The sequence below is a fragment of the Ruditapes philippinarum genome, unplaced genomic scaffold (assembly GCF_026571515.1).
Source record: "Ruditapes philippinarum isolate M1 unplaced genomic scaffold, ASM2657151v2 ctg1098_1_1_1_1, whole genome shotgun sequence".
NCBI classification, from domain to species: domain Eukaryota; kingdom Metazoa; phylum Mollusca; class Bivalvia; order Venerida; family Veneridae; genus Ruditapes; species Ruditapes philippinarum.
Window position 1 is genome coordinate 4,201 of NW_026862289.1, and position 144,179 is coordinate 148,379.

Consider the following 144,179-nt stretch of genomic DNA (forward strand, 5'->3'; position numbering starts at 1 on the left):
AACGAATTTATATAAAACTGCAAACTTCCTTTTTATAGAGAAAAAAGTGAGATTTCTTTATAAATTGACGACAGCCGTGTATATAAAACTATATTAACTCCCGATTATCCAATCAAAAGTGACTCGACAAACGTGCAGCATTATAATGGCATACATACAATGTATGTACTAGACGACAGTTCTGTAATGAAGGCAAATATAAAGAATCCTATACATATTATGAATTGTACATGCATATAAAATACATGTTGACTTATAATTTACATTCATAAATGCATTTTCGGTATCATGAGCAATATCATTTTTTCGGCTGTCAATTATTAGAGTTATGTACTGTAAATATAATATAAAACATTTGCATAAATCTTCGTCTCTCTTCGAAGGTCATAACTTGTTTTTATACTATAAATATCAAATCCCCCAAACCATCAAATGATCTTATCAAACCTATCAAAGTTATAAAGCTCAACACTAAAAGTTGTTTAAGTGTGAGTTTCCTGTCTACACAACCAAATTTTAATTGTTGTTTGATAAGCTGCTTAGCAGAGAAAATAACGTAAATAGTTTAATGTAAATCCATCGCACTTAATAGAAATTAAGGCGAAGATTACGGATCTGAAATGGAGTGGTTGAAAGCTTTTTTATCATTAACTGCATCTACACTTGCTGTAATTTAAACGCTTTAAAATAGAATATAATGCAGTTAAACGTTTTTGAATGTTTTCTTGATACATTAAATTATATATTACACAACATTTAAATTATCTCCTGGAATAATGCTAGGTATTTAAAAGTTACAGTTTTCTGATATCTTCACTTATTTTGAGATTTAAAACAGCGCTTTGTAATAGTTGAATGATTCTTGTTGTAAATGTAATGAGTTCTAATAGAACAATATGTATGTTTATCCGGAGAATTAACACAAATGCCATTAAATAAGGTTTAATGAATGTACTTGTGTGCATATTTGTATTGATTTATTCCAGTTGCATGGACTTTGGTGTCAAGCTAAAATATCATTATAACTTCATAACTATAAAAGAAACTTTCTTTTAAGAAACTTATCATGTAAAATAAAGGTGAGAGGAGGGGGTGGGTAGGTTGAATCTGTCATCACAAAATTGAATGATATAATAGCAAGCATTTTTTGTTTAAGAATGTTCTACGAATTAATACAAACTGTTTAAACTTCTCAGTAATATATGTGTCATCTGAAAACGTACGACATTGACAATTATTTTAAACGTGCGGATGTTTTTAAAAATATTGTTTGAAACAGCTGAATTGATATGTTGAAACAATTAATGTTTCGGCGTGAGTACTTCCTTGAAATGTATTGCAAGGGTTATTTAGCAATACATGTATGTGTAGATGCATTTCCCCTCTAAAACTTCGAAATACTTTTATCCCCTACAGGCAGCATTATTTGCAAATAATTCTCCACCTCCCGTTTAATCTACGCATTTCTAAACCTAAGAGCGATAAATAATTTTATATCTTTTTATTTTGAAACTTTCTTTTTATTTTCGTATTACACCGTGCAAGTAATACGGTGACGATTGACAAGGTATATTCTGATTATTAATGTAAAAATGCAATATATAAATATATATATATATATATATATATATATACCTTTACAGGCTGACATTTTGAATCATTCATCTGTTTAAAAAATATTTTATAAGCTTATCTTATTTGACACATGTCCACTAGAAACATATTAACGTCGGCAATCGCAACTGTGTACACACAATTAGGTACATTTTTACTGCTATTGTCCATGCATATCTTGGAAAATCGCAGTGATTAAATAAATGTAAGGAATTGAATTCTCTTTGTTGAATTTAAACAAGAAATCACAACAAACGCTGCAATAAGCTTTGAATTCCGACCAATAAGTAGTTTCCTTTTGAATTATTGTTATCTGCTGTCCGTTTGATTCCCCTAGTATCTGTTTCATCATAGTTTCATGTTACAACTTTGCTCGATTGTGTTAATATTAAAGCAGGGAATACATGCATAATATAGGCAGAACATTTCCTGTCAATGATACTTTCTATTACTAAAATACTTTGGAGTGAAAATCTTGATATACCCGAATATTTTTTATAGTCTTTATTAAGATTCTTATATTTATTATGTATCTTTATTACCCTGGGATTGAAACACACCTTTTGTTGTATGTTGAATCTGTCATAAAAAATTGTTCATTTTTTAAAATGTGTCTTATAAAAACAATAAACTACCTACATGTTTGTTATTAACGGATACAGGAATATTGGGGGAAGAAGATCTAAAGATACTATATATTAATTTTCATCTTCGTAATTGTCATTACACGTATTTTGTATCTTATTTGTAAACTGTTACATGTACTAGGTGAGAGGATAAGGTTAAGTTAGTTAGCTAACTACATGTATACAATTGTGTAGACGTTAAAATGATATCAGACAGTTGCTTTCATAAATCATGTTGACAATGTATGTTGATTCTTTTTACGAGACATGATAAATGTAACGTTTGTTTAAATATAAACTATGCATTAAGGTTATATTGATAATTGCTACACAATATAAAATAAACATGTGCTGACTTAAACAACTGACAAGTTCCTTTTTAAAAAGGACCAACTGAAATTGTCGTGCAGCTTGCCATACATAGTATATTTATTCTTAGTATTTATTCTTAATGAGCACAGTATATCTGTCGACTGTCAAAATTACATTGTTCAAGTATTGCTACCACGATTAGTGTGACTCTTAAGATAGTCCTAATTCCCTTGATGAACTGTATCAAACTAACAAAAACCCATCATAACATGCAGGTACTTCATGTACTTATGACTCGAAGTCAGGAATATGAACTTTCCGGCAGTGCGGCTTTATCTGCGCTTAGTCTACCATATTCATTACCATTTCTTTCAACATGGTACTCAAATCAACAGACTAAAATAATTTATTAAAAACATAATACGTCAAAATAATATAAAACAATATTTGGTTAAATCAAATAACAAACGCTTGATATGTACTGTGTTTTGTGACATAAACTTTTGTTTAATCAATTTTGCTTCTTGTTAAGCGTCTCTTTATCATTCCTTTGAATATCATTGTTTCCTATATTTTGTATTAAATCGCTTTTTGTCCGTGTGACAGGTTTAGTTTTTCCTTTCGTTTTTAATTCACAACACTTTTGAAATAAATACATCATAACAAAAATAATTCCTTTGAGAATATACATGAAAAATTTACACATAATTGCACACGTAGTTCTGATTGCCAGAAATATCAAAGATTTTACATATTGCTCGGTTTGCAGCTTTAAACACATTTCATTCGAAAGAACTCTAATCACTGATATGTCTTTAGCTAAGTCTATAGGTAACTCCGAATGTTTTGTCAGTGAAAACACGTCAGCACCGTGAACGATGAGCATTGTAGTGACCTGTAAAAATCCAAGTGCTGCCGCAGTATGCAAAGGCGAGAACCCGTATTCATCCTGAGAACTCACATTTGCGCCGTGATTTAACAGCAACTTTACAGAATCAAGATTATTTGTCAATACAGCGTAGTGTAATGCAGTCAAACCCGTGTGATTTCTTTGATTCAGATCAAACTCTGACCGCTGATATCGCAATATGTGTAACAATTCCATCACATCCCCGTCCTGAATAACAGCATTTAAAATTGAGTCGACTGGAAACGAAATTCTCTTAGCGCTATGTGATGACGTCATTTTTGGAATAACCTCATCGTCATCACTATTGCCTGCTTCAACTGGCTCTTCTGCTTTTAACACAGTTATTGTTTGCATCTTTACAGCCATCTGCAACAAAGTTGTAAATGGTATTATATATTCTAGTAAGCAATCTGAAAATGTATTTGGTATTCAAAAAGAAATCATATTAAAACATAAATCCAAAATATTAGCACTGACAGTAGAAGATATAATTTAAATTATCAACATTAGCAACAAACTTAATAAAACATCTGTAAAATTTAATTTATTTAAAAACTCACAGCTAACCCAAGACACACTGGGGCGAATCCCGGCGTTATTCTCCCCTTTGAAGATTGTCATTTAGAAAAATGCAAATTTTACAATATAAAATATAATAATTAAAAGCGTTTTCCGCCAACAACCAATAATGAAAATACATGTACGAGAACGTCGCCTTGTCTCATGCGTATAAAATAATATAGAAAATTTCATTTTTCGATTAGAACTCACACATGAAATACATGATCTATTATATTTTTAAAACATATCTTGAAAATTATTAAAAATTGTATTGCATCATTAGTGAACAAACAAAATGTCCGTTCTTTAAAACTAACGACTCAGTTGAGGACACGTGCCTCGTTCTCACACTTGTCTGTCATTATTGTTAAGATAAAAACGTTAACAATTTCTTTACATTTAGTATACAACAAATCCACTAAATCCTGTTTGCTATACACAACTGAAGCTTGGCATATAATGCGCGCAAATCAACGTCTTTATATCATAGAATACAATATAAAACTATTCCGATGAAATTAAATAAGTGACACAAATGTTGTCTTATAGTCTAATGATAAGTTTAAAACACTTACTTTTAACAGCAAGTAATAAATTAGTAGATTCGTGGACGAAGACACAACACAATAAAGTACACATTTTATGATACATATAAAACGTTATTTGAGCCGCGTCATGTCAAAACCAACATAATGGGTTTGCGACCAGCATGGATCCAGACCAGCCTGCGCATCCGCGCAGTCTGATCAGGATCCATGCTGTTCGCTATCAGTTTCTCTATGTGTTATAGGGTTTGTAAGCGAACAGCATGGATCCTGATCAGACTGCGCGGATGCGCAGGCTGGTCTGGATCCATGCTGGTCGCAAACCCATTAAGTTGGTTTTGTCGTGACGCGGCTCATTTATTTAAACTGCGTGACATCAACCGTGAGAAACTTTACTCTAGCTGAGGACACTGGCCTCATTTTCAATTTTATTTGTCATTGTTAACAATGTTTTACCTACATGAAGTTTTAAATATGAATATATAAATATTTGATTGCTAATGTTATGTAGTACATATATGTTACATTTCAATTCTAAACATATCTAAACTATTTTACAAAATTAAATGATTCTTTCTTAAATTTCGTCTTTGATACACAATAGTTTCAATAACTAAACAATGATTTGATAAACATTATGTTGAGTGCTCATAATTATATTCTTTATCTTAAGCTGAAAAACATCATTTTTCGAATACAGTGAAAAATATTACGCACAAATTGCATTTTAATCGTACGAATATGAAATGTATAAAATATATAAAATAAGCACATGTATGTTTTTTCCACGAAATATATTGTTATATATCAACAGCAAAAATGAATGCTAAGAAGGTCATGTAAAACAGAAATAAATTACAAATTGTTATTGGTTAAAGTAATCTAAAAAACAATATAACTTTGTCTTACTTCGAACAAATACTTCACAAAAGAATTCAAAACAATTACTCATTAGATGGAATCGTATCTAGCCACAAGTATTTCACAAGCTTTTGTCGCATTGTTTATAGAAAACTGAAATTGCTTTGTCTAGAAACCATTGACATCAAGGAGTCGCAAACTTGTGATTTCGAAAAGAATTATTAGCTTCAATACATATGACGGCTGATTTGTGCCATACGTGTTTTCGAACCGCGACCCCGCCAAGCGAAAAGTCGAAAATTAACAAGTTAAAACGGCGGGGGCTTGTTTTCCAATCCACGAAATATATCAGTGTGGTTGTATATGCTTACTGTATATATTTATGTTGTAAAAAACATGCTAATTAGCGAGGGCGCGGGAGAAGTTAAATAAAACTTCGCCCCGAGGGGGCGCGGAGCGAGATTTATTAAATAACACGGTGGGGACGCATAACGAAAACACAATTATCAGCGGGGGCGCGGGGCGAAGTTAAATAAATAAAACTTCGCCGCGTACCCCCACGAGTTAGCGTGTTTTCGTCCTGCGACCCCGCTAAGCGAAATGTCGATAATGAACAAGTTAAAATGGCGGGGCGCGGAACGAAAACACGCTAATCAGCGAAGGAGCGGGGCAAAGTTTGATAAATAAAACTTCACCTCGCAAGGGCGCGGAGCGAGATTTAAGAAATAAAACGGCGGGTCGCGGGACAGAAACACGATAATTAGCGGGGGCGTGGGGCGAAGTAAAATAAATGAATCTTCGCCCTCGCTTATAAGCGTGTTTTCGTCCCGCGACCCCGCTAAGCGAAATGTTCGCAATGAACAAGTTAAAATGGCGGGGCGCGGAACGAAAACACGCTAATAAGCGAGAGAGCGGGGCAAAGTTTGATAAATAAAACTTCACCCGCAAGGGCGCGGAGCGAGATTTAAGAAATAAAACGGCGGGTCGTGGGAAAGAAACACAATAATTAGCGGAGGCGTGGGGCGAAGTAAAATGAATAAAACTTCGCCGTGCGCCCTCGCTTTTTAGCGTGTTTTCGTCCCGCGACCCCGCTAAGCCAAATGTCGATAATGAACAAGTTTAAATGGCGGGGCCGCGGAGCGAAAACACCCTAATCAGCGAGGGAGCGGGGCAAAGTTTAATAAATAAAACTTCACCCCGCGAGGGCGCGTAGCGAGATTTAAAAAATAAAATGGTAGGTCGCGGGACAGAAACACGATAATTAGCGGGGGCGTGGGGCGAAGTAAAATAAATAAAACTTCGCCTTGCACCCTCGCTTATAAGCGTGTTTTCGTCCCGCGACCCCGCTAAGCGAAAAGTCGATAATAAACATGTTAAAATGGCGGGGGCGCGGAGTGAAAACACGCTTATTTGCGACACTGCGGGACGAAGTTTGGTTTATTAAACTTCGCCCTGCGCCATCGCTAATTAGCGTTATTTCGCTCCGCCCCCCCCCCCGCCATTCTAACTTGTTAATCGCTTGACGGGGTCGCGGGGCGAAAACACGAATGGCACAAATCAGCATGATGAGTACCTACTTTTTCATATATCATCTATATACAAATGTACATATTAATTATCAGATTTTAATGAACCAAATATGGTTGAAAAATTATTGTATAAGTCCTACCTTACCTTATGTATAAGTAAGAAGGTACAAGTACATATTGCTACTGCAGGTTTTCTTCAGATTCTAGTACTGCTTTAATTATATGTCTTTTCTTGCGCCACTTTTATTAAATTTATGGTCTTATCACGGCGTTCAGTCCACCTAACTGGCTTTTCCTGATTACTAACTAGTAATAACCATTTTCTCCGCAAGTAATTGACTACTCACATGATTTCCGAATCAACAGGCCATAAGAACCAATTTCCGAGATCTATTGTAACGGACACACCCCGCCCCGCCCGATGATCTAAACAGCAATCCCTGAATTTCAAATCTGCCGTGATTGAGCTTAACGGGCTTAGAACATAAAATTGTAAATAAAATCATAACTGCCTGCACCTGGGTTTCGGATATTTATCATATCTGCGTTAACAGTTTCCTGGCTTTAAAATGAAATAATTACTTAAACAGACTGTTGTTTATCGCAAGTGTGCCAATTGGCAATTGATATATAAACTACAAACCAAAATAGATCAACATAATTTAAGAGAAGAATATTTCATGTTAACAGTTTTTCTTATTGAATATAGCATAAAGATTCAAGACGCTTGGATCAAACTATATTACCTTGAAATTCTCTTATAATTTTTATTGTGGAAAAATGCATACTTATTTTATCAAAAAGAACATGTAAGGAGCACACAATTTATACAATTCAAAATTTCGTATAAGATCAATTGTCTTGAAACATATCGGGAAATATTCTTAAGATGTTGATATTGATAGAACAAACATTAATAGGTTTAATTGCGTACACAGTACTAGTAACTTCACTAAAGATAGTGAGACGTGCACAATGTGTTACCAACTTAAGAAGAATACAGGTATCCCGAAGGACCAGAAATGTTTTACATAGCTTGGATGAAATACCGGATACGTTTTACAGCAGTCAAACAGCATTTGAAATTTGCTTTGTGAGTACAAATGTTATCTTAGAGGGAAGATTTTTTTCTTTTAAGGATCCAAGGAGCATAAAACAAAATTTACTAAATAGCAATAAAATACAGAAACTATTTTTATGTCCTAAGCCTTCAACATTGCTTAAAATTGCTTAATGAAATATTGTTGTAGAAAGATGATAACAGACCATGATACAATTACATCAATCGCATATTTGCCTTCGATGACTACTTTACAAAGTCAACATACTTTGTGTTAAATAATGCGATAATATGACCCAATATCAACATAACAGTATAGCAGCAAGCCAGATTCTATGAAAAGGTAATTTCAATGCTTAGGGTAAATGTTCTTTAAAGGGATGCCTAGCATTCTGTTTCATCATATAACTATTTGATATCCGAAAAAGTAATGATAGTTTTGTTTGTTTTTAAAGAATACTCTGGCTTAACTTTAACAATAACCTAAAAGTGATTTATGTTTCCTTTTAATGTTTTATATGTCCTTGCTGTCAATGTATTTATTTGCACAAATGTTGCAAGCAAAAATGCATAAATTACAGATGTTGCCAGCAACACTCGAGTCAAAATATTTACTGTTTTTAGATCGTGTAAATGTATTTGATCAAATCGGGATTCGCGAAACGGATAGTTTAAATACACAAATATAGGACGTGTTTGAATTAAAAACAATTCGTTTTTTTGTATTATAGCTTGATTCTTGGTGGAAACTTAAAACTTTCTCCTGTAAACGCTTATTACCTTTGTTCAATTTGAGACGACATTCAGTTGAAAGTCAATATTTGCTAAAAAGGGATGTACATCAAAATTACTGCCGAAGAGTTTATTGATATTTTCTGTTACAAGGAAGGTTAATTTGATAATGAGGGTAATAAATTTCACTGTCTGTATATTAAATATCAGGACAGACTTTGCGTGTTGATATTTTCCTGAGTAAAGGATAATATATGCTTAAATTTATGCTTTTTCATTTGTGTTTAGCAAATTAAGATATATACCCACACAAACAATTAGAAATTATTTCTGTATAACACGGTCATCAAATAATGTGAAGTGCATGTGCATTGGTTTTATTTGTTGAGATTAAATGGCAATTTTCCCACTTTCTCTGCAAGTATTAAGACATCAGGTACCATTTCAAGCATTATAATATTTCAGGCACGAGTGGGCACCAGAGTAAATCAATAGATTTTCCTTATGCTTGCAAAATTGTTTATTATAATGCGACGTCCCTGACGGAATTCGAACCTTTAGCGGTAAAGTTGATCGAATGACACGACCGTAACGATGCGACTATCTGTAGATATATATCATAAAATTATTAATAATGAAAAAGCATGAACATATAAAAAAAGATAAGCATTTGGTGTTTTTTGTTGAAATGATATAAATTTAACAATTTTCTGTGTAGTAACGTTGTTCTTTGTACGACTGGTAAATAACTAAGGCATTACGCAAATAGATTATGTTAGATGTAATATTTACGATGCTAAATTTAACACTTATTGCAAAGTCGAGGCACTTTATTAATTTCAGAGGTACCTTTCTATTTCAAATTATTTAAAAAACGTTAAGTTACAGGCAGGGAGACGTTTCAAGTTTTAATATTTGTTTACAATTATTTTATTATAATTTTCCTTTAACTAAGACCTTTTCTATACTAACTAATATAAAAGCGTAATAATGCAAATATAACATCAACTTACACAGGTATGAAACATAATATTACAAAATATTAAAACAGGAAATACACCAATTGTTTCCTTAAAGACTTAAGAATAATAATCATTTCCTTCATATGAATTTGTTGAAATCTGTTGAAGAAAATACAAGTTTCTTTCTAATTTCCTGCCGGTGAACACTAATAACACCACAAAAGCTTTCCCATTATTGGATCAAATCAATTATTTGACGGAAATGCCCCTAGTCGCATGAATTCAACACACTTTCATTTTCTTATTAAAGACAAGTTGAAATTGATTTGTCTGACAGGAAGCAAGCAGTAAGTTGAATACCTTGGCTAGACATGAGATTTCGTGTTAATTAAAGATTTACGCTGGATCGCAGCTCAAACGAAACTAAGGGGTCGTTGACTCTGCTGTGAGTTCTGGACCTGGGGTAGAGGGGTCTGTAAAAAGACAAGTATGCGCAACTCAAAATATTTATTCTTCTCTACAACAAAACCGTGGCCTGCGCCAACAATTTCTCAATTCAAGTGCAAAATATGAAAATCACAATAATCGATGAATGGCAAAAATATATGAATAATAATAGCATCATCTGCAAAAGTCTATTTACCTGTAAAAAGACAAGTATGCGCTACTCAAAATATTTATTCTTCACTACAACCAAACCGTGGCCTGCGCCAACAATTTCTCAATTCAAGTGCGCATGCGTTGTGCAGATTGGCGGGGAAATTGAAATATTAGCGAGAAAAGTTAATCGAAGATATTGAAAAGGTTATAAAGTACTATTATATATAGGTAACGGCTATTGGATATGAGATATGAGCTATGAGTGTATGAATTAAAGAAATAACTACGGAAAACAATAAGGGACATGGACATTAACATATAAATATACAGAGACAGGCATGGTCACGAACAGACCAAAAATATACAGCACTTGGCAAGACGGACAATGTATACTTGACCCTGTGAACATTTGTTGATGGTCAATTTTGAAGATTATTTTAGGTCCATTATGCCTCAGAAATGTTTTTATGTTTTTCTTTCTAACCAGCTCTTAAATCATTTCTAAAGTGTTTTAAAACTCATTGTTGCCATTTCTAAAGAAGGTATAAAAATTCGTTTATGAAACACAATGTCCCTTTAATTAATGAAAGATTTCAATTTAAGGTATACTTTCACATACATGTTATGATTCTGTCTTTTGACAAGTCAGTATTAAAATAAAACATAATAAGTTTTTTAAAAATATCAATGTTTCGCTTACGGTTTTAAAGGATATCAGTTATTGTACATGTAATATTGAAAATAAAGCGACATAATCTAAATCAAATCATCAGAACAAAGTATGAATGAACGAGCGAACGTAAAAATATTCGCCAAAACTATGAAACCGAAAAATGTTGCAGACTCAGAATGACTGGGTCTGTTCATGGTTGTTTGTGTACTCCATGTACGACTAAGATGTATTTCATTTGGGCAGTTACCTAACGAGCATGTCCGTGTAAGCATTTGCGCATTCTTTAGCAGTATACTGCCAATTTCTCTATGTTAACAACTTAGATTTGCATGGAGGAATAGATGTGGTTTGTAACTGCGGTCAAAAACCATGTATCCCGTCAAGAAATCGGCTAACTAGTAACTACTGATACTCCAATCCATCATTTTGGAAATACTGTTGATTATGCAGTTATAATGAGAGAATTCGCAAATGAAAGTTTTGAAAGAACAATTCGAACAAGCTAATCCGTCTTATGAACAAAAATCGTTCAACTAAAGATTTATTTTAAACGTCATTCTATGAATGTGATTCGTTACCTTTTATTTTTGACAGCCTTTAAATACTTTACTAAATCTATTCATAGCTGCGTCGTCTGGAATAAGTCACGAAATAACTGTGGACGGAGTGCATACTGAAAAAACAAACAAACACTTAAATCAAATGACGGGACAGTAGAGTTGGTTAAATCATGAATAAATCTAGAAATACATTTTTATTAATGTTTGATTTTGGTATTTGAAAACATTTCAATTATTGTATTGAACTATAAATAAAATTGAAATTAAATTCTATCTTTAATTGGTAAGCAGATTTGACAATCACATAACTTAAAATGATGAGGCAATCCTTATAAAGTATTGAATACGACAATGAACGTACATGGCGTGTAAAGAACCGAGGACAAAAATACTTTGTAAATATAACTAATAAAAGGAAATTACGACTACCAGGTGAACCATATTTATGGCAGAGTACTTATCAATGTGTTATCAGTAGTTAAATATGTTTTAAACAAGTAAATAACGGATTTGAGATAGCCAGCTCTAATAACTTCTGCCAACTCTCCTAATACATAGAGTGGCGGCGTGGCCGAGTGGTTAACGCGTCGGACTAGTAATCTTAGCAAGAAACTTTACATGAAATGAGAGTGTATCAATAAGGTTATAGCCTCCAACACAATCGAACTAAAATTATTTTGTATAATTAGTGAATATTCATGCATTATGTTCATATCAGCTTTATATATGTCTGCCTTTAAACTTGTGCATTAATGCATTTTATTATTCTAATCGTTTAAAAAGTCAGTTTGTTGTTTTATCAATTCGTTACACAGATTCTTGGCAGGTAAGCGGTTCGGTTAATATTGGTATATGCAAACAACCGTAATTATAAATGTCCATATAATCTGCCAAAAATCATAATTCTTATAATATTCGCCTTATCTACATTAGTAAAAAAGCAAACAAAATCACAACAAGAAACAACGATAATGATAAGTAAACATCCAATGTTCTAGAAAATTAAATTATATCAAGTAAAGTTCCAGACTTATTAACATTTCTTTCCTGAATGCTGAATTTAATATATTTGACATATCAGATGTATCAAATAATTTATTTGTTATTTACCTATGGTGCGGAATTTGTTTATGCATTATCGGATACTGCCTTTTAATATGATAATATCTGTCTAGATAAAATAAATAATGTCATTAATTATTTTTGTTAAAGAGTTTGGTTGTATCTATTTAACATAGACAGTGTAAAAACAACTACTTTTCGACTTTACCTTTCTTTATTGATTTATTTCCATAGAGATGATTTGTTTTCTTGGCAAATAAAAACATGTACATAGATATTCATTATCTCACAAAACACACAAAAATAACAAATCATGTATCAAAAACTCACAAAAATAATGAAAAAATAAAATAAAACGAAATGAAATAAAATAAAAAATTATGATTTTTTTTCTTATTATTTGTTTATTAATAAACAAGATTTTGTAAAACAAATGTGTATGTATCAAACTTATGCTGGCACATTTACGTTACTATATATACTCTTTTGCACTGCGATGTTTTACGTTTAAAAATTTCTCCTATGGCTATGAACGAATCAATGGTAAAACAGCTTTCATCCATTGTTAGGTATTTCTATCGAGTGACACTAAAAAAAGGATTGGAGCACCACACTAAATACCGTATTCCGGTATATACCGGGCAAGGCGCTTGAATAAAAAAATACTAAAATCTTGCCTTTTTACCCAACGGAACGAACTTTAATAGGTTTAATTCATCTTTTCACACCAATTTATGTATGATAATGAATGAAAAATGTAAAAATCGGCAAAAAAAACGATATTTGTCTTTTTGTGATCATGATTTCTGCAAGCGTCTAGAGGTACTGCACCAATCCTGTATTGAGTTAAATCCATTTCTATCACTGTATTGTTTAAAATACAAATTAAATGTAAGTTAACAGAGAATTCTTAAATATACAAATATACATGTTTTAGCAAATTACATAAGAAAACAGATTTAAAAAACGTTTCGAATATTATATGACATTTCAAAGATACTCCAGGCATAAGTACTTATGATATTTTTACCCCTGCTTATATACATCAAATTACTTTATGATGGCATTCTTGTAGTTTCAAATTCCAGATGATTACGTTAAATGTGTCTATGTGGGTGTCCATATAGAGAATACTCTTATATTGTAATATTGTAATATAAAGGGTAATTACGAAAAATACATTTAACTCAAGGGCAAACTTATTACAAAACCACAATTATAAATAGTTTCTCTGAATTTTACTCTATATTCTTGAGAAAACTTAAGTATAATTCTTCAACAGAAAGAAAAGATATATAAAAAAGCTTTCTTTTCGTGTCCATTATTTATTATGTTGCAAATTGTAAGAAATGAAAAGCGTTCCCTTGAAAACAAATTGCAGTTTACTTAAACGGTTTATTGCTTTTAAATATCGAATTTCTCTCACTTTTATGGCTTGAATAACTTTGGAATCGGAAACTGTTTATTTAAGTATGTTTCATATATCATGTGTGATGTTATATATGGTGAAAACTAAGTAAATAAATATAAAAGAATAACAAAAATATTACTGTAAAACTGTTCATTGCTATTACATATATGTGATATACGCTAATATGTTATCACAATTAGGATGAATACTTTAAACAAAAGAAGGCCTTCTATCTGAAACAGATACCATTAAATCCTTTACAATAAACCTTTATATTCAAAACACATTAATTATCAACCCTACTGTACATTGTAATAATAATTCTCCTCCTGTGAGATGTATCTACATGTATCATCTAATATTATATCCGTTAAACTAGATTTGTACTACATTCGTTTAGATGCGGTATTTCGAGCAATAATAACAGTACTTTCAACACTAACGATATCTTCTTAAAAATACGACAGCTTAATACATTCATTCTTTATTGATTAAGCTACATACAAATATCAGCAACGATGAAAGCTACAATGTCAGAAGTTTAGTATTTCTTGGTAAAGGAAGAGAGAGAGAGAGAAGTTTTATTTTGGAGGAGTAAAATAATTAAAAAAGGAAATAACAAAAAACAGGCAAAAGACCTGCAGGCCTTAAATCTACAACCTAAAACTCCATTATATTTAAACAATATATCGAAAGAAAGAAGTAAACTTTACAGTGTCATACATAAAATGCCTTAGGTCATTGACATATAGGTGCAGAGAAGAAGAAATTTTACTTAGACTTTATCAGTTTATAATAATTCTTGTGACAGGGCTTCGGCAAGCGTGAACCCAAGGACAAAAACTTGGACTAATTTGGAGGAAAACTTCTACACACAATGCTTTTCACCAAATATCTAAGCTCTAAACCTTGAAATTATTGAAATGGTACACTTTTATATATTAAATCATATTTTAAACTTCCATGCCGTAGATATGAAATCTGGCAGGCAGTTTAAATAAACTTTGAACAATTGATTACAGAGATGTCTTGTGAAGCAATAATTGTGGACGGCACACGGACAACAAACACCCATCGATGTTTCAATCTTATCTGTTTTATTTATACATGTTTTGACAGATGTTACAACTTATCGCGAACATTCAACAAAGATTATCTTACAGACCTAACGTTTTTTCAGAATCTTTTGTTTAATATTGAGTTGGCAATTGAAACGTGTTGGATTTAAAGAATGAAAATCCATGCACATCAACTTTTGTGCAAAAAAAAATCTTTTTTATAAAATTCTATTTTTCTACTATAGTCAAGATTATTCATTTATTGAATGTTCTTAAGCTATACAGTATAATCATGACAGAAACTACTTTGTCTGTCTTCACATTTTACACTGGATCAGACATATTGTATATATTTGTCTAATTCATGATTGTAACTTACAGACTGACAAGAAGCCGTCTTAGACAAATCGACATCATCATATAAATTCCGTAATTGAATATTGTGAATTGTGATCATTAATTGTGTACTTTGTTTTTTTTAATGCACATCGCCACTCACAGTAAGACTCTAGATTTTCTGGCGGAGGATGAGCTACGCTCTATGGGCACTATTTCAGATCACAAGAATGTCCCTTAATAGATCCAGCGACATTCCTTTAGCTTGCTTGGTAGCTTTCTTTCATTAATAATCCAAGGTCCGCGGCGGGATTCGATATAACATATTCTTAGATCATTGACACACTTATGTCAAATAATCTAATTGTAAGAGCTATATGTAGCGACGATGTTTTTCAATCCTTTGATGCAATTGGAAAAAAGCATAACGAAAATCAATGGTGTTACCAGTTATGTTGAAGTTGCTCGCCGTTAAACTAATTGTGTCGTTATCAAGCCTTTTGTTATTATTTTGTATGGGTTCTCGAAGCTAATATGATCTCAGTCGACCATAAACTAACGACATATATCAGAAAGATTTTCGCAATGGTATCAAGTAATGAACCAATGATAACAATTTATATGAAATTATTCACTAGACTCGGATTTTATAATGAATATTTTAGTTTGCAAATATCGATACAGAGCGATTGAATTTGTTGATTTCAAAACATTGTCAAACAAACAATATAAAATTGATATGGCAAAGTGAATAATGGCATAAATAAATGTACTAGACGACAGTTTTTTAATGAAGGCAAATATAAAAAGTCCTATACACACCATGCAAAGAACATGCATTACAATACAAATAATTGACCATCATCAATGCATTTTGTGTATCTTAAACAACATCATTATCCAGCTTCATTTGTTTGAATGATGACATTGTCCAAAAGGGTCTTTGTCTTTCTTTGAAGGTCAACTTGTATTTATGCTGTAAAATATGAAAGCCCATAAACTGAACCATCAAATGATATAATCCAACCTTTCAGAGTTGAAAAGCTAAACATTAAAAGTTGTTCAAGTGTGAGTTTCCTGTCTACAAAACCAAAATGTAATTGTTGTCTGATAAGCTGCTTAGCAAAGAAAATAACGTAAATAACTTAATGTAAATCCATCGCAATAAATAGAAATTTAGGCGAAGATTACGGATCTGAAATAGAGTGGTTGAAATTTTTTAAACATTAACTGCATCTATACTCGCTGTAAGTTAAACGCTTTAAAATAGAATCTATTGCAGTAAACGTTAGTTTTTTGAAAGCTTTCTTGAGACATGTAAAATTATGTATCACACAACATTTAAAGTAACTCCCGGTATAGTAATAGTATGGTGACTACTAAAAGTAATAGTTTTCTAATTCTTTTTCTAAAGCAGTGCTTTGTTAAAAACTGAATGATTCTTTTCGTAAATGTAATCTTATGTATGTATTACTTTAAAACATATCAGAAAAATAACACAAATGCAATGAAATTAGGTTTTATGAATATACAATTGAGCATAACATTTTTGATAATTCTAGTTACATGGTGACAAGCTAAAATATTAATATAATATTTTGATAACAAATCATTTAAAAGGTGAAAAATCTCCCTTCACACATGATGTTATCGCAAGCAGTCTTTTTGTAAGATGTTTAATGATATAATATAAACTGTTTTAATTTGTCAAAAATATAATACTATGTCATCTGACAACGAAAGGCATTATTTGTCAATTATTGTCAATTATTGATGTTTGTTAAAGTATTGTTTTGAGCAAAGGAATTGTTAATATGTTGAAACAATTTATATCTTGAAGTACTTCCTTGAAGGCGTATTCACATGATTTAGTAATACATGAATCTGTAGTTGCTTGATCGATTAACGTTTTGATTATCAACAAATAGTATTATTTGCAATAATTTTCAACTACGTATATTTTAAAGTAAGAATGATCAACAATTTTATTCTTTTTCAATTTGAATTTTTCTTTATATTTATGTATTACACCGTTCTGTATGCATTACGGTGACTATTGACAAGATATATATTCTGACTTGTATGAATGGCTTATTAATGTTAAATTTCTGTAAATAAATACATGTATATACCTTTTCAATCATTCTTCTATTTTAAAATGATTTATAAGCATATCTTATTTGACACATTACCGCTAAAAATATAACTTCGACAGTCGCAACGGTGTACACATAATGATGTACATTTTTCACTGCTTATGTCTGTGCATATATTACATGTATATAGGAAAATTGCAATACTTCAAAGGTATTGATTTCTCTGTGTTGCATCACTACAAACTTGAATTCAGAACAATATGTACCGTAGTTTCATTTTGTATTATTGTTACGTGTATCTGTTGTCCCTTTGATTCTCTTATCTGCTTTTGTGTTTGAACTTTGAACGATTGGGTTAATAGCATGCTAGAATAAATAATGCTTCCTTATAAATAATACTAAAGATAGATTGCTGATCTTGCTATACCCAAATATATATATATATATATATTTTAAGATTTTCATTTTGTTGTTTAATTTGGTTATAGTTTTGAAACATGCAACATACCTTTGGTTGCATGATTTATCTGTCATAAAACATATCTTCATTTTTTTGTCTGTCTTGTAAACAAAATAATAAACCCAAAACTTGCATGTTATTAACGGATAAAGGATTATTAAGGGAAGAAGATATATAGATACTGCATATTAATTCTTATCTTCATATGTTGTATCTTATTTGTAAGATGTTACATGTACCAGGTGAAATGATGAAGTCAGTTATAGCTAACTATATAATTGTGTAGATGTTACAATGATATCAGACTGTTGCTTTCATAAATCATGTTCACGATGTTTGTTGATTTTGTTTACGTCAAACTTTTGTTTAAAGAAATACTATGCTCAAATTTGATATATTATAATAAGATAATATTGATAATATTGATAATTGCTACACAGTCTCTTTGCTAATATAAAATACACATGTTTGAGTTCACACAAAGTACATGTGTTATGTTTAGAATTCTACAATTCAATAGGTGGTCACAATATGAATGTATGTTATTAAAACAACTCGCACTTTTAGTTTCTTTTTAAGGAAAAGACCAACTTTACATGTCCCGTAGGTATCGCAGCTTCTCATACATAATTTTTATTTATTTTGTTATTCAAGTAAGACATATTTAGTAAGAATTTCATAGATTTAAATCAATTTCTGTGATTAAGATATTTGACTCAAGAATGAGCATAGTATATCTGTCAATTGTCAAAAATACATAAGATTGCTAAAGTATTGTGACCATGATAAGTGTGCCGGTAAAGGAAGAAGTGACTCCTTGTATACTACTAACTCCTTTGATGAACTGTTTCAAAATATTAAACACCAATGATAGTATGAAGGCTACAGCATCACATTTCATTCATCAAGGTACTAAAATCATCAGACTAAAATAATTTATTAAAAAAAAACATAATACGTCAAAATAATATAAAACAATATTTGGTTAACTCAAATAACAAACACTTGATATGTGATAAGTTTTGTGACATAAACTTTTGTTTAATCAATTTTGCTTCTTGTTAAGCGTCTCTTTATCATTACTTTGAATATCATTATTTCCTATATTTTGTATAGAATCGCTTTTTGTCCGTGCGACGGGTTTAGTTTTTCCTTTTGTTTTTAATTCACAACACTTTTGAAATAAATACATCATAACAAAAATAATTCCTTTGAGTATACACATGAAAAATTTACACATGATTGAACACATAGTTCTGATTGCCAGAAATATCAACGATTTTACATATTGCTCGGTTTGAAGCTTTAAACACATTTCATTCGAAAGAACTCTAATCACTGATATGTCTTTAGCTAAGTCTATAGGTAACTCCGAGTGTTTGGTCAGTGAAAACACGTCAGCACCGTGAACGATGAGCATTGTAGTGACCTGTAAAAATCCAAGTGCTGCCGCAGTGTGCAAAGGTGAGAACCCGTATTCATCCTGAGAACTCACATTTGCGCCGTGATTTAACAGCAATTTTACTGAATCAAGGTTATTTGTCAATACAGCGTAATGTAATGCAGTCAAACCCGTGTGATTTCTTTGATTCAGATCAAACTCTGACCGCTGATACCGCAATATGTGTAACAATTCCATCACATCCCCGTCCTGAATTACAGCATTTAAAATTGAGTCGACTGGAAACGAAATTCTCTTAGCGCTTTGTGGTGACGTCATTTTTGGAACAACCTCATCGTCATCACTATTGCCTGTTTCAACTGGCTCTTCTGCTTTTAACACAGTTATTGTTTGCATCTTTACAGCCATCTGCAACAAGGTTGAAACTGGTATAATATATAATAATAAGGGATCTGAAATGTATTTGGTATTTAAAAAAATCTTTAAAACATAATCAGATATCCTAGCACTGACAGTATAATGTGGAATTTAGATTCTAAAAAATTAATATAGAATCTACATGCTACAAATTTAAATATTCTGCATTATTTGATTTATTTAATAACTCACAGCTAACACGAGACAGTCATGTAGAAAAAATCAAATTTTACAATATAGAATATAATTAAAAACGTTTTCAGTCAGCATTCAATAATAAAGATTCATGTACCAGAACGCCGCCTTGTGTTATGCGTTTAAAATAATATAAAAATTGTCTTTTATAGATTAGAACATTGAAATCATGATTTACAATATTTTTACAATACATCTTGAAAAACATTATAAATTGTATTGCAACAGTACGTCCGTTATTTGAAAATTACAATAGAAACATAACGGTTAATTTGAGGACACGTGCCTCGTTCTCACACCTGTCTGTCATTATTGTTAAGATAAAATCGTTAACAATATCCTTACATTAAGTATACAACAAAATCCACTAAATCCTGCTTACTATACACAACTGAACCTTGGCAAAAATACAGACAAAACAATGTCTTCATAATACCACTATTCCGATGAAATAAAATAAATGAAACAAATGTTATCTTATAGTCTAATGATAAGTTTGAAACACTTACTTTTAATAGAAAGTGTAAATTATAGATTCGTGGACGAAGACACATCACAATAAAGTACACATTTTATGATACATATAAAACGTTATTTGAACCGCGTCATGTCAAAACCAACATAATGGGTTTGCGACCAGCATGGATCCAGACCAGCCTGCGCATCCGCGCAGTCTGATCAGGGTCCATGCTGTTCGCTATCAGTTTCTCTATGTGTTATAGGGTTTGTAAGCGAACAGCATGGATCCTGATCAGACTGCGCGGATGCATGCTGGTCGCAAACCCATTATGTTGGTTTGGTCGTGACGCGGCTCATTTATTTAAACTGACATCAACCGTGAGAAACTTTACTCTAGCTAAGGACACTGGCCTCATTTTCAATTTTATTTGTCATTGTTTACAATGTTTCACCTACATAAATGGAAGTTTTAAATATGAAATATAAATATTTGATAGTTAATATTATGTAGTACATGCAAATTATCCATTATGTTTTGTTTATAACAGTTTTAACATTTTTTCTTCATATTTCAAAGGATTAAAATCATATACATGTAATTACATGCTGCAAAATGTTATTTGAATTTCTAAAAGAAAGAGTGCTTCCAATTTGCTTGCATGGAAGAGATCTTTTTGTATATTTTTAAGACCAGTTAACGCATGAACGCAATCGAATCTCAACCAATAAAGCCCTAAATGAAATAGCGGCAAAATATTTTGTTTCGGAATATTTTATTCTGTTTAAGTACGGTGTTCGTGTATGTATAGTAAAACAGACATTTTATGTTCAATGTTTTTCTTTTTTATGAATCTACCATAAGATTTTGAAAACAACATCATTATAATAATTGTTTTTCTTTTTATTTGTTGCATTTCATTAGATACAGCTTTATACTATTTAATTTCACATTGATTTGTTCTTTCTTTTGCAGTCAAGCGTTTAAACTGACCTGCTTAAATGATATAATGTATTGTATAAGACCTTTAAAACTGAGACTGAATACAGAAAGAAAAAGAGTAAAAAGCGCAATAGGTAGGCAAATGATAGCTGATTGACATATGGCAATGTAACTATAACTGACTGTCCTTTGTTTCAAGAAACGTTTCACAATTTACCCATAAATATTAACATTTATTTTGTGCGTGTAACATTTCAATTCTAAACATATTTAAAATATTTTACATAATTGAATGATCATTTTTCAAATTGCTTTTTTAATACACAATAGGTTCGATAACTTTTAAATGATTTAATTAACATTATGTTCAGTGCTCATATTTTCTTTATCTTAAGCTGAAATAATTCTTGTTCAAATACAGTAAAAAATATTACGCAAAATTTGCGTTTTAACTGTACGAATATGAAATGTATAAATTATATAAAATAAGCATACTGTAACCCAATTTATATTCGCGGATACAAATTTTCGCGTTTTGCCGAGGTCGGACATATTCGCGAATATTAATGTTCGCGTTTTCTTGATTTCCGAAAAAAAAAAAAATTCGCGGATTGGAAAGTCCGATGGGGCCGTCAAATCCATTAGCCGACTATTAATGTTCAATAATTGAGGTCATTATTGGTGTCTTGAATGGGATTAACAATACGCTAGCCTTATATTGTATTGGTAAGTGAATTGTGATCACAATTCAGCAAAACATTTTCTCAATATATATATTATGTGCATCGTTCGTCTTCATTTCTAAACATGTCGTTAAAAGGGTGGTTGATAAAAAATAAACCTTCAGAATGCAGGGATGTTAACTGAACTATACAGGCTGTTTAGTTTGACGGGTAAAAAGCGATACTAGTATGAAACCATCTTGTATTTCACTGTTTGTAAGTATGTACACCCAATACCCTTTTGTGATGCTCGATAGGTTTATACCAACTTTGTCTTAACAATTCACTCAAACAATTATTTTATAGGATCAAAAAAACAATAGCCTTTTGTGATGCTCGATAGTTTTCCCACTTTTGTTAACGATTTATTCAAATAGTACCCTATACGGAACGTAATTGACAATAGGCCTACTAGTATTTCATAAACTGTATTAAAATGTGGATGTTTATTTTGATTGCTATATTGACATAGAGTTCTTTTGATATTTATGAAATAGTAGTAGTTTACTTAGTTTGTGTTTTTATTGCTTTATGGCAATATTCATAACAATTCATTACTTCCTAAGAGGTGCCCGTAAAATTCGAATATATCCGGTCAAGTAGCTTTGCATGAACAACGTCTAAAATAAAAATTCCTCTCTAATTTATTCGCGAAATCGTGCGGACTTATTCGCGCAAACAAATATTCGCGCTTCGTGGCCATCCGCGAATAAAGCGAATATTAATTGGTCGCGAATATTCGTTGGGTTACAGTATGTATGTTCTTCATCAATTTGCCAGGATATTGTTATATACCAACAGCAAGAATGAATGCTAAGATGGTCATTTAAAACAGAAATAAATTTCAAATTGCTATTGGTTAAAGTAATCTAAAAAACAATATAACTTTGTCTTACTTCGAGCAAATACTTCACAAAAGATTTCAAAGCAATTACTCATTAGATGGAATCGTATCCAGCCGCAAGCATTTCACAAGCTTTTGTCGCGTTGGTTAGAGAAAACTGAAATTACTTTGTCTAAAATCCAGTAACATCAAGAAGTCGCACTGCGAAAAATGGGATTTCGAAAATAATTATTAGCTTCAGTTGTCAATCCAGTATCTATGATGGCTGATTTGTGCCATTCGTGTTTTCGCCCCAAGATCTCGCCCAGCGAAAAGTCGAAAATTAACAAGTTAAAAGGTCGGGGGCGCAAATTGTTAATTAGCGAGGGCGCGGGGCGAAGTTTAATCAATAAAACTTCGCTCCGCGGGGCGTGGAGCAAGATTTAAGAACTATAACGGCGCGGTCTCGGGACGAAAACACGCTTATTAGCGGGGCGATGTTAAATAATAAAATTTCGCCGCGCGCCCTCGCTTATAAGCGTGTTTCGACCCGCAACCTCGCCAAGCGAAATGTCAATAATAAACACGTAAAAATTGCGGGGCGCAGAGCGAAAAAATGCCAATAAGCGCACCCGCTCTTCCATCGTTTTATTTCTTAAACCTCGCCCCTCGCACTCGCTAATTAGCGTGTTTTCGCGAAAACACGAATGGCACAAATCAGCCAAGATAAGTACCTTCCTTTTCATATATCAACTATATACAAATGTACATATTAATTATTAGATTTTAATGAACCAAATATGGTTATAAATTATTGTATTAGTCCTACCTAACCTTATGTTTAAGTAAGAAGGTACAAGTACATATTGCTACTGCAATTTTTCTTTATATTCTAGTACTGCTTTAATTATATGTCTTTTTTGCGCCACTTTTATTATGGTCTTATCGCGACGTTCAGTTTACCTAACTGGATTTCTGGATAACTAACCAGTAATAACCATTTCTCCGCAAGTAATTGACTACTCACAGATTTCCGAATCAACAGTCAGTGACAAATGGCAAAAAGAACCAATTTCCGAGATCCATTGTAACGGACACACCCCGCCCCGCCCGATGACCGGAACAGCGATCCCTGGATTTCAAATCTACCGTGATTGAGCTTAACGGGCTTAGAACATACAATTAGTAAATAAAATCATAACTGCCTGCACCTGGATTTCGGATATTCATCATACCTGCGTTTACAGTTTCCTGGCTTTTAGAATAAAATAATTACTTAAACAGACTGTTGATTATCGCAGGTGTGCCAATTGGCAATTGATATATAAACTACAAACCAAAATAGATCAACATAATTTAAGCGAAGAATATTTCATGTTAACAGTTTTTCTTATTGAACATAGCATAAAGATTCAAGACGCTTGGATCAAACTATATTACCTTGAAATTCTCTTATAATTTTTATTGTGGAAAAATGCATACTTATTTTATCAAAAAGAACATGTAAGGAGCACACAATTTATACAATTCAAAACTTTGTATGAGATCAATTGTCTTGAAATATCGGGAAATATTCTTAAGATGTTGATATTGATAGAACAAACATTAATAGGTAAAATCGCTGGTAAGGTTTAATTGCGTACACAGTACTAGTATGCTCACTAAAAATAGTGAGACGTGCATAATGTTTTTACCAACTTAAGAAGACAACAGGTATCCCGAAGGACCAGAAATGTTTTACCTCGCTTGGATGAAATACTGGATACGTTTAACAACTGTTAAACAGCATTTGAAATTTGCTGTTGTGAGTACAAATGTTATCTTAGAGAGAAGTTTTTTCATTTAAGGATCCAAGGAGCATAAAACAAAATTTACTCAATAGCAATAAAATACAGAAACTATTTTTATCTTCTAAGCTTTCAACATTGCTTAAAATTTCTTAATGAAATATTTTTGTAGAAGAGATGATAACAGACCTAGATAAAATTACATCAATCGCATATTTGCCTTTGATGACTATTTTACAAAGTCAACATACTTGGCGTTAAATAATGCAACAAAAATCAACATAACGGTATAGCAGCAAGCCAGGTTCTATGAAAAGCTATCTTCAATGCTTAGAGAAAATGTTCGTTAAAGGGACGACCAGCATTCTATTTCATCATATACCTATTTGACATCTGAAAAAGTAATGATACTATTGTTTGTTTTAACGAATACTCTGGCTAAACTTTAACAATATCCTTAACGTGATTCATGTTTCCTTTTAATGTTTTATATGTCCTTGCTGTCAATGTATTTGCACAAATGTTGCAAGCAAAAATGCATAAATTACAGATGTTGCCAGGCAACACGCTCGTAGCACTCGAGTTAAGATATTTACTGTTTCGAGATCGTGTAAATGTCTTTGATCAAATCTGGATTCGCAACTGAAACTTGTTGAAACGGATACTTTAAATACACAAATAAAGGACGTGTTTGAATTAATAACAATTCGTTTTTTGTATCACTTGATACTTGGTCGAAACTTAAAACCTTCTCGTGTAAAACGCTTATAACCTTTTTTTTCAATTTAAGACGACATATAGTTGAAAGTCGTTATTAGCTAAAAGCTTGTAAAAAGAGATGTACATCAAATTTAATGCCGAAGAGTTTATTGATATTTTCTGTTACAAGCAAGGTTAATTTGATAATGGGGGTAATAAATGTCACTGTCTTTATATTAAATATCAGGACAGACTTTGCGTGTTGATATTTTCCTGAGTAAACGATAAAATGTGCTTAGATTTATGCTTTTTAAAAAATATTTACGCATATTAAGATATATACCGACACAAACAACTAGACGTTATTTCTATACAACACCGTAATCAAATAGTGTGATTCATGTGCATTGGTTTTATTTGTTGGGATTAAATGGCAATTTTCCCACTTTCTCTGCAAGTATTAAGACATCAGGTACCATTTCAAGCATTATAATATTTCAGGCACGAGTGGACACCAGAGTAAATCAATAGATTTTCTGTAGGCTTGCAATATCGTTTCTTATAATACGACGTCCCTGGCGGGATTTGAACCTTAAGCGGTAAAGTTGATCGAATGACGCGACCGTAACGATGCGACTATCTGTAGATATATATCATATTGATAGTGAAAAAGGATGAAAATATAAAAAGATGAGCTTTTGGTGTTTTTTGTTAAAATGATGTAAATTTAACAATTTCTGTATAGTAACATTGTTCTTAGAACGACTGATGAAATAGCCAACTTAAGGTATTACGCAAATAGATTATGTTAGATGTAATATTGATGATGCCCAATTTAAAACGTCGAGGCACTTTATTAATTTCTATTATTTAAAAACGTAAAGTTACAGGAAGGGAGAAATTTCAAGTTTTAATATTTGCTTACAATTATTTTATGATAATTTCCCTTTAACTAAAATCTTTTCTATACAGACTATTATTCAAGCGTAATAAGGCAAATATAACATCAACTTACACAGGTATGAAACATAATATTACAGAAAATTAAAACAGGAAATAAACCAATTGTATCCTTAAAGACTTAAGAATAATAATCATTTCCTTCATATGAATTTGTTGAAATCTGTTGAAGTAAATACAAGTTTCTTTCTTATTTCCTGCAGGCGAGCACTAATAACACCACAAAAGCTTTCCCATTATTGGATCAAATCAATTTTTTGACGGAAATGCCCCTGGTCGCATGAATTCAACACACTTTCATTTTCTTATTAAAGACAAGTTGAAATTGATTTGTCTGACAGGAAGCAAGCAGTAAGTTGAATATCTTGGCTAGACATGAGATTTCGTGTTAATTAAAGATTTACGCTGGATTTTATTTTGATGGTCAATTTTGAAGATTATTTAAGGTCCATTATGCCTCAGAAATGTTATTATGTTTTATTTCTAACAAGCTCTTAACTCATTTCTAAAGTGTTTTAAAACTCATTGTTGCCCTTACTATAGAAGGTATAAAATTCGTTAATGAAACACAATGTTCCTTGAATTAATGAAAGATTTCAATTTAAGGTATACTCTCAGATACCTCTTATGAGTCTGTCTTTTGACAAGTCAGTGGTTATAATAAAACAATAAGTGTTTTAAATATATCAATGTTTCGTTTACGGTTTTAAAGGATATCAGGTATTGTACATGTAATATTGAAAATAAAGCCACATAATCTGAATTAAGTCATCAGAACAAAGTATGAATGAACGAGCGAACGAAAAAATAGTTGCCCAAACTATGTGAAACCGAAAAATGTTGCAGACTCAGAATGACTGGGTCTGTTCGTGGTTGTTTGTGTACTCCATGTATGGCTAAGATGCATTTCATTTGGACAGTTACCTAACAACCAAGTCCGTGTAAGCATTTGCACATTCTTTCGCAGGATACTGCCAATTTCTCTATGTTAACAACTTAGATTGGCGTGGAGGAATAGATGTGGTTTGTTACTGCGGTCAAAAACCATGTATCCCGTCAAGAAATCGGCTAACAACTGTAGTGATACTCCAATCCATCATTTTGAAAATACAGTTGATTATGCAGTTATAATGAGAGAGTCCGCAAATGAAAGTTTTGAAAGAACATTTCGAACAAGCCAATCCGTCTTATTAACAAAAATCATTCAACTAAAAATTGATTTTAAACGTTATTCTATGAAATGAAATGAACCTGTTTGTCAAATCTATGATGTACAACATTTACAAATGTAAATAAGGAGCTCGATTTACATACATTTAATACACAAAATAGTATAAACAACTGTCACAAAACGCATGCGATTCGTTACCTTTTATTTCTGGCAGCCTTTAAATATTTTACTCAATGCATTCATAACTGCTTCCCCTTGAATATGTCACGAAATTAATATAGACGGAGTGCATACTGAAAAGAAAAACAAAGACTTAAATCAAAGAACGAGACAGTAGAGTTGGTTAAATCATGATTAAATCTAGAAAAACATTTACAAATTTATTCATATATGTTTTCGGTATTTGAAAATAAAACAATATTCACAAAATTATATTAAATCTTTTATTGCTATTCAGGTTTGACAATCAAATTAATCAAAATGGTGAGGCAATCCTTATAAAATATCGAAAAAGACAATGCATGTAAAGATCGTGTATACATGACTGTACAAGCATATATTGTTATCAGAGCTTAACTCATATTACAATGAATGCTATAGAATACATCTACACAATATGGCAATGATAATCTGATGTCAGATTCCGTTATATAACATCATTCACTGAAGACTCTGTTATATTGTGGATAGATTAATTTTGTTTTGCATTCTTGTTTGTTTGGTTGTCATCAGTTTATATCTCTTTTTTAACGCCAATTTCATTACAGTTTGGTTCAATATCACGGCGGTCATTCCACCCAACCAGCTTTTCTGGATAAGAAACCACTGATTACCTAGTGTCTCCCCAGGTAACCAATTACCTATCAAACATGGTTTCTGAATCAGTAGTGAGACAGAATGAAATTAGACTAAATGTCCGAAATCATTTGTCATCTAAGAATTACAGCTCGCTCTAGCTTCGAACCAGTTAGCCCGTGATTAAAAAATCGATGATTTTTCTATTTTGTTTAGCGGGCGGACGGATTTACCCGACCTTCCCACATGGAAAGGTTGTGCAACCTCTTGTTGAACATGCTTTACAATGTACACTTTTTTATCTATAATGTGCATGTACGTTGTCTGTCCTATTAAATTGAACCATTAAAATTTTATTCTACCACACAAATATACATGTATCCTACCTAGGACAAAACTACTTTGTTCTTGTTATAATTAAAACAAACGGAATTACGGATAAATGTGTGTATAACAGTTAAACCATCAATAGAATAAGATAATGACTTTGACAGAGTACTTATCAATCAGTAGGTTAAAAGTAGTAAAACATGTTTTAAGCAAGAAAATAACAAATTAAAGATATTCAGCTTTAAATCGTGTAATAAAAGAAAGCTTTAAGGTAATGCATGAGATAATCATGATGTTAATATATAACTTTATATTCGTTTGCTGTCAAATGTTATGCAGTAAAGGTATTTATTATATCTCATAATTTTAACAGTAAGTTTGCTGTTATAAAGATTCTTGGCAGGTAAGCGGTTCGGGTTATACATGTATAAATTATGCAAACAACCGTTTATATCTGGCCATATTATCAGCCAAAAATCTTAATTCTAATAATATTCACATTATCTCCATAAAGAAGAAAAAGAAATATAAAAAAAATACAAAAAACACACAAAAAACAACAACAACAAAAACAACAAACAAACAACAACAACAACAACAAGAAACAACGATAATGATATTATTAAGTAAACATCCAAATTGAATGTTTTAGAAAAGAAAATTAGATTAAATCAAGTAAAGTTCCAGACTCATTAACATGACTTTCCTGAATGCTGAATATAATTTATTTGACATATCAGCTGTATCAAATAATTTATTTGTCATTTACCTATGGTGCGGAATTTGTTTAATGCATTATCGGATTCTGTCTTTTAATATGATAATATCTGTCTAGAGGTAAAATAAATAATGTCATTAATTATTTTGTTAAAGAGTTTAGTTATATCTTTTTCACATAGACAGTGTAAAAACAACAACATTTCGACTTTACTTTTCCTATATTGACTTATTTCCGCAGAGATGATTATTTTTCTTATCAAAAATAAACGTGTACATAGATATTCATTATCTCACAAAACACAAAAAAACCCAAAAAACAAATCAATAACTCACAAAAAAAGTAATAATAAAAAATCATGAACATTTTTCTCATTATCTGTTTATTAATAAACAAGATTTTGTAAAACCAATGTGTATGTATCAAACTTATGCTGGTACATTTACATTATGAAATTAAAAACTCTTTTGTACTGCGATGTTTTTCGTTTTCTCCTGTGGCTATGAACGAATCAATGGTAAAACAGCTTTCACGCATTGTTAGGTATTTCTATCACTGTATTATTTAAAATACAAATGTAAGTTAACAGAGAATACTTAAATATACAAATATACATGTTTTAGCAAATAACATAAGAAAACAGAAAACATCAAAGCACAGAAGGCGCTGAATTTGTTTGGGTCTCAGAATGTCAGAAAGGTGAAGGTTGTGAGATTATAAACTAATTTGCTTTTGTATAGTGCCACAAATGCTTTCCAGTGTTTTAACTGTATTAAATTGGCTATCAGACTACTTGCAACACTGATATTCAATTCAATGTTTATTTGATTTAAACAATTAAAAAAAACTGAGTGGCCCTAACTTGGATTTGAACTCCAGACCTCTCGATTCCCAAGCGAGTGTGCAAACCCCTTGACCACCGTGACGGTGAAGTTATATGATAATGGCCTTAAGAAAACCATATTATTCTAAATTATGGTTTCTAACTCTTATTATTTCGACGCTAAACCTGTTGTTTAAGACAGATGTAAATAATCATGGAGCTTACTATTAGCATATCTATAAATAATAAAACAATATTAGAAATCTTCGACCATTCGGGAGCTATGTTGCTTGAAAATTAATGCGCCTGTCATTTGACAATCTTAACGCAGTGATCGCCCCAGAATTTTTCTGCGTTAGTGTACGTATAAAGGGAAGTAACCGCTTCAAAAAAGCGGACTGCTTTCGGCATTTGCAATTAACAGCATCAGGGTCTGAAATTTCGCTACCATTATTTGTTTGGTCTGACGACCCAAACAAATAAAAACGTTTCGAATATTATATGGCATTTCTAAGATACACCGGGCATAAGTACTTGTAATATTTTTACCCCTGCTTATATACATCAAATTACTTTATGATGGCATTCTTGTAGTTTCAAATTCCCGACGATTACGTTAAATGTATGTGTCTATGTGGGTGTTCATGTAGAGAATGCTCTTATATTGTAATGTAAAGGGTTATTACGAAAAATACATTTAACTCAAGGGCAAACTTATTACAAAACCACAATTATAAATAGTTTCTCTGAATTTTACTCTATATTCTTGAGAAAACTTAAGTACAATTCTTAAACAGAAAGAAAAGATATATAAAAAAGCTTTCTTTTCGTGTCCATTATTTATTATGTTGCAAATTGTAGGAAATGAAAAGCGTTCTCTTGAAAACAAATTGCAGTTTACTTGAACGGTTTATTGCTATTATATATCGACTTTATCTCACTTTTATTGCTTGAATAACTTTGGAATCGGATACTGTTTATTAAACTATGTTTCATATATTATGTGTGTTGTAAAATATGATCGTGAAAACTAAGTCAATAAATATAAAATATAAATATATATAAATATAAATTTATTAATACTGTCACACAGTTCATGGCTGTTACATATTGGTGATATACGAAAATATGTTATCAAAATTAGGATGAATACTTTAAACAAAAGAAGGCTTTCTATCTAAAACAGATACCATAAACTCCTTTACAATTTTTTTTTAAATAAAAACAAATAATTATCAACCCTACTGTAATAATAATTCTCCTCCTGTGAGATGTATCTATAATCTAATATTATATCCGTTCAAATAGATTTGTACTACATTCGTTTAGATGCGGTATTTCGACTAATAATTACAGTGCTTTCAACACTAACGATATCTTCTTAAAACTACGACAGCTTAATACATTTATTCTTTATTGATTAAACTACATACAAATATCAGCAACGATGAAAGCTACAATGTCAAAATTTTAGCATTTCTTGTAAAAGGGAGAGTGGAGGAAGTTATATTTTTGAAGAAGTAAAATAATCAAAACGAAATAACAAAAAAATCAGACAAAAGCCCTGCAGGCCCTAAATAGTGGGCCTAAAAATCCATTATATTAATCAAAATATTCAAATATAGAAGAAAGCTATACAATGTCATACATCAAATGTCTGATTTCCTTGACATGTGCGTTCAGAGAAGAAGATTTTTAAAAGTTTTACTCTTAGACGATATCAGTTTATCATAATTCAAGTTACCTTTAAGACTGAACCCAAGGACAATAATTTGGACAGATTTGGCAGGAAACTTTCATACGCAATGCTTTTCACGAAATATCTAAGCTCCAAACCTTGAAATATTTGAGAATGCATTTATGTAGTTGACCCTATGTAAAAACTGGCGAAACCAAAACTGATCCTTTGATCAAAGTTTTAACAAACCTGGTTCAATTTTTCACATTTAATATGACTGAGTTTCAGAAAAAATTATATTGCACTTTTTAATTATATTTTAAACTTCCATGTCGAAGATATGGAACTTGTCAGGCAATTTAAATAAATGTGAACATTTGGTATTGTGAAGCAATTGTGGACGGTACATGAACGACAAACATCAATCGACCCTAAAAGTACACTCTAAGCACAATGCGGTTGATGTAGCTTAAGAGCATTAACATAATAAATACTTGCATCAGACTAATGTTATTTTATATGACTGCTATAATTGTGTCAACATCTCTGGCAAAGATATATTAAAACTAGCTCGTAATCTTGGAATAAATGTAAGCTATGAATACCTCCCAAAACTTACTATCATACACATAGGTTTAATCCTCGTACATATGAATAGAAGGTAAAATATATGTCCATGACATAATAATTATGATGTCATTATTTTTGATATTTATACAAATGTTTTAACATACATACATTCAAGAACTTAATATCCTACATGATAATTTTATAATATAAACTATTTTAACAGCTTTCAGTGAATCACTTAAAATAGTTTATATTATAAAATTATCATGTAGGACATAAAGTTCTTGAATGTATGTACATGTATGTTAAAACATTTGTTAGTCTATGTTAGTCTAGAGTACCTTTAGTCAATATTTCGCTTGAATTGGTCATAATATTTTTTTTCCATATTTTGAAAGAGACATAAGGCAAACATTTCGGTAAAACTGTATTTGCCTTTAATTAATTTCACTTTTTGTTTTGGATAAATTCTCAATCAAGAATTTTTTTCAAATGAATATATGAATTAATAAATTATACATGAACACAAATGAATTTCGTAAAAAAGACAGACATTTCATTAGCCAAATTGAATTGCACAAGTGTGTATTTCATCGAAAATACATTAAATATTTGAAGATGCAGCAATTGTAATTACAAATACTTTAGACTTTAAATAGAATGCATTTTGAATTATAAGTCGGTTCTTTTGATCATGAACATGCAGTAGCATCTGGGATCAGATAAAACTATCTTCTTAATATATCTCAAAGCTATGATGAATCAAACATTATACGAAAGTTACCAACGGTTTTAGATTATGGAAACGTTGCCATACAAACTATTATAGGGACATATACTGGTATTTTATACACTCAATCAATATGTTTACGAAAAATATAGTATATTGATTAATATTTTAACTATGTGTGAATGATGTCATTCATTATATATTTACATATCACATTCGTATTTAAGCATATCCTTAGAAAAGGGATCCAAAATGTCTATACCATTTAATGAATGTCAATACCAATAACTTGAGAAATAAAAATATAAAAAATACCAATAACTTGAGAAATTAAAAAAAAAATAACAAAAAAAAAATAACAACAACAACAACAAAAAAAACCAGACAAATCGCTCGCTCTGTCTTTCCAGGAATTTTTTTTAACTGTACTTTATGACCTAAAAAGAAAAGCTCAGATTGCGCTCAGATTGTGCTCAGCATCGAATTAAAATAAATTTTCAAGAAAACATTCAGTACATTTGTTTTGTCTTTTTTCCATATTGTTACCGCTGTAAGCGACATTGTTGATCTAAGTAACGTTTTTAACATTCTATGCCTTAGACTTTTGAACCTCTGTAGAACTCACTTGATTCATTTGTCAGCAAATCTGCTTCGCCAGCTTCCCTTTGACTAGGTTTTTCTAAGGCGGTAATTACTGTAGCAGATAAAATTAATATCCACAATTTCAAATGATAATTTGGCGTCAATTTGAATTGGGAATGTTTATCGTCTTTATATATTTAATACACAACGCGGAAACACTTGATGTTTTTGCAGATGCAGGCAAAAAAAATACTCAGTCAAAATAACAGCAAAAAAGGGGCTTAACGATAATGTTATTCTAAATGAAACTTCAAAGAACATAATGATGTTTACATAGCTTTATGTGTTTACAGGAGTTGTAAGATCGGACAAAAACGTAGGGAATTATTTATATAATCACTATTATATCAGAGTTCATTTGATATAAAGATTCCTAAAGTGTATCTACAAAACAGCCATAGTAAAAAGACACTGATGATAACGAAGCGATTGTAAGTTTTAATTATTATAGCAACACGAAACATATTAGAGTAAAACATTTAATAAATAAACATTGAAAGTCATTTTACGTAAATGTTAACTGTTTCTAAGTGTGTGTTCCGACATACATGGCTGTTTATCTTAAGAGGGAAATACGAAAAGGTGAGACCCACTCCATTCCAGTATAAAATTTATACATAATCGGAAATTTAGCAATTCTTCTGAACTGTGTAAAATAACGAGCACTTGAAAAATCTAATATGTTGTTTTTTTTAAGTAAAAAAATACACTGAAGTTAAAGTATGAATTGAAGATTTTATTGTTACTGTCAATGCACCATAAACATAAATCAAATTTTCTTCAATATCAGATTAAAAGACTTTTATGTTCAGAAATTGTCAAATTTACTGTAAAAAGACATCATCTCCCTCTCTATTACTGACCTTTTACACTTTGTACGCTGGAAATGACGACCATAATCGCCGTTCTTAATATATTAATTGAGCACGACTTAAAACTTATTTCAATTAGTTAAATAAAAGTATTATCTAGTTGACATAGTACAGTAATCTTTTCTAGGCACATACTAAGATAAATATGTTGAGACTTACAAACCAAGAAACAATAATAATCCTACAATATCCACTGAAAATATCGAGAAATATTCTAAAGTATACATCACACCATCAGACAAATATTCAAACATTTACAAGAATCAATTACATGACATTATATCAAACTTACTGTAGAAAATATTCCTCTCCTGAGTGTAAATAATGCTTAATTGTTTTACAATATCCTTTCAACAAGAATTTCACCTTGAGATGTGCTATTTCAATTCACACAGAGTTACAAAACCTAACGTTAGAAGAGACCTAAAAACCAATACATCTTTTTTTTCTCCTACACTCCCTATATATCTGCAACAAGAATAAAGATAATGTGTCAGAAAAAGCTGCTTCTCTTTTCCATTAAACAACCGCATTCTTTATTGAAAGGGAGGGGTAGAAGAGCATACATTTCTGAGGAAAAAAGGAACGGTAATTGTAATGAGATAAACATTTTGACATTTTTATTTTAATTGTACTATTATATTAAAAATGTAATGGTCTACATCTGGAAGTATTTGAGTGTTATCAGTAGATTACAGCGAACATCTGATGTTTAACATTGTAAACAAACACAGTACTCAAAGAAAATTGTTATAATTCTATGCACTCTATCTTAAGTTATTGTTCTGGCACTAAAGTGTATACAAAATAAGCAACTGAAAAACAATCATGTACAAAAAACCTATAAAAAAGAGAGTTTGATTCTATTCACCCGACTTTATCAAACATGTGTGCACTTAATTGTGTAAAATGACAGCATTGTGCTTTAGAAAAAATAAAACACGAACGCAAAAAATTGTGAAAGTCAACCACTGTAGAAAAGGCAATATTGCTTCTTTTCATTTTGTATTATCTGAAATGTATTACAATTTTCAAACTTGTAATCAAATATGTTTTCGACACTTTACTTAAATAAATATGTTATCAGTTTTGATATATATTAAATAAACTGTATACTTAAATATTTTGCTTACATACTTAATTTAAGATTATCTACATAACACACCTCTAAACGTATTTGATTTATTTAGTTGTCTGCCTATCCATGTTAGGTTTATGGTATTCCCCGTGCTATTCAATATCCGTAAACATTTTACACATTCTTTTAATGATGTAAAAATATTCACTTTCATTTTGTATTTTAATTTCATACTGTAATTTTTTTCTGATATCTACACAAAAGAAGCTGAGTAAGATCCACTTGGCGATGAGGAATTTTCACCCTGTCGATGCTAGATAACATGATGGAATTCTAATCAAAACTTCAAAGAAACAAAAATTATGTATACAAAGATCGACGTGCTTACTAACATTGTATAGGCAATAAGTGTAAAGTAGGTAATAATTAGAAATATTTTGGTTGCTTGTGTTTTACCGCCGAAACAAACAAGAACATAGCAAAATCCCCAACAATAGTACCGTTACATGTTTCATCATTTAAAACAATGAAACACCTATTTTTTATATAAAATAAACATGGTAAGAAGAATTTGGAAACCAAAGAAAATAAGTTAATGAATTTATGTTGTAGCATCAGGAAAAATCCTTGAGAAATTATTTTTGTGTTTCATTTTAAAGTTTGTTCTCGGTAATATCAAAGCTTATCCTACAAAATGAATGTTTTTTATCGCTAAGTTAGATAAATTAACATATGAAAGCTATTTCGACAGAAAGTCATTTATTGGTAATATAATTTGTTTATTGTAGTTTATAAATAAGGAACAGTACCTATTGTATAGTAGAGTTATCAAATTCAGGTAATAGATGACATCTACAGCTACATCTAATACTTCAGGCAATGACACTTACTTATTTCGATCCACTTGTTATATATATAACGAGTAAGTATAATACAGCATCTCAATCAAATTACACAGTCCATTAGCGACGCATGCCATTGTGAAAAGCGTACAACCTATTACAATTTGCCGAAAGTTTAGAAATATTACACATTTGACATTAAAGAATCACATATACATGCTTTTCGCGTAGTAAACTCAATTAAAATTAATATAATTCCTATAGGGATATTCATAAAAAATCTTAAGATACTTTCAATACTAAAAGCACGGGCAGTTTCCTTACGTAATTTCAAAAGGTTGTTTTCATTTAATGAAAAATAACAGTTTATTCTGCTAGATCAAACATTACTTTAAACTAAGCAACTGTTTCTACTACTCAATTGTGCGAATTATGAATTAAATTTTAAGTAGCAATTTAATTGCAATTTAATCTTTGTAGCTTAAACATTTAACTTTCACTTTATTGTGTTCCTCATTTTATGTAACAGCAAGGTAAAGCAAAGTTTTGCTCCTATATATATGTGATGGTTTTAGCCCTTTATGTTCTGACATACAACTATTTATATACATATTTTAACATTGAGAGAGTAATGAATTCCAATTACAAATAATTTTATATAGAACTAATTTCTCTGATAACTAATTATTCTTTTCCAATAATGTCTCAAAATAATGTCAATAAAGACTCAATTGCGTGCTTACATCTGTAAGTGTGCAGTATGTCTTTTATGCATGTAGTAGATACATATGATACTTAAATGCTGACACTAACACCTACTATGTACTGAAAGTGTGAGTAGTGAATAATTCATAAGTGACAATGGCGTACATAAAATGTGGATGACGCTCATAACATTATACAATTAATTACAGTCAAAAATTACACCATATGTCATTATAAATGTATTTTTCAAACGTTGTAAAATAATGCTAAGTTATCTCCTGGACTGCTTTAAATATCGAACAATTTCTTTCATGCACAATGCCGATGTTAAATCTATACTATGCTCAAAATTGGAAAATATTGATTATTCTACACAGTATATTTTTTAAATATAAAATAAACATGTTTTGACTTCAACCAAAGTTTGTATGTTATATGCATTCTTTTATTCAAATTAGACATATTCAGTAAGAATTTCAAAGATGTCAATAAAGTTCTGCGACTAAAATATTTACGCAAGGATGAGCATAGTTTATCTTTAAAAGTGTTATGTCAAGCTCTAAATGTAAAGGCACCTTAGTAAAATGTTGCCGTATCACATAACAAGCCGTACTTTCAGAAGAAGCAGTGTTGCAACCACTATTGAAATAAAACCACTATTGAAATAAATTATTTCAATAGTGGTTGGGAATGCATTTCATTAGAAAAATCACTTTGCAACCACTATTGAAATAAAACCACTATCGAAGTAATTATATCAATAGTAGTTGGGGATGCATTTCATTTTAAGAGTCACTTTACAGACACTTTTAAAGACTAATGTTTCATTATTTTTTTTCTATTGTAGACGAGAATGAACTTTTTAGAAATATTACTTTGTTATTACTATTTTAACGCAAGACACACTTTATCTAACGAACAATATCAGATATAAAAAGTGGGTATTATACTTGCATATTTTACGGTATTAATAATCAAGACTACGAGGGTTGTCGTGCACTGCAGTTATTGTCGTGAGAGTTATTGATAAAAACAAATGAATTATATATCAACTGAAGGGGAAATCTGTCTCAAATAAGAAAACAAAAGAAAAAAACGTGTAACCGGCATGTCGTGTAAAAGAATGGTTATAAAGTTACCTTAGTAACGTCATACCGGCGCACGGCAAAAATGTGGGTTAGTTCATTACTGTAATTGTATTAATTGTTTGTTGCTTCTAAAGTGGCAATTGCTTTTTATGTTATATTTTGTTTTACTGTCAAAAGAGGAATGATTGATGCAAATTATGTTGCAGTTTTTATTGTTCTTATGCAACGGACATGTAACATATCCCACCAGTGAACGAATATATTGGACAACCCTCGTCACATTGTCCGGCATTTCGGACGGACGTCTGCCTGACCGGTTGTCATCGTCTACCGACTCTCGCGCTTCTACTCTGAACTGGTCCCGCTGGCCCTTTTAAGTTCTTTGTAGGTATCTAATTGTGTTTTACCAATATTTGCACAAAATTTAATGATCGTCCGTATTTCCAGACGTTTAGCGACTGACAAATATCACGTGATTACAATATTGACGACCTCACACAAATGTTTGTTTACGACCGTTACAATACGGCAAATAACGTCACATTTTATAGTGACGTAAGGAATACGTACACATACTTTTCCCTGAGTTTTAAAGTTTATTTGTAGTGTCTAAAGAACACCGTGATGCATCAAAGTAATGAACTAACCCAAATTTTTGTCGTGCGCCGGTATTACGTTACCAAGGTAACTGTATGATGATTTGTTTTCACGACATTCAGGTTACACGTTTTTTTCTTTTGTTTTCTCTTTTGAGACAAATCTCCCCTTCAAGTCATATATAATTAATGTTTTTCTATCAATAACTCTCACGACAATAACTGCAGTGCACGAATTTTGTGGACAGCCCTCGTAAAAGGAAATATGGTATAATGTTACAATTTTCACGGGTGTGCAAAAATATATAACCAATTCACGCAAATTAAAATGCAAATAAAAGGTATTAAAGACTTATATTTTACAGTAATTATAACCGAGACTATGAATTTAACGTACCTCTTTTCGGATTTTTTACTGTTGTGCAGAAATAAAAAAAATCTCGTAGAATGATGTATAGAATTGTTTTCATATTCTTTTCTTTACCTTTTTCTTTCTATTGATATATAATGTGAAAATCGTAAATTATTTGTACAAGAATTAACACATTGGAAATTACCGGAACTTCAACTCAAACCCCCTGTATATTAAAATAAATCAATTAAGGATACATGTAATTATAAACATCACTATTAAGATAAATTATTTCATTAGTGGTTAGTGATGAATTTTATTACGACCACTATTGAAATAAATTATTTCAATAGTGGTTAGTGATGAATTTTATTACGACCACTATTGAAATAAATTATTTCAATAGTGGTTGATGATGAAGTTTATTACGACCACTATTGAAATAAATTACTTCAATAGTGGTGGGTTATGAAGCTTATTATGAGAAATAATTTGCAACCACTATTGAAATAATTTATTTCAATAGTGGTTTTATTTCAATAGTGGTTGCAACAAAGCAGAGATACCTGACTGGCGCTTTACAACAGCAAATTAACTTTTATGACATTCACTTCCTTATTACTTTAAAATCAATAACTTGAGAAAGCCTGATTACTGTCGATTTGCTATGATGTAGGCAGAAATAGTTGATCGATATTTGTCAACCTGTTTATACTGTAACCTTTGTCTTGAGAAAAAAGTCCTAGAATTATGATATATGGAAAGTATGGTTTGGTTTAACAATTTTGATGACAAAATAGAAAAAAAAACAGACAAAAACAACAATTAATTTCTATATGATTATATAATTTAAATAATTATTTGTTCTTTTTGTTGCTAAAAGTATGCAGCCACATATAATAAGTTGATACATGTAAGTAATGGTAGCAACCAAAAACAAAACATATAAACAACATATAAAACACATACACAAAACCCCAAAACAATAAAACAAATTAATTACTTTTTAATAGCTTTAGACTGCGAGGAAAAAATGTTATGTAAATAATAAATAAATATCTGTTGATTTTATCTAGTTTGCTTAATACTACATTGTATTGGAAACTCCATAACGAACAAATCATGATCAAAGATGTGCAAACGATATTATGAAAATAGCAAACACCTTATAGGCGTATGCTAAAATAGCAAACAACTACCTGAATACCTGAGAAAAAGAATAAATTTTTATATAATTATATAGTTTAAATAATAATTCGTTCTTTTTGTTTAAAAAAAAAGTATGCAGCCATATATAATAAGTTGATCCTTGTGAGTAATGATATATATTCCTAATATTTTAATAGAAATTTTAATGACAAACCCCTGTTGTCAATGTAGTACCATGGTATGTATGTATCAAGAGGAACATATAAAGCGTAAACAAGTGCTATGGCAAAACATTTGTAACTTTTACCTTTCAAATGCATTACGACACTTACAAATAAATATTCCTGTTTGATCATAAGGTAAAAAATCAGCTTGAGACATGATAAAATTATCTTTTCTGGATGTTTATTGCATTTATCAGACATTATGATACATAAAATGCATTTTATCTGTTAATTACATATGATGCGGAATTTATGGGTCTTTTGAACATACCGACGTGTTATCTCTTTTATTCAAACGAATAGAGTACAGAATATTGATAAAAACATGGGGTAAACTTGAAAGGTATAAGTATATCTCTTCCTGGTTTGTCCAAATTCATCTAAAACACACTTAAATCATGATCGGTAATTGAACAAATTGATATCTTATTAAAACTGGCATATTTCTCATATTTCCTATTATGGGTCTGCTATTCTGATAAACTATCTTTCAGGTCTGTGTTTTACACTTGTCTTCATGTAATCCAGATGATTTACACTATGCATTCACGCCATTCAGATACACAAAAGAGTCATATTAACGCTTTTATGATTAAAAAAGATGAGTCAAAGTGAAATATGATTGTATGGTAAATCAACACGACATAATTGGTTTCTATAGTAATAATACCTAGCATTTTACAAATAATAATCTCCCTATTATTAACGATATACCTATTTCTCTTTTTTCCATGGTAACAAATGAGAGCATAAATTAACAACGAAACTTCAAGCGTAAAATAGGTGTGCTCTTCTATAAACAAATCGACCCATAAATAACATATACAATGTTTATATCTAAGGGTTTAACGTATAAACTTAACAAATAAACACAAACTGTCTATATGTTAATTAGGTAAACTGAACTAAATCTAACTCTTGGATTGTGAAACTAAAGCTCAAGTCTTAGAACAATTTTAGTATCAAAATGGATTACCTCATTTAAAAATTACAACGCGAGGCTGCCATATTTCTGATGATTGTATATTACTATGGTAAAAAGCAATTAAATAGTTACCGTAACGATAGTTGTCAAATTTAAGAACATTACATTCACCAATTGATGAATATGCTTCAATGTATTATAGTTGACATTTTATAAGAAATATGTGCTGGCTCATTAATGTACAATATGGTTTGCCTGAATTTCAAACCAGATTTAGAGTTTTTCAATTTGTTTAGAATTAAAAATGTCGCGTAGAGAAACACTGTCAAAACTTTGTAACTGTTACATTAATAAAGCAATCTAATAATTGATATTTACGTTAACTTTGTAAACTCACTGTTTTCACTTTGTGAGATTGAAAGTGTCGTTAAATGTCGTTTAATGTTTCAAACAGCAGCAAAAAGAAGTGTGAAAGTTGCATTAATTCCGTTAAACTGAAAATCAAAGTGTTCTTCCTTTTTTGAATAAAAGTTTAATAAATTTGAGCGTTGCATTTACAACGTTACACTGAACGTAAAAAGTTCCCGAGAAAAAAATAAAACAAAAAAAACTAAAGAAAATATCAGACCGGAATTATAGCGAGGAACGCTTCCAAGTTATACAATCATACGAATTATAGACATACAAGCTTGATTATGTATGTATAATTGCATTAAACTTGATGACTTGCAATATATTATCATTCCTGTAATCAGACAGACCCCCCCCCCCCTCAATTTTGTTCGACTTAATATGAATAAGTTACAATGAAATAGCATATATTAACATACACACCAAAAACATTTATCATTATCTCTTACAATTATTTCGCTAGCTATATGTTGTATATAAAGCATTAAGAAATTGACATTTGCTAAGATACATGCTTCTATTGCATGTATTAATGACGTTGAAGTTTCTCTGATAAAGGCAACATCAATCTGTCTGCAAAACAGTAGCAGTCTTATAATTAAAAACATAAAATCAGTAAAGCATTATTGAGATTGTAATATTCAATAGCAAATGTTTCCTATCTAGAAATGCAGTGTGAAGCGACATAAAATTACATCATAGATTGAAAGCATTTGTATCTATTTTCGACTCTCTTAATCTATGTTAGAAAAAAGGTCATCCTAAAGTTAAACATCTTCTTATACTGGAATATCTCTAGGCTGTAGAATGATACATTTTTGAAATAAACAAGCAACTTCTAACCTTCTCGAAGGTTATATTGCTGAGCTATGTCTTTTAACAATTTTTAATTATTTAAATGAAGCAAATATGAGGACATCTCAATTATTTAAACTACACATAACATTGAATTTATAAATTGAAATAAGTGGATTGCATTAGTTTTTATTGCAATCACAACGTTGTATACACTTATGTTCTTATAGTAATGCTAATTAAAACCGTTCCTGTTCCAAACATCATTAAATAACAGACCAACTGACAGATAGACCAAAAAATGTTTCATGTAATAAGTGTTATTTTAATTTCCTACATGATATTTACACTGTCATTCTAAATTCATAATTTTAGGACATTTTTTTCTAATTTTACGGTCTGTTCATACTAGCGGAGGAACAACAAATAACACTACATCATACCGATCACATCATCGTTTCTAGAACAAAGAAACCGACAGATAAATATCAGAAAAGATAATCTGTCAGCTATAGATGTATTTTATCATCAACATAGATTTTTATATACCAATATGAATACAAAAGAACTAAGAATTGACTAGTATGTGATACGAAGTGTATTTTTAAACATAGAGATATTTATGTAACACATATTGATATTGATACCATTAGTCAATAGTTAATTAATTATATTATTTATAAATAATATTTACTCAAGATAATGAAGTGAAATATTTACAACCTATTCAATACTTGATAATGTGTCTTTATTTGTTTTCCTTGATTGAAATGGATGAGATTATCATGAATAGTCATTATATGACTCAAACTAAATATTGCATCCATGACAACCTATTTCATTTCTAATATTTGGAATAAAGAAAGAAATGTTAGCATAAAAACAAATAAATGGTTATGAGAAGAAAGTATATTTATACCTTAGTTAGATATCATATTCACACTTTAAGCATATTCCTTTTCTATGCAAATAGTATTCCAAAACTAAATAGAATATCCTAACAACCAGATTTAGCTTTCTCGTTTCGAAACATCTATTCAGTCCAAGCAGTGTTACGAAAGCTATCGTGATCTTCACAAGAATACTTCAAATCCAATATACCTTTTTCTATACACCTTACATATGCAATAGCAATAAAGATTTAGCCTTAAAAGAAAGCTATTTCCTCTTTCCACCCAACATCACTGGTTGTTTTGTTACAAATTGCAGTTGAATGTGCAAGTACAGAGAAGTGATAAAACCGAAATCACGACATCTGCTAGAAATAGACAAACCTGTTATTTTTGTTTGTTTTTATTCAAAGTAGGAAATGAAATTTTGTGGTAGAGATGAATATTTACAGCGTTGGTCAAATTATGTATCAAAATCTCAATCAAAAACGTTACTTTGTCTTTCAATTTTATTCAATTTTATTCAACCCGCAAGTTTTCAGATAAGATTTAATTGTAATTTTTGATCCGAAAGTTACTTATAAAATGGGCAAAACGAATTAACGCTTTCAAATACATTTTTCATTAAAATGAAAATTATAAAAACACATTAACAAATCTTACTGAATGACTTGAAAAGTTGCCCCGTACATCACTTCAATGTTGTTATATTTTTCTGGTCATTCAGGATCATTGATGCCAGCACTATTAAGTGTTGAGAATTGAGAACCGCTCAAGCCGGTGCTAGAGGACGTGAGGGATGTTGCACTTATTCATTATCACTCATGTACATACTCAATCAAACCGAGTTTGCACTTTTCATGTTATTTTGTTGTAATCGATGTTTCCGAGGGATCATTTTGTTTTCAATTTTTTTTTCCTTATTTGATGCCTTTCGTATAATTTTATAGTTTTCAATTCGAAAATGAGTGTGGTCAAAACATTGTCACGAGCAGCACATTTCATTTAAGTCCCACGACATTTGACAGAATGTCTTACGCAGTTTTGTTCTTCAATCTCAATTGTATTTTAAGAAATTGGTATTGACATGTGTGATAGCAGACGAACTTTCTCGGTGCAAAGTAACCTCTACATGTAAAAATCTGATTCATTAAGAAAGGACGTCAACTAAACTAGCTAGGCAATATAGAGCGAAAACATGTACATATTCTTGATTTATAGGTCACATTCTGGTAAAATAATGTAAAGGCAGCATTCTAAAAACATGGTAATCATTTCTAACTGATGATCTACGTAGGTTTACAAGTAAAATATATTGTACTGTGATCAGTAAAATCTGGGATCGTTCCGTAACATTTGAAAAATGAGTAATTTGGATATTCACAATATATACGATTGTATCATATTTTAGGGACCTTTCTGTTGAAAATGTGTTATAGTTAAATCGCACAGTGCCCATTGATTGGCTCATTCCTTTTGGGGTTTCTTATTGTGACGACAGAGAAAGGGATAGCGATAGAAATGTCATATTCAGATGCTCGTTCACTGGTTACTTTTTTTCTTGTACAGAATCAGTGTAAGGAAATTAGGAAAACTGAAATAATTCACAAATATCTGATGTCTAATAATGGTATGTCTTTAGACATTCTATAGATATGTCTATTTTATTAAAATAATATTAAATAAAGGCTACGAAAATCAACATGAATTACTTTCACGATTTGCGATCAATTGAACTTGCAAATATTTGTGCCATATACGAGATATTTTGAACGTATATTAGTCTATTTTTGTAATAACAGCAGAACATTTTATATTCAACAAAAAAAATGTAAATGCAGTAAATCTGCATTAATTTTATGTTGTCAGCAACATTTCTGAAATAATGTATATTGCGTTTAATATTGTGTGTCAGCTGACGAAATACCATTTTTCAATATACAAAGAAAAGAAAATATTCCGTGTGAGTTAACTTCGTATTTAGTATATTGTTTAGCACATTACGCGTTTAAAATAGTTAGAAAATACAATGATAACATGGGCAGTGTTTGTCACATAAACAAAAAAGATTATTTAATAAATAGAAAAGGCATGATAATGAAATTCAAATTTATTATCTTTACAACATTGGCATCCTAGAGACTGTAATATAATTACCTTCTAGCCTCAAATGTTACTTCAAATTTTACTGATAGATAATTATTTTAGATAACAATATCAAATGCGTCTACGCATTAACCGTAGGTGTTGTCTCAGAATGCTTTTAAACAATTATTGTGATGACATAAACTACATATTTTTAGAATTCATTCAATTATTTTAACTTAACGTCTATCCAAGGTACGCACTGTTCTGTATTTAAATTATGTACACCACAATTTAATAGTTATATATTTCCGCATACACTTAAATTGATAAATTACACTTAATTTCATACATACATACACACTTTAAAAAACATTATTGATCCTTCAGCTCCCTAAGAGCAACTTACATCATATATTTTCATACGGCTAACATAATATTGTTCCTTGAAAAAATGATACATAAAATGCATTTTATCTATTTATTACCTATGATGCAGAATTTATTGATGCATTTGAACATAATAACTTTTATATTTATCGTGTAAATCAAACACATCATACACAGATTATCGATCAAGACATGTTGTGAAAGTAATGTACACTTTGTGTAAGGCTTACCTAGCCCTAAGTTGAATTGTTAAGATTTTCTTTTTTTATAGCAATTAATGCAAGTTAAGTTTAAACAATTCATTTTTGATATAATAAATTTATGAAACATGCATGAACATTGAGCTAAATGAAATATCCTAAAATCGTTGGACGGTAACTCATCTATTTGTCAATCTAAGTCTAAGTTATAGTGCCCAAAACCAGTTATCTGCCTAAAACAGTCTACTCTATCTAGCAAAAAATCTAACCTATATTATTTTCTACGAATAATAAATAACGTCAGACAAAATATTCCTTTAATAATGTTTAAAAATACAGCAAAATTTGGGAAATAACATTATACGCACTTTTGTTAAAAACGCATGTTGTTATTTAAAACCTTCAAATAGCACGATTTTCAATCAGTAACAATAATGAGCATTTTTGTTTAATGAAGCGTTAGCATGAAAGCAGCAACATGGTTTAAACAAAAAAATATACATTTATATCTAAGAAAATATTTTCTTACTTGAAGCAAAAATCTATTCTTGTAAAAAGTATTCTCAACCTCTTTAGAATATCCTTATTACCAGATTTTCACTAACGTTATTTCAATTGATGCAATGTGACACGAAACCTAATGTTATCTTCAGAAGAGCATGCTTCAAATCCAATATACCTTTTTTCCCTATACACTCTACATGTTTGCAACAGCAATAAAGATAGAGTGTCAAAGGAAAGCTTTTACTCCTTTCCACTGAACATCTGTAGTGATTGTGTTAGAAAATGCAAGTAAAATTGCAAGTAGAAATACTGATGGTATCGGAATCACGATTTCTGTTGAGAATAGACACATCTGTCATGTAATCTATCTTTATTAAAATCCAAGGTGATAAATCATATTATTTTGTGTTAGAATAAGATAATATCCAGCCTCAGGAAAATATTCCAGCCCCATGAAATTATAGAAATTTTAATTGCATGAGTTTTATTACAATTGTCGTTCATATCAGATTTTATCCGTAGAGATTGTGTGTAGATTGTGTCATGCAATGACTTTAACACATTCTACTGTCATCAAAAAGCTATGGCAGAATTCGGGTAAATGATTTCGAATACGTCTCTTCAGTTCATTTTTTCCATATAATCATGTTTCATTTTTATAAATAAATTATCGCTTGTATAATTAATACGACGAATGCAAATATATTGGCAAAGACAATATCAGATTTGCATGAAAACAATTAAATACGAACAAAACAACCAAAAACCGTTCAAATATTGTAACTAGAAAACACAGAAGAGAAACATCACACAAGATACATATATAACAATAAAGATTGGCTGTATTTGAAATCAACATAAGTTAAATTAGAAATATGAACATAAAAAGATAACAGCAGACTTTAAAGACAATAATGATTAATTATTTATCTAACAACTGCTTATAAAATGAGCAAAACAAATGTGCAATTGAAAAGTACATTTTCAATTCATCAAAGTAAAATGAAAACATGTAATCATACAAGACAGACAGGAAATAATACTAGGATCATTGTCAAACCAAAGGTTTCAAAACATAATTTTGTACAAAGGGGTAACAAATTGATAAACTATTCACAATTTTCGAACCACCACAAAATCATGGTTTGTTATAAACTTCAACATGTCTTCGAGCTGATAAAACGCGTTAATACCCTCATGTCGAGCAAAATATAACACAAGAAATATTATATAAATAACACATGGGTTTGTGGGTAACAGTAAAAATATCATCCCGAGGAATACACTGTTACCCGAGACATAGCCAAGGGTAACAGTATTTTTTACGAGGGATGACATTCTTACTGTTACTCACAAACCCATGTGTTATTTATTTTATTACCCCGACAAATACTGTGATCATATGTGTCAACTAAATCTAACTGTAACAAAAATAAACCAAGAGTAACAATAACTAAACTGTCTTTACCTTTTAAATTTTAAGTTTATTGTACAGTAGACCTATTAGCGAGTGATGATATCTACCAGTCATAAACATACAATGAGCTGTGTTTTATTTAGAAAACAAAACACAAACCCATTTATACGGTTATGATCAGTGAAATCTGATCCTTCTGTATCCAGACTACTCTTTCCTATGTGTTTTCAAAATAACGATGATATCCTATGTCTGTCCAGCATATCTGTAATGTTTCACTGAGTAAAATTGTTAAATAATCCTTTACTCGTCTGAATGTTCCATTTTGACACATAATCATACTTACGGTGAAAACGGATGTTTACTTTTAGACTATTCAACTAAAAGATATTTTATACGCGAAAAGCACTCTAGGGTGCAAGAAACTAAATTTTATGGGTGTTCATAGTAACTCTAGTGATGCCCCATTGTGGTAAATTTCGAAAATAACAATGAATCGAGAAAAAAAAATGGCGGCCATTGTATTTTATTTTATTTAGAAAATAGACAACTTAACCAGATTTTATACTGTTAAAAAAGTACTGTTACCCTTAGAACAGTATACATTTCTTTGTCACGTGGTACACTTGCTTGCATTAACAGTAGAAATAACTCCCAGAGGCCTATGGGAAATTAACATAACGAAAAAAGTGAGGGGTAATAATAATATTTATTATTCAGATGATTCACGTCATTCAGATACACACAAAACCTTTTTAAAATAATCATAATTCTTAGCATGAATCAATCATAAAAGTATGATAAATAGTAACGTATACAATATTATATGGTTATGATTATAATAATGATATATCGACTAGACAAAATTAGCGTCTATTTCCCTAACACTTTACAGACACTAATGACCCTATTAGTAACACTATACCCTTTGTCTTATCATTATAGTTACAAATGAGAACATAAATAAAAGATGAGGCTACAAGCGCGCCAAAAGGCGTCTTCTCTATAAAAGAAACTTTCCATACAAAATATAATTGACGTCTATTAAGTGCAATAAGGCAAAAATGTAAGCATGTAAATTATATCCTAACAATTAAACTAAGACTTTAAATTTGGGAATAATTAAACGTGTCAAGAAAGTAATTTGAAATCAATCTGGAACGTCATTATTTCAAAAACAAAGTCGAAGTAAAACTGGTTAACATGCAAACTTACGTTATTTCTAAGTTATCAATGCAAGAAGAAATGTTAGCAATGCTTGCATAACAGTGACAAAGTAGTTATTTCTTTAAAAGAAAATACCCATTTTGTAAACATTGAACTAAATTATAGCACATTTATATTTGATGATTTTTTAAAGTAGGACAACTTCTGTTTTAGGTATCCCTTTCACTTGTTTTACGCTTGACTTTATAAATTTTGTAATCATTTACATATTAACCAAAAAGTTAAGAACTATCTGAATTCCTGTACATATTATTTTAGAACTACCCTTTACATTTTATTTTATAGTGGCAAAACTATCCCTTACATTTCATTTTATTGCAATCATTTTAGAAATTTTATTTTAGAATGGTAAGAAATATCCTTTGAATTTTACTTAAGAATGTTCAGAGATCATTTACATTTTATTTAAGAATAACCAATGAGATTCACCGATTTCAATATGTAATTCTAAAATGACAAATGAAAAGAATTTTGATATTCAGTCCTTCCCTGTTTATTTTACAAGAAGTCAAACTGATAACAGACGGTCTCCGAAAATAAAATAGGGAAAAAGAATGGCCAATGCATTGATAGATCTGAAAACACGCACACACTTTCCGCTCTCAAACATCTTGGCATGTAAACGAATCGTTAGTTCTTGTGTAATCACTAAAAGTTATATTTAGGAGTTATATATAACCTAATGCGTGACTTAAACTATTTTTATGTTGCAGGAATTTCATCGGAACTCGTTTTGATGCATTTTTTATATATCTCAAACTATCATTATGATATGCAGTACATACATAAGATGCTAGATTTTAACAAATTCTATCTTATACTTTTCATTCTGCACACGCCTTTTACAGGGTAATATATGCTAAATGTTTCTTCATAGGACACTATACGCTTTCAATAAACATGAATCGGTGATATCAGACAGGATAAAGTACGTAAGATTTCATTATCTTTCGACACCATTCTCTGTATTTTGAAGTTTCGACAAAAAGTGATGACATAAAATCTATTTTTTCTCGACTCCAAAACCTGAGTTCTTCTGTTTACTATGGTTTTAAGGTGGCATCAGCATTTATCAACTTTTAAATTCTTAACATTCAGTCTGTCACTTTTCTAAATCGTGTACATATTTAGGTAGTATCAGAAGCGTTAAAGTAAGTAAAACAAAATAATAATTTGACTAAAGATCTGATATTGGCTTTAATGAACATTTGTAAGTTAATACTGAAATAATTTTCAGTAAATTTTCGCGGGACAAACTGGGCTGAATATTTACTTAAAACCATGTTATACTTGATGACTCAAATTATCTCGTTCCTGTTATTAAGTAGACAATTTCCCTTAATTATTCCGACCTTATATGATTAAGAACATAAAGATATTGCAATAAAATTGCATATCACATGCAAGTCATCAAACATCCACCATAATGTCTTTCAAGTATTTCTCTAACTACTTCTGTACTTGATAACATTGTATTTTAGGCACTTAGTAATTGACATTGATTTGCTTTGATACATTCTGTATATGCTTCTTTTATGAATGACGTCAAAGTTTCAAAGAATAATTATAATCTAACGAGTCTTAAAGGCAGTCTTATTAAGAAGTATATAACAAATCGGTGTAGAAATATCGAGACGTAAAAATATAAAGTAAATGTTTCTTTTGTAATGGTATAGAGTTAAACATTTTCTTTTATACAAAAATGTATTAAAGTTGTATTTCGATCTATATGATATGTTAACAAGTATAATATCTTGCAAAGCAATGGAATTAATTTATTAATTAAATAATTACTATAAAGCAGCTAGATATTTCATGACGTTCAAAATTCTCACAAAATGTAGATAAAATGCAATTACGCTAATTTGAATTATCTATAATTTATGAAATGAATTAAGAATCAAATAATTTCACATTAATATGCCTTTGCGCTTTGTCGAATAATTTAATGTATCAAATTTAAGATAAGGAAAGTGCTATAATTTTCAAAAGGCAATATGGTTATAACAAAAAAATATAATTATAAAAAAATAGATTTATAACCTTACTTGAATCATAATCCGTTTAAAGCAAATAGGATTCCAAACCTCACTAGAATATCTTTATAGAGTTTTGCTTGCTCGTTTCGAAGCGTTATTGCTGTTCAAGCAATGATATAAGAAACCTTACGTTATCTGCAGAAGAACACGCTTCATATCAAATACACCATTTTTTCTTTACACCCTAAATATTTGCAAAAGCAATAAAGATAGTGTGAAAAGCTAGCTAATACTCATTTCCTCTTCACATCAAAAGTTCCTTTGTTAGAGAATGGAAGTAAAAATGCAAGTAGGAAAAACTGATGATACCGAAATCACGGCTTGTGTTAAGAATAGACATATCTGTCATATTATTATAAAAAACCAAGGTGATAGAATTATTTCGTGAAAGAGACAGATAATAAATATCCCAGGAAAAGATTCCGGGCCAATATTAGTATATAAACTGTCATCGTATATATGAGATTCCTCTCCGATCAATCCATTGCAAGTAACTTAAACACTTTTTACAGACATATAATAACAAACGCTGAATTCGAGTTAATAAATGTGATAGAATGCAATCACCACAGGAGCACTGTGTTTAATATTTCATTTAATTATAGTCATGTTCTAATAAATAAATTATGACCATTAAAATAAATACGATGAATATAAATTTATTGCATGCAAACAAACTAGCATAAAACGAATTAAATATAAATAGAAAGTAAACCGGCACGATTAATTTATGGTTAACAAATAAACCTGACATTCAAAAATTATTAAAATAATACGCCGTTTAAATATCAGTCATAGAAAACGTTGATGAAACTCATCACATCAGATAAATAACGCTAATTGGCATTCCAAATGAGTACGCTTGTATATATTTAAAGATAACTGCATACGATTAAAGGTAATTATATATGATTTTGTCGTCAATTAATGCTATTAAAATGTTCAAAACAAATGAAAGTAGACTTGAAGAGACAACGTTAAACATGAGGCTATAAATTACACGTTAATTGCAAAACCACTGTTTTAAAAGCATATGAATAAAATAATAAAATAATTAAAAAGAAAATTCGTTTTGGCAAAAATGATTATTCTAAGTGGAAAAGCTCATTACCGAGTAAAAATATTCTTAATGAATGAAACAATTCGATAAATTTGCTTCCAGAACAGTTAATGTTTTATAAAGGGTTCTTGTATGGGATATTTTAAAGGATTGTAGGAATGTACTAAAATATGGGTGCTTATTTTTTCTTCATGTATATAACATGCACACAACAATTATAAAAATTCGAGTATTGTTCATTTATTGAAACACATGTACTGTTTTAGACATACATGATCGTGTATAATGTAAAACTAGAACTTACATGAGAACTTACTTTAAAATTTCTGACTTCTGCCTGACAGTGTAAGTGTTTTCATGAAATTTATGAATCCGGCCAATACATGGTCACACATATTTAAATATCAAAAAAGCACATTCCTAAAACATTCAACAAAATCGCTTAGACTGTTTTCTCTAACAAACTCTGTACTTTAACATGTTGTGTATAAAGCAATAAGTAATAGGAATTGATTTGCTTAGAAATATGCTTCTAATGTGACAGCCGTCGAAGTTTCTCTCAGGAATCTAAGATTAACGTGTCTGAAAATGAGACGTATTAAGAAGTCAACAAATTAAAACAGTGAGACAATTTAGAAGATAACATATTTAAGTTTTATTGTTTCTTATCTGGTAGAAAAATGTTAAAACGGCATTCTAAAATCACTATTAAGCAATTTATCTGTATCAAATCTTACTGCGATTCCTATACTTCAGGATATATGTTGTTAACCGTTTAGAACGCATGATATTAAAAACGTTTTAAACCGTTTTGTCGTACCAATCTCATGAAAATGTCCTATATCTTATAAGGAAACCGACGGAAATATATATTATACTAGTCTAAAAAAGTGAATTAAGAAACCATAAAGCTCCAATTTCTATGCTTAACTAATAATAGCAAACCGTAACGCGTATCTAGAGGTTCGCTAATACATGTAATACATCAACAGTTACTAATTTCACGATTCTTCAGATAATTACCTGATAAGAACTATACATTTCCTAGCTTTCGAAGTAAGTGTTATGAAAACTGAAGTGTGTTATCATCATTTTGTATTATCTGATATTGTTGCAAATACAAATATGTTGCGACATTTTACTTAATATATACAGTTCATTTTGTTCTGTAAACAACAATATACTTAACTAGTTTGTTAAGATACGAACACAACAAGTATGCTCTTCATATTTTCTATAAACCTCTAAACGTGAACTCTTCCTCTAAACCTGTTTGATTTAAATTATTTAAACGTCTACAAATCCATATCAAATTTATTGAGGAAAGTCACTATACTATTTAATAACACTAAACAGTATTATGATAATTTATTTTAATTATAATAATTACATTTTCTTTTAATCGTTTATGAAAGTTGAGTTCCATTTTCATATTGCGATTCAATTCTGTAATGTCTGCATAAGAAGATAAACAAGTTCCACTTGATGTCATTCTCTAATCGAAACTTCAAAGAATAAAATTATGTATACTAAGATTGACGTGCTTACCTACATTCTTAGGGTAATTAGTGTAAAGTAGATTATTAAAAAATAGTTTGGTTACTGTTTGTTTTATCGCCGAATCAAACAAAAACATAGGAAATCCCCAACATAAATGTATTGATTAAAAACAATAAAATACCTAGTTTTTAAATAAAATGAACATGGTAGGAAGAATATGGAAACCAAAGAATATGGGTTACATAATTTATGAAGTAGGTAACATTTTTGAGATTTTTTTGTGTGTTTTATATTTGTTCTCAACTGACGAAGCTAATAAAGCAAAACATGTATTGATATCTAAATTTATGTTGATTTTGATCTATTTGTCCCATCCTAGATTTGTTCTATATTAATGTAACATATTAATATCCAAGCTTATTCTACGATGTTAGTTTCTTTTTTCGTTTTATTCTTCGCACCGATTTCTATGACAAATTTATGGAAACTTAGTTCAATCACGAACAACCGACTGAATTCAATTTCCAATATAAAAGTGTATAGTACATTGTAAATGAACTTTAAGAATAAAAAAATATGTGATTTTGTCAATGACCTTTACTTTTTAACTGGCACATGTACTATGTATAACTTAAATCAGTAAACAATAACTACAGCAAAGGCATAAAGTAGACTTAAAAAGATACATATATTAAACACATAGTTTATCCTCAGAGATATTAAATGTTGGCGTACAGAACTGAAAGTAACATCAAATTTAAAGAAATTAACACATGGAAGTTATTTCGACAGAAAATCATTTATTGTTTATACAATTTGTTTGCTGTAGTATATAAATAAGGAAAAGTACTTATTATATAGAAATCTTATCAAATTCAAGTAATAGAAAACATCTACAGATACACCTAACACTTCAAGCAATGGCACGTACTTATTTCGATCCACTTGTTATATATAACGTGTAAGTATAATACAGCATGTTAATCGAATTACACAGTCCATTAACGCTGCATACCGTTGTGAAAAACCCACAACGTGATACAGTTTGCCGAAAGTTTGACAATATTGCACATTTGACATTAAAGAAACACATTTGCCTTTGAGCAGGACAAAGGTTCCTGTTTTGCACGCAGTAAAGCCAATTAAAATTAATATAATTCCCACAGGGATATTCATAAACAATCTTAAGATACTTCCAATACTAAAAATTAACGGCAGATACTTTTCGTTATTTCAAAAGGTTGTTTCTACTTAATGAAAAATAACAGTTTATTCTGCCTGATCAAACATTACTTTAAACTAAGCAACTGTTTCTACTACTCAATTGTTTCTAAGAATACTCTAAATTGATGGAAATGTGAGTAGGAAAATTTTAGTTTTCTGGCCCTATAAGATTTTTGATGCCCTCATGGTATTTTTCAATTTTAAATTAACGTAAAAAAACCCCGTATAATTATGTACTTTTAAATTTTAAAAAAATAAATCTCTTTGGTCTTTTTTTAAAAATTTTCTTTCATGCAAAAAATTATTTAAAAAGTTTAAAAGTCTCTAATTTAAAAATATTTTAAAAAAAAAACAGAAAAAACGGATTTCAAAAAATTATTTTTTCATTTCTTTATTTCTTAAACAAACTTATTTAAAATTTAAGCTTTTTTCTAGTGCAAAAAATTTAAAAATTTTCAATGTTTAAATTAAATTTTTTTAAAAATTTAAAAATTAAGCTCGGGGGAAAAAAGTTGATAAATTATAAAAGGTATTTTTTTTTTTGAACTAAAATTAATCAAATTTTGCTTTGGGGTTTAATTATTATTTAAAAACCAAAAATTAACAAATTTATCAAAATATTTGTTAAAAAAAAACCCTTTTGTTAATGATTTTAAAATTTTTGAAATAACTTTTTTTGAATTGTTAGGGATACTTGGAATAAAATTTTTAAAACTTTTAAAATTATTATTAAAACTTTTTTGTAAAAAAAAATTTACTGTTTTAATTTATGATAAAAATTATGGGAAAAAATTCCTCTTGGGTTTTTGTTTAAAAACAAGAGTAAAAAGATAGATAAAATGGGTAAAATTAACGTTTTTTTATGAATTTTCCCCTTTTTTCCAATTTTTTTTAAAATAAAAAAAAATTAAAACAGTGGGAATGGAAAAAAAATTTTTATGTTAAAAAAATTAACATTATGGAAATTTAAACCCCGACGTTAATTTAGTTATTTTAAAAATTTTAAATTTTTTAAATTTTTTTAAAAAAAAGATATTTTTTTTAAAATAAAACCTAATTTTATCTTTTGCTACGTCACATAAAATATTACGTCATATGAGTTATTATATTATCTTATTAAAACTGGCATGCTTCTTAAATTTTCTTGTATAATTCTGTAATTCTGATTACTTGTTTTTCAGGTATATGTTTAACACTTGTTTTCATGTCACACAGATGTTTACCAATATGCATGCACGCCATTCAGATACACGCAAAGCCATACTATCGCTGTTATGATTGAAACAAAAATGAGTTAAAGTAAAATATGATTGTAAGTGTGACAAGACGGAATGAGTTTCTATTGTAATTTTTCCAGCATTTTACAAATAGTAATCACCCTATTATTTATGATATACCCTTTCTTTTTCTCCATTGTAAACAAAATAAGAGAATAAATTTGCAACGAAACTTCAAGTGCTTCTCTTTAAAGATATCGATCCGTAAATAACATATTCAATGTTTATTAGAAAGCGTGCAACGTATAAACTTGACAAATAAACACAAACTGTCTGATATGTGGATAAAGTAAACTGATGTAAATCTTACACTTGAAACTAAAGCTCAAGTCAGTGAGCAATTACCGAATCAAAATGGATTACTTTATTTACAAATTGCAATATAAGGCTTTCATGTCTCTTATAAGCTTATGATACTATGAAAAAAAAAAACTGTTACGTTAGCTGTCAAATTTAAAAAAAACATTACATTGACAGATCAATGAATTGTCCGTTTAATGCAATAATTTTCTTCAATGTTATTTGTTTGACATTTTATATGAACTGTGTGCTTTGATTTGTCTGAATTTCAAATCAGATTAAAAGTTTTTCAATTTGTTTTGAATGGTAAAGGCTTAGTTGAGTAATACTATTAAGACTTTAACTGTTCCATCCATAAAACAATATCAAGTGACTGATATTGACTTTTGTAAACTCTCTGTTTTCACCTTGCGAGTTTAAATGTCGTTAAATACTATAAAAAATAAAATTCCTACAGATGGTATGTGTATATTAATAAGAATATTTTGTTTGTTTTAGATTCCGTGGATATATTATCGTATACGGAGATTTAGGTAGATATCCTCTTTTCATAAATAGATATGTTTAGAATTATATAAATTTTGGTGTAAATTATTTAGTTACAGATAATATTATCTTGCAGAAGGTTTATGAACAAAGTTTATACGATTGTCATAAAGGGTTGTAATAATTGGGGGTTACTGATGTTAAGAATATGCTTGATACGTTATGGGTTTTCCAATTATTTTGTTAATATTAATAAAGTTGATTGTAAAATTTTTCTAAAGATTGTTTAAAACAAAGACTGTTGGATAATTATAGACAATAATGGAATACAGCGATTGAAAACAGTTTAGTATTAGATCTTTATAAAAGTTGTAAAACAACACTAATTATATGAAAATTATTTAGATATTTTACCAAAACACCTATAGATTTTTTATTATTAAAGAATGAGAATGTCAGCTCATTCACTGAGAATTCAAACTGGAAGGTATGGTCAAAATAGATTGCCACGTAATGAAAGATATTGTCTTTGCTGTAACAATGTTGATATAGAGGGACGAATACCATTTCATATTGATATGCCCATGTTTCTTAGAAATTAGAAAAAAGTTTATTAAAAAATACTACTAATAAAAAGGCCTTCCATGAATAAAGTGTATTGATCTAACTATGTAGCAAATCAAAAGAATAATTTATTTAAATCTGGCAAAATATATAAAAGAGTCATTAAATTACAGAAATACTATTGTTGATTCTGTCAGATAAATTTGATTTATGATTATATATGTCTTTATTAAAGAATATATCAATTTCATTCAAACATTTTTATGTATAGATTCTTTCTGAAGATATGTCTGCTATGTAAACATGTATATTTGATTATGTTTAAAACAGTTTATCATCAACACTATAATATCAATTTTTGTTAATTCTAGAAATAATAACTAAAGTAACGTGACATTGGTCTTTAAAGTTTGTTTTAATGCATTGGAAACTAGTATTGAAAATGTATTGTAATGTATTGCATGTATTATCACACTATGTATATATGATTATTACTATGTACATCCGAAATAAAATAATGTTCTGTTCTGTTCTATTATCATGTTCAGCATGAAATGCATGCAAATACAAATTTATGCATCCCTAAAGTTGTTTAATCTACATTAGATTTAGTACCAATTTAAACAGCTTTAATGTTCCACACAGCAAAAAAAAGGTCAAGTTTGAAATTTATATTTACACCGTTAAACTGAAAATCAAAGTGTTCTTCCTTTTTCTGAAAAACACTTTAATAAATTTGAGTGTAAAAAGTTGAATTTACAACGTTTCACTGAACGTTTAAAGTTCCTGAGAAAAAAAATCTAAAAGAAATATCAGACCTTAATTATAATGAGGAACGCTTCCAAGTTTTACAATCATACGAATTATAGACAGACAGTCTTGATTAGTTATGTATAATTGCATTAAACTTGATGACTCCTGTTATTTAGTAGACAGCGCCCCTGATTATTTCGACTGTTTGTTTGTTTCATTTTACGCCTTTTCCCAACAGTATTTCAGTCATACAGGCGGGTAGTTTCCTAACCATCGTTCCTGGAGAGATACACCAGTGCTAGACTACCTTCCTCCGGGCTAAACTACCAAAGAATCTCCCGGGGATCGAACCCACGCCAGAGAAGTAACTGGATTAGAAGTCATCGACTCTAACCCCTCGAGGCGGTATTTTTTCGACTGAATATGATTAAGAACAATTAGTTGTCACATATATTACAACGACATAGCTTATAGCATACAAACCATAAAACATTTATCATTATATCTTACAATTATTTCGCTCACTATGTATTGTGTATTAAGCATTAGGTAATTTACAATTGCTAAGATATATGCTTCTATGTATTAATGACGTCGAAGTATTTCTGATTAAGGCTTGAACATCAATCTGTCTGCAAAACAGTAGCAGTCTTATCAATAAGAACATAAACTCAGTAAAGCATTATTGAGATTGTAATCTTCAATAGCAAATATTTCCTATCTAGAAATGTAGTGTGAAGCGACTCTAAATTACATTATAGTTTGAAAACCTTAGAATTGTATAATGACAAAAAATGGATGTAATATCTCTTGCATTGTGATCCATTATTATAGTGGCAAGTATTGAGGATCGATTATTTTATTCCGTACTTAAGTTATTTTATTCTGATATAGGGAGAATAAAGAAATCTATTTTCGACTCACTTTATCTATGATGGAAAAAAGGTCCACCTAAAGTTAAATATCTTCTTATCTTTAAATAATATACCAGAATATCTCTAAGCTTAAGAAGTACACAATTTTAAATAAACAAGCAACTCCCAAACCTTTCTGGGGAAAGGTTTTATATTGTTGAGTTGTCTTTTAAAAAATTTTAATTAAAAAATGAAGAAAATTTGAGGGGAAATCCAAAAAAAATTTAAACTCCCAACATAACTTTTAATTTATAAATAAAAAAAAGGGTATAAATTTTTTTTATTTTTTTTTGGCAATTACCCGGGTTTGAATACACTTATATTAATGCTAAATCGTTCGTATTTATTTTTTGAGAGCCAACATCACTAAATAACAGATCAACGGACAGGTACACTAAAAATGTTACATGGAATAAGTATTATTTTCCTACATGATATTTACATTGTCATTACAAAGAATATGCTTCTAAATTTATAATTTTGGAACATTTTCTTTCTTAATTTACGTTTTGTTCATACTAGCAGAGGAGAAACAAATAACACTACATTATACCGATCACATCATCGTTTCTAGAATAAGGATAGCGACATATGAATATCATAAAAGATACTCTGTTAGCTATAGCAACATAATTTTATGTATACCAATATGAATGCAAAAAAAAAAGAGTAAGGAGAGACTAGTATGTGATACGAAGTGTATTTTTAAACAAAGAAATATTTACATAACAGTTATTAATATTGATAGCCTTACTCAATAGGTAATTGAATTATTTATAGATAATATTAACTCAAGATAATGAAGTGACATATTTACTATTTATTCAATACATGATAAGGTGTCTTTATTTGTTTTCCTTGATTGAAATGGATGAGATGATCATGATAAGACCAAAACTAAATATTGCATCCGTGAGGACCTATTTCGTTTCTAATATTTGAAATAAAGAAATGTTAGTATACCATAAAAACAAATATATGGTTATGTCAAGAAAATACATATTAAATACCTTAGGTAAATATTATATTCACCTTTGAAATATATTCCTTTTCTATAAACATAGTATTCCAGAACTTTATAGAATATCCTAACAATCAGATTTAAGCTTTCTCGTTTCGAAACATTTATTCAATCCAATCAGTAATACGAAAGCTAACGTAATCTTCTCAAGAACATACTTCAAATCCAGTACACCTTTATGATATACACCTAACATACATGCAATAGCAATAAAGATTAAGCGTTAAAGAAAGCTATTTCCTCTTTCCACCCATCATACGGGTTATTTTATTACAAATTGCAAGTGAAGGTGCAAGTACGAAAATAGATAATACCGAAATCACGACATCTGCTAGAAACAGACAAACCTGTCATATCATTTATTTTTGTTAGTTTTTATTCAAATTCAAAGTAATAAATAAAATTTCGTGATAGGGATGAAAATCTACGGCGTTGGTCAAGTTATGTATGAAAATTTCAATCGAAAACATTACTTTGTCTTTCAATTGTATTCAACCCGCAAAACATTAATAAGTTTTCAGGTAAGATTTAATTGTAATTTTTGATCCGAAAGGTTTTTTTTTAAAATTTGCAAAACGAATGAACGCTTTCAAATACATTTTTCATTTTAACAAAGCTTTATGAAAACACACTAAAATATCTTACTGAATGACTTGAAAAGTTGCCCCGTACTTCACTTTATTGTTGTTATATTCTCTGTCATTCAGGATCATTCATACTAGCACTATTAAGTGTTCAGAATTTAGTACCGCTCAAGCCGGTGCTAGGGGGCGTGAGGGATGTTGCACTTATTCATTATCACTCATGTACAGACTAAATCAAACTGAGTCTTCAATTGTCATGTTATTTTGTTGTAATTAATGTTTCCGAGGTATCAGTTTGTTTTCAGATTTTTTTCGTATAACTTTATAGTTTTCAATGCGAAAATGAGTGTGGTTAAAACATGGTCACAAGTTTTTTCTGACAATAAAGTAGCACATTTCATTTAAGTCCCACGACATTTGACAGAATGTCTTACGCAGTCTTTTTCTAACAATCTCAATTGTATTATAAGAAATTAGTATTGGCATGTGTGACAGCCGACGAAGTTTCTCGGTGCAAAGTAACTTCTTCATGTCAAAAAATCAGATTCATTAAGAAAAGAAGTCAACTAAACTAACTAGGCAATATTGAGCAAAAACATGTACGTATTCTTGATTTATAGGTCACAATCTGTTAAATAATGTAAAGGCAGCATACTAACAACATGGTAAACATTTTTAATTGATGATCTACTTAGATTTACAAGTAAAATACATTGTACTGTTGTCAGTAAAATCTGAGATAGTTCCGTAACATTTGATGATTTATTTGGACATTCACAAAAATATACGATTGTATCATATTTTAGGGTCATCTCTGTTGAAAATCGCACAGTGCGTTAACTAGAGTTCATGTATTAGTTACCCGCACTCCAGAGATTACCCATTGATTGGTTCATTCATTCTGGAGTTTCGTATTTTGGCGACAGAGAAAGGGATAGCGATAGAAATGTAATATTCAGATGTTCCTTCACTGGTTACATTTTTCTTCATAACTATTAATATCATACTACTCGGACGAATGTAAAGCTTCAGGTACATACTCGTACTCGTATTTCACAAACTTTCAGATAATCACCTAAAAAGCACTATGCGTTCTGTTTCAGAGAATCAGTGTTAGGAATTTCTAATAATGGGAATTTTTGTTTAATGAAGCACAAGCATGAAGCAGCAACATGGTGTAAACAAAAAATTACATTTATATCTAAGAAAATATTTTCTTAGTTGAAGCAAAAATCAATTCTTAGTTAAAAGTATTTTCAACCTCTTTAGAATATCCTTATTACCAGATTTTCACTAGCGTTATTTCAATTGAAGCAATGTTATACGAAACCTAACGTTATCTTCAGAAGAGCATGCTTCAAATCCAATACACCTTTTACCTATTCATCCTACATGTTTGCAACATCAATAAAGATAGAGTGTCAAAAGAAATCTATTACTTCTTTCCACTTAACATCTGTAGTGATTTTGTTAGAAAATGCAAGTAGAAATCTTGATTGTATCGGAATCACGATTTCTGTCATGTAATTTATCTTTATTAAAATTCAAGGTGATAAATCATATTATTTTGTGTTAGAATAGAATTATATCCAGCCTCAGGAAAATATTCCAGCCCTATAAAATGATAGAAATTTTAATTGCATGAGTTTTATTACAATTGTCGTTCATATCAGATTGTATTCGTAGAGATTGTGTGTAGATTGTTTCATGTAATGACTTTAACACATTATACTGTCACCAAAGAGCTATGACAGAATTCGGGATAATGATTTTAATAAAATCTCTTCACTTCATTCGTTCCATATAATTTTGTTTCATTTTTATACGTAAAAATCGCCAGTATATTTAATACGATGAATGCAAACATATTGGTTAAGACAATATAATATTTGCATGGAAACAATTGACTACGAATTGATTTATTTTCGATTAACAAAACAGCCAAAACCGTTCAAATACTGTTATTAGAAAACATAAATGAGAAACATCACACCAGATAAATATATAACAATAAAGATTGGCTGTATTTGAAATCAACATAAGTCAAATAACTCAAATTAGAAATGACAGTTTTTTGTGCACATCTAAAGATGACAGCAGACTTTAAAAATAAAAAAAATGATAAATTATTTATCCCACAAATGCTAATAAAATGTGAGCAAGACAAAAGTACATTTGAAAGGAACATTTTTCAATTCATTAAAGTTAAATGAAAACACGCACTCAAACAGGAAATACAGGGAATTATACTAGGATCATTGCAAAACCACAGAATATGTATAAAGGGAAACAAGTTAGTTTTCGAATTATGTACACCACAACATTCAAGCTCGTTATACACTTCAACATGCCTTTAATTGATGAAACGCATATAATTCCATACGTAAAATTCCCTAGAACAAACAGAATATAACAAAATAAATATTCACATTTATTGTTCACATGATTCACATAAAGCATTTTTGACACAATCATAATTCTGAGCATGAATCAATCATATAAGTTTGATCAATAGTAACGTATATGATATTATATGATTATAATAATGTATCGACTAGACAAAATTGGTTTCTGCATTTTATTTACAGACACTAATGACCGTATTAGTAACACTATACCCTTTGTCTTATCATTATTGTTAAAAATGAGAACATAAATAAAACATGAGACTACAAGCGCACCACATGTTTCCTTCTCTTATAAAGAAACTTGCCAAAAGGTGTCTTCTCTATAATAGAAACTTTCCCTATAAAATATATGATTGCTATTAATTAAGTGCAAAAATGTAAGCGTGTAAATTATATTTTAACAATGGCACTAAAACTTAAAATTTGGGAATGATTATACGTGTCAAGAAATTAATTTGACTTGATGATTAAAAAAAAAGAAGACAAAAAAAGGAAAAGGAATGACCAAGCATTGATAGACGCACTAGCCACTCTCAAACGCCTTGGCATGTAAAAGAAGTTCTTGTTTTTGTGTAATAAATAAAAGTTATATTAATTATTTTAGGAGTGTATACTCTAACCTAATTCTTGATGGAAACTTATTTTATGTTACATGCATTTCATTGGAAATAGTTTCAAAGAATAATTATAATCTAACGAGTCTTAAAGGCAGTCTTATTAAGAAGTATATAACAAATCGGTGTAGAAATATCGAGACTTAATAATAAAAAGGCAAAGGTTTCTTTTGTAATGGTGTAGAGTTAAACATTTTCTTTCATATAAAATGTATTAAAGTTGTATTTCAATCTGTATGATATGTTAACAAGTATAATATCTTGCAAAACAATGGAATTAATTTATTAATTAAATAATTACTATAAAGCAGCTAGATATTTCATGACGATCAAAAATCTTACAAAATGTAGATAAAATGCAATTACACTAATTTGAATTATCTATTTATGAAATAAATTAAGAATCAAATAATTTCACATTAATATACCATTGCGCTTTGTCGAATAATTTAATGTATCAAATTTAAGATAAGGAAAGTGCTATAATGTTCAAAAGGCAATATGGTTATAACAAAAAAAATATTATCTTAGATTTATAACCTTACTTGAAGCATAATCCGTTTTAAGAAACCTCACTAAATATCTTTATAGAGTTTTGCTTGCTCGTTTCGGAGCGTTATTGCTGTTCGAGCAATGATATAAGAATCCTTACGTTATCTCCAGAAGAACACGATTCATATCAAATGCACCATTTTTGCTTTACACCCTAAATATTTGCAATAACAATAAAGATGTGAAAAACTAGCTAATACTCATTTCCTCTTCACATCAAAAGTTCCTTTGTTAGAGAATGGAAGTAGAAATGCAAGTAGGAAAACCTGATGATACCGAAATCACGACTTCTGTTAAGAATAGACATATCTGTCATATTATTATAAAAAACCAAGGTGATAGAATTATTTCGTGAAAGAGACAGGTAATAAATATCCCAAGGAAAAGATTCCGGGCCAATATATAAGTGTTATGAAAACTGAAGTAAGTTATCATCATTTTGTATTATCTGATATTGTTGCAAATACAAATATGTTGCGACAATTTACTTTATATATAGTCCATTTTGTTCTGTAAACAACAATATACTTAACTTGTTTGCTTAGATACGAACCCAACGAGTATGTTCTTCATACTTTCTATAAACCTCTAAACGTAAACTCTTCCTCTAAACCTGTTTGGTTTAAATTATTTAAACGTCTACAAATCCATATCAAATTTATTGAGGAAAGTCACTATACTATTTTATATCCCTTAACATTATTATGATAATTTATTATAATTATAATAATTACATATTCTTTTTATCGCTTATGAAAGTTAAGTTCACTTTTAGTTGTTAATCCATTTTCATATTGCGATATTCAATTCTGTAATGTCTGCATAAGAAGATAAACAAGTTCCACATGAAGATAGTCGATGTAAGATAACATTGTGTAATTCTCTTATTGAAACTTCAAAGAATAAAATTATGCATTATACAAAGCTTGACGTGCTTACCTACATTCGTAGGGTAATTAGTGTAAAGTAGATAATAATAAGAAATATTTAGGAAATTTTGTTCTTTACCGCTGAATCAAACAAGAACATAGGAAAATCCCCAACAAAAGTGCTGTTATATATGTCTTCATTTAAGCAATATAATACCTAGTTTTTATATAAAATAAACATGGTAAGAAGAATTTGGAAACCAAAGAATATTGGTTAAAGAATTTCTGTAGTAGATAGAATTCTGTGTGTGTTTTATCTTTGTTCTCGGTAATATCCAAGCTTATTCTACGATGTAAGTTTTTGTTTTCATTTTATTCTTCTAAGGCAAATATATGAAAACTTAGTTCAATCACGAACAACCAACTGAATTCATTTGCCAATATAAAAGTATATAGTACAGTGTAAATGAACTTTATTAATATAAAAATGCAAGATATCCAAATATGCCATAGAGTTACTTGTTATAGAATAAGTATAATACAAATACATAAAGCATCTTAATCAAATTACACAGTCCATTCATGCTGCATGCCATTGTGAAAAGCGCACAGCCTATTACAGTTTGCCGAACGTTTAGAAATATTGTGTATTTACCATAAAATATTCACAAAAACCTATTAATCGGAGATACTTTCCTGCTTTGCACACAGTAAACCCAATTAAAACTAAGATAATTCCTTCAGGGATATTCATAAAACGCTTAGGATACTTCCAATATTCAAAGCATTGACAGTTCCTTTACGTAATTTCAAAAATTTGTTCTTACTTACAGAAAATTGAAAAATTAATCTTATAGATCAAATATTACTTTAAACAAAGCGAAATGTTTTTACTTCTCAACTGTGGAGTTTTATAGATAAATCTTTAGTTTAAACATTTTCTTTGCCATGATACAAAATATGATCCTAAATTATTCTCACGTCAAGGAAGAGCAAATAGAAGATATTCAAGTTTTTTCAATAAATTCAAGATTTATTTTTTTATCGAGCATCATAAAAATGTCATGATAACTTTCATGTCACAAGATGAAAATAAATCCTGTATTTATAGATAAAAACTTATATTATATACAGGTTTCTCTTTTTAGAAATTACAACTTGAAAGACTACCGCATATTTTTTGTGTATTGACCGAATTTAGTAGAAAGAAGTGCGGCAAAACACCAGTGAAAATACAGAATATGTTTCACTGCAGTGAAAAACAAACTTTTACAGTGATAATACGGACAATGAATATACACATTTTGTCATCAATATTTCTCAATATTACATTTATAATCACATAATAAAAATGTTTATATTTTACATTAAGAGAGTAATGAATTATAATTACAGGTAATATTAGAACTAGTTCATGCTTAATTATTTCGCTCATACCTAATTATTGTTTTCCAATAATGTCTAGTAAAATGATGTCAATAATGAATCAATTGCGTGTCTATAGCATCTGTAAGTGTGAAGTATATCTGTCATGCATGTAGTAGATACATCTGATACTATAATGATTACACGAACACCTACTAGGTATTGTAAGTGTGAGTAGTGAATAATTCATAAGTGACAATGGCGTACATAAGATGTGGATGACGCTCATTGAATTTTACAATTAACTAGTCATAAATTACAACATATTTCATCATAAATGTACTTTTAACATTGTAAAACAATGTCAGAATATCTGTTGGGCTACTTTAGTTATCATGCAGTTTCTTTCATGCATATTGCATTATGTTATAAAGCTTTATGCCAAGCTTTAAATGTAAATGTATTGCTTAAATCAAGACGCTTTCATAAGATATCGGCATGTCAGATTGTATGCTGTAGTAACAAAAGAAAATACCTGGCGATTTACAACAGCAAATTAACTTTTATGACATTTACTTCCTTATTATCTTAGATCAATATCTTGAATCAACCTGATTACAGTCATTTTGTTCTGATGTAGACGGAAATAGTAAATAAATATATGTCAACCTGTTTATACTGTAAACTTTTTCTTGAAAATAATTCTATAAAATATATGCTCTGCCGGAAAGAAAGTTGATAAGTTATGATAGATATTCCTTATATTTGCAACTAAAATTTTAATGGCAAATTTCTGCTGTTGGTGTAGTATGTATCTATGGGAACATACCAAGAGTTAACAAGTGCCATAGCAAGATATTTGTAACAAAAACATAACTTTAGCCTTTCAAGTGCAATTTAACATTTATGATAATATACTTTTGTTTGATCATATGTTAGGAAATCAGCTTGAGACATGATAACATAATCTTTTGAGGCTGTTTATTGCATTTATCAGACATTTATGATACATAAAATGCATTTTATCTGTTAATTACCTATGATGCGGAATTGATGGATTTTTTTTAATATACCATCTTGTTATCTGTTTATTCAAACGAAAAGAGTATAGAATATTGATTAAAATATGGGGTAACATTGATACGTATTTTCTTATAAGAATATGTCTCCCTAGTTTGTCCAAATTCTTTTTACAGCAAGTAATAAAACACACTTAAATCATGATGGGTAATGGAAAAAAATGATTTTGATTGATTAAAAGACTATGGAACATGTATGCCGAATATAAGTCTCAAAGAACAAGTTTGAATTCACCGCTGTACTTTAAAAGATCTGCAAAGGTTATTACATTATATAAAAAACGAATATTCTTTTTTTAAATATACAACCAATATATCTTGCTACGTCACATAAAATATTACGTCATATGAGTTATTATATTATCTTATTAAAACTGGCATGCTTCTTAAATTTTCTTTTATAATTCTGTTATTCTGATTACTTGTTTTTCAGGTCTATGTTTTACACTTGTTTTCATGTCACGTAGATGTTTACAACTATGCATGCACGCCATTCAGATACACGCAAAGTCATATTATCGCTATTATGATTGAAACAAAAATGATGTAAAGTAAAATATGATTGTAAGTGTGATAACACGACAAGATGGAATGAGTTTCTATTGTAATTTTCCAGCATTTTACAAATAGTTATCACCCTATTATTTATGATATACCCTTTCTTTTTCTCCATGGTAAACAAAATAAGAGAATAAATTAGCAACGAAACTTCAAGCACAACGTAGGTGTGCTTCTCTTTACAGATATCGATCCATAAATAACATATTCAATGTTTATTAGAAGCGTGCAACGTATAAACTTAACAAATAAACACAAACTGTCTGATATGTGGATAAAGTAAACTGATGTAAATCTTACACTTGAAACTAAAGCTCAAGTCAGTGAGCAATTACCGAATCAAAATGGATTACTTTATTTACAAATTGCAATATAAGGCTTTCATGTCTCTTATAAGCTTATGATACTATGACAAAAAAACTGTTACGTTAGCTGTCAAATTTAAAGAACATTACATTGACCGATCAATGAATTGTCCGTTTTATGCAATAATTTTCTTCAATGTTATTTGTTTGACATTTTATATGAACTGTGTGCTTTGATTTGCCTGAATTTCAAATCAGATTAAAAGTTTTTCAATTTGTTTTGAATGGTAAAGGCTTAGTTGAGTAATACTATTAAAACTTTAACTGTTCCATCCATAAAACAATATCAAGTGACTGATATTGACTTTTGTAAACTCACTGTTTTCACCTTGCGAGTTTAAATGTCGTTAAATACTATAAAAAATAAAATTCCTACAGATGGTATGTGTATATTAATAAGAATATTTTGTTTGTTTTAGATTCCGTGGATATATTATCATGTTCAGCATGAAATGCATGCAAATATAAATTTATGCATCCCTAAAGTTGTTTAATGTACATCAGATTTAGTACCAATTTAAACAGCTTTTAATGTTCCACACAGCAACAAAAGGTCAAGTTTGAAATTTATATTTACACCGTTAAACTGAAAATCAAAGTGTTCTTCCTTTTCTGAAAAACACTTTAATAAATTTGAGTGTAAAAAGTTGAATTTACAACGTTTCACTGAACGTATAAAGTTCCTGAGAAAAAAAATGTAAAAGAAATATCAGACCTTAATTATAATGAGGAACGCTTCCAAGTTTTACAATCATATGAATTATAGACAGACAGTCTTGATTAGTAATGTATAATTGCATTAAACTTGATGACTCCTGTTATTTAGTAGACAGCCCCCCTGATTATTTAGACTGTTTGTTTGTTTCATTGTACACCTTTTCTTAACAGTATTTCAGTCATACAGGCGGGTAGTTTCCTAACCATCGTTCCTGGAGAGATACACCAGTGCTAGACTACCTTCCTCCGGGCTAAACTACCAAAGAATCTCCCTGGGATCGAACCCACGCCAGAGAAGTAACTGGATTAGAAGTCATCGAATCTAACCCCTCGAGGCGGTATTTTTTCGACTTAATATGATTAAGAACAATTAGTTGTCACATATATTACAACGACATAGCTTATAATAGCATACAAACCATAAAACATTTATCATTACAATTATATCTTACAATTATTTCGCTCACTATATGTTGTATATTAAGCATTAGGTAATTGACATTTGCTAAGATATATGCTTCTATGTATTAATGACGTCGAAGTATCTCTGATTAAGGCTTGAACATCAATCTGTCTGCAAAACAGTAGCAGTCTTATCAATAAGAACATTAACTCAGTAAAGCATTATTGAGATTGTTATCTTCAATAGCAAATATTTCCTATCTAGAAATGTAGTGTGAAGCGACTCTAAATTACATTATAGTTTGAAAGCCTTAGAATTGTATAATGACAAAAAATGAAAGTAATCGATCTTGCATAAACGATGCATTATTATAGTGGCAAGTATTGAGGATCGATTATTTTATTCCGTACTTAAATTATTTCATTCTCATATAGGGAGAATAAAGAAATCTATTTTCGACTCCCTTAATCTATGTTAGAAAACAGGAAAAAAGGTATATCTAAAGTAAATATCTTCTTATCTATAAATAATATACTGGAATATCTCGAGCTGCACAAGTACACATTTCTAAATAAACAAGCAACTTCCAACCTTCTTGAATGTTATATTGTTGAGCTATGTCTTTTAACAATTTCAATTGTAAATGAAGCAATTATGAGATCATCTCATTTAAACTACACACAACATTTAATTAATAAATTGGTTAAATGTAGTGGATTGCATAAGTTGTTATTGCAATTCCCCACTTTGCATACACTTATGTTCTTATAGTAATGCTAAATCGTTCGTGTTTATTCTTTGAGAGCCAACATCACTAAATAACAGATCAACGGACAGGTCGACTATACAAAATGTTACATTTAATAAGTATTATTTTCCTACATGATATTTACACTGTCAATACAGAGGATATGCTTCAAAATTTATAATTTTGGGACATTTTCTTCTTAATTTACGTTTTGTTCATACTAGCAGAGGAGAAACAAAAAACACTACATAATACCGATCACATCATCGTTTCTAGAATAAGGATAACGACAGATGAATATCAGAAAAGATAATCTGTCAGCTATAGATTCACTTTACCATCGACATAAATAATTATATACCAATATGAATACAAAATACATAAAGATTGACTAGTATTTGATACGAAGTGTATTTTCAAACAAAACATATTTAGGTAAGAATTATTAATATTGATATCCTTAATCAATAGCTATTTATATCATTTGTAAATAATATTTACTGAAGATAATGAAGAAAACTATTTACAATGTATTCAATACATGGTAAGGTGTCTTTATTTGTTTTCCTTGATTGAAATGGATGAGATGATCATCATAAGACCAAAACTAAATATTGCATCCGTGAGGACCTATTTCGTTTCTAATATTTGAAATAAAAATATGTTACCATAAAAAAAAACAAATATAAGGTTATGACAAGAAAATACATATATATATAAATACCTTAGGTATATATTATATTCACATTTAAAGCATATTCCTTTTCTATGAACATAGTATTCCAGAACTTTATAGAATATCCTAACAACCAGATTTAAGCTTTCTCGTTTCGAAACATTAATTCCACACAATCAGTGTTACGAAAGCTAACGTAATCTTCTCAAGAACATTCTTCAAATCCAGTACACTTTTATGATATACACCTTACATACATGCAATAGCAATAAAGATTAAGCGTTAAAGAAATTTATTTCCTCTTTCAACCCAACATACGGGTTATTTTGTTACAAATTGCAAGTGAAGGTGCAAGTACGAAAATAGATAATACCGAAATCACGACATCTGATAGAAATAGACAAACCTGTCATATCATTTATTTTGGTTAGTTTTTATTCAAATTCAAAGTAATTAATGAAATTTCGTGATAGGGATGAAAGTTTACGGCGTTGGTCAAATTATGTATCAAAGTTTCAATCGAAAACGTTACTTTGTCTTTCAACCCGCAAAACATTAATAAGTTTTCAGATAAGATTTAATTGTAATTTTTGATCCGAAAGGTTTTTTTATAAAATGTGCAAACGGAATGAACGCTTTCAAATACATTTTTCATATAAAAAAAAACATTATGAAAACACATTAAGATATCTTAATGAATGGCTTGAAAAGTTGCCCCGTACATCACTTCAATGTTGTTATATTTTTCTGGTCATTCAGGATCATTGATGCCAGCACTATTAAGTGTTGAGAATTGAGAAGCGCTCAAGCCGGTGTTAAGGGGCGTGAGGGATGTTGCACTTATTCATTATCACTCATGTACAGACTAAAGCACACCGAGTCAGCAATTTTCATGTTATTTTGTTGTAATTAATGTTTCCGAGGGATCATTTTGCTTTCAGATTTTTTTCTTATAATTTTATAGTTTTCAATGCGAAAATGAGTGTGGTCAAAACATGGTCACAAGTTTTTTTCTGACAATAAAGAAGCACATTTCATTAAAGTCCAAGGACATTTAACATAATGTCTTACTCAATTGTATTATAAGAAATTAGTATTGGCATGTGTGACAGCCGACGAAGTTTCTCGGTGCAAAGTAACCTCTACATGTCAAAGAATCAGATTCATTAAGAAAAGAAGTCAACTAAACTAACTAGGCAATATAGAGCGAAAACATGTACATATTCTTGATTTATAGGTCACATTCTGGTAAAATAATGTAAAGGCAGCACGTAGGTCTACAAGTTAAATATATTGTACTGTGATCAGTAAAATCTGGAATCGTTCAGTAACATTTGAAAAAATGAGTCATTTGGAAATTCACAATATAATTTTATAGGATTGTATAATATTTTAGGAACCTTTCTGTTAAAAATGTGTTATGGTTAAATCGCACAGTGCGTTAACTGGAGTGCATGTATTTGTTACCCGCACTCCAGAGAATTCCCCTTGATGGCTCATTCTTTCTGGGGTTTCTTATTGTGACGACAGAGAAAGGGATAGCGATAGAAATGTCATATGCAGATGCTCGTTCACTGGTTACCTTTTTCTTGTACAAATGTGATACGTCCTATTTCGCAGAATCAGTGTAAGGAAATTAGGAAAACTGAAATAATTCACAAACATCTAAATTAAATGTCTAATAGTGGTATGTCTTTAGACATTCTATAGATATGTCTATTTTATTAAAATAATATTTAATAAAGGCTACGACAATCCACATGAATTACTTTCACGATTTGCGATCAATTGAACTTGCAAATATATTTGTGTCATATAAGAGATATTTTGAACGTATACTTATCTATTTTTGTAATAAAAGCAGAAAATGTTATAGTCAACAAAAAATAATGTGAATGCAGTAAAACTACATTAATTTTATGTTGTCAGCAACATTTCTGAAATAATGTGTATTGTGTTTAATATTGTGTGTCAGCTGACGAAATACAATTTTTCAATATACATAATATACAAATCAAACAAAATGTTCCGTGTGAGTTAACTCCGTATTAGTATATTGTTGAACTTATTACGCGTTTACAATAGTTAGAAAATACAATGATAACATGGGCAGTGTTTGTTACATAAATAAAAGAGATTGAATACAATAGGTATAATGAAAATCAAAATTATTATCTTTACGACATTGATATCCTAATGACTGTATTTAATTACCTTAATGTAGCCTCAAATTTTACTTGTATCATAGTTTGGGGACCTTTCTGTTGAAAATGTTTCAGAGTTAAATCGTATACAAATACATGTACAGTGCGTTAACTGGCGTGCAGGTATTAGGTACCCGCACTCCAGAGCATGCCCATTGATTGGATTATTTTTGCTGGGGTTTACTTATTATGACGGCAGAGAAAGGAAAAGCGATAGAAATATCATATTCATTGGTTCCTTTTTTCTGGGGTTTCATATTATGACCACAGGGAACGTGTTTTTATGTTTGACTCTGATACAAAAGAGAAAGAACATCAAAACACTCGGCAATCTGATAAATACTCAGGGGCTACGCCCCTCGTACAAATCAGATAGCCTCCTGTTTCGATGCTCTTTCTATTACTTAATATTGTTTTACTTACAAATAATTGTTTAAGATAATAATATTAAATGCGTCTACGCATTAACCGTGGATGTTTTGTCAGAGAATGCTTTTAAACAGTTAGTTTGATGACATAAACTACATATTTTTAGAATAAATGCAATTATTTTCACTTAACGTCTATCCCAAATACATATTGTTTTGTATCTAAATTATGTACACCAAAAAAAATAGTTATATATTTCCGCATACACTTAAATTGATAAATGACACTTAATTTCATACATACACACAAACAATCATCTTTAAAATACACATTATTAATCCTTCAACTCCCTAAGAGCAACTTACATAACATATTTTCATACGACTAACATAATATCGTTCCTTGAAAAAATGCAGTTATGTTTCTGTCATTTCTAAATAATTGAAACAAAACAATTTGCTCTAAAAATACATTTTTAACAAAATAACTGTTTTGCCGTTCACTTTCATATGCATTTGGTTTATGGAAGAAAAGCAGCTGAAGACATGATAACAAATTATTTTGGTAGACTAAGTGATTATTGGATTATTGCATTTATCAGACTTTTATGATACATAAAATGCATTAAAATTATCTATTTATTACCTATGGTGCAGAATTTATTGATGCATTTAAACATAATCTCGTGCAAATCAAACAAATCATACACAGAATATAGATAAAGACTTGTTGTGAAAGTACTGTACACTTTGTGTAAGGCTTACCTAGCCCTAAGTTATATTGTTAAGATTTTCTTTTATTTTATAGCAATTCATGCAAGTTTCGTTTAAACAATCTATTATTGATATAATTAATTTATGAAACATGCATGAGCAATGAGCTAAAAGAAATATCTTAAAATCGTTGGGCTGCAACTCATCTATTTGTCAATCTAAGTCTAAGTTATATCGCCCAAAACCAGTTAACTGCCTAAAACAGTCTATTCCATCTAGCAATAAATCTAACCTATATTATTTTCTACGAATAATAAATAACGTCAGACAAAATATTCCTTTAAAAATGTTTAAAAAAACAGCAAAATAGGGGAAATAACATTATAATCCCATTTGTTAAAACGCATGTTGTTATTTCAAACCTTCAAATAACACGATTTTCAATCAGTAACAATGATGAGCATTTTTGTTTAATGAAGCGTTAACATGAAAGCAGCAACATGGTTTAAACAAAAAAAATACAGATATATCTTAGAAAATATTTTCTTACTTGAAGCAAAAATCCATTCTTTGTAAAAAGTATTCTCAACCTCTTTAGAATATCCTTATTACCAGATTTTCACTAACGTTATTTCGATTGAAGCAATGTTATACGAAACCTAACGTTATCTTCAGAAGAACATGCTTCAAATCTTATACACCTTTTTTCCTATACAGCCTTAATGTTTGCAACAGCAATAAAGATAGAGTGTCAAAAGAAAGCTATTACTCCTTTCAACTAAACATCTGTAGTGATTTTGTTAGAAAATGCAAGTAGAATTGCAAGTAGAAACACTGATGGTATCGGAATCACGATTTCTGTTGAGAATAGACATATCTGTCATGTAATCTATCTTTATTAAAATCCAAGGTGATAAATCATATCATTTTGTATAAGAATAAGATAATATCCAGCCTAAGGAAAATATTCCAGCCCCGTGAAATTATGGAAATTTTAATTGCATGAGTTTTATTACAATTATCGTTTATATCATATTTGACTAAGACAATATAAGATTTGCATAGATACAATTAATACGAATTGATTTATTTACGATTAACAAAACAACCCGAAACGGCTCAAGTATTGTTATTACAAAACATAGATGAGAAACATCACATCAGATATATTTATAACAATAAAAATGGCTTTATTTTAAATCAACATAATTCAAATTAGAAATAACATTTTTTGTGAACACTAAAGATAACAGTATACAAAACATTAATACTTTAAAGACAATATTGATAAGTTATTTATCCCACAACTGCTAATGAAATGAGCAAGCCAAAAGATTGAAAGGAACATATTCATTAATATAAGTAAAATGAAAACAAACACTCAAACAAGAAAGACAGGCGATTATATTAGGATCATTGCAAAACAACAGTTTTCAAAACATAATCATAATTATATCAAGACAAAACAAATTAATAAACTATTCACAGTTTTATTATTATGTACACCACACCGATCAAGTTCGTTATAAACTTCAAGATGCCTTTGAGTTGATATAACGCACTTAATGTCATACGTTAACATCCTTATGTCAAACAAAATATAACACAATTAATGTTTATATTTATTACTATTTATTATTAAAAAGAATGCGCATGCGTGAACTGAAGACGTGGGAATTTTGAAGAGAAAAATAACATCGATAAAACACGTCAAATAGCAATATACAGATCAACTACTACTTATGAACTGTTCTATTTTAATTGATCTTACTTTTATTCAAATTTTAACCAACAAAATAAGAGAGGAATCTCCAATTTGCAATTTTTTAACTTTCCCGTACCAAAATCTATGTCGCAAGAGGCTTGATGTCATCGTATATGCGTCTACATAACTTTGTAAACAAATATGGCTGCGCCCATAAGAGTTATAATATTTACGTTGTTATTGTGTGTATGCGGCGAAGAAACGAATATTTACTGTGTTGTCAAAGAAAAATTAACAACAGGATGGGAACTTGATCCCGTTTATATTACAAATCCAGCTACTATTGCAAACCAGATGGTAAGAGATCAACTCTATAGAGATATAGTTATGCCAACGAGTGAAAATGAAATATCAATACAGTCAACATTATATTTTCACTGTATACGTATGAGACGAAACCTACGCTATATGCACTTTAGAGGGTTCTACAGACTGTCCCTCCTCCTATTGTGTGGAGATATTGCCACAAATCCTGGACCGATAAAACACCCCTGCGGGCTGTGCTCGCGAGCTGTTGCCAAAAACCACCGGGCAGTCCTCTGTGAGACTTGTGATAAATGGCTACATATTAAATGTGCTGATATATCTCCAAAAGATTATGTATTATTGCAGAATAACCCGGATCCTTATATATGTACTCTGTGTCTTAAAGTGCCACTTATACCATGTATACCTGAATTATTAGAATTATCTAAGGAATCAACTACACATCCTACATGTACTCCTGATCTGTCATCTACAATTGAGTCATATGACTATAGACAAATAAATGACAGTTTTACCCCCTCGAGCGATGAGGAGGAAAATTGGGAAGACCACACTTCTAATAGTAAATCAATTATAAACACCACATGTGAAAATCTGAATAGTGAGTTACCACCCAGCCAGGAAACTATTGGTTCTCTGTATGATTTTAATGATGAAACAACGGAAGAAATTTTAGAAAACAGTGACATACTTAATAATAGTGCCTGTGATAGTGAACACCTGTATGACATTTTTGATGATGTTAAAAACCTTAAAAACTTAAATAGGAAAAGACCGATAATTGGTCATCTAAATATTAATAGTATAAGATATAAATTTCAGGAAATTAGACCCATTTTTGATAATAATCTTGTTGATATTTTCTGTATTTCTGAAACCAAAATTGATCATTCTTTCAGTGATAAACCTGTTCTCAGTTGATGGATACAAGTTACACAGATGTGATAGAGATGCCCATGGTGGAGGCTTGCTGACACTAATACGGGCTGATTTACCTATTAAACGCCGTACAGATTTAGAAAATCAAGGTCTGGAAAATTTATGTTTTGAATTGAATTTGTTAAAAAGAAAATGGGGAATTATTTTATATATAGACCACCTTTCAATGTCTGACCATCTTTTTAAATCAATGCTATCTGAAACATTAGACAAATTATTCATTAAATTTGACCATGTAATTATAACTGGGGACTTAAACTATGATATGCTAAATCCTACCAAAAGTAAACTCCTTACAAACATCATGGATAGTTTCAACTTGGTAAATCTAATTGACAAACCAACATGTTTTAAGAATATAGACAACCCAACCCTTATTGATGTAATTTTAACAAACTCGTCCTCTTTACTATGTAATTCATCAGTTATCAGTAGCAGCATAAGTGATTGCCATAGTATGATATTTACAACTCTCAAAGAACAGGTTAATACCGTATCTAAAAAGAGAATACCTTTTAGGAGTTACAAAAATTTTGATGAAAATGTTTTTAACAATGAACTAGACAAAGTACCGTTCCAAGTAGCATTTACTTTTGATGATGTTGATGACACTTACTGGGCATATAATAAACTTTTTAATGAAATTTTAGACGAACATGCACCTATAAAAACAAAAATATCCTAAAAAGTCTTCACCACCTTATATGAACTCTAAATACAGAAAAATAATCTACCAAACAAGACAGGCACATAACACATATCTGAAATATAAAACAAAAAATAATTGGGAAAAGTATAGAAAACTCAGGAACTTCAAAACAAAAATAAAACGTGAATCTATTACCACCTATTTCATGGAAAGATGTAGCGGGGGCCCAAAGTCTAAAGATTTCTGGCCAACAATCAAACCTTTTTTAAGTCAAAAATCCATTTTGAAAAGTTCAAGTAACATTATTCTTAAGGAAAATGAGTCGCTGATTGCCGATCAAACTAAAGTGTGTGATATGTTAAATGACTTTTATGTAAATATAGCCAAAAATATTGGGATAAATAATCAGACTTTTACTCAAAATGAACATCCTAGTATTAAATTAATTAAACAAAACAATAACAATGTACAAAAGTTCAATTTTTCTACTGTAACATCAGAGTCAATTGAAAAACATCTAAAATCAGTAAACCCAAAGAAAGCAACAGGATATGACAATGTACCACCCAAAATACTGAAATGCTCAGCAAATATAATTTGTAAACCTATATCCAAGATAGTCAATAATATGATCAACACAAATTTATTTCCAAACAGTTTAAAAATGGCTCAAGTCACTCCAGTTTTTAAGAAAGATGATCCTTTTATTATGAAAAATTATAGGCCAGTTAGTATATTTACCATCAATGTCAAAAATATTTGAGAAAATTATAAATGAACAATTAAGCAACCATTTTGAAAATATATTTCATAATTATTTAGCCGCTTTCAGACCAGGCTACGGATGTCAGACAACTCTTTTGCGTCTAGTTGAGGACTGGAAGATGGCGTTAGACAGAAATGAGCATGTGGCAGCAATCCTAATGGACCTGTCCAAGGCTTTTGACTGTTTACCGCATGATCTTACAGTCCAAAAGCTAGAGGCATATGGGTTGTCTGAAAATGCATGTTCTCTAGTCTCAAACTATCTTTCAAACAGGAAACAAACAGTTAAAATAGGAGAGTATCATAGCACTTGGCTTGAAACAATTAAGGGGGTGCCACAAGGCTCTATTCTTGGACCTTTAATCTTCAACATCTTCATGAATGATATTTTTTATTTTATAGATAAATCCATCCTCTACAATTATGCAGATGACAATACTCTAGCCTTCTCCAACTCTAAAATAGACATATTGAAAAACACATTAGAAAATGAAAGTAAAATACTTATTAACTGGTTTAACATTAATAAAATGCAAGCTAACCCTGACAAGTTTCAAGCCATAGCTGTTGGGAAAATAACAAATGAACATTTAAAAGAATTTCAAATTGATAATGTTACAATAAAATGTGAAGATTGTGTTAAACTGCTAGGGGTAGACATAGATTTTTTACTTAACTTTGATATACAGGTCACCAGAATGTGTAAAAAAAGCTGCCAATCAATTAAATGTGCTCTTAAGAATTAGGAAATTTTTAAATTCAGAATGTCTTCTTCTTATTTACAAATCTTTTATCAGATCTAATTTTAACTACTGTCCCCTTGTCTGGCATTTTTGCTCTAAAACAAACACAGAAAAACTTGAAAAACTCCAGCATAGAGCTCTAAAAATAGTATTTAATGATTTTAATTCTTCATATGACACATTATTAAAAAAAAGTTAATATGCCTACTTTACATTTGTCAAGAATTAAAATAATAGCCAAAGAAGTGTTTAAATGCCTGTACGGAAAATCACCACCATATATAAATGATTTAATTCAATTTAAAAATTCCAATTATTCTTTTAGGTATCAAAAAAGTGTAAATGTCCCAAGGGTCAAAACAGTAACATACGGTAAGAATTCTTTTAAGTTTGAAGGTGCCCAGATATGGAACAGTCTCCCTAATGACATCCGCAAGGTTGAAAATTACAAAGAGTTTGGGAGACTGATCCAGGTCTGGAGTGGCCCAAGCTGTAAATGTGCTATGTGCTTGTAAATTTGCTATGTGTTTGTTATTCTGCTTAGTTTTAATTTATGTAAATGCTTAGACTACATGTTTTGTTTGTTTGCCTTGCTTTTGTGCATCCCTTTTAGTTTGCTATGATGCTTTGATTATATGTTGTGTGTTAATTTTTCTTAAACCCTTGTATTTTATGCTAGTTGAATCTTTGTTGTGTTTGTATGCTTTGTTCATATTAAAACTCCTTATTCCCCATTCCATTAGGCTGTGCATGCAACTTAATTTTGGTTAATTTTGTTTGTTACACTGTATGTGCTTTATCTTGTTTCTTTTTTATGCTGTATAAGTTCTATCATAAATTTTTATGCACTTTTATAAGTAAGTTTAATTTTATCTATTTATTTATTTATATATATCTTTTAGGAAACCTTCAATTACGTATTTATAAATTGTAGATGTTAACTTATAACTATTACTATTTTATTAATTTTTTATTTTTTATTATTATTTTTATTTATTTCACATTGCTATATGTATCATACTTACATTTCTAGACTACAGTCATTTATTACTTTTAGAAACTGTTATTACCTTTAATACAATATGTACTGTGCATGTCATCAAGCTATGCCTTAATTTACCATCTTATTGTAAAGTTCCTCTTAACCTTGATACTCTTATTTCATGCTTAAGCTGCTTATAGTTTTATATGTTTTTATTTTCAGAACTGTTATATGTTAGCAAATATGTTTTATGCTTTTGTTATTGTCGGTAAATAGCTTATTAGCTAATGTTTCTTGTAATATGTAAACCGACTTAAAATAAAGTTTCTTGTATCTTGTATCTTGTATCTTGTATCTTACTTAGATATACACGAAGCTGTCTTAACACAATCCTGATTCTAAGCGTTAATCATTCATCTGATAATTAGTTACGTATATAATTTTATATGATTATGATAATGATATATCGACTAGACAAAAATGGTTTCTGCAGTTATTTCCCTACAACTTTGCAGACACAAATGACCCTATTAGTAACATTATACCCTTTATCTTATCATTAAAGTTACAAATGAGAACATAAATAAAACATGAGACTACAAGTGAGCCAAAGGGTTCTTTCTCTATAGAAGAAACTTTCCATAAAGAATATAATTGACATTTATTAAACGCAATTACGCTAAAAAATGTAAGCGTGTAACAATTGAACTAAGACTTTAAATTTGGGAATGCGTCTGATTACTATTGTTTGTTGGTTTTAATGTGGCAGCTACATTAATCAAGTTTTACATTCTAATTTTTACTCTGTCATTTTTCAAAATCTTTGAGATATTTAGGTCCTATCAGAAGCGTTTAACTAAGAAAAACAAATAATAATTTCTATAAAGATCTAACAGAATTCAATAATGAACATTCTTAAGTTAATACTGAAATAATTTCAGTAAATTTCCTCGAGACGAACTGGGTTGAATATTTACTTAAAACCATGTTATACTTGATGACTCAAATTATCTCGTTCCTGTAATTAAGTAGACAATTTCCCTGAATTATTCCGACTTAATATGATTCAGAACATAATTATAACACAATATAATGCAATATAATACATATCATAAAACATCCATCATAATGTCTTTCAAGTATTTCTCCAACGACCACTGTACTTGATAACGTTGAATTTTAAGCAATAAGTAATTGACATTGATTTGCTTTGATACATTGTGTAAATGCTTATGTTATTGATGACGTCAAAATATTAGCCTAACGCGTCTTAAAGGCAGTCTTATTAAGAAGTATATAATATTGAATCAGTGTAGAAATATCGAGACTTAATAATATAATAATTCTTTTTAATGGTGTAGTGTTAAACATTTTCTTTTATAAAAACATGAAAATTAAAGTTGTTTTTCGATTATTATGATACGTTGACAAGTATAATATCTTGGAATTAATTAATTAATTGCTATAAAGTAACAAGATATTTCATGAAGTTTAAAACTTGCAAAATTGAGATAAAATGCAATTACGTTTATTTTAATTTTCTCTTAAGGAAATGAATTAAGAATAAAATAATTCGTCATAAATATGCCTATGCGCAATTTTGTCGAATAAATTTAATTGTCATATTTAAGATAAGGAAAGTGGTATAATTTTGAAAATGGCAATCTGGTTTTAACAAGAAAAATATATTATCTTAGATTTATAATCTAACTTGAAGCATTATCCGTTTTAAGCAAATAGGATTCCAGACCTCAATAGAATATCTTTATAGAGTTTCACTTGCTCGTTTCGAAGCGTTATTGCTGTTTAAGCAATGATATAAGAAACCTTACGTTATCTGCAGAAGAACACGCTTCAAATCAAATACACCATTTTTTCTTTACACCCTACATATTTGCAACTGCAATAAAGATAGTGTGAAAAGCTAGCTATTACTCATTTCCACTAAACATCAGACGTGTCTTTGTTAGAAAATGCAAGTAGAAATGCGAGTAGGAAAAACTGATGATACCAACATCACGATTTCTGTTAAGAATAGACATATCTGTTATATCATTTATCTTTATGAAAATCCAGGGTAATGAAAATAATTATTTCGTGAAAGAAAAAGAAAATAAATATCCTAAGGAAAGATTAAACTCCCATGCTTGTATATAAACTTTAATCGTAACTATAAGGTTTTCCTCTCCGATCAATCCGTAGATATTGCACTATGTTAGTGACAAACACATTTTACAGACATTAAATAACAAAGGTTACATTCGAATTAAAAATGTGTTAAAATCCCATCAAAACGCAAACATTTTTTAAATTTTTATTATTATAATTATGTTTTAATAAACAAAATTATGTTCAGACCATTAAAATTAATACCATTAAAATGAATTTATTGCATATGACTGAAAACAAAACTAGCATTATACAATTAGGTATGAATAATATTATTGGATATGAATAGAAAGTAAACCGGCATAATTCATTACTGGTTAACGATACAACCTGACATTCAATTATTATGTTTTAAAAAATACGCCGTTCAAAGCTGAAGATTGGAATTCAAATTAGAAATGAGTGCGTTTTGTATACATTTAGAGATTACAGCATACGAAACATAAATATTTTCTTTTCAGATTTAAAATGCTCAAAATAAATGAAAGTAGACTTAAGGAGAACATTTAAAAGTAAAACGTTAAACAAGAGGCTATTAATTACATGTTAATTGCAATAAACCCACTGTTTTAAAAGCATATGAAGTACACATATTTGAAGGTAATAAAAAATTAAAAAAGAAGAATGACTTTGGCAAGATTAAATATTAAAAATTAGCCTCCCTATGTGGAAATGCTCATTGACGAATTAGAATATTTTTAATTAATGAAATACCTCGATAAATTTGCTGCCAGAACAATTTTTTTGCCTGGTATATTTTAAAGCGTTGTAGGGATGTACTTAAAAGATGGGTGCTTATGTTTTACTTCATGTATATAGCATGCACACAATAATTATAAATATTCGAGTATCGTTCATTCATTGAAACACATGTACTTTTTTTAGACATACATGGCTCTGTATAATGTAAAACTAGAACGAACTTACTGGAGGACTTACCTTAACTGAGTCTAGTGTTTGCATGGAATTTATGAAATATCCGACCAATACATGGTCACACATATTTCAATATTAAACTTGCACATTCGTAAAACATACAACAAAATCCCTAACACTGTTTTCTCTAACAATCTCTACTTCAACATGATGTGTATTAAGCAATAAGTAATAGGAATTGATTTGCTTAGAAATATGCTTCTAATGTGACAGACGTCGAAGTTTCTCCCAGGAATCAAAGATAAATGTGTCTGAAAATAAGACTTATTAAGAAGTCAATTAAAGCAGTGAAGCAATATAGAAGATTGCGTATTCTAGATTTAATGTTTCTTATCTGGTAGAAGTATGTAAAATCGGCATTCTAAAATCACGATTAAGCAATTCATTGTCTGAATTCTTATTGCCATCATTATTCTTTAGGATATATATGTTGTTAAGCGTTTCGAACATATTTTATTGACATTATTTAGAACAGTTATGACGTATCAAATTCATTAAGATAACCGTTATCTTATAGGGAAACCGACGGAAATATATAATTATACGAATTAAAAACAACTGAATTAAGAAACCATGAAGATCCAAGTTAGTTCAAATCTCTGCTTAACTATTAATTTTATAGTAAACCGGGACATATCTAGAGCTTCGCAAATATATCAACAGATTCTAATTTCACGAATCTTCAGATAATTAACTGATAAGCACTATACGTCCTGGTTTTTCGATGAAGGGAACTGCAAATTGACTGAAGTAAATAACAAACATGTCTTATTACTAGAAGTGCTTAGCCTTTACTTATTGTGTCATTATTTCGCTTTTATAAATAATATAAATAAAAAGAAACGACAATTAATATAAAATATACAGCAGTTAAGCAATTTGCAGCTAAATGAACTTGCAGTATTGTGCCATAATAAACAGATCCTTACACTTTTTTAATTTAACGTACGGAACATTACAATATAAAACGATGGTAAATGCAATAACAAAAATACTTTTATTTTGTCAGCAACACTTCTTAAATGATAAGGATTTCATTTTATTTGTCAGCCGAAATAAATATCATTTATCATCTTAGGAGATATGTTGAAATTATAAACATTTCTCAGAGAAAGGATAGTAATTTACACTTCAAATGATGTTTCTGAAAGGATGCTGGTATGAAAGATTGAAACATGTTATATTTATCTTTGCTGAATAATGCTTACACAACGAAATGCTATATAGTTAAACATTTGCAACAAAAAATATTCAACATTTATTAATAAATTTTCTCCTTCAAATCATTTAGATATGTATAAAAAGGTTTTCGTGTTCTTTATATGGAAGAAAAGCAGCTTGAGGCACGATAGCATTATCGTTTGTGAACGTTTATTATACTTATAAATCATTTATGATAGTTATATAAAATGCATTTCATCCGTTAATTACCAATAAAAATTTATTTTGCTTTTCAACAAACAGACTTGTTGTCTCTTATGTGAACAGAATATCGATCAAAGCTTGAGGTGAAATGGATGCATATTTTGGTTATAAATTAGTATGACTTCGTTTTTCGAACCTAAAGTAATATTAGACAAATTTAAATTGGTTATTAATAATTGGTGAATATAAACGTATTACACATGTACGTCGCATATAATTCTCACAGTAAAAAGGTAAAACTTATATTTGCTATTGTATACAAACAACATATTAAGTAGACAAGTAAAATATTGTGAAATATGATTTCATATTTTTGAAAAGCATTGCGATGTTATAACATCTCGCTACGTTATACCTGGTGCGATGTACTCTACCAGAATCTGATCTATTTCCTAAATATTCTACAGTGTAACTTCTGAAAACCGAACACCCATGGGACTTATCAAAAAGTTCGGATTTCAGAGGTTTCCGGAATTCAGAGGTTTATGATAAAGTGGACAAGACTTGAATTTCTATCAGTTTGTAGAAATGTTGTTAAAATTGCATAAACTTACATATTGTCCGATGCTATTTAATTGATTATTACATCAAATGCAATACAATCCCTAAAGACGTTTGATGCATACATTGTCCCAATTAATTGTCATTTAATCTGCTAATAAACACTTCCAATTAACTGACCGTCGTAAATTACTTTACCTAACCGCATCACTTCAAACATACCATTTCACAGTTTGTGATTTTAACGTGTGTCAAATTACACGATCACCGCTAATTAGTAAACAATCGATAGGGAGATTAAATCTTCCTGCAGGGTTTTACAATGTATTTCACACCTTTGGATAGTTCCGGTTTTTGGAGGTAAAATTGCATTGATTTGACTCTAATTGTACGAAAATATCGTCCGGAATTCAGAATTTAGAAGTTCCGGAATTCAGAAGTATTATATTAATAGGAAATAGAAGGGAAAAAATCGGGACCGAAAAAATTGTTCGGTTTTTAGAAGTTTCCGGATTTCAGAAGTTCCGGAATTCGGAAGTTACACTGTATTATGCTTTTCAAATAAATCACTTTCGAGGTGGTCTGTATTTTACAAATGTATTCAAGTCATTCAGATAAACAACACAATTGTAATTGAGAAGATGTATCAAAGTAAAAATCAATGCTGTAAATATGAACAAACATAATAATGATAAATCGACAAGTCAGAATAAGTTTCTATAATTATTTTCGCAACAGTGTACAGACACTTATGACAATATTATTAATTAGATCATAGTATTACGATTAATTTTAATTCGATGGGTGTTGGAAGCTGTAATTTTATTGAAACACTCTCGAATCCGTTCCTTGAACAAACCAGTGCTAAGAATATGTGTTATGTTTATTGCTCACTCATGAAAACAACGGCTTGCCGCCCACGCTTCCAGCAATCCTTATATTACTTATAAGTAATGATATACCTTTTCATACAAACAAGAGAATAAAAAACTAAAGAAGTGTGCTAGCGCCACAAATGGGTGATTCTCTACAGCATAAATCGTTCCATACAAAATATATTCAAAGACTATAGATCTGTGCAAATCTACGCATGCAAAGAACAAATTTAACAAATTAAAATGAAATGTCTATGTGTTAATTAAGTAGACTGAAGGTAATCTGTTACATGGATCTTTGAAACGTAACCCCTTGTCAAGTCATTTCGAGCATCAAAATGAAATATATCATTTACACATTATAATACTATACTGCTATATCTCTTGAACAAGTGTGTTTTTATGAAAACAACAACAATAATAACAACAACAACAAATAAACCCCTCCCCAAAACACAAAACAACAACAACATCAACAAAAGACAACGTAGCTGTGAAGCATTGACCAACCATGTTTTTTTCTGTTTTATGTAATAACTTTTATTTCTTGAACATTTTACATGAGATGCATTTTGGCAAAAAAATTTAGTATCATTGTATTTGCATGAAGTTACATTCATATCAAATCAGTTTTTTAGATGTGACAATTTGTTATTTAGAAATATTTGGCTAAATTGAATCACAATGTCCAAACCTTTAAACCGTTCCAATCATACAATCACGTACTAATTGCAAAAAGCATCAAAAGCAAGATGATTCAAGTAATTAACCTTTTGAAACTGTAACAGGACACACACGTATAAAAAAGATAAATAAATACAATATATTTTCCGATGCACAATGGAAATTTAATTGTCTTACACTGTCGAACTTTTTAGCCTGTTGCATAGTTACATATTATTTGTTTCACAAGTCATGAATATGAAAATCGTACAAATGTGACTGATACGTGTTTAAAGTTGTTGAATGTTCTTTAAGATTAAGTACACATTTGACATCATTAACAGATCACATTTTAAAACAGCAATTAAGACCAAGAGCAAAAAAGCATTTACTACTTTTCGTTAAGATATAAAATGTGTGTCTTTAAAGAAATAATTAAAGAAGAAATACAAATAATGTGTGGAAATCACGATTCCTAAGAAACAAAATTATTATATAACAACCAACAAAAAGAAATATCAGGACTTAACTATCAAGAGGAACGCTTCCAAGTTATACATTCATACGAATTATAGACGGACAAGGCAGAATATTTACAGAAAATTGCAAATACACTTGATGACTTACATTATCTGATTCCTGTCATTTAGGAGACAGTCACCCTCAATTTTTCCTACTTAATATGATTTAGAAAATAAGTTGCCACATACATAACAATGAAATAGCATATTGCATGTAAACCATGAAAACATTTATCATAATACACGAATCGCTAATGATATCTGTACCTGGAAATGTTGTATATTTTGCAAAAGGTAATTAACATTTGCTTAGATATATGCATCTATTGAATGTATTAATGAGATCGAGGTTTCCTTGTTTTTTTGTAATCTGAACAGGTCCGAAAAGCAGTCGTTTTTTAAGACATGAAATTAATTTTGAAAATAAAAGCATTATTGAGACCAAATCAGCTCAACAATAAACATTGAAATTTTATTGTCTAGAGAAACTGTAAAATATTTTATACAAGTTTAAAAAATTGTAAAATAAGTTATACATAAACAATAAATAAAACATGTTTTCAAATTATGTGCTGTAAGGTCTCATTTCTACATCATTTAACTATTTTGGCATTTTTGGCATTTTTTAGTTTATTCATGTAAAATTATCATTTTATTAAACTGTTGATAATAGCACTGTCATTCAAAAAGCAAATTGCCTTTAAACTTGATAATAGTTTTTTTTTTTTTCAAAAAAGGCCTGCACGTTTCCTTTGTGATAGATTAAAGTATTTTACATCAAACTTAAAGCAGTCTAAAGCAACGACAAATTACACTATAAATTAAGACGTTTATCAATGACTATTCAAGCTGCACTGCAGTCGGCATAAGTTTAAAAGTGATTTGTCTCACAATACGATTAGCAGATTTTGACGAGCGTGTGTAAACAAAACATCAGTTAATTAATCCGTTATCATAGAAGTTAAGATTAGAAGTTTTTTCCCATCTGCTTATCTAACTTTCTATGTAGTCTATATCTTTAAATATCTAAATATTATAATTTGTAACTTAACAATAGTTTAGAAATAGAAAAATATTCTTTTTAATGATAATATATACGGAATATTATGTTGAAGTCGCTTTCTGATAACTGATACATCGCAAGACAGAACTACTCAACTATTAATTAATTATAGTTTCAATTCATTATTCAAAGTTCACTTATCAGTATACTACTACCTTAAACACTACTACACCAGTTAGTAACAATTATACTTATAAGTAGATGTTGTTTATCAATTAAATAAATGAAGTCAAGTGAATCATTAACAGTTACTTTACAAATATATTATTTATTTACATGATTTATCTATATAAAACTTATGAATAATTAGACAATGACATTCTTTATTCCATCTATGAAACGAAAAGACCAAATCAAATATATTTATTGTTTATTCCTAATTATAACTATGCCGAACAAAAACATGTATTGAGATAAGCCAAATGTTAGCATATTTACTGCAACTGTTCAGAGGGACTCTGCAGACGTTATAACACGAAATAAACGTGCGTTGACGCTATTATAGCATAACATTTTAAAAAAGATTCATGATGTATATTAAATAAAAAACACATACATTAAAGCCTTGTGCTTGGACGGTATTTATCCAATTCTACATGTTTAACGTATGCGTTTATTTTTTCCGGGTTCAACTACTTGGGCAATACAAATGCTCAGAACCGTTCGAAAATTCGCATTTAAATTGATTTAACAATACTAAACATTGGAGAATTATTTACTCAAGAATAAAAAAACAACATTAAATTACTCTGCCCAAGACAAAACATGACCCTCAGAAATTCCTAGAAGGATTTCAGATTGACGGTAGAAAAAAGATCAGTGACATCAGAATCTTTTTTTTCAAGCTCACATGTTTATAAAAGAATATCAGGCACTAAACATTATTCTCTCAAAGAAATATAAAGAGCATTGATCAATATAAAAATCAATAAAACAACATTTTCTCATATTCATTTTGTGTTATCTTGTTTTGTAAGTAAATGTGAGGGTTAAAACTGAATGACATTTATTTGTTTACAACTGTCCGTTTCTTAGAAAGGGCGACAACCAAGATTATCGTCGATGTCTATACGCCGTATTTTCGTCATTTTTTGTTTGCTTGTTTACTTGGTCCTGTATGTATTGCGCATAGGTAAAACCGAGCTATAACAAGAGCGCGTGACTATGTTAACACATGGTTTTGGTCCCGTTATAACATGGCCAAAAGAGGGAAAAATAGCCGATTTTATGCTATAATATAGGAAAATATTCCTAATCCAATGCACCTTTTCCCATACAGCTTGCATATTTGAAACAAACTAAAAATACAGTGTCAAAAAATAGCCTTTACTCATATTATTCCTTTCTTAGATACATCATTGGTGACTTTGGTAGAAAATGCAAGAAGAAATGCAAGTAGAAAAATAATGATACAAAACTCACGATTTCTGTTCGGAATAGACATATCTGCCATATATTTATTTTATCTTTATTCAAATCCAAGGTAATAAATCATATAATATTATGAGAGAGAATGGACAGGCGTCTTCCAATGTTGTATCAATATGCAATCGTTCGCGTATAATTACAATCTTTCAATTTTGTTCAAGTCGATGGAAATTTGAAAACATACTTTTTTATATTAAATATAGCTGTATTATCTTTATATTACAATAGCTGCAAGGAATTAAATACGCACACATGAAAGTACGTTCACTATTAATATCAAAATAATATGTAGAAACACAAAATGAAATCTTAGTGGATTACGTACCTTACCTGATCTTAGAAATATAACTGACTGACATCCTCCTAAATTTTATCCATGCAAATCAGATTCTAGTCAAAACGTTGTCACATATATTACGATAAAATTGGCGCATTCAATGATAATCGTAAGATAGACAACAAATTGCCTTAAAAAGTCATTCCCACACGAGAAATGTTTGAATGTACTTTGAAATATTTAATATTAAGCAATAGGGAATAGCCATTGATTTGCTTAGAAATATGCTTCGAGCGTCGAAGTTTCTCTGAGAAATGTAAGCTCTACATGTCTGTAGATCAGACTTATTAAGAAGTCAATTAAACCAGTAAGGCAATATCGATATTTACGTATTCTGGATAAGTTGGAGTAATGTAATGTTGCATTGTGAAATCATGTGCTGTCATTGCTTTTACGAAACGTCGTGGTTCTACTCAGGTGCCCGTTCCTGCCTGAATAATGCACCTAGAGAAACCTGAAGTCTACCTCTACCAGTAACAACCGTAAAGTCACCGCACGAATTCATATAATTTGAATATAGTGAAAACAACTTTGCAATTAAGCTGATACTCACAGGCACGAGTATCGGACCTTGGATGAAAAAATATGACCAGATTGATAATAAAACCTGTGTTCATCTTAAAAGTGTCAAAAACCAAAAAAAAAAAAATTGTAAATAATGACCCCCTTTAAAATATACTATAAGTTAAGAGAAGGCCGGAAACTCCAGATTCGAGCCAACGAGCAAGGGATTCATTTCCCTAGCCGTTGTGAAAACAATTGGCCAGACAATTAAAAAAGACTTTTATCACTATTTCACGTTTGTATTAAGCTTCCAAATGAGACCGACCCCGAGTCTCTAGCCCTTCCCGTTCATGAAATATCTATCGGGAAACGAGCGAATTCGTGCTAAAAATCCTTGGTAGACAGAATTGCGGCACAACGATTCGGTACGTAAACATAGACTAATACATGTTTGTCAGCTGAGCACGGGTCAAAATCACTTGAATTTACTAAATAATATTACTAAATACATTAAGTCGGACCACTCACAACCGTCAGTAGCATCTGATACACACGAGATTCGAGTTTCAAACATTTACACGGTCTTTCAATCGCTTTCTACGCCATTATGCATCCTTGTGTGAAACGTTGCGGTTTCGTTGCTATTGGCCAATCAGAAGACTCGTTACAAAATATCGAACAGCTGATTTACAATGGCGTTGAAAGGAATCTAAATACCGTGGAAAGGTTTGAAATTCGAATTTTACGTGTATCAGATGCTACTGACGGTTGTGAGTGGGAAGGGCTAGAGACTTGGGGTCGGTCTCATTTGGAAGCTTAATACAAACGTGAAATAGTGATAAAAGTTTTTTTTAATTGTCTGGCCAATTGTTTTCACAACGGCTAGGGAAATGAATCCCTTGCTCGTAGGCTCGAATCTGGAGTTTCCGGCCTTCTCTTAACTTATAGTATATTTTAAAGGGGTCATTATTTACAATTTTTTTTTGGTTTTTGACACTTTTAAGATGAACACAGGTTTTATTATCAATCTGGTCATATTTTTTCATCTAAGGTCCGATACTCGTGCCTGTGCTGATACTGTGGTAACAAATGGCATTAACACATACATCTTAAACATTTATAATACATTTTACTTTTTCACCAAAAATACAAACATGCCTCATATACTAACGTCTACTATTTATATGATTTGTCTTCATCGGGAAACAAGTTGTATCTGTTTTTCTATGACGGTAAATTAGCATTGATGACAGTCTGTTTTGGAAGTTTGTGTACTTCGAGGATACGATATTATAGTTATGGCTGAATGCAATAGAAAAACGATTAGTATTTCTAAGGTATAACAAAATATTGTCATTGTATAGAAACAAACAACAAATTTTGTGTCTTGCTTTCAATGTTCTCTATTGATCCTTTTACCAAAACTGTTATCCTCTTATATGGCAGCCGTAAAAAGTTGCACAAAATACCATCTTAATGTTGTAACATTGTTATCAGGGCTTTAAGGATAGTGCATTCCAATACCTTAAGTGTTGAATATTGAAAACATACTAAACTGGTAATCGAGGTTGAATGACGATTTGCATTTTACACTATTTTGATCGAACATACCCAATAAATCCGAGTCTGCACAATGTGCTTTGTTTCAGTTGCTCGCGAAGGATCCGGCCTTACGAGAAATGTAATACTTACATTGTATATCATGTTTTGATATAATCTATTAGATTTTACATTTGCTTTATTCTTAAAAAGACGATTTAATATATTTTGGTACATATGAAAAAGCCATGCGAGTATAGATTAGAGAATTCGCTCTTTCTACGGTTTTATACATGGAGGTAAACTTTTAAATTATTTATTCCAGCCATTTCTGTTACGTTTCAGTATGTACACATTTTTCATTCATTAAATCATGATTTGTTTTCGATAGTGTGCCTTACAACTGACAACGCTTTCTTAGAAGATTCCCTTGCAAAGATATGCGTGAAATTACTGTACAAGCTATCACCAACTAGCATTGATTTATTTAGAAATTTAGAGTGCGACAGACGACAGTGTCTCTCTGAATAATATAATCTCAACGCGTCTGAATCTACGATTCATTAAGAGGCTAGATTAAATCACACAAGCAATACTGAGACAAATTTATATCACGATCAATATACAAATCCTCTCCTAAATCAAATATACTTTCCCTAGAGCTATACAATATCTCAAGTGAAATTACGATTTTGATATATATAATTATATCATCTAATTAAAAGATCACCTTCGACTCGAAAAATATCACGGCAACGTCTTGACTACAAACAAAACCAACATCATTTTGTAATATTTGTATATTAAGAAATATATAACCCATATGCTAATAAATTAAATTTCTTTTAAAATGATCTTACATTAGCATACTATGTAACAGTATTGTTATGGTAATGTAACTTTGTTTGTTCATCTATTTTCAGTCCGATTGTATTACATTTTGGTAATATCCTGGCGGTCAGGCCACCATACAGGCGATACTGGATATGTTATTTAATTAGTAAAAGCTTGGTCCGCAAGTGACCAACTGGTGATCATGTTTTCTAATTAAAAAAGACGAAAGACAAATGCCAATTAGACTTAATGTCCGAGATAATTTTCAACAGGAATTTTCGTCTCGCCCGAGGAATGAACCAGTGTCATCACTTGATTACGAATTTGATGTCTTTCTTAAACATGATTATGACTATGTCATTATAGCTGGTATTATTTGTTATAAAGGCTTTGCAATAAACATGTATGATAAGTATCAAATAAACATGTGTCTCGTCATAATGATATCTAATATACAAAGCAGTCAAAATATTAATTCATCAGTACAAAAGGACACTCATTTAACTAGAATTCAAAAGTTTTTATGCAGTTTTCAACAAACCTAGCAACAATATGCTAATCGATCACTTATTTCCTCATTTATTTCCATACATTTCCCTTTTACCATCGACAAATTCAAAAACATGGGAAATTTGCATATTTCCTTGAAATTTATATTATCTTCTGTCACGATGATTTATATATGAGGTAACCTTAAGTAGAAAATAAGGACAAAAAAAAACATTGACAAACGTGCTACATGTCTTGTTTTAGAAAACATACTTGTAAGGTCATTGCAGAATACGACAAAAAACAGAAGATGAATGTTTAGTTATTGCAAAACAAATTGAAAACGTTCAGCTGTTTTCATATATTTCAATTTATTTATTACAGCCAATTTTTAATTTAATTTAAAAGTATATTCATAGGTCACATGTGTTCTTATTGCGTTTGTGAGTTATAGTTATCAATGAGTTGTTTGTCAATGACATCCACATTAATTTTATACGGTCCGAGATGAGAGCAATAGGAAATACATTTAAACAATGCTACACACTCATAAACATTATATCTTTAAAATAGATGCCTGTAAATGAACCTGTGCATTGCATTGTTGTGGCTATGTATGATACAACAATTGATTCCAACAAAACTTTCAAATCGAGAACGTGCAGCAATTCATAGATTTATAATACATATCATTAATATTAGTTGAGTAGGGTTTTTTATATAGGCAGTAAATCATTCGTTTATGCATGATGACTAAAGAAATATTCCATGTGAATGTTTACTAGCATATTTGTATCTTAAACGATATACATTTTATATATATACGATACGTAAACAGTTAATGATTTATATCCCAACAGAGGGCGGAAATGATGAACTGAGAAAAATGACGACTTTCTGTGTATTTGGCTGTTGGCATAGTGAGCGTTCATTCTATTGTTCACATTATGGTATTTTCGTAGTCATTTTTTCTGTTGCATTCAGATAGAAATATCAACAGATTACTCTAATGTATTTCAACACCAATATAACACAAGAAAAGCATTGATGCAAAGCATCAAAGGGCGTCCAAGCAAGAAATGCAGCAGGTGAAGATGAACTAGTAGATATATCATGACAAGATATTCTTATAAACTTTTCAATGGTTAATTAGTTTTTAACAGAATTGTATATCACTTATGAATGAAGGGACGAAAGACATTGTTCATTATTAACTTTGATTGGCATTCTAGAAATTAGAATATTACTTGTTATTTCTTTATGATCGTGATTATTAATAGCAAAGGATATACATGTATACAATCATTTATAATCCATATGTGTAACGCATGATCAACACCACACTTGTCTAATTGTCCCTTATTAGCGAAGACCCCCTCTTAAGGTATCTGTTCACACTTAGTAACAATATGACACTGGTTATATTACCATGTTGATCATGTTGAGCATAATTGTTTATTATACAATAATTGTAATATCTATTTTAATAAAAAAATTACAGATTTTATGAATATTGTTTTCTTTTCTTTTTTGTGTTATTTTAATACTAAGTTTTTACGTTTACTACTATTTTAAGAATTCAATTGTCATATTGACTGACGAGTATAAGTCAAAACTTAACTGGAAAAGTCAGCAAATTATGGTTAATCTTTCAATATATAATATTGTTTATTCTTAAATCATATACATGTACATTTGTTTTTTTCTTTATCATTTTTTAAATTATCAATCAATTGAATAATTCATAAAATCTAATTTGTAACTTTGAATAATATTTCCTCTGCATCTTTACTAAACACGAATAACAAATTAAATAAATGGTTTCAAAGCTGATAGTGTCATATAAATACCATAAAAATGTACCTTTTTTCTCAATTATTGTATATATTTATTGTTTTTATCTCATATAGATAAAATAAAACATGCGCTATTGTTGTTGTTGGTTTTTTTTTTCGAATTGTATGTTTATGTATAATAATAATAATAAATTTCAGAGTTGATCTGTGTTTATAAATTATTGTAACCAAACTAAGTGACAAACATTCATTTTGAAAAAAAGCTTATTTATCTGTAAAATATTTGTTCTGTTCTGTAACGATATCAAACATCTACTCCAAAACCGGGAGAGACCGGACAATAAACGTGTGGTACTATTCGCCGGTCACTAGTAAATCCCGGTCAAACTAGACCAGGAGAGACCGGGAATTACCGATAGGAGTACATCCCTCTATAAATAGATTTTCGGAATATTTAGGTCATCAACTACATGTACAACAATAACCCACTAGAAAATGATAAATAAAAATACTCCGAAGAGCGCGATTTATTGACGGAAAAGGTTATTTCATTTGAAAATGTTTGCATTGCGAAATTCTGCAGTTCGCTATTCATTGTACATATCGCGTTATTTCATTTTTAATTAATAATCAAGCACCCTCATACCGATCGGAATGATCGGCTTTTATTGTGACCGACTGAAAGGCTCGAGAAGTTGCTGTCGCCCTTTCACAAAATCTGATTTCATTCCATAAGGGCGCCGCGCTTCAGCGCGGACGCCAATAACGATGATTTTGGCCACGGTATTTTGTGAATAATGTTGCCAGATAAAGATAAAAATATTTCCTGCTACTTGAGCAAACAAATCAACACCTCATGGTATTACTGATGACTTTAGTAAATGGCATTTTTCCTGAAAATCGGAAGCAATTTGTTTCTTTTGTACAGGATGCATAGTGCATGGCTCCGAATTTCTATGGATTACAAAAGTGTAAATATGAATATGTGATATATAGGCAAATGTGTTAGCATTCATATTGAACATTAATTTTTCTGTAGTGGCCATTACATTATTGTTAAGGGTAACTTGCAACATGTTAACTGAGTGCTAGTTAACGAGTCTTTACAATGAAGAACAAGCAACAACATTTTGTTAGTCTTTAATTAATGCACAAATGAATCTTTTACGAAATACAATATATTTCAAATAATTTATGAAAGTCTGAATTTGAGGAAACTGATAACAAAAGAAGAACTTGAACATAAATATAACTCTTAATTTTGTTTCTGGTAATTGAACGAATGTGCAGAAGAAATTATGTTTTAATTCATCAAACAAATCTATTAATTTTCCAAATCAGATTGAATCGACATCCTCGATAGCAAAGTAATCAATGAGTAAAAGTATATTTCATCGATTACAAACAAATGTTCAGATTAATTTTGAGACCATATATTTTACAGACCCTCTCGCTGAAGAGATTTGCACCAGTATAACAGGCACGACAAAAATTTTAAAATTTTATGCTTATGGCGTTTTGTGACGCCGCTATCGTACCTTTCTGATACTTTAATTATTCAGCTTCACCGGAGCCACATTAGTCTAAATTTCACAAAAAGGACATGCATATGTTATTAAAGTCTCTTACTTGCAATTAACACGTGTACAGTCAGCCACGTCGTACATTTAAGATTAAGCATTCAAGTAGAACGTGACTGATTTTCAATTATTTATTTTAAAGTACATAGAACACAATGCAACATCATCTCGACAATTACAATCATTTTTAATTGCCTATCTAGGGGAAATGTAAGCAAGAAATGTCTTAAAATAGAAAAATTGTATACATAAACATTTGTTTTTTGTTTTTTTTTAATTTATGTACTTTTTTAGATATACATACTTTCATTTCACGATCATTTGGAGCTTTCGGAATTCACATTTTTTCAGTTCATTCACAGGAAAATATCATTCAATAAAATCATTTTTTATAATAGCATTGGCATTTAAAAGAAACATTGCATCGGACTTGATATAACGTAATGTAAAACATGTGCTCTTTAAAATTGGTAAGATTTGAGCTGGATACTACATACTTTATTATATTAATATTTATCGTGATAAAAGTTTAAAATTTTGAAGTAGGCATAATTTCAAATGGTCCCAGAAATTCTAAAAAACTTAACAGATAAAATTAATATAACTGGTTATAATGTTGTCCCAATATTGTCTCTGAAATCCAAATTCATCAGACCTATTATTCTCTAAAGTACGCACAATAATTATCTGTTGTTTCTGTTGCTTCTTTAATCCGGCACTTTTAAGGTTGATGGCAGCAAGGTCTGTGTTTTGTCAGACAGTTCTATCTATAAATCATAGATTAATAAGGTCTCTGCGAGAAAAAGATTTGTCAGACAAAAAGTAAGCATCTGGGAGCAACGAGCAGATTTAATATCGCATTGACAGCTTGTACGTAATCGCTAGCATTGTTAACTTGCAATCCTTTGTTTCTTGTATATTTTAATTAATTTCAAACTTCTCTGTTTGTGTTATTTTATTATTATTTTAATTATTTTTTTTTTTTGAAAATTAAAAAAACAATAAAAATAAATATTAATCATGTAAGACAAAAACATAACAATATCACGGTGAAGTAAATCAGAAATGAATAGCATTATTATAATGTTTGACGTTAATAAGTGTAAAATACAAATTCACCATAAACATGTTTTATGCAGCGGTAACGTTCTCGTCTAGATTTATGTTATCGGCTTTTCGTGTTTTCTTATAATACTTTGCTATTCAAAATAATTATTTTTTACAGGATGAACTTAATATTTGCAAATAATGCTCACCTAGTTAGAATTATACTATTTAGGAGATAACTTCCACATTAACCTGAAAAAGGATATTGGATATAGTACATTTATCTATATGAAATTTAAACTAAAGTCAAATACTTTTGACGATAATACCCCCTATTCGTCACGACATTTTAGGGGCTACCTCATGGTTTGTGACAACTGGTCCATATATACTTTCTTAAGTGGCATTCATGGTACAGTAGGGTGAACTTTTCAGTTGTTAAAAATAGCGTTTTTCGTGCGTGCGTTTTTCGTATATCGTGCGTGCGTATATCGTGCAACGTGCGTTTGTTGAAACGCTTTCTCAAGCGTGCATCGTTTACAAGCGTTTAACGTTTACCGTTTTTCGTGTATCGTTTTTCGTTTATCGTGCGTCTGAAAGCGTGCGTTTGTTATTCCCAGAAACGTTTTGCGTGCGTCTGCGTTCGTCTAAGCGTTTAAGTACCGTGTTTTGCGTCTGTTACTATTGAGAAGTAAAAGAATATCTTAGATAGATATATTATGTAAATTTCTTGTTTCTTAAACATGTAAAAGATATTCAGTGTCCCTGTCAAAGAATAGAAATATTATATAAAGAAATATTATTGTAATATTTACATTAAAGTTTTAAAGTTTGTGACCTCGTGGTGAATACTGGTCAGATTTCTACATGCTTTACGCCGAAGATTAGTTTTAATCCTATATTTTACGTACGCATAAGATACAAATGTATGTCAGTCACAGGGTGAGAAAAAAGTGCATCCTGTCATGGATTCGAACCCGTGACCCTCTGAATACCGTACCGCGGCTGTACCGACATTTATTAATAGTTTCATTATTTATATACATGTATAGTGAACACTTTACTAATTATACATTGTACTATTTCTATATTTTTGTACAAATAAAAATAGCTAGATTTTTTTCTAGATAAGAAAATTCTATGGTGGCTAAAATGTACCATGTTGTACTTTTTAGACATGTGATCACAACAGATAGGCTAAGCCACCCTTTACAAAATTCCTCTATCTGTCAGCTCATAATCAGGGCATAGACTACTATTTTTGTATATGGCCTGGGCTTTTAAGGACCTTTATTTTGTTTCAAGACCTGTCTGACAGCCATATTGATGTACGATGTAGTGCAATTACTTGTGGTATTTAATAAATATATGTTTTGTTAAATAATGATACGTTGATTAGGTATTCCCTTTGTTATTCTGTGTTTCTATTAAATGTGTAATAATCCACAGTATTGTGATTGTCATTTTAATTGTTCTATTAATACTGTCTGCCTTTTTGGTATGCCGTTCGGTCAAAATATTAATATAATCCAGCTTAATTTATCCATCCGTTACCAAATATTATTCTTATTTTATATTAAATTCACCCCAGCTGGATTTCTATGAATTTCAACCAGTCCAATCAAACAAAAAATACAATGCTATAGCAATATTCCTATTATGTACAATAAAAAGCAGTTACAATTATTATTATAGCACTCTTAAAATTGTCAATCCTTCTTTCCCCATCCAGTTCGTTGTTTACATGTTAAAAGTTAAATGAGCCACGTCACGACAAAACCAACATAGGGGGTTGGGGACCAGCATAGATCCAGACCAGCCTGCGCATCGGCGCAGTCTGATCAGGGTCCATGCTGTTCGCTTACAAACCGTATAACAAGTAGAGAAACTGATAGCGAACAGCATGGATCCTGATCAGACTGCGTGGATGCGCAGGCTGGTCTGGATCCATGCTGGTCGCAAACCCATTATGTTGGTTTTGTCGTGACGCGGCTCAAATATATCTTAATCTTATGTGAGGTCTATAATATAACCCACTTTGATATACATATATAGCTCTCTAAATTTTTATTCTGTATATTATCTTAAATCACTGTTAAGGTTTATCGATCCTTAATCATTACTTAACATTATACCTCTTTGAGGTACCTGAGATGAGCCCGAACTTAAAAGTATATAACCTGTCCATATATAACCATATAATTCTTTGAAGATTTTTCTCAGCTAGGAAGCTAGGTATGTTACAACACACGTCAGTATCTAACATTATCAGAGCCATAAAGACATCAACAAGGTTATGAAGGTCTGATATTATTTCGGCATACTATTAATTTAGATTATAATAGATATTTACAAAATATGTAAGTAGTTAAAGTGCTCACTACAATTGAATGACAGTGCTATAGTGAGAATATAAAGAGTATTTTGATAGAGTTCTTATAGATAAAAGGAAGACGTATCAACATACTTATGTGTTCTAAATTGCTTCGGGGAAGTACATTGTGAAACTGAGAATATATGTTTATACAACATTAAAAGTAATAACTATATACTTTTTACTGGAACTCAAACGTTGTGATTATATGAAAAACTTACATATACGCATATTAGTATGTAAACCACGAGTGCATAATTAAAACATGCAATTTATACGAGGGGTGTTCGGGAGGTTTAAGGACTTTTGCTGTATTTTCTTCCTTAATGGTGCGTTTTTATCCATATTTTACAAAATGTAATTAAAATATGTGCTCAATATGTAGTATAACGCTCACTATCAAGAATAGACAAATACCGCTCGAAACTTGTTTCTATAGTAACCGCATAACGCATACTGCATGGTCAACGCTTTGATTCCGGGTTGGAATTAAAAATTGAAACCCAGAGAATAGTTTCGTCATTCGACAACATCTTGTACAAGGACACGTACGACAAATGGGTCAAGAGGCATAGAAAATGTATCGCTGTGAATGGAGATTACGTCGAGAAGTGAGTCGATATGACGATCGGGGAAATTTGACGTTAACATATTTAGCACTGACGTCACGTTAGCGTGCTCCGGGTATGCTTCGGTGTATGTGTTGTTTTATATGTAATTTCCTTATTGTTTAATGTATTTCATTGTAATTTTTACAGCTGGCTGTTAAAGAATTAAATATTTTATGGTATTTTTCTTGCTTTTCAATTCCTATTATTTATCAAACTACAGCAAAAGTCCTTAAACTTCCCGAACACCCCTCGTACAGATCAATGTTCATTGTGATATTTGTTGGTAGAAAAATAGTCTGATTTGCCGTCCTTTAATTGATAGGAATTTACACACAATCATATCATTCATCGTAAGCTACTGATCATTTGTTGCATTCGGTATGGTATTGATTTTAGGGTAGTTTTATTTTAAAATTTACAGTCATCATTTATCAGTCAATATGCAGCTTCGTAACGGTGAATTATTAGAAATATCCTTTTTTAAAACACAGAAGAAGTATAATCATAGTCTAAGAACTTATCATACAACCCTAGTACATGTATGTAAAATTTCTCGAACACTGAATATAAAACACTCTTTCATCAGCATGAAGAATAGTTTGTCTAAAATTGCAGATAAATTTGATTAAATTCTAAAGGAGATAGGTCCTATGGGAACAATAAAAAAGTAATCAATGCTTTACCCCAAAAGTAAAGCTCTTGATAAATGAAAATGGAAATTCCTTACAAAGTGCATATTTTGTGAAATAATTGTGAATGTCTGCAGTCGAGTTGAGAATGTAAGGTTTAATTAAGGAAAGATAAGTTTAGCATAAAAGTCATTTTCTGCTAATCAATGTTGAATCAAATGTAATGTACTGCTATTTACCATTCGAAAAAGGCTTGAACTCCTTGAATGGCTCATTTTACATTGCGCTTATTCAGAATCGTTATGATACTTATAACTAGAACACTACCTGCTATCAGTTTTATACCGTGATTTTCTCCTAATTATTTCTCTTAATTATCTGTAAGACAACAACAACCAGTTAATTGTGAACGAGAACTTAGCATAATATTATAATAATGTGGTCTGATGGTTCTTTGAGATAACTTTTGTCCATTAAAATAACTTTTGATAATAGGTTTCTGTATGCAAAGTGCGTGAGAATTCTTGCAAAATTGTATTACCCTCAAATTTTAAATCATCCAAATGAATGATGGAATCTAAAGTTATGTCTAAAAGCAGATATATGTAAACTTTCCAAGTAATATTAAAACAACTTTATATTTTATATATGTGTCAGACAATTGTACTGATTCACACTCTGTCTGCATTGCCTTTGGTGTTAAAAACTCCTAATCTAACATTGATTTTTCCACATTGTCATAGAATAGACAAAAACAAGAAACAAAATTCATTGCACTTCGGGTTATACAATTATTTTTCTATCTTTAAATGGAATATTTAATGACAACATTGTGTTGTTATCAACAAATAACGTTGATTTTGACATTTCTTTTGTTCAGTAGACAACCACACGAAATTTCATTTAATCTTGCTTAACCTTAGATCTTATTTATTTCGAATAGAATGTCTGAAATGCGGAATAAAACATTAAAAGGACAAACAAAAACTCACAATGGTATTTAGAAAATACTCACAAAAGTATTTAGAAAAATATACTCACAAAGGTATTTATAAAATCTACACAATGTTATGAAAGAAAATTATGTCTACCACCTACACTCTCAGCGTGTGTTGTTTTATCGCAATCCAAGAAATATAATTATATGTATTTTAAATGGAATTTTCTTGAGAGCTATCATGATTAAAATACATATCTATATATTAAGTAGACAAAAGACATTATCTAGAGACAGTTGTTATCATGCATATTTTGATAAGTGTTTTTTTTATAAAAGTAAATTTTCTTCAGCTGTATAGAGTAATGTCTTCAATGATAAAATGATTATTGTACTTTGAGCAAAAACAAAAGGATCTAGCAAAGCAAATAGAACGGTCAATGCAATATGTTAACTAATAAATGCAAACTTTGTATCTTCTCTCTTTTAAAGATATTTCAATGTATGATTACTGTTTGAATTCAAATAAACGTAAAAACGAGCGTATTTTAAGAACGAATATTTTATCCATCTTTATTTGTTTCTAGCATTGGCAAATGATACATACAAAACACACATATACCATCAAACCTCTTCATAGCTTCCACAGAGCACTTAGCGCTTACTTTTTTAGTCTTAATTACATGTATAAATAAATAAATAAGTAAATTACTTTTGAAGAGGCAATATATCATTGCAACTGGATTTCGCTTAAATTGTTAGCGAATGTAAATGAATAGCGATTCCGGGAACGTTATACATAAGAATAGTATCTTTTTCTTATCGTTTACCTAACAGGTATCGACAGCTTGACATAATAGTGTTTTGGCTAAGGTATGCACGAAATTGCGTTACATGATAACTGACAACCATAACTCAGCGGATTTATGGATTTATGAGAAGAAAAACTGATTACCTGTCACATTTGATGAATTTCAATAAATAACAGATACGTCATTGTTGATCCTTAATGCATTTGGGTATCAGTTTTTATTTGATATTGAGAACGTTGATGTACTAGGTTAACCGTAAAAACTTCGTAAATTGAAAGCTTAGACTTGTGTGTATAATTGTATATAAATATTTCTAATAGGGTATACTATTATATATTTATTTATCAATCAGCGAATTAGCATTCCTTTAATAATGAAATGAATAAATATACTTTGTGCTTTAAAAATAAAATATATCTTTTAAGATGAAAAAATAATTAAAAATCTTGCTTTTAATAGGATGTAATAAGCATAGAAATCTTAGCTTATTAGTCAACGCATTAAAAGATATTGACAATTCTAATGAGGCAATTTTTCTGTTGAGGACAGTCAATTATCATTCGTGTGAAACATCTAATTCAAATTAAACAATTAATTGTAGTCTTCTTTTCAGTGTGAATATAATAAATGTAAAGAAAAACAACTATGGTTCAAAAAGATTAATGTAACAGTTTGTAAACTTTCGCTTAGCATAAATTACAATTATAATGTTGATACAGACATGCTATGGAGTAAACATTATTGTTCTTACACATATGTTTCAATGTAATAACTTTTTATTAACAATTACAAGACCAGTATATCTTCAAAGGGCGGACAACGCATGGAAGAATATGAAATAAAAACATTTTGTGCTCCTCCTGTCATCTCTTTTCCATACTACCAGGCATATTCAGCTTCATAAAAACAATTGATTAAAAATGATACAGTAAATACTTTGCCTATCTACAGTACATTAATTCAACAGATTCACAATGACAAATATCCCCAATCAATTTAACACTGAGCGCACATTTATGTTAACGTTCCGCTTTTTCTACGTCAATATTGCAGCTAAAGGAAAAGTCATGGTTTAGAAGTCATGAATGTATGTATTTTCTTTTGCTTACTTGTACTCAGATTAGTACTACCTTTAAGTTCATAATTCATTCATCTTAGTTAAATGACGTTTTGCTTAAGCAGTCGTTCCTAATACTCACTTTATATATTGATATTTATCTTCATACGAACATTTGTTTTAAATATTATTTTTCATGATTGGTCTGCAACTTACATTGGAAACTATAGCATCAGAAACCTCCTGCTTTCGAAGTATGTCTAATTAAGTGTCTGCGGTTTCTTATACTTATTAAATCCAACATTGGTGTGAGATCGATTACAGAAAGGTATGTGACTTGTCAGACAGTCTTTCTGTAAATCAAAGATTAATACAGTATACGTAGAATATAAGATTGTTAAAGAAAGAAATAAAGCAAAAGATTCAGTATCGATTTAAATTAAACATAAAGTACCGTTTACAGCCAGTAATGAAAGTGTTAAGATTAACATGGTAGACATTAAAATATTTTAAATTTAGATACGTGAAATAATGTCTATGTTTTGTCATTATATAAACATCCTTCATAACTGTTTGTAAACTAAGAACTCGTAGTTTATACTAACTTGTCATATATCATCAAATTATGAATTCTATGACATGCCAATGTGTGATAAAGAAGCAAAATAAATATTACAATTTCTAAATATTTCAGGAGTGTTAATAGATTATTCAGATGAAAGATGATATCTTGATACTTGACACACAAAAAAAGAAATTAATAGCAATGTGTTTCAAACTGACTTTAATCTTTACCCCAATGGAGTTATATTTGTGTTTTATTTCCTCTTGCCTCATTTCCCCCATATCTTCTTTAAACAATAGACAAATAAATTAAGAATCAAAACAAACATAGATTATTACCAGTGAACATTTCCTGATTATACATGCACAAGCACAACATATGTCTACTTACATTTTGCATCAAACTGATACCGAATTTACTTAGACTGCAAATGAAGACTAAAAAGTACTATAGGTACAGTACTAAGTGAGTATTATTTCTTAAAACAAACTACGCAAATAAGTAAGAGAAGGTGATCCTGCAGTTGTTACACGGTACTATTTTTGAAGAGAAACTGCACAAAATATGGCAACGAGCTGATCATACACTTTTTACACAGTTAATAACTTATACAATATTGTAATAAACGAAAAAATACTTAAAATGATTTATGTCCTTAAATGACATCCATTTCATGCTATTCGGGATAAAAATTATTAAAGGGACACCAATAGTATTCTATCATTTTTACATACATAGTAAAATATTAAGTTATTTACAAGAGATATGAAAATATTAGTCTGTTTCAGTTTGCAGTCGTCATAAGTGTCATAATATTTAAAATTGATGTGACTGCTGACAAGTTTTGAACAAAAGTTATTAGCCACGCAATTTATAATCAGACACATTTATAAATGATTTTGCATAGCTAGGATAATATTATTTAGCTCTTGACATCTGAAAGAAAGTGTAAATAGATAATTTGACAACACAGCATTTAGTAAATGATATCATATAATGAGAACAAAACAAATTTTTAAGGAGTTCTTATAGATATAGAGAAAACGTATATTAAACAGCACCATTGTGTTTTCTTTTGCATTCGGATTGGATGTTTAAATGTGAGAACATAAAACAATGTTAACCGTGAAAATCTAAACATTACTGAATTAAAATATAAGCATTATAATAAACATACATGTATATAATAAGAGTTCATAGTTTTAACACACAAATTATCAATTTAAATAGTTCAACTGTTTATTTATAAACAAGAATGTCATTGTATATTTTAAGAAAAACAAGTCGTGATTTGCGATCTTTTTTCATCCTCTTTATGCAATAGTCTGAATTTATAAGTTTGTTTAAACAATGTAATTTTTATTAAATATGCACATTAAATATTAAAATTAAATATTATTTAAAAATTTGTTTTAAAAAAGGTTAAATAATCGTTAACTATATACAAAGTTTAACAACCTGAATTGTTAACATATCTGGGAAACGGTAGATGCCTTAGAATCAATTATGGAAATTGTATAATTTATGTAGATTAAAATTTTTGTCGTGTTAATTGCTAAGTGCTTATTGTGGTGAAATATCGTATGACCTTTCTTATGTTTTTCGTAGACGGTGTTTATCCCATTCTTTTCTTAATAATATTTTGCACCCCACTGCCTATCCACCTTGTCAATTTCCCTTTCCCTTTATCTGTTTGTTGGCTTTTTGATATTTAAATATCTTTAACGTCTTTGTCAGTTTCTATGATTTCCTATATGTAAAATATTTATCAGCCCCGTCCATGTATTGACTTTGTGTCCTTTCCTGTTCGTGTTTGCTGCCTTTATTCACTTTAATTACGTATTTGTTTTTGTTTCTCTTTAATGCTATGTACTCAGCACATTGCAAAATTCTCAATATGTGTAAGCTTATTTTATTCTTGTTATTTGAATGACTCTTTAATTTCACAAACATATTGAAAATATTCAAAATGCAAACTGGTTTGTTCCAAAACTGTACTGATTGACATTTTTTCTCTGCAGGCATGACGTAAATAGATTGTTTTAAGTTTGCAAGTTTTTGAGTCTGTGAAGGAAAGGAAGGACTGAAATGATGATGTTTTATATCATTATATCCAGTAGTATTATAAAATCGAATGCATAAATACTCGTTCTAGACAGAATACTCTTTCTTCACCCTAAAGAAAAGTTTGTCGGAAAACTGAGACAAAATTGAAAGCAGATATTTATTTAGAATACATTAAGAATAAAGTTGTAATCAAGTTAGCCTATGGATTCTACAATGAATCCAAAATGAACACCTCAGATGTCGATTGCATTCGAACATTGGAATTTTGTTTACAGATCTACAGGTGATGGAAAGGGATTACAAAAACCACAAGCTGAAATTACAAAGTAAATAATTCATAACAGACTGCTTAGTGTCACTTCAATATCAGACTTAAGAGAAAGGCACCTTTAAAAGAGTCCGATAGTGGCATAACCTCTTTCTAATCTCAGACTTAATGAGTTTCTGCAGTCAGTCTTGGCAAAGGTATGCTTGCAATGGTGTAACCTGATTAACTGTCATCTATAACATAGCATATAAATTAGTTTATGGGACGGATACGGATTACCTTTCACTTTTGATAAATAAAGAACATATATCACATTGTAAATCAGTGATTGTTTAGATATTGAGAACGTTAGTGTACAATGTTAGTCGTAAACAAATTGTATATTACGCGCTTATAGTTTTATAAATACATAAAGGAATGTAAGATTTAAATACATAAGCATGCAGATCAATATTCTGTAAAATAATAAAGTAAATAATAATTCATTTATTTAAATGTCCTGTGTTGCAAGAAAAAAGATAGAATGAAATAAACTGATAATTTTCTTTGGCATAGATCAATGTTTGTATATAGTTACATGTACCATTAACCACAGCAATACTTCTGCTAATGGAAAAATGTATATATTTTGGTGTTCAAGTGTTGTTGGACAGATTATTATATAATTATATACAAAAAGTACATTTATCTTTATTGCTTATATTATGTCTCAAAAAATGTCAAGGTTTCAAAGTCATGAAAGTGAAGAATTGCCTTTAACTAGTTTAAATCACAACCAAACTTTATTTCAATTTACTACCTACATATTTTATGCATCTCATTTAAGTGATGTTTTATTTTAGTAACCGTTCCTCATATTGAAATTTATATTCATATAGATACTTGATACTTTTTTATTATTCATAACTGATATTGGAAACAAAGGAAAACATAAATATTCTGCTTCAAAGTATGCATAATTAGTTGTCTGCAGTTCCCTATCCTTCCTTAATCCGACACTGTGTAAGATAGATTACAGCAAGGTCTGTGACTTGTCACCCAGGCTCATCTATAAAATTAATCAAAGATTAATAGGGTCTCTGTAGAACAGAAAGATTGATAGAAAAGAAAGTATATGGGATAAAGGAATATATAGATATTCAGTATTGATTCAGACAGCGATGTTGACATACTGTTACATAAAAATTTACCTATTTTACTATCATTATTAATTGATGTATCTTTCCAAAAGTCATTTTAGAAACGTAAATATAATAGGCATAAACAATATCAAGAAAATATATAAATAGCAATAGCACTGTAGATATCATAATAAGGTAAGCTATTATGACGTGTTAAAGCTTGTCCATATTCACCATTACATCTTTTACAACGTTATGTAAACTGTTTTGTTTTAAATTATGCTTTCTTGTCATTTATCATCATGATGAAAAATGTGTTTCAGCACGGAAATAATCGCGAGGGGATGCTTTATGTTAGGTCATTTTGTCTATCTTGGTGTTTTGTTGTTGTTTTAAATAAAAGAAAATTCCTAAACAATTAATTATTATACCTTGTGTAATGATCAGACACGGTTGCTACCATTTGTTCAGTTGCAAGTTGTATGAAACAGATTCACTAAGCCCTACTTAAAATACACATTCAAGTTTAAAAGTAGTATTTGATATGATGAACATTATCAATACAGGTTATAATACAATATAACTTTCTTTTAAAACAGAAAATGAGGAGACTTGAACTGTTTACATCAGGTGTTCCGTTAAAGCACATGAATTACATAATTTGAAAGACACAGTATGTAAATACTATTTCCTCTTAAACCGGAACGACTCCTTATTATATCTACTGTGTTGGTAGAACGTAAATCAGACAAAAGAATGATAGTAGAGTTAACATATATAACAGCAAATTAAGCTATTCTAATTCATCTTTTAATGTTGAATATTACCAATTACAAACAAGTCCTTATACAAATGATTTTTAAAGCTTTCCCACATTCAAAGCTCAATTTATTTCACATGTATCAAAAATAATCACCCCAACCAGATATTCTTTCACACTTAAAAGTCAAACACTGTAAGGGCCATTAAGATATTATAAATGATTTTGCAACAGCTGAAATAATATGATATTCCTATAATAGACATCTACAAAACCTGTTATAAAAATAAACAGGCAGATATAATGTATATTATATGATATTTTAAGAAGAAGTTCTAATAGATCAAGCAAAAACGTATCAACATCACCATTATGTTTTACGTTGCTTTTGGATAGGATATTCTTCGGGTGAAAACGTGTGTTTATGAATACAACGTAAAAAGTGATTATACTTATTGTTAGAAGCCAAACAGTACGTTTAAATTGTAAAGCTAAAACTATAAACACAATTATTAGCATGTTTAAAGTGTATTTTAAAAGATTGATAAGAAACAAATAGTCATTTTGACTTCTTACAAAAGTTGAAATATAATATAATTGTGATACCTCAAAGTAAAGTTTATAGGTGTACTGTAAGCTATAAAAGACAGTTGACAAATGTAAAGGTAACTTTAAAAGATTATAATATATCATAATATAATATGATCATGCTTTAGCTCTTTTCTATGCATCATTTTTATTTCGTGAATGTTTTGACTTTTCCTTGATTTCTTGTAGTCAGCAAAAAGATTCGCAATATGGTCGAGTATGTTTCATTATTTTTTCTAAATGAAACTTTCAAACATCTTTAACACGTTGAGAAAATTAAAACTGCAAATCGTTTTTTACTAAACAGCTGTATAAATTCACATCTTCATTCCTGAATATGACGAAAGGTGATATTGAAGCGTATAAACATATGAGTGTGTAAAGCAAATATGTTATCGATTGAATTTTCGCAAACTTGGAAACATCTATTTCATCAGCTTGAAGAGAGGTTAGTTTTAAAATTCAAATACCTTTGATTAAGTATAAAAGCAGAGATTTCCTTTGAGTATATTAAACACTAAGTTTACGTAAGTCTACGCAAGCGAGACTGTAGAATGCATGACCTATTATGTCAATGAATTACTAAACAGAATCCTATATTCAGAACATAAGGGGAAATAAATATTTTAATAATAATTTTGTCATGAAGGGAAGTTATTTTGTTTAATAGGTCATATTATTACAGTAGACCTTTTGTTTTGTTTGGCAAGACATACGGCTTGGCTTCAGTTGATAACCTGACAATCGGTGACACATTTAATGTGAAATAAAGTACTATATAGAGTATATTTATTTCAACAATATTTCCAGTTTTCAAATTTCTGTACATAGTCAATTTTAAGTCATCATTTATGTGGAGAAAAAAATAGATTAAATAACAGCCATCACATAATGTAAAATCTTAACAGGAAATGCATGAAACTGTTTTATCGTATTAATTGGAGGTTGGAACTGGTCATTTTACAAAGTTTGATATCTTTTAATGAAACACGATTGTAACATAAGATAATGATCTAGATGAACTTATTAACTACTGTTGTAAGCTATAAAGATAACTTAGTAACATTCACGCAAACAGATTTAATACGAAAAGAATAAAACTAATTAAAAATAAAAACATTTGATAGTGTTTTGATTCACAACAAGATGTGGTATTGATATACTTACCTGTCTTAAATTTATTTTTTTAATCTCGACAACCGGCGTTCATCATTATTTCACTTTATTCTTTTTTTTCAAATGTGTGACTTCCAGTTTGTACAGAATGATATATTCTAATCCGATAAATTTGAGAAAACATGAATATATTCCGTACATTCTAAAACAGTAATGAATTATAGAATGTAACAGATGAATATTGATTCATGATCACTCGCTGCTTGCATTGCCTTTGTTAATTTTAACCTCTTGGCCAACATTTATTTCTGCGACGGACGGGCCCCCAGGTGCGTTTGGAATAGTGTAAAGTAATACATTGGAGTTATACTTAGCCATCATTCAATTGGCTCGAGACAAATCAGGCCCTAGAGAATAGTATATAATCAGGTTTTGTCAAGTTAACCAGACTAATTTTATTAAGATATTACATAAAATTGTGCTCAGTTGTTGTACACAATTTAATGATGTTGATAATACAACTTTATTGCTTTCAGGGTTAATAAAAAAATGGAATGTCTTGCTAAATGCTTGATATATCTTTGTTCTTACTTAACGTGAACTCGAAACGAAAGATATGTTAAATAAAAGTGTTATTTTATGACCGTGCCTAACGTCTATAATGCAGCTTTTATTATGTCTGTATGTATTAAAATTGAAGCTAACGTCTTAAAAAGACATTTCTCTCATTTTTGTTCTTTTGTGAATATATTGTGTAACAAATATGTCTCATATATGTAATATTATGCAATAAGCTAACAAAAGTAAGTATGACAATGAACACAAATAGTCATAGAGTAATTCAGTTGAAATGTACAATACTGACTGTCTTCATTGTTAACCTCTTAAACGTTTCTGTTAGACAGTGTAAATTTGCGATATAGTTTTCATGCATCTATAATAAAGTGTAATCATACCAACATTTCATCTTGCGATATAAATGTATATATTGAATGTGTTAAAGCCTCTAAAATTTAGCTTGGCTACATATTTCAGATCATACATTAACTTAGTTCGTAACACAATCCGATCGTAACTCTTTCTAACTTTCATCATGGCGATTTCTAAATAGTGCTACACCAGTAAAAAATCAAATTCATTACCACACAAGAAAGATACCTTCCTTTATTGAAGTATCAACGCAATACTGGATTTGTATTGTCTAATTGCCGCTTTCGGTAGAAAAATATACAAGCCAAACAAACACATAGATCAGACCTAAAATGTTGCCTAGTTCCATATTATTTGTTTAATAATGTTTACAGTTTATCCCATCTTAAAGAAACAAAACATATCATTAAAAAAAACTTAAAACAATTTATTTCGTGACATTGATTATTCTTTACACACCAATTTTGTGTTATTTTCATAATGAAACTGACAGTAGTTTAATGAAATCAACATAAGAAATAAACAAACAACATCTACTGTTAACTTTGATACAATTAGTACAATGCCAGAAAAAGACAAGTTGATATGTTCCTTTTTCGTCCGTAATTTATTATATGAATTTTGTTCAAACATGAAATTACTCATTTCAAATCCGTTTTAATGAATGCGACTTAATCTTTTCCTGATATTAGGCCTGCAGCTCGGCAAAATAGTTTATTGACATTGGTATGTACATGTACGCAATGCAGTGACCATATGTACGGTCATCTAAAACTAAGCAATGAAGTGACAACGTGTTTCCTGTCATAAATTAAGAGTTAACACGTCATTACTGATTCACATGCATTTGGAAATTAATTGCATCATTTAAAGAAAGGCGATATACAAGGTGGTTTCGTACAGTTACACTTCATATGATGTAACTTTTGTATGTAAAAGTATATGCATAATCTATCAAATAAAAAATAAAATGTATCAATGTATTCATAATAATGCAATTAGCATTCTATAGAAAAAAAGAAACAATAAAAAATGATGCTTGTAACAATTTAATGAATCTGCTATCAAAACAGTGACTTTATCTTTAAAGATTATTTTGAAGAAACGAAGCGCGGCAGATGTCAGTTCACACAATTAACATACGTCCTAATTTCAATAAAGGGAATAAAATCCGTTCTAACTCACCCCCCCTCCCTAAATAAAAAAAAAAAAGAAAAAAAGAAAAGAAAAAAGCAACTATGAGAAATAGAAAACCCTTTTACTGTTCAAGTTCAGTGAATCACGTGCGTGCGAATGAAAACAAAATCCGCTGTTTTTCAGTACTTCGGGTACTTTGATTTAATACTGTGATCACATTAATTTTGATGAATGTGTCTCTCTTCTAAAGGTCCTTTGTTATGATACAGAATGTAATCATCAATTCTAGACGTGACTTTTCAAACCGTTAATTACTTCTAGGTACATCGTAACAAACTCACAAATAAGATATTCAAAGAAATGCGTATGGCAAAATTGAGAATATTTATCTCAACGTAATACTTTAATAAGTATGAATAAGCAATTCCACTTTTAATAATCATGGTTATGCCTTTTGCACCTGCAGTTGAATCAGATATAATTAATAATAGTTCTTAGAAAAGTTTCCAATATACGAATGAATCTGCTCGAAATCAGGGTTTTGAAAAATAAAAAAACATGGTTATAAATTGTAGAGCTATAGAAAAAGTAAGAAATAGTTAATCATTCGTCCCTGAAACAGGTGTAACACAACAGCTCACTTCGTATTTTGATAGCTCAGCTTTTTTTCCTTGCCATAACTTCATTTTGTATAAGGTAATGTAATGCACAAAGATATTAAGATAAAAAAAGCATTTTTCTTATAATGAAAATATTGTAATTCTATGTCATTTCAAAAGATTTCTAAAGTTCTATTTTGTGTTTTTAAATAGATTAACAATTATTTAAATTAACCACAAAACACCGAAATGTTAATGTAATAATTAAACATTTTCCTATTGCAACCACGCCCTCACCCAAACAAAAAAACAACAAAAACAACATATGTTAGCTTTTTATATTTTCTTTACATTAAAATCAAACTGCAGAAGTCTTTATATAAAACAGAAGTATAAAAGCGGACGAACAGAAAATTCTAAGCTTAATCTTCTGGCAAGAAATAAAGGAAAAACGAAAGTGAAGTAAACATTATTTGTTTAGCTCAATAGGCAGAACTGTTCTCGTTTAGGACCACACACATCGTTATACTAGGGGACCATATGCCGCTTTTCATGCCACAGTGAAGGTTCTATGATAACCGTCATATGAACACATTTGCGGATGTTTCAAAATTCAAAATTTTACCAGTTCATCATATCAAATGTTGAATTCTGCTTAGGCCGATGCTAGGGAGCGTCAACGGTAACTTGCACTTTCTATTGCCGTTCATGAAAAGACTCAATCAAACCAAACTTGCAACATTTTCAATTTTGTCGTTTTTGGCGTTCCTTTGGGATTCTTTTTTTCTATATTTTTATGTATTACCTTTTATATTTTTGTTTCAGCTGTATTTCTGTACAATGTGTCAGTGATATATTACTATACTGAATTGGCATTTAATTTCCTTTATGACATCTTGTTGGTGATTGCAATGTCATTCCCTGTACAAACATTTCTTAATTATATGCATGTTGCCAATAGTTTGCCGATAAGCTTGAAAATAGGACACATTTTGATATCTTCGACTGATACAATTCCAGGAAACTGTTATTGCAAAACGTTTAAGTTGCTTGAATATTTCTATACAACGTGAAATCAGAAATATAACGTGACACTTAAGGTTTATGACATAAAAATGTATGCTATCAGTTTGTTTTAATTTCGGTTATACCTTTAAGTTAATGAACTTGTCGACTTTTCAATCTAAATAAACAACTTTTATGAGTTTTATCTAAATATACGGGGCATTGCAAAGTGAACGGTGCAGACCATAATTAGATTATCTTTGCAGCGCTGGCATAAGTAAAATTTGAAACTAAAGGGTATGTTAATAACTATGCCAGTGTATGTTCAGTATGTTCATAAGGATTCTATTTAATATTTCAACAAAAGTTTTGTTTCGATAAACTTTATAGCTCTTTCCTAGTTAAATCACAAAAACTAAGAATAATATTTTATACTTAAATAAAGTCATTTTGTATGTTTCCTTTAAAACTGGTTGTTATATTAGAACTTATTTTCTAAATGTCAATGCAAACTGTATTAAGTAACATTAAGTATTCATAACGCATTAGAGTTTAATGTTACAGTACATAATCTAAATGAGTTGTCAGCAAACCATGCGTGTGCAAAATGTCAATTCTCGTTATGACAAACTCTTTTTATAGGAAAAAAGAGTGAATCGTGCTAAATCAGGGTGCAAATATCATTTTATAGACATTTTATTATCTTCTTCAAGTATTATTAAAACGTATCTAACCATGGGAAGAGACATTTCCCACAACATAACATGTTTACATTACATCTTTGTTAAAAGCATACATCCTTACAAAATCTAAAATCATATTTTGTTTGTTGTTTGGGGTTTTTATGCCTTCTTTAGCAAAAATGAAATACACATCACGTTCCAAGATATACAATTTACACTTTAAGTAAAGAAAAAGAACTTTTAAAAATAGTCGGTCAATTGGAACAAATGTAAATTTTTCTCTCAGCTACCTAAGTGTTCTCCGTATGATTCCTAAGATTATTATCACACGTGTATACATCGATGAAAGAGAAACGATTTGCACATATCTAATTTTATAGAGATAATTTAATTGAATCTATGTCATGAGTTAACGATAAATTCAACAAAAATAATATACTAAACGGTTGAAACGAGAGTAAACTAAATGAAACTGTAACTAAAACAATATTTTAAGATACATGTTGCTTAAGAGACACACAAAAATGCAGAATAAAGATCAACGAGGCAAAGACAACGTTTACAGGACGCAGCCCCCCCCCCCGACACACCCAAGCAGGACACCCAGAAGGCACCAAAACCGAAACTGGGAGTAAACATAAGGGCGACGAAAGGAGAGGAAAACGTAATGTGTGAAATAGTTAAACATTAAAACAGACCAAAATTGAAATTCAAGGGATAAGGGCTGTAAAGGTGAAAAACATACAGACCCGCAGAACCATGCAGATGCGGATGCGCAGGCTGGTCTGGATCCATGCTGGTCGCAAACCCATTACGTTGGTGTTGTTGTGACGCGGCTCATTTATGTTTAGGTTACTGCGTCTCTTATCAAAATCCGAAAAAGGGAAATCCATGGAAAGAAATGAAGAAAAGGTTTAATATTGAAAATTGCTCGACTCATCTATTGAGAGAATGATGGCAAATGCAACATCTCAACTTCTTGTACAGAATAGGGGTGGGTATACAGTTTTCCTTCGGCATGAATTTATTGAAGATTTTGTCTCGGATTTCATGAGTCAAGGAAAATCTCCAGCGTTAAAGATATTTATACATACCGTCTTATACATCTCATTTATTACACCCTCTGAAAATACAAAATTTGGATTAATTTTTTACACTTGATATCATTATAAAGGAAGTTTTTTATAAATAGCCCATGTGGATTTACAATTTGCAGGAATAAATATGGAATAATACAATAAATATATCATGCACGTAAGAAGGCAACGAGCAATAATTGTTTTGTTGGAATAAGTAAAACAATTAGTACAGTTTTCGTAAAAAGGAATAGTCAAAATGCTATTATGTTTGTTTTTGTGGGGTCCATTAAGAAACCTCGTAATTAAAAGTGGGTCAGTCACCAATAGGAGATTTCAATTTAAAAAGTAAAGCCCGATTCTTTAATAACCTGTTCCTGTTATTTGTGTATTGTTTGCTTATAATTGTTTAAAAAAATATCCTTATTTCAGGCAAGCATATATTAGGGGAATGCACCAGCATGACAATTATGTTAATATACAAATATGAACTGACACGTGCGACTAGGTATTTAATATCAGCTTTAAAATATCTGACGCCACCTCCTTAAAAAAAGAAAGAAAAAAACCCAGAAAATTATGTCTGTAATTGTCCTTTTTTCCGACTATTGAAAAAGTATATGTTTAAAAGATTAAGTTTCGTCCATTGGTTAGACACATGGGCGTGTGCAAAATATAGTGGAATATAAGAATCATTTCTTCAACACTATAACAAAAAAGATCAATAATATCAAAATGTACAAAAAAATCAACAACAACATACGGGATGACCTTTAAATGGAAGACATGAAAACATTTTCACTTTTAATGGTGTACATACCTTCTGAAAAGGTATTGTTAACCAAAGAAAAATGGGAAACATATTAAATATATAATCAAAAGAAGAAAGCAATATGTTTATGTTTTTGTCAAAATAGTATCAAAAGCAATTATAAGATTTTTTTTTCTAGTGGATATGTGTAGTAGTAATGTCCAAGTATAGTTGTGCAGTGACAAAACAAAACAAAAATTATTCATGGATTGTGAAAACGAGGTGACATCATTCGCACTCTTAAAAATTAGTGTCGTAAAAGTGTCGCATTAGACACGTAATTCTACTTAAAAACTGATTAATGCGGCTTTATAGCTGTCAAGGACTTATTTGTGTGTCACTAAATATCTCTCCTGATATTTCTAGAAGCATGCTGTTGATTTGATTTTATTGACCGAGGATAATGACCTAGTCAAGATGGCGTATTAGGAGAAGAAAAAACGTCAATCATCATGTTAATATAAGAGTAACTAAGGGCGTCCTGTTAAGATCATCTCGAAAAAAACATAATAAAGAAATAACGATTATGATGAAAGGTCGAAAGTGCGGTGATGAAAACAGAAAATCAGATATTTGAAAATTTATAATAATATTAAATGATTAGAAAATGACCCCATTCTGACGATGTATATCCAATATACCTACCAGTAGGCATCACACTATTATATTCTCACTTGGAACTACACCGAACAATTGACAACGGACATTAAACTTGCTCTTTTATTTCTTATCCAAAGTATTTAAAGACTTTCTAACACCGACTCTCATTCTCCTGTATTGAAGCTGAGTATATAAATATTATTTTAAAATGAAATATCAGATTTCTTAAGAAATAGTTATATTAGTTATTTAGCTAGATATATTCAATACACAAATAAGTTTCGAAGTATTATTCCTTAATCATATTATAAGTAATAATAGGAAGTATTCAATTGCTTATCAGTTTATTGTCAAGTATAAATAAAATCCAAAATGACAACTAGGTGTAAAATGCTGTAAATATCACAGACGTCTTACATTATTATGATATCCAATTAATATATAGAAAATGCTTTACATTATCAAACAATACATATTGTATCCTGCGTACACAGTGTATAATGTAGATCTTTTTGAAATTATTGAAAATGATATTTTTGAATTTGATAATGATGTTGATATTTATTTAGTCGGAGACTGGAATAGTCGTGTTGGCATCAAACATGATTATGTGGTATTTGACACGTTGAATGATGAACTAGATTTACAGGATTATGTAGCAGATGAACCCCTAGCCCGGGCCTCTACAGATAAAACATGTAACACGTTTGGTAATCGTTTACTTCACGGGAATTCGAATAGTTAACGGTCGTTTATACAGTGATCATATGATCGGTAATTGCACGTATTTCTCGAGGCTAGGGTCGTCTGTTATTGATTATTTATTAACAAAACCTGGTAATTTTTCAAGCCTGAGCGATTTTATTATTCATGATATTAACGAATGGAGTGCCCACTGTCCTATTTCTTTTAGTTTACATTGTAATATTGTTATTGAAAATTGTATTTATGATAATGAAACTTTTGTTAACTATAGATGGTCTGCAGATTTGAAAAATCATTTTAGATCAAGTCTTATAACAAAATTACCTCTTTTAAATAATGTGACTAGTTATATCGATTTGCAAAATAGATCGTCAATAAATAATATGTTGTTAAATTTTACGTCTATTATTCATGATGTAACGGATCCGTTATTTCGTCAAAATGTTACTATTACAAAAGCTGTCTCGTTTAGCCAGAAAAATATTGTTAATAACAAGTCATGGTTTGACCATGAATGTGAACAGTCTAGGCAGTTGTATATAGATGCTTTGTCAAAATTTAACCGTTTTAAATCTCCAACAAATAGGGAACAATTATGCTTGTTAAAGGCTAAGTATAAGGCTATAATGAGGAGAAAACGAAATTGTTATAACCTCAAGCAAGTTAAGGAAATTGAAAATTTAAGGTTGTCAAAACCAAAGGAGTTTTGGAAATATTTTAAAAGAAAAAATGTTGTTACTAATAATCTTTCCCTAGAGTCATTTTTCAAATATTTTTCTGAACTAGGAAATGATATGTTTCAAAATGTTAATGTTGAATCTGAGGATTTTGCCTCAAATCATGATTTCAATTTTAGTGATGATGCTGATGACTTTTTAGATCGACCAATATCTGTTAATGAAATTATAGATGCTGTCAATTCCTTGAAACGAGGAAAGGCTTACGGACACGATTTTCTATTGAATGAATATTTTTATTGAGTCAATTGATATATTGTCATCACATTTATGTGATATATTTTATAAAATACTTGAAAGCGGATATTTTCCAGATAATTAGACTGAAGATGTAATAATTCCTTTGCACAAAATGGAAGATAAGAATAAGGTAAATAACTATAGAGGCATAACTTTTATCAGCTGTATGTCAAAAATATTTACATCTTTCATAAATAAAATAATTTATAGCTATTATCAAGAAAATTGTTTACTGTCTGATGCCAAGTTTGGATTAAGAAAAGGCAAACCTACTATAGATGCTTTATTTGTGTTAGGCTCTATTGTTCAGAAAAAATATTAACGTTTATATTGTGTATTTGTGACTTTAAAAAGGCTTTGGACAATGTTTATAGAAATGCACTTTGGTTAAAATTACATAAATCAGGTATTAGGGGTAAATTATTGCGTATTGTTAAGGATATGTACAATAAAGTTAAATCATGTATTAAAGTGTGTAATAGTTATTCAGAGTTTTTCGAATATGCTGTAGGCTTACGTCAAGGGGAGATAATTTCGCCGGTTTTATTTTCTCTTTTTATTGATGACATTGAGTTATTTTTGCAGCATGGTATAAATTGTGGTTTACAGTTAAATGATATCATTTTAATATTGTTGCTTTTTGCAGACGATATGGTCATTCTAGGCAATTCACCTGAGGAAATAAACAATAGTTTAGTTTTATTACATAATTACTGTACAAAGTGGAGTCTAGAGGTTAATGTAGATAAGACTAAAGTTATGGTTTTTATGAAGAGAGGTGGTTTGTTGTCCTCTAAAAAAATTTTGTATAATGATAAACGTCTAGAGGTTGTAAATGATTTCAATTATTTAGGTACAGTTTTAATTATACTGGTAATTTTGCATTAAACCAGGAACAGCTTGTTGGTAAAGCTTTAAAAGCGTTAAATGTATTACTGATAAACTGTAATAAATATAAACTGAAACCGAAGTTATCATGCCAGCTTTTTGACTCTTTTGTTGGATCAATCTTAAATTATGCAGCTGAGATTTGGGGCCACAGTAAGTCTAAAGAAATTGAAAGAATACATCTAAAGTTTTGTAAAAGAATATTAAATGTAAATATAAGAACTTCAAATGCAGCAGTTTATGGTGAACTTGCTCGTTACCCAATGTATATTTGAAGATATGTTAAGATAGTTAAGTATTGGTTTCGCCTACTTGAAACAGATAACAATATTCTTAAAGAAGTGTATAATTTGTGTCTCAGTGATTGTAATAACGGTAAAAGTAATTGGTTAACTTAGGTAAAAAATTTATTATATCAATATGGTTTTAACTATGTTTGGGCTGATCCTACTATTGTTAACAGTAAATCTGTTTGTTTAAACAGAAACTGATTGACACTTTTATTCAAAGTTGGCATGTTGATAAGGAGGACAGTGGTGTTTTAACATTGTATACAAACCTTAAGAAATATTTTTGTTTGAGCAATGTCTAGATATACTGCCTAGTAGCCTGAGGTTGTATTTTTAGTAAAATAAGAGTGTCTTCTCATTCCTTACGTATACAAACAGCTGGTAGATATGGTATCAATAGAGTTGCTAGAAATGAGCGCTATTGTACATACTGTAATACACAGGACTTTGAAGATGAATATCATTTTATACTTATATGTCAATGCTATAATAATATTAGAAAAAATATATATTAAACGTTATTATTATATCAATCCAAGTGTAATTAAACTTGTAGAGTTGTTAAATTCAAAAAATAAGATTATTTTTAAAAATCTTGCTTGTTATATTAAACTCGCACTTTGTCATAGAACTTCTATTACTTATAGTTAAATACAGTTCATCCTCCCAAAATATTAATTTGTGATAATGTGCTATTTTCCATTGTGACATCAAATCATATATACTATTTATTTATGTATATGTATAATGATTATGTACTTATTGTACAAGTCTTGAATAAACTGTTTGTTCATATTTATTTGTTCGTCAGTTGAGATTAAACCTGTTAGAATTGTGAAATAAATTGTCCTCCTTTAAATCTTAATTTAAATTTTAAGATATTTCAATATCAAATTACAAGCATAAGTCAACCAACGGTATGCAACATGATTAGATCTCATTAAAGCGCAGACTTGCCTCGCTGTAGACTGGTCTCAAACGCAAATGAAAGGTTAATATAAATATATATAAATTAAAAGGATTTACCTGTCGATCCAAATGCATTCGGAAATGAGTTCCTTCATCTTGAGAGCGTAGATATACAAGGTAGTTTTTTTTCGTATACACTTCGTACGTTATAACAGTTTGTATGTAAAAATGTTTAAATATAATTTATCAAGTAACGAATAAGATTTAATGTTTCATATGTTGCAAATAACATTTTAGAAAAAAATAATATAATAATTAAAAGTGATAACCGTAACGATTAACTGAATGTTCAAGGTTCGAATAAAACTATAAGTTTGCTTTCAAAAGGTCATTTTAAATTAGCGAAGTCTTAACGCTGCAGATTTAAGTTAATGCAATTAACATCCGTCTTAATTTCTAAACAACGTAATCATCTATTGTGGTTCTCTTAAACAGGTTCTTTGTTATTATCCAGAATGTAATCATTAATTTTAAACGTGACTTTACAAACCGCTAATTACTTTAAGGTACATCGTAACACAATAACAAATACAGAGATACAATTAAATGCTGAATTTACTCATTTAAAAATGAATACTCGTATAAGATTCCACTTTTAATAATCATATCGATACCTTTTGCACCTGCAGTTGAATTAGATATTTTTTATACTTCTTAGAAGATTTCAAGTATAGAAATAAATCGTTTTAAATAAATAATCAAAATTGCTAATAAATTGTAGAGCTTTAGAAATAGTTAATTTTCCTTGTCTGAACATGTGTAACTTTTAAATTAGCCTTAAGATTCAAATTGTAAATTTCTATGAATGCAGGTGATGGGGACAAAAATCAAAACTAAATAATCTCCTTTGAAATGTTAAAGAAATAACTCCCTTATTCATAAAAAAAAACAAAACAACAATATACTTCGTTTTTTGTTGTTTTTTATGTTTTCTTTTTTATAGTTGAACTTTCTTATGCAAATAACTACGCCAGTGCGTTCATAAGGATTCTGTTTAATATTTTAACAAAAGTTTAGTTTTGGAAACATACGCTTTTGTACCCTAGTTAAATTACATCACCTTAGAATAATATTTTATATCAAAATAAAATCATGTTGCCAGCTTTCCTTTAAAATATTTCGAGAAGAGGTTACAAACTCATAAAAAGAATATAACAAACTTCTACGTCTGCTTGTTATTAAAGAAACTTATTTTCTAAATGTCAATGCAAACTGTATTTAGTAGCATAAAGTATTCATAACGCATTATAGTTTAATGTTACAGTACATGATCTGAATGAGTTGTCATTTCAATTCATGTTATAACACACTCTTCAAATAGAATACAGAGTATAATGTGCCTATATTATGATGTGACATTTAATGGTTTGCTGTGAGCTTTTTGGAAACTTAACAAATCCTGGGAAGAGACATTTTCATAACATAACATGTTTGTATCATATTTTCTTTTCATTTCAAAACACGCATCGTAACAACGCGAAAACCCACACATTGTTTGCTTCTTAAGCACCATTTGAAACACATTTCACGTTCCAAGAAATACAATTTACACCTTAACTAAAGAAAACATACTTTGAAAAGCGATAAGTCGGTCAATTGGAACAAATTTAGATTTTCTCTCAGCTACAAAAGTTTTTTGTATTATTTTTAAGATTATTTATCACCCGTTTATACATCGATGAAAGAGAAATGATTTGCACAAATCTAAATTAAAATTAGGAATTTAATTGAATTCATGTCACGAGTTAATAACATTTAACACATTAAATATACAAAAGGGTTGAAACGAGAGTGAAATAAATCAAACTGCAAATATGCGCTGATTTCACAGACATTTTACTTGTGAATGGAAGCAGTTTCATAATTTTTTGCCGTCAGAGCTCATTTAAAATCATCACAAATAGAAACTTTCAAATTTCATTTAAAGATACATGTTGCTTAAGAGACACACAAACACACATACCCGCAGAACCATGCGCTGAACATATTATGTTCTTTATACATACAAAAGTGTATCAGAGTCTTCGTTGACTTTTGTTAGAGGATTTCTGAAAATGTGGCTAAATAATTCTGGGAATATATATTAAATGGGCATAGCGTTTTCGAATATATACAAAATTTATGTAAATTCAAACCCAAGATTTTCCAAATAAAAATGCACAATGAAGCACACATATCTTCACTTCTACTGTATAAAACCCTTTGCAACTCTACACTGTAGGTTCAGATGCAGACAGGCAGGTTGGATTCTTTCATGTGAGCAAGCTATCCACCTATCTTACAAACCGTTGGTGGTTCTACACATGTGTCCGTTCGTACCTGAAATTATGTACGGAAGGGCATCTAAGGTCTTCCTCAATCGTTAAAGCTGGAAAGTCACAACATGAACTTTACTGCGTTGGCGCCCCGTAAAACCCAACAACAACATTAACTTTATGAAAAATTTATATCAATCACAAGTTCATATTAGTTTTAAGTCATTTAATTAAATTTGTTTTAAAAGCACTCGTAAATTTACACCTACTCTATGTAAATATACAAAAAAGTTTATAATTCAAACCTTTCAAGACTTAAGTTGACTTTTCAAAAAAAACAAATTGCTTTTAAGCCAGTTTCTTTCTTCCAGACAGATATTAAATGGCGCTCACAGCTTGAAAACTGTTCTTAACTACATGAAATATAAAGCATTTTGCATTTTTTTTTTCGTACCACATATGCATTTATTCAAAGTTGTACTTAAATGTGGCACAATAATCTTTGACATTTCAATGAATCATGTTTCTTGCTTTGTTAAAATGTTGCGTAACCGGATTGATGATATCAAATGTTCTTAAAGTAGAAGATGTCAGTGATTACTTTTGACATTGCAAGTATAATTCGTGTCAAATAAAAAGTATGTCAGATGCTTCTAACACGCTGACACTGATTGCATGTTTATTCCTAGAACCGGATGTTGATTTTTAACCCTTCCCTTGTAACCGGGAAAGTGACCCCTTCATCTCCTGTAAATTTAAGTGCCTCCTTAATCTCCTGAAAAACCCAAAAAAGTGTTTCCCTTAATTAAAATCAAACCCCCAGAAAGTGTTTCCCAAACCCTTTTTGGAAATTAACCAGGGGCCATAAAGGCTTGAAACAACACAAACCCGCACTTCTGTGCACTCCATCAAGGTTTTTACACTTTTGGGACTAAAATATTTGGGTTTTTTGGGATATGAAACCCCTTAAACAAAAAGGGAAAATGTTTCAAATTCAACTTACAACCCATAGCGGGTTAAGGGTTTGCAATCTTTTCCCAAAGATTTAAATGAAATTTCTCTTTTAATTTTTTACAATAAAATTTATTTTATTTGAATGCAGTCTATTCCACAAACAATCAAAGTGAAAATCAAGAAAACATGAAAGACAATTAAGTTTATATAGCTGCACAAAAGGTATTGTAATACTTTTGAATAAAAAATATATTACTTTAATATGAAATACACAATTTTCATGTGTGCGAGAAACTATGTATGGAATGAAAATGCACTTTGTAATAAAAAAATCTATAAGAAATACAGATTTAGTTTTTACTTGTAGACTGAACATAATGTGAGTTATTTTTTTAATAAACTGGGTGGAATCCATTTTTTTAATTATCCTTTTCCATAGAAACGATTTAAGATTTGATGTAATCTGTCTTTTCAAATTATTGTCGCGATGAGACACATTGGTAGTTAATGGGGCTTAAATAACATTCAATGATTGATAAGTTAGACACCTGAAAGCAGTTTCACGAGATTCATTGATAACCATACTGAATATAATGCAATGGTGATCACACAATATGTAGGAAAATATCCTTTGTCACAACAAATAATGTCGGAATATCTTCAATTCGATGTATCATGAAAGCCTCATATTGCTTTTATATACTTGTTATGTAGATATTTATATTGCATTGTGTTCTTTTTGGTATTATGCAGAACATTTTGATATGTCATTTTCTCCCTTGCGTGGCATTTGATCACATATTTGACTGTAATACTATTAACCATCTATTATTAGATGTTGTATAATTATCGATGATAAAACAAAGGTGATATGCAATGACAATATAATATTCTATCTATCAATATTTAACAATTGTTGGTTTTTTTTCTGAAGTGGCATGTGATACTCTTGTCAAAAGACAACATTGATGCTGTAACTGTTGAGTTAAAAGATCTACAGCAACATTGTCGAGCTGAACATTCTACAAGGATGGGAATATAACATCTTTGATTGATTATAGAATAAAAATATAACTGTAACGTTCGAACGAAGTCCATAAGTTAAACTTTGCAACTGTTTTTTTGTTTTCACTTTGACCTGATTTTAAAATGTGTTTTAACAAATTTAATAATAATTTAATAATAGATTTAAACTAAGCTAGAACTGAATAGATAGTTATAATAATATAATTATAATATAATAAGAGAAATGAAGAAAAAGTTTAATAGTGAAAATTGCAGACTCGATTTGATCGAATCTTCTTTTGAGAGAATGATGACAAATGCAACATCTCTTTGTACAGAATAGGTGTAAACAGTTCTCTTTCATTTAAATTTTAAAAATAATTAATAATTTATTAATTCATTAAAGATTTTGTCTCGGATTTCATGATTCTAAGAAAATCTCCAATATTAAAGATATTTATACTTACCATCTTATAAATCACATTTGTAAAACCACAAAGAAGATTTAACTAAACAATCATATGGCTTCATTAGACTGATAAATAGTGTGTCTGGATTTAAAGTTTGAGCACTTGCGATCAATAGAAAAACATATTAAGCTGTTTTTAAAATTCATGAATGTTCTATGTTGAGCTTGTGCGGTTGTGAAATACTGAAAACTTTATTTAATAATACAATAAAATTAATATATCATGTACGCAAGAAGGCAACGGGCAATAATTGTCTTTTGGAATAAGTAAAATAAATTAGTTACTGTAATGTTTTCGTAAATAAGAATAGTCAAAATGCTATCATTACTTTTAAATGGCGTCCGATAAGAAACTTAATAATGAGCCAGTAGCAAAGACGACCAATCAGGTCATTTCAATTTAAAGAGCCAATTCCGACATTTAAAGTGCCAGTTCCTTATCCGTTTTTTTTGTGTTTTATTGCCTATAATTTTTTTTAATAAAATTTGTATGAAGGAAATGCAGGAGGATGGCGATTGTGTTTTTTTTTACAAAAAAGTACCTAAAATCCCCTTTATTATGTCTGAAACCATCCTCTTCACAGTAAAAAGAACACTCAAAATTATGTGCAGTTATCCTCTTTTCTTACGAAATAAAACGTATATGTGTATAAGATTGAGACTCCTCTATTGATATTGATTGCACATTGACATGTGCACAAATTTATCAGATAAGAATTATTTCTTCAACATTAATCAATACTGTCACATTGTACAGAAGAAATATCAACAACAACATACGAAACTGTCTTTAAAGTGTTACAGTAGTTTTTAAAGCATTTTAGATGATTTTTCCCTGTTAATGGTATGCATATAATTTCTGAAAAGGTATTGTTAACAATGAAAACATGAGATACATAATAAATATAAAATCTGTCAAGTTAATATCAAAATCAATTATAAGACTATTTTACTATTAGAAAATAGAAGGATCTTTGTAGAAATAATATCTAAGATAGCTGTACACTGATAATTAAGACAAATCAAATGGAAATGTTCTGATAAAATTGTGAAAACGAGGTGACATCATTCGCACTCTTAAAAATTAGTGTCGTAAAAGTGTCGCATTAGACACGTTAATTCTACTTAAAAACTGATTAATGCGGCTTTATAGCTGTCAAGGACTTATTAGTTTGTCACTACATATCTCTCCAGTTATTTCCAAATGTTTGTTGTTGATTTGCTTCCATTGACAGCGGATAATGACCTAGATGAGATGGAGTATTTTGAAGAAAAAATAATGTAAAAAACATCATGTAAAATTCCCCTTTCAAAACTACTGGATTTTATTTTAATTTTTTGAGCGTTTTTTTTTAGTGTTACCCATTTCATAACATTTAAAGTCCGTTTTGATTTGCTCTAAAGCAAAAATCTTTTAATTTAAAAATTTTTAAAAAAAAATTATAAGACAACCCTCACATATTGCTTGGATGAGAGCTTTGGTCCTCATACTGTGCAAAGAAGACCTTACAAACTAATAAATAAATAAATAATACAAATCCTTAACGGAATCAGAAACATGGTGTTTTGACGGTTGGCTCGAGAAGATGGTGTTGTTTGTTTTTAAAAAAATTATACATTTTATATACAGAAATGACAAATCGCCGGTGAAATAAAACGACCATGTCTTGCGGAAATCTCCCGAAAATATTGCTAAGAATAGTGCAATGTTCCTAATATTGTGCAAAGATGACCCTCCAAATAATGCAATATCGAATCCACAAATGCAATCAGACAAATGGTGTTTTTACGATTTTCTCGAGAAAATGTTGTTTTTTACGACAACTTATACGGTCACTTTATGCAGAAAGAACACATCGCCTCTCAATAACAACTACCATGCCACGCGGAATGTTCCTAGACACATGCTTTGGATTAAGGCTTTGGTGCTCATGTTTTGCAAAGGAGACTGTCCAAAGTAATATAAAGACAAATCCGCAACGGAATCGAACAAATGGTGTCTTAACGGTTGGCTCCACAAAATCGTGCTTTTATTAAGATATTTACACTTTGTATACAGAAAAAGCAAACAGCAAGTCTCAAAAAGGACCATGCCATGCGGAAATCCCCCAGACATATTGCTAAGTTCAGGACGTGGGTCTTCATACTGCGCAAAGAAGATCCTCAAAACTAATACACACAGACGAATGGTGTTTTGACGGTTGGCTCGAGAAGATGGTGTTTTGTTTTATGAAAATATACAGAAAGAGCAAATAGCAATATTAACAGTAACAATGTTACACAAAACAAACTGATATCAAGTAATTTATATACTTCATGTCATATTAGATAAAGAATGGTTAGCATATTTTGTATTGAAAACACACAGGAGTATAATAAATCGTTTTACCCGTGCTATCTTATACATGTAATATCTATTTCAAATTTATGTCTTTATGACCTTTAATGTGCGAGGATGACATTTGTCAATAAATCTTTTTTATCGTCCCGTGTGAGATATATAACTGCTGTTTTATGAAAACAAAATGTCTTTCTAGACAGCATTTAGCCGATTGGATTCTCATCTATATGACATTATATATATTGATATTACTTTCAGACTGACATAGAAATCAGTCGATTAGTATAGTACAAAACGGTTAATATCAATGTATCCTTTTCATATTTTGATTGTGCTCTGAATTATTATAGAATGTGACAAGAACGTTTGTGTCATTTCATTGAAAACATAAACATTGAATATTGTCCTGGCATGTTTTATCTTGTAATGCGCTTTCCAAGCATTATAATGGCGTCCACTCAAACTTTACTTGGGGAATCAAAGCAATGATACTAGAAGGTAAACGTGAAATATAACGTCATTGATAACAAATACTGCATGGAGCAATAATTGTTTACAACGCAGAGACCCTTCAAATATATTCAAACTCCGACAAAGTGCCTTTGTATAATATTAAGTCTATGAATTGTTTGTCCAATAAAATTGCAGTATTTCAAATGAATCATGATTACACACTTAGTAATTTACTTTTAAATTAGTAAGTCGGCTAATTTAATAAAGACTAACTTACACTAAAGTAAATGAAAGGAGGCTATGAAGGAACGATAATCAAACAATATATAATCTGAATTTTGATCTAAGTCTTAATCAATGCATTTCATGTCAAACAAGTTAACAAGTTAAGAAAAAAGAAAGAAAAAACTCAAACAAAACCCCAAAGCTTGAATTAGTATTCCTCCCAGTAAATATGCGCTGCACAATCATAATTTGTCTGCCTTACATTTGGAATTATCAATTTTGACATTCAAATGAATCTTGTTTCTCGTCTATTATAGGGTAATGCAAGCGGATTCATTGATGACAACAGTGTAACTTCTTTGACATTTTCTGCTAACATGTATGTTATATAACACGTATGCAAGATACATTAAATAGACTGACTGATATTACACATTTAAATATATTTGAATTATTAAGAAGCTGACTAAGAAAAACACAAATCGTCAACACTTTACAACATGTTTTCTTGCGTTTGAAATTTTTAAATTGGGAATTCTGTTGTAAAGGCATGGCAGTAAAATCTGGCGCATTTAAGTTGACCGAAAGAATCTATAGATAACTATAAAAATATGATAGCTAAATCTAAGGCAATGTTACATTTTGTCAAAATGTCCCTTGGATTCAATTAAAATAAAACTCTTGTAATAAAATTCTTATAGAGATACAAAGTTAAAACTTTTTTTAACTTGTTAACAAATCATAGTATGCTAAGCCTTGTAAAAAACATTTTTACGATTCACGATTCACGATTTATCCAGTTATCTATTTCCATGGAAACTGTATGACTAAATTACTCCTTCATGGATTAAGATTGTTGCGAATGCCTTAAAACATTTAATGTTATCTAAATCAGTTTTAAATTAATGGATTGGGTTGATACGTGAAAGCATTTTGAAGATAGCATTAGAAATGACGATACGATGTAAAGTTTGTTACAATAGATATAAAAGAGGCAGATACAAAGACAAATCAAGTTCAAATATTCGTATTCGAAGGTTCATCTGGTTGCATGTCTAGATGTATAGACTAAACACAATCATGTTCATATTTCTGTAAACATGAACAATGTAATACAATAAATTGTGCTATGCAATACATATCGTCTGAATTGGAACGGAACCAGCAATTTAATGCAAGGGATATGAAAACAACAGTAATGATTTACTGATCACAATTAGGACGGTAGCCAATGTTAAACCTTCTTACATAAAGAACGTGTTGCTGGTACTGCATGTATAACGCCGCAATATCATTTTACTGTGCACACTTGTGCAACTTTAAAAGTAGAAATAACAACTTAAAGATTATTTTTTGGAGGAAAAGGGTAATACTACTGTAACAATGATAACAGCACGCGATCGATTAAAACAACGGTTACATGCATCAATGTATTAGACGCATACCTCATAAGTGATCAAAGGTATGCTTTTGCATGTATTGCTTTTTAAAACACAAGAGCAGATATATCGATTTACTTGAATGTGCAGTGATATATAGTTGTTTTTTATTCAAACTTATCATTTTATGAACTTCAAAGCGTGTGGAAATTTCAATAAATCATTTTATCTTCCTGTGTGAGAGTAATAACTGCTGTTTTATGACAACAAACTATTTGTCCTGATCTCACTGAGCTGGCAGATTGTTTACTCGTTTCATTAACAGTACATTTCTGTTTAGAATGGCGGAGAACATATCTTATGCAATATGTTCAAAAAGGGTAACAAAGTCCATACGTTAACTAATTTTGAACTTTGCTGGAAAATGAAATGACACAGTACTCACTACTTATAAGGTTAATAAGTTGATACTTCTTAATAATACGACGGAATATGACTTAAACTGACTTTAAAGTATGGAAAGCCATGGCTGTCTGATATTGTTCTTTTTCAATTTATGAAACCATTTGGATAATATATAAGTTCACTTCGACTATATATGACTTGAAAACACCTTCATATTTAACCGGAATCCATTATATTAATCCACAGTTACAATATATGAAACCATACCGTCAGTGTATGAAACCGAGTTAGCAATATATAAGTTGATTTTCTCAATATATGATTCCAATTCTTCAATATATTGTACCACAGTAGCCATTTATGGAACCAGATATCCTTATATGAAACTAAATTATCAATATATTAATTCATTTTTACAATATATGACACCATTTTATCAATGTATAGAACCAAAGTAGCAATATATGAGTTGGTTATACCAATTATTCAATATATGGAACCAAAGTAGCAATGTATGGAACCAGGTGTCCTTATATGAAACCAAATTATCAATATATTAATTCATTTTTACAATATATGAAACCATTTTATCAATGTATGGAACCAAAGTAGCAATATATGACTTGGTTATTACAATATATGATACCAATTATTCAATATGTGGAACCAAAGTAGCAATTATGGAACCAGGTGTCCTTATATGAAACCAAATTATCAATATATTAATTCATTTTTACAATATATGAAACCATTTTATCAATGTATGGAACCAAAGTATCAATTTATGAGTTGGTTATTATAATATATGATACAAATTATTCAATATATGGAACCAAAGTAACAATGCATGGAACCAGGTGTCCTTATATGAAACCAAATTATCAATATATTAATTCATGTTTACAATATATGAAACCATTTCATCCATGTATTGAACCAAAGTATCAATATATAAGTCGATTATCACATTATATGATACCAGGTCTTCAATATATGGAACCAAAGTAGCAATGTATGGAACCAGACACCCTTATATGAAACCAAATTATCAATATATTAATTCATTTTTACAATATATGAAACCATTTTATCAATGTATGGAACCAAAGTAGCAATATATGAGTTGGTTATTACAATATATGTTACCAATTATTCAATATATGGAACCAAAGTAACAATGTATGGAACCAGATGTCCTTATATGAAACCAAATTATCAATATATTAATTCATTTTTACAATATACGAAACCATTTCATCCATGTATTGAACCAAAGTTTCAATATATAAGTCGATTATCACATTATATGATACCAGGTCTGCAATATATGGTACCAGAGTAGCAATGTATGGAACCAGATACCCTTATATGAAACCAAATTATCAATATATTAATTCATTTTTACAATATATGAAACCATTTTATCAATGTATGGAACCAAAGTAGCAATATATGAGTTGGTTATTACAATATATGATACCATTTATTCAATATATGGAACCAAAGTAACAATGTATGGAACCAGATGTCCTTATATGAAACCAAAGTTTCAATATATTAATTCATTTTTACAATATATGAAACCATTTCATCCATGTATTGCACCAAAGTTTCAATATATAAGTCGATTATCACATTATATGATACCAGTTCTTCAATATATGGTACCAAAGTAGCAATGTATGGAACCAGATGTCCTTATATGAAACCGAATTATCAATATATTAATTCATTTTAACAATATATGAATCCATTTTATCAATGTATGGAGCCGAAGTATCAAGATATAAGTTGATTATCACATTATATAATACCAGATCTTCAATATATGGATCCAAGTAAGTCATGTATGGAACCAGGTGTCCTTTGTGAAACCGAGTTATCAATATATTAATTCATTTTTACAATATATGATTCCATTTTATAGATGTATTGAACCAAGGTATCAATATATAAGTTGATTATCACATTATATGATACCAGTTCTTCAATATATGATACCAAAGTAGCAATATATTGAACCAAAATGTCATTATATTGACGGGACTTTTTTTAAAGGCTGTATTCTATCCTTGCACCGGTATTACAGTTTCGCGCCAATATTTCTTATTGAACTGTCAAAAGACCAGCGTGCTTCACTCACTGATTGCATACTGCACATTTTTCTAAATAAGAAAATATTTGAATTTAACGTCACATTCACTTCAAATGGGCTGGGCAGGCAAAACTTATCGTTATATATGTACGAGTTGTATGTCATAAAATTAAGCTATTGAGTCGTACTGACCATTAACAAAAACATTTTTAAAAAAATAAGTTCATCTCGACCTTTACCTTTGATCAAAAATGGGCATGGCCAGTAGGACACATCAAGGTTAATCTACTCACAAAGTTTAAAAATAATAAGTCAAATAATAATTGATTTCATGAAAAAGTGTATGCATAGTAATAACAGAACCCAGTGACCTCGGCCTTTGACATGAAAATAGGCTATTTTGGTTCTATATAATGAAAATTGCTATCATAGAATGTAACATCAATTTATATACTGCTACTTTGGTTCCATACATTAATAAAATGGTTTCATATATTGTAAAAATGACATAATATATTGATAATTCGGTTTCATCTAAGGGTATCTGGTTCCATATATGGCTTCTTTGGTACAATATATTGAAGAACTGGTATCATATAAAGTGACAATCAAGTCATATATTGCTACTTTGGTTCCATACATTAATTAACTGGTTTCATATATTGTAAAAACGAATTGATATATTGATTATTCGGTTTCATATCAGGACATCTGGTTCCATATATGGCTACTTTGGTACCATATATTGAAGAATTGGTATCATATAATGTAATAACCAACTTATATATTTCTACTTTGGTTTCATAAATTGATACATTGGTTTCATATATTGAAAGATGAATTAATATATTGATAATTTGGTTTCATATAAGGATATCTGGTTCCATACATGGCTACTTTGGTACAATATATTGATGAAATTGGAATCATATATTGAGAAAATCAACTTATATATTGCTAACTCGGTTTCATACACTGACAGTATGGTTTCATATATTGTAACTGTGGATTAATATAATGGATTCCGGTTAAATAAGAAGGTGTTTTCAATTCATATATAGTCGAAGTGAACTCATATATTATCCAAATGGTTACATAAATTGAAAAAGAACAATATCAGACAGCCATGGCTTTCCATATTAAAGCCTTAAGTACTGGTAAGTGTGATACATAAAGACATTTCCTTTATCTTGCAAAAATCGTCTTAAATGATGAAGAGTCTGCAGAAAACATTACATTCGTAAACGTTTATCAAAATGTTTACATATTACATTAAAAAGTAAACACATACTTGCTTAAAGTGAATACAGCTACATGTGTATACAGTATCTTTGTTACCTACAGTTTAAAAATTGTTTGAATTTCAAAAAAGAACAACTCGAAAATACCTGAGTGTATGAAAACAATATGTTGGTTCATTTACTTTTGAGTGAATGATGCATGCACAAAATCATAGTTGAACAGTTTAGAAAATTGATATTAAATAAAAATAATTATTATAGTTTGTTTTTGAAATACTGTCTGCTGTTAACATATATTTGTCAAGTCTGCTGACATTCTATCTGCTGACATTCTATCTTACAAATTTTTCGGTAATTTACCATTAATATGTGGAATCAACATAATTTTACCATTTATAAATTTCCTGAAAATATTTCAATTATTAAGATATATGTTTATACCCATTCAGTACAGTATAATTAATGGCATTTTGTTTCAGTTTAGTTAAAAAACAATACAGTTTTTTTAATTAATTTACAACGCTCGCTTAAACGTTTGATAGATGCTGTTTTACCACCGATCATCTAAAGCGTCATTTTTAAGGTATTTGTACTGTAATGCTTTCCCGCCAAAAAGAAATTATCATCGGCTAATATCATTTATCGATTATTTCCGGAACATTATTTTCTCAAAACCTTGGGCATAAGATTATTTACCATCGACACTATCCTTTCTCTCTTTGTACTAAATTCCGGTTATAAACGATTAAAAATTATTAAATACCGAAGATTGTGAAAAATGACGTTCCGGAAATGACCGATTTATTTTCGGTATTGACCGATGTTAGACATTTGGCGGGAATTCAATGCAGTAAGACTACCTTAAGAGGATCAACAAAATCATTTACCGAAAACCAATTCATCACCCTCTTTTATCAGAGACCCAGTTTAGTGATGCGGTAGTCTTTTTTGGTATGATACATCTATAATTAACATTGTAAGAAATCTTTATCAATTTTCAAATTATCCCTCTCCCTAGAGTTTTTGAAAAACTTCATTAAAAATAAACCAAATCAATCAACAAAACAGACATATATTGATAATGAATATTAAACTAATTAAACAAATGTATTAAACACCTGTATTCACAGGGCGTTTTCATTTTCAGATGTTCAGATGTGAATTGCTTTCAAGAGGAATGCTTCAAAGTTATCCTCGTAAATTACTTCTTTTATATCAGCAGAAACGTTGTTTGTTCAAAATACTTTTAGGTTTCTCTTCCTTATCAAACAATAGTACTTAAAATGTGATCCGTTTTCTTACCGTAGAATATTCTTGTTTTATTGTAAAGATTTGATATTTAACATTTTTTTCATATAAACCTAAGTTTCTAAAGCCTTAACATTTTAGTTTTGAATGAAATGATTGTTTCAGATATAATTTGATGTAACTAAATCATTCAAGTTATTAATATGCCTTTGAATAAAATTTAATAATTAAGATACAAAATGGTTCAGTATTGTCATTTCTTTATATAATATAATTGTATAATTATCTGTCTTGAATTCGTCACGAGTTTCCAATGACTTTCTAGTACTATGTACCATTCCCTTTCTTAAAATCTTACTTATCTACTGCTAGATAATATTTAGTTGTTAACGCTCTATTATTATAGTAGAGTTATGGAAGCATAAATACATCCCAAAGCTGCTTCAATGTGACAAATATGCTTTTCACTGTATCCCTAACATATTGTATAATTAAATTACCTAGCTCTCTAACAGTGCCATGCTATTCAAATAATATTCGCATAATATTAAAAAGGTATTTTTGACACAAAATGCTTGTGCGTGCTTTTTAATACCGCAGCGTTTTTTTTTGTTTTTTTTTGTAATCATATACCAAAAAAGGATGTCCTGTTCATACTTAAATTTAGGAAATTACAATGATACACAATGATATGGTATATTTCGAAATGATTGAGCCAAACAAATGATACTATCCCTTTTATGACGAACAAAACTTAATTTTGACACACTTAGGAATAACGCATACTTATGAATAACCACAGAAGCCTGAGCGCAGCTGGTAATCATAAATGTATTTGAAAGTACGAAAATAATATCTTCAATCTCCTTGCATTTGGCAAATGATTTGATCAATAAATAAACACTTAATGCTTCTTAATTCTAGTTTCTATGGTTTTATGGCATAAGTTGACAGATTAATCTGGCATCTCAAAGTTGTTATCATGAAGTAAGTCAAGTTATTGTTGATAGCATAACATTATGATGACTTGATAACAAGTCGTTTTAACCGACATTTTTTATGAGCTAGTGTTTTGATGTGTGAACAATCTGATGTTTTATTGATTTATACTACTGATTCTGGTTAGAATATTTCCACAAATGAAGATTAATGCGACAATCGTATTTGAACATGTACTTGACAACAAGGTACATTCACACATTAACAGACATTAAAATGGATACATAACATGAGGAGATAATGTTCATTTTGTTATGTATTTTGGTGTCATTGGTTCTAACATATTTCCGTTTTTAAAAGCTGATGATTTACTTAGTCATATATTCTTGCTGCTTAGAAATCGTAGTATGAAATTAGGTACATTAAAATTCTTTTACAAATTTAAACTTTTATATCAGTTTAAAATAAATCAATGACGTAGTTATATATTCTCTTTACATAACAATAGAAACGTGTAATTAAAAGCAAACAGTTGTTCTAAACACAGGAACCCAAATATAGAAAACCCATTATCTGTGTATTGCCAATTCATCTTTTAAAGTTGTTTTCAGATCATATAGGTGAACCGTTTTTTCTTTTAATACAAAATACATGTAGCACATTACTTTCTAATTAACATTCCTAGTGAAAGTCGGTGTGGTTGTATATCAAGAATATATTTGTTATGTATTTTGTCTTTAAAATAAAACACAACCGTCACCTGCACTTTGGTATAATTCCATTGCAAACTGACCACTGGTATAACTTGGGGGTTATTCTTTATGGCAATATAAGTCACGCCTTGCGGCACACTACGTTTTTACGTATTTTCACACAAATGTCATTCGCCGAAGCCCACGGTCAAGTTCTAAATAGTCAAAAAACAGCAAGGTTGTAACAGTGCTAAAGCATTGAAACTCCTTTTTTACGAAAAAATTAAGCAGATGGCGCTCGCAAAAAAGCATTTCCGCCAGATAACTGCATGACACAGGCGATTGTCGGATCAGCGATTTGTTATTTCTGAACATTAAATCTATGATAGCTCAGTGGGTCCCGTTTACGACTATACAAGGTACATGTCGATCAGATTCAAGCTTGACATAGGCGTGTTAAGTGAAATTTTGCTCAATTTAAGTTGTCAAGTAGAACTTGATTTAAAGATTCACAAAATTATGTTTATTGACAAAATGTTGATAATCAAAACGGTAAGGATGAAACATAAAAAACTGCCTAAAATATAGAAAGACATAGCCACTTGTTTTTAATAAGGATATTTATGGACAATGCATCGTTTATGTAAATGTTTACTTAACTCTAAACGATGCCTTTAAATGGAACACATTGTCATAGAAATACATATTATTACAGCCAATGTGTAAGTTATTAAGGTGACAACGGAGTCAATTATTACTAAAATACCTAAAATGAGCTTTTTTGTAAGTATATTTATTAACCTTTTCTGAATACATTCATGATTTAACTTTTGAAGCAGTTAGTCCAGAAACAGTGTTTTTAAACTTTTTTAAAACGATACCAATACAATTTTTATCTGCTATGCGCGTAACCTGTCAATTATCGATAGCGCGCCTTCCCCCTTTTGAGGCAACAATAAGGGAAATCGGAAGTTCGATAATTATATCCATGAATAACCGGATTATTTGTTATAAGTCAAAACTACTCGTAATACATGTATCATAAAAATACTGTACATGTTTTATGAATATTTCAACATTATATCGTCTACCATTTAAGTAGCCATTTTATAAATCAAGAAATTGTCGGCCAAGATGTAACAAATAATTTAGCATAGCGGTAAATCGCACGACCATGATGGGGGTTAAAACAATGTAGCTACCTTTATCCATAATGTGTGAAATAATTATTTATTTATTCCGTAATCTGATAGACATTATATTGAGTTTATGAACTTAAGTACGGATTCAAGAGCTTGCTTTACATTCAACCTCGTTTTCTAACAATGCCAAATGAAACAGACAGCATATTCATGTGGACGCCTATATATGAAAGGTGGTCAGGTGTCCCTTACAAATTTCTAAAATATTTTTACGATAGTCTTCGGGTGAATAATTCTTTATGAATCAATGAAAAAGATATGAAAATGTATTTTCAGTGAACGTTTTGAATATGTTGTTCACTAGTAAATCGAATATAATTTATTGTATGTCCCAGAAAAAAATTGAATCTATGCATGCCGTGCATAGATAAAATTCGGGATAATAAAAGTCATGAACGTCAGATCATATTGATCGGAAAATACCTATTATTTCTATTAAATTATGTCAAGCATTTATATGAACTGATCGGACAAAAATATATACTTAAGGACAATGAATACGCACGGTCGGGATAATTGCATTTTAACAAGGAAAATATATTTCTTTTAAATATTTTTTTTACAGTTTCATAAAACCGAATGCATTCTGGTCGTTTAGATACCAAAGTTATGAAAAATGATTGCATTTTAATGAAGTTATTGCATAATAAAGACAGTACCCTAAAAATCAAAAGTAACACCTTTGGCTAATTATGATAAGATCACAACAGAAAACAGATTGAACCAATTCATGGTTACTTTTTGAAATGAAATTATTCATTTTTTTAAACTGTTGATTATATATTAACTTGATTTTCACACCTTTCTAGAAATGTTACACACAAATGAGGAATTAAAATCTTTATGAAATGAATATTAAACTATGCCAATAGTCAGTTTTAGAAATCGTAAAAACTCACATGGACATTGAATATACTCACTTTTCCTCCATAAAAGGTGCTAAATTTCAAACTCTACTGAAGACTTGCTAGCAAATTGTATGCAATGGTTGTACCAAGAAATTACCGCTGGGTTGATTTAGGACAGATTCAGTTTGGTCTATCTTACAAACAAAGCGCCAACCGTTTTTGGTGTCCATCGGTCTACAATTTCTCGGCTTCACCAGCGTTTCGCACTACACTACAGGCCGAATGGCGTCAGATTCCACAGGCGACTATCCGCACCGTAAGGTCTATGTGGCGACGGTGTACATCTGTAAGAGACGCTGATGGAGGATATTGTCGTTTCTAAAGATCCCGACGGTGACATTACGGGATTATTACGAATAGACATTTATGAGTGACTTTTTTTTGGATTTTCATTTTGGTTTTGCTTTTGTTAAGTTTGCATTACTGTGATGAAAAAGTGTGATTTTGGGAAATTCACCTTAGGTTCTTCGATGGGCTGGTGTACATTAGATTTCAAACATTTTGAATTTTTTTCAGTTGTTAAGTTTGCGTTTTGTATTAAAGTTATTATATATATCTAATGGAGTCGTTACTGTTTTGTTTTCATGTAATAAAATGCATATAGTGCGGGCGTGCGTTTTCAATGTCTTTAAGTATATGATATCCCGTTCTTATTTGTACAACGTACTATGCACGGACTTTAAAAGTCTGTCAGGTGCACAGTTTTTCGTTATTTTAATATATATTTTAACGAAATTTCATACACGAAAGACACTGATATAATATTATAATAATAATGATGATGATGCTGTAATAGATAATATTAATAATAACATCAAAAGTTAAACAATTAGATTATCCGATAGCAGTACGAACGTTAAATGCGTTACCGCATCGCGTCCCCCCTCCCCCTTTGGTGTGATATTTGCGTGTTATACAATAATTTAACGGACAACGTAGGGGTCTGAGAGATAACATCCGATTTATGACACTTCGTTTGAAGTCCGTCGGACTAACTTTGAATCGGCATAACTTTTTGTAATAAACAAGCAATTTACATGCGGTTTAAAGCACTTTAAATGGAATTCAATTACGGAGGAAACCGTGTCAGCGATTTTTGTTTGCTCAATCAGCGACTTAATTATTTCTAATTACATAATATGTATGGTGAAAAAATTGTTTGACGTTACGTAAAATTTTTTTTGAGAATAGATAGAAAAAATCTGAGATACTATTCCCAAGATATTATTATTATGTTTATGTTCCAAGAGTTTGATGACAAAAAAAAAGATGACTTTGATATGGCAATTTAAAATTATAGAATTTTTTATCAAAATCAATAATTTACAAAGGCCTTTTTTCAAATATGTTATTTGTTATGAAGATCAAAGACATTTAATGCACAATTTAAATAAATAACAATTATTACTAACATATTAAGTTGGTTTAAACAACATTTATGGTAGTACCACGGAAAGTGTTTGTTGTCACTTTAATAAACCGATTAGGATGGAACCAAGTCTTGGCCATTGCAATAGCATGGAAACTCTTTTTGTCCGGCAAATTGAAAATAAAGCTCAACGAGCTCGCCATGTAAGCAAACACCATCTTCAAGAGTCAAATGTTTATTTTGATTTGTCCGGTTTCGTTGCAAAAGCTTGGCAACACTCATTTATAGCGCTTGCCCAAAGGGCCAAATCGTAATTTATCGTATTGACATTCTAACTTAAATAAAAAGATATATGTTCATCAAATAACACTTAAATGCAATATCCACAATAAAAACAACATTCTTTCTAAGAGTCCTTTGAAAATATAATTAGTATATTTGCCTTCTGTGCTTCATTTCCTATCGATTGCAAAATCTACGGCTTCGAACAGCTTTTCTATCAGTTAAGACGATATCAAATAACATCTCCCTTCATTTATTTCACGTATTGACACTTAAAACCTCTTGAAACATCTGATTGCTGATAAGATGACACGACAAAGCGTGTGTTTTGTCTCAATGACAAGTTTCTCGCTGACAGGAGAGGAAACTAACTTGAATGCTATAGATTGGTTGATGTTCTTGTAGTCTTAACCCATTACTTCATATACACGCCTTTTAACGCCTTTTCTCACCCCCCCCCTTTTTGTTGTCTCAAATGGTGAAAAAATGCATTATTTAGGCCCTTAACACTTGTTTTTGTTTGAGAAATGTTGTAAAAAAAAGTGACCACTTTTTCGGCGCGGCCCCCCAAACAAAAGATACATCAGGGGGTTGCCAGAAGGGGGATGTGCCCCCTTCTGTTTGGGGGGTTTGAAGGGGGGCGGAGTCCCCCTCATCGCCAAGAAAATTTTGGACTTGTGAGAGGCTATAAATGACCCCAGATTGATCATAAGGTAACGTGTAACCAACGCTGAAAAGCATTTGACTCTATCTCAATCCATTGAGAAGTTGCAGCACTTTGAAATCAATTATAATGGAAAAAATCAACTCAAAATAGTGATTTTTGGCAATTTTGAGATGTCCCCTCGTTGCCATGGTAACAGAAAATTTAAGCCTGAGCATGTTGTTGCAAGGGCAATGGTCCAGTCAACATTTGTGCCAAGTTTGATTAGTGTTTAAGCAGTTTTTATAGTATTATAGCAATTTGAACTTGTAACTGGAGACTTTTCAATGAAAACAGCCATTTTTCACAAAATGCTCATGAAGTAATGGGTTAAGGAGATTATTTTGTCAGAACAAAAATATAATAACGTGTAAATGAATCAATTTTCAAAGAGTATGCGTGCGTCAAAGAAATACAGTTATGTAAGTGAATTGGTTGCCTGAGCATTTCAAGGTGTGTCTCGCTCCAACCCCTGTTTTTATTTAATCTAATCTTGCTTTTATCATGCCAATGTCCACGACCAATGTTTTAAACAATAAAACCATTATAAGTTAGTCCAGACTGAAGTGTATTCGGAAGTAATTGTATATACGGTAATATGAGTATGAATTGGCATAATAATTAGTTCATGGCAAGTCTTCTTCATCTAATCACAGACTAACCTACCGAATTGATCAAACCTTTTGAAATAGTTATAAATTACTTTTGAAATAAAATTTGACATTGGAACTTCTACTCTAATGGAAGTCGTTACCATTGTTAAAAATAGCATTCTATTTATATTAATAATATGTGATACGAAGTTATTCAGATATTGAAAAGTTTCAAAATAATTGGTATGAGACAATATAATAAATATTTGTATAGAAAACAGGCAACATCGCTTTCTTATTGAAAGAAACAACAAATTCTCATTTATTTTAAATGACTTGTAAAGTATTAATATCAACAGCCAGATAATGCTTACATGTTGTAAAATGATTTTAAATGTCATATTTAAACACAAGATTGTATACAAAGTATTGAACTTGAATGTCTTAAGAATCTTGTATTTCAGACGGAAGCCTTATTTTTTTCCTGATAAAGGTGCTTCATGTCACAATTTTCTTTTTCACGTACAAATACAAATCAAACAAATCTAATGTGTCAGATTGCAATCCCCTATGTATACTTTGTGTAATTACATCGTCAGAATAATAACTGGCTGGAAAATGTAGGTATGATAGAGGTTTCCAAACAACACTGTGGGAGATGAACTGAGAATAAGACACTTAAACTTTTTTACCATCAGCACGTTTTGTTTTTTTGTCATTTTAAAAGATACATTGAATTTCATAATCGTTTACTGTATATACGACGTTATCAAAACATTTCAAATAGACATTATTCCATGATTATATCGTATGACCTAAGAAGATCCCATGATTCGTTAGCTAGGGTAATAGCGCGACACATGAAAAAATTCAAAATCCCTAAAACCGGCGGGCTTTGAATCACAACAGATATGGCCAAGTAGTTTGGGCATTAGCCGCATAAATATGTTTAAGTTGAATTGGCATATACTTTTAGTGGAATATCTAACTTTTACTAAACAAGACAGTTAGCTTTTAAGCATTTAATTTTAACGCAAATACGTTGTTTTAATATGAACAAAATTATATAACTTAAAATCACAGTCAAA

At 30.1% G+C, this 144,179-nt stretch overlaps 1 protein-coding gene across 1 annotated transcript; it reads right to left on the reverse strand.

Annotated features, from left to right (window-relative positions):
- Positions 1-2,911: 2,911 nt before the first annotated feature.
- LOC132718552 (poly [ADP-ribose] polymerase tankyrase-like) lies at positions 2,912-44,048 on the reverse strand. The gene is made up of 4 exons (XM_060702263.1): positions 43,786-44,048; positions 27,742-27,836; positions 19,017-19,778; positions 2,912-3,828 (listed from the first exon to the last, which is right to left on the reverse strand). The coding sequence occupies exons 3-4, from the start codon at positions 19,776-19,778 to the stop codon at positions 3,064-3,066; spliced, it is 1,527 nt and encodes a 508-aa protein (XP_060558246.1). The 5' UTR covers positions 27,742-27,836; positions 43,786-44,048; the 3' UTR covers positions 2,912-3,063.
- Positions 44,049-144,179: the final 100,131 nt, after the last annotated feature.

Excerpts from the sequence above, each read along its gene's own strand:
- LOC132718552 (XM_060702263.1), bottom strand. The coding sequence starts at position 19,778 with ATGGCTGTAAAGATGCAAACAATAACTGTGTTAAAAGCAGAAGAGCCA. Across the intron at positions 3,829-19,016 it reads CGCTTAACAAGAAGCAAAAT|ATGGCTGTAAAGATGCAAAC; the intron begins TGATTAAACAAA and ends ACTTTGTTGCAG.